This window comes from Melanostigma gelatinosum, assembly GCF_949748355.1.
Source record: "Melanostigma gelatinosum genome assembly, chromosome: 2".
Lineage (NCBI taxonomy): Eukaryota > Metazoa > Chordata > Actinopteri > Perciformes > Zoarcidae > Melanostigma > Melanostigma gelatinosum.
Genome location: NC_136635.1, coordinates 25,557,195 through 25,701,373, shown reverse-complemented (window position 1 = coordinate 25,701,373; position 144,179 = coordinate 25,557,195). Strand labels below are relative to the sequence as shown.

The 144,179-nt window shown below is 42.8% G+C and overlaps 3 protein-coding genes across 7 annotated transcripts; all 3 read right to left on the bottom strand.

The window, feature by feature from the left end:
- Window positions 1-56,589: 56,589 nt before the first annotated feature.
- On the bottom strand, window positions 56,590-66,638 carry LOC306788237 (retinoblastoma-like protein 2). Its single transcript, XM_079283667.1, has 15 exons — window positions 66,519-66,638; window positions 62,509-62,615; window positions 61,931-62,037; window positions 61,407-61,510; window positions 61,057-61,194; window positions 60,511-60,675; window positions 60,232-60,301; window positions 60,011-60,105; window positions 59,573-59,749; window positions 59,217-59,288; window positions 58,925-58,982; window positions 58,363-58,523; window positions 58,045-58,209; window positions 56,942-57,877; window positions 56,590-56,613 (listed from the first exon to the last, which is right to left on the bottom strand). Exons 2-14 carry the CDS (start codon window positions 62,580-62,582, stop codon window positions 57,629-57,631), a joined length of 1,635 nt encoding a protein of 544 aa, XP_079139793.1. The 5' UTR covers window positions 62,583-62,615; window positions 66,519-66,638; the 3' UTR covers window positions 56,590-56,613; window positions 56,942-57,628.
- Window positions 66,639-69,849: 3,211 nt separating this feature from the next.
- Window positions 69,850-132,427, bottom strand: chd9 (chromodomain helicase DNA binding protein 9). Of its 4 annotated transcripts, none has more exons than XM_079292125.1 (38): window positions 132,331-132,427; window positions 126,375-128,040; window positions 109,688-110,094; window positions 98,849-98,954; window positions 95,583-95,729; window positions 94,660-94,728; window positions 94,411-94,466; window positions 93,590-93,707; window positions 93,176-93,262; window positions 92,782-92,919; window positions 91,986-92,107; window positions 90,696-90,939; window positions 88,333-88,509; window positions 87,971-88,114; window positions 86,315-86,781; window positions 84,819-85,014; window positions 84,313-84,495; window positions 83,181-83,363; window positions 82,881-82,991; window positions 82,501-82,700; window positions 81,972-82,171; window positions 81,678-81,837; window positions 78,636-78,725; window positions 77,939-78,042; window positions 77,458-77,575; window positions 77,271-77,328; window positions 77,059-77,107; window positions 76,599-76,854; window positions 76,286-76,491; window positions 74,654-75,520; window positions 74,210-74,379; window positions 73,819-74,049; window positions 72,850-73,027; window positions 72,357-72,505; window positions 71,974-72,204; window positions 71,656-71,805; window positions 71,449-71,553; window positions 69,850-71,127 (listed from the first exon to the last, which is right to left on the bottom strand). In XM_079292125.1, exons 2-38 carry the CDS (start codon window positions 127,935-127,937, stop codon window positions 70,207-70,209), a joined length of 8,961 nt encoding a protein of 2,986 aa, XP_079148251.1. In that variant the 5' UTR covers window positions 127,938-128,040; window positions 132,331-132,427; the 3' UTR covers window positions 69,850-70,206. The 4 variants fall into 4 exon arrangements, with proteins under 4 accessions (XP_079148251.1, XP_079148252.1, XP_079148253.1 ...); XM_079292126.1 differs by having other exon boundaries at window positions 73,870-74,049; XM_079292127.1 differs by having other exon boundaries at window positions 72,850-73,024; window positions 73,870-74,049.
- A 1,255-nt stretch (window positions 132,428-133,682) lies between these two features.
- Window positions 133,683-139,646, bottom strand: aktip (akt interacting protein). Of its 2 annotated transcripts, none has more exons than XM_079283562.1 (10): window positions 139,504-139,646; window positions 138,647-138,771; window positions 137,624-137,835; window positions 137,425-137,489; window positions 137,154-137,254; window positions 136,875-136,963; window positions 136,375-136,473; window positions 135,047-135,154; window positions 134,899-134,959; window positions 133,683-134,732 (listed from the first exon to the last, which is right to left on the bottom strand). In XM_079283562.1, exons 2-10 carry the CDS (start codon window positions 138,692-138,694, stop codon window positions 134,625-134,627), a joined length of 891 nt encoding a protein of 296 aa, XP_079139688.1. In that variant the 5' UTR covers window positions 138,695-138,771; window positions 139,504-139,646; the 3' UTR covers window positions 133,683-134,624. The 2 variants fall into 2 exon arrangements, with proteins under 2 accessions (XP_079139688.1, XP_079139689.1); XM_079283563.1 differs by having other exon boundaries at window positions 138,647-138,768; window positions 139,504-139,614.
- Window positions 139,647-144,179: the final 4,533 nt, after the last annotated feature.

The following is a 144,179-nucleotide window of genomic DNA, read 5'->3' as shown; positions in this document are numbered from 1 at the left end:
TTGCAGTAACGTAAACTCTTAACTATAACTAACGTGCTCCTGTGTTTGTTTGTTTTTAACTAAGACTATTCAGAGTTTGGAGGATATTGACTACTACTACTAATAGAATAGACCATAATGTTGGTCCATGTTTTATTATTAATTAAGCAGTGCTCCATAATATATATATATATATATATATATATATATATATATATATATATATATATATATATCTGTATAACATTAGATGGGTAAAAGACACTTTGATATGCCCTATTGTTAATGTGAACATTAATTTGTTGCCTAAAAGTTATCTATGGTTTACTCTTAGAGTGGTACATGTTTTTTGTACTCCACCACCATGCAACAGAACTACACATCTGAATGTACAAATCAGAACTACAAATCTGAATATATTATTTTTGTAAAATAACACCAGCAGTGGTCCACATTATACAGGATATCTTGTTTTAATGAAGAACTATGGCTTCCCAGCAAATTGTTCCTGCTCCGTGTCAATGCTTCAATGAGGGCTGAGCAGGCATTTTGACGAAAGAAAGTAGGAACAGACACAGGTGTTACGAATAATGTTAACGATGGCTCGGATCTTTTCAAGTGTCCCAGTAGGCAAGTGACAGTGAATGAATGTGTGCAATCAATTTACAATGACACTCAAGCAATTAAATGTAATTCAGCCATCGTTAATTGTATTATTTACACCTGTGGTGTTATACAGTAAGTATATACGAAATCCTCAAATCTTTTACATAAATATATAACATAAACAAACAATAAAAAAGTAAAATGTTTTTTTACTCTCAAATATCTATATTGCTACGGCCTCAGCATATAGTTTTGGTCAGGTTCTGCATGCTGTGTCAGCAGCTCATAATCATTTTAATAAAGCAATCTTTAAATGAGCATCAGGAGAGCACCTAGATATCTACTCAGAATCTTTGCACACTGTTGCAAAAAGGTCCTTGAAAGTGTAAAACTTCCTGTAAGAAAAAAAAACATTTTCTTGTTTTCTGACTGGTGCGATTTTAGTTTTTATATATAATGAATCACAGTGTTCATGCCTTTTTATACAACATAAAATATGTTTGTGTTTATTGTATGACTCCTAGATTAAAATAAATCAGCATTCATCATAGCGAACATGGGAGTGGAAAGAAGCGTTAATGTTCGATTATTTCTGGTTCAAATAGAATTTATAAATTGGTGCTTGTGACAGTGAAAAATCATAAGGGACAGAAAATATGAGATGACGGGCCATAACTTAAACATTGATTTTTGCTGTTGGAGCTTGTTACTCCCTCAAAGCGTGGGCTGAGGAGCACAGGCAACATATCAAACTTAATTACCTTTCAGGTTGCCTCATCAAGTCAGAGCTGCAATGAAGACAGATTGTTCCTGTTCTCGCAGAACCTTTAAAGCCACAAACACCACATGGCTCTTTCTGTAATCTGAGCGTCCTTTTTAAATTATTCCCCTTCTGCTATCAAGGACCCTTAACGGGAAAATGTGTTTTATTGAAAAGCATTTCATCAATGAGCCCCATTCCTCACCTGAATACACAGATGAGACCTCTAAGTCCTAAGGTAAAGCACCACCACAAGGCTGCAATTTGGATTACATCTGAGGAATAACAACATGTTTACCATGTAGTTCCCTGGTAATCTTTCAGTTTTATGTTGTAAGTGCCAGTTGCTTTCCTATTTTATTGGGTATTACTTTTGTTTTATGGTGCAATTTTCACATCCTGCCCTTGATGATAGTGGCCTCAGTCTCTGATAGCACCAGCAGAGCAGGCAGGCCTACTGATGAACACACAGCACGAAGGGGTGATTATGGAGTGCTAAACTAATGATTGCAGATGAGAAGCTGTTCTCAGCACAGAGCAAATTCATTTCTCTGTCACTAGGAGTTAATGGCTCCTTTTAAGGAGATGAAATCTGGTCACCAGGGAAAGCCTTCCTGAAAGACTGCAGGTAGCTTATTCCATTTCTCTAAAGTCCTTTTCTGTTATAGCAGTGCATAAAGAGTGTACTTTACGACACACACACACTGCCGTGCATGTCAGTACACGTCTGTAATTTTGATATCAGATCCATCATCAGCACCTAGCCTGTATGGGAATTTATTGAACATGTCAGGTTGAAGTGGTAGACTGAAGGGACTATTAGGCATGTCACCTGTGAGCGATCATTGCACTGCTCATGATTCCGGTGCCCTAAATGTTTGCTGCCATGTCCAAAGGTTGTACACGGGGCCAAACAGACAGAAGGGGGATGGGGTGACATGTAGCAATCTTTATGAAGCACTCAGAGATGGACCCAGTTCACTGCCCATGCATCAGGAGGTCCTTAACCTCCTGTTTGTAGCTCTCCATTATTAATGTAGCACTGAAGTTTGGACTCATGCTACGATAGAAGCCCAGATCTGCCTCAGCCGATCTTAGGCGTCTAAACGGCAAAGCTGGAGCACATTTGCTGTGTACAGTACCGGGTAAAACTGTATGAATGATTTAACAGTACAGGGTGAATCGGTAAATCACTGCAGCTGCATTTACACCTCTAAACTATTCTTCACCATCAACTCCATATTACACTTCTGTAAATTCTGAGAGCCTCCTGTAGACCTTTTGCTCCTCATCCTGTTGGAGCCGAATTAAGTGTCCTATTATCCCCGAATTTACCTGTATTATTTTCACCACCCGGTATTATAATCTCTTAACACTGTGATACCGTGGAAATGTTTCACTTGTGAAGTTATGCTCGGTGATGATGGCTGAGAGCAAGCTGTTAATTATAGTGAGGCAAGAGAGTACAGAGATCTCACTTTTTCTACATTTAGCTGAATGACACTGATGCACTTCAGCTGTGTGCCGATGAGGAAACGTTCCAAAGAAGGTTCTGCTCGTTTCCACGGCTGGAAGGCACATGAAAAGAGGTCTGGCAACTGGCTGATTGAGAGGCAATATAGTTTGGCTTCACACTCCGCTAATGTGATCTGAGTGTATAACATTCAGGAGTGAGTTGCCTGGAGGAAAAAAGAATCATGACAGGGTGCTACAACAGTCGGACTCCATGCTCATATTTTCCTTCTCACTAGCCAGTAAAAGCACATTTAAGTAGCCGTCAACGTCGAGATTTAAAAAGCACTGTTGGTAGCATATCTAAAATGTTTAATTAATGAAATCTCTAATAGTCGCTGTTGGTCTGAGGGATGATTTTTGATTTGATTGTCACAGTGCTATTTATACCACATAAACAACAAGAAATTAGTACACATTTGGCTCAAGTTCTGTGGCTGGAGAAAATCAGTTTACACGTTTTCAGATGCATTATTCCATAGTGTATGCAAAATGCATATTTAATACATTTTTGACTCATAAATATTGCTTTAATATAAACGGTAAGCCTTTGGGCTCAGACATGTGACATGCATTATAAATACTCAATGTCAATTCCAGAGAGAGCCATCTTGGCACGCCCCTTTACACTACTTTCTATACCTCACGGTCAACTGTGTTTTTTGTGATAAAATGGATGTCTATTTCGTGTGATTTTAAAAAATCAAGTTGTTGAAGAAGCTACTGGCAGCTTTTGTGTTCAGTCATTTTTTAAGGTAAGAAAAACTGCCATCCCAGGCTATTCACACTTACTTTTGATTGGTTCAAATATCCAGTTCACATTCAAATTTCACTACAAATACAGAAATGATTGAAGTGAAAAGATAAAGACAGTAGCTTTGCATTGCACCACTGATGATAATTCACAAGTTTGAATACAGACATAGCACACACAACGTTAAAAATGCAGATAGAGAATAGGAGTTACATGACACTGCCTACGTTATCTTTTAAAAAATGTGCAGCATTATCATACATTTCTATTCATCCGTCACATTCAATTAAGTGGATGCGATGCCAAGAGTTTGCTCTTGCACGTACAATATCATGTTCATTTGACTGACAGGTGGTTGCTGCACCTCACGCTGCTCTCTTTACACTTACTGGCAGTGCCAGGCATAAAATCAACATATTGTGAAATCAAGTACACGTGAAAGCATTTTGGTATAGAATCCAAATGTTGCCACACTGTGCTGATGCCATGCTGTTACAGGTCCATCTTTCTCAATAATTACAGCTCCAGCTATTCTTCATTTGTTAGACAGGGAGACACTTCATCATCGTCACTTTGTCACGTTCAATCGCCGTGTTTATCAGGAGCACAGATAGGTTGTTTGTCAAATCCTGAATCCTTTGATAAATGACTATGACCGCGCATAGCGCTGGACCTGAAGAATAATCCGGTAGATCTCCTCGAAGCCAAGGGGATAGGGCAATGTTTTCCTGGTGTTGGGTGATGATGTGTAGTCTTAAAATGGGTGGTTTATCATAAAATATGATTTGCAATTAGACTGGAATAATTTAGAGTTTACACATGTGGTAAAGACTCCATCTATTCTATATGACACGGTCTACACCCAGAAGTACCTGGAAACAACAGGCGCTGTGTCACGTTTGTTAAATACCTACTATGTCACGGTTTAGGCTTTGTCCCCTGTGTCTCTGTGTGTGTTTCCCCTGATTACACTCATCCGACTCACCTGCCCAGTCCACCCAGCTGCCTTCAATCTCCTCATCACCCCACACACATATATATACTCCCCTGCTTTCCCTGCTCTGGTTGTGAGATCGGCTTTGTTCGTGCCCCCTGTTTGTGCCAGTCTTGTGGCTCCCTCGTGTTTGCGCCTGTAATTCTTAAGTTTAAACCTCGTCTCCAGTGTCAGTGTCTGCGATTGAGTCCCAGATCTGCCCCTCGGGCGTGACAGTTAAGCATTGCTTTTAGGACACAGGGTCTCATTCTATGCGGCCTAGTCCTCTGCCATCTAAACAATTGTTGAATGTTTGCTCATTCAGCTTTTACATTTACTTTTCAATTGTTGAATGTGACGTGTCTCCCATCATGCGGTGCACTCGGTGTGTGCGAGGCAGACCGCTGCGGTGCAGATGCTTTTTTTTTCACAATCAAATGTTAATTTCATATTTTAATATCAATTTGTTTACTATTCATATATATTCAAATTTAGAATATTCGTTGCAGCTCCCACAGCTTTAATTGAAGCTTTTTTCACTGACTCAATCGGAAATACAATGTGAGACTTGCTGTAACTCTAAGATGGCTGTTACTGTAACGTGGCATTGGTGCACATGCCGGTTCCTTATTAAATATATTTTCTCCTGTGGGGACACAACCATCCACACACTTAGCTTTACAAGACATCTGGGTGTGGTGTGCAGAGAAAGTATAAGATGCACGGTACTTAGAAGTGTACGCAGCTGCAGCTCTGCATCAATCACCATTGTCCCTCTCTAAATAAGCAAGACTTGAGCAAGAAAATGAAAGTATGCAGATACAAGAGAAAAAGAGTGTGAAATGCAGCGTGTCATTGTTAAAGTGGGTCTCTGATCTGAACAGAAAGCACTTTCAAAACATGTTGTGCCTTCATAATGCTTAAAAGGGAATTTAAAATAGCCTGTGACCAAATGGCAATCACAAAATGCCTATTTCCACAACATCAAAAGAAATAAATAGCAAAAGCTTTTAACAGAGACAGTTGATAATATTCCCCCATCTCTAAAAGTTTGTATTCACAGGCTTGATATTAGTAAAGGGACGTAATTGTGGTATATGAGAGTAATATTTTGATAAGTGTTCCAATACAACTATATTTCATCACTATGTGTTTGTCTTTATTGCTACCTCCAGAAATACTACTGTTTCCTTGCTCCTTATGAGATGGACCTTTTCTACAGTTTGGCTCACATTTTGCTCTCATATTTCCTTTTTATCACAACCACAGCGTATGACCTCAGCTCTGATTTGCACTTCAGGGGGTCTTTAAAGCAACCTCAGCAAGCATTTCTCTGTGTCAGACTGCCTGCGTCCATTTGTGTTAATATAGCAGAACAACTATTTCATGGCAGAGGGGTATTTTACAGTACTTCTCCAAAGCGGAAGGCCAGTGTGACAAAGAAATATACAACAATCTCTTAATTATAAGGATTTTTATCTTCACATTGGAGCAGAGAGAAACTGATAGCTAAAATAATAACATAGAACAAAAGTAGGTTTTTGTTTTGTCGTGTTTTTTCATATTTCCGTCTCGTTTTATTTCGGCATCACCTTTATTGCTTAGTGGTCAATAACTTGTGTTTTCCAATCGAAACACATTGCCTTGGTTAGATAAAGTGTGCACAGGTTGATGTCGGTGGTTCAGAGTTTCTTGATTACTGCACTGTGCAGCATCACATGCAGTTGGTTAACAGTCACTAACTAGTTGTATGCATTTTTTTCTATTTTTATTTCCGTAATTTGCAATGTGTTTCATAGATTTCTTGTTCTTCTGTTAACTTGACATGAAACGGTTAAAGACTGGATTTGTTGTGGTTAGTTTTCAGTTGTCTGGTGCTAATTGTGTGCATGTTTAATCAGATTAACCACAGATGATCTGTGAGTAATTGTTCACATTGCTGTAAATAAAGTTAATCAGTTGAAAAGCTCTGATGGGTGCAAGCTGTTGTGGGTGATTACTCTGCCTTGTTGTTGTGAAATTGCATGTGTCTTGTGATCAAAAAAAGTTCAATATAAATGAAAGGATTTGTGACTGTGAGAGATCTATGTAGCCTAGATGTGCTAATATCACACTTTTTTTGCTATACTGAGCATCGTTGAAGTGAAAGATATTTTCAGATGAGTTCCAATTATATCTCATTTTCAATGCCCGAGTATGTACTGGACATGTGTGTCATTAAGAGAAATAAGAGTATCAGATCAAACTGCCGCACACAAGGCCAGAGATTGGTGTGGTCATAAAAACTGAGATGGCGGCCCACAATGACTGAATGATTGAAACTAATAACAGAAACTATGAGTTACATAATGACAATAAAACTGTGTATTGTTGACATTATGACAAGTGTTGAAGGTCCACTGAGCGGCTTCAATATCATTGAAGATCAGTGAATCGCTAAGAAGTACTGTTTCGTTCCAGTGTGCATTTTGACAGAATGAAGGTAGAATTAATCATGAGCATTGGAGAAGAAGTTCATCTTGAAATTGAATTTCACTTTATAAACCATTCGGTGTAGAACGACTTCCGAAGTTATAATGGCCTTCATGCATCTGATGGTAAATGTTTTATAATCCGATCAGGTGCTTTCGATACCAACCCTTTGGTACTCATGATCCATAATGCATACCTTCCATGCCGCACTATAAGTTCTGAGAGGACTGTCAACGCTCATTAGAGTAAAAAGCACCTCTGTTTCAAAATCATGAGCCGATGCTCAGATCCCGAAACAGAGGAACAAGATATGATACATTATTTAAGAGTATCGATCACTTTTATCAAATCAATAAGATGGCAGCAATAAAAAAATTTAAAAAGCTGCTCTTATGAAAGTCACGCTCATCTCACGGCCCTTTCTGTTTGAAGTGTTTCAGCCTTTCAAGAGAACATAAGCAGATCAAAGAGTAACTGGAGCTGCTAAGATAGTGGGGGAGGTGTGTGTGGTTGAATGGAGGAATTCCTCCAAAAGGGAACGGCCTCAGTCCATATCACCGTGCCAGAGGGGGAGATGTGTAGAACCTCACTGTACTTACTTCTCATTTTAAAGCCCCTTCTGATTTGTGTGCAAACATCTTTGCTCAATGGCACTTAGATGGTCATTTTCGATGTCACCCAAATGTTTAATTTGAGCAGGCAAGTTGTTACCAAAACTACCTTTCTCTTAAACCAAATGGCTTACACAGGGCAGCCTTATTGGCTCAAGTACCGGTACATTGTACCACCTCAATATATGGCATAGTCTCTGTGGATTGAAGCCTGTTGTTTAAGTGGATCCCGGACACATGAATACATACACGGCACAGTCGTCCTGTTTAGGCTTTAGTTTGCATTGCACTTGCACTAAAACATGAAAGTGGTAGTGCATGTTTCAAGCACTTGGTGTTCAAGTGTTTCAACTGATTCACGTTGGTGGTAAACTGAGATGCACTCAGCCGATCATAGCTGGTATGATATGTGACAAAAAAATAAAGTTAAGATCAGCATTACACCATGTCAGTGTGTTTAATATTGTCCAAAACGCACATGTGGCTATTTTGTCAAATCATAATCTTTTAACTTAGCTGAGCTACTTCACTCCAGACTTTCCATGAACCCTTAACTGAAGTCTTCCTGGTAGGCAATTACTGCGCGAGGGCTTTTTCTTTATTTGAACACAACCGTTTAGCCAACGTATATTATTATATGTACAGTATTGAGCAGTTGCATTCAAATGGCTATTAAATATCTTCAATCACCACCCTCTCAAATTGTAATAGACTATAGTTCTGATAAGAAACATAAAAACAAGAGAAGAAATAGTTTTCTGTCTATTCTCTCTCATAGTATCTTAGTTTGAATTCTGTTTTGTTCTTGTAGGCTACACGTCTTATTCATCAGCCTGACAGTATATTACAGCAGAGCAGCTTTGTCTGCCTTGATTGATATATAATTTATAACGTTACTGATATAAATGGTCCATTTAACGCCGTATTCCACTGGTCTTGACATTTAAGTTTTTCAACGTAGTTTATTCTCTATTTGCATGGGAACAGAGGCTGTGTCTGAGATACAGTTACACAAGAGTTATCACAGACTTATTTTTCTAATATAATCAAGCACCCATTTTTATACGAGACAGTTCTAATTTATTTCTACCTCTAATAGCCTATGAATCACTGGCAGGGTGTGTGTTTCATTTTTGTGAAGCATGAAGGCGACTAGAAGTGTTAATGATTTGCCTTTGCTAGCATAATTTTAATTATGGATTTTCCTCTACGTGATCGATTTAGGGAGAGCCATAGTAATACAAGTTGTACATTCTACTATATTAAATATTTGATATCCATTACATTTTTATGATTAATGTTCTGGAAAATCAGTTTCTCTAAGCCGCTTTATTGCAGACTAAATTAGGGCTTTTACTCCCTTAGCAAAAGATATAGCCATATATTGCACCAAAGCTTTGCCTGTCATGAGAAATAGAGCAATTTGATATTGATTTATAAGGGAATTTTAGATTAAGAGAAACAGCCCTCAAATGGAAGATTTTAAAGATGTTTCATATGGTAGAGAATTATATTTCGCAATATAGTAGGTCATTGTTCTGCCCCTTTAGAATATTGTGCAATTGCTCTTTTTGTTCAATATTGACGTTTATTTTTTCATTTGAGTACCGCAGACTCTGTGTGCTGAGCTCTCACATGCTTGAAATAAGTTCTAAGTCAATCTGTACGTTTTTGTACATGACTGGGAATCATACAAACAGAAGGAGTTGACAATTCTTTCCTGTTTTTACAAATGTGTGCCGTTTTGAAATTGAAATGCATCAGGAGATTTGAATTATCCTCACTTGTTGTGTAAGGCAATATAATAATTATAATGTTGTTGCGACTGTCTAAGCTTCAAGACTCCGGGTGGGTTTTTCCCATGCTATGAGACTTAGTGTCAACTACCACGCTGCGATACATGGCTGCATCGCGAACATTGACACAAGACATATCAAATCAAGTATATCATATGTTTATGCAACCTTAGCTGTTTAAAACGCCTGTCCCCACTCAACATTTGGGAGGACCCATCATGCTCTTAAGTTTAATATCCACTCGGCTAACTAGTGTCCTTACGGAAAGTGAAGACTTATTAGTTTTGCTTGCTTGCATTGGCACCGATTCCCGCCAGATGTAACTTTTCATTCATGTTATTTCAACACCTGCTGTGTCATCAACAGCTCCCGCTCACTCGTTGATTTGTGTGGTCCATTATAGAAAGGAGGGCTTAAAACGAGCATGAGCTGTCTCTTTTTCATTGGTCAGATTGTGGGGATGACAAGAACCAGACTGTCAAAATGTAACGCAATAAGCAGTCCATTAGGAATAGAAGTATTACTCAATCATTTGAATTATAACACAGTGTGACATAGGGAGTGTGCAAATCACAGATGGGACTCAGCAACAGCTCAAAACGTTGTCCTCCCAGCTGGTTGACAGCCCGTTCGGCTGTTAGAATTTAAGTGATATAATAAACTATTTGTAGTGCCCACCCACACAGATATTTAATGTATCAAATTATCAGTACAGACATTTTCAGTTGGAATAAAAAAATCCAGGCCCCCTGGAAAACACAGATTTTTGGGGGCAGAAAAATGTCTTTTACTTGGGTGTGATTTTAACAATTTTAAGATGTATACAAGTTGAAACACCATTGATCTTTGTGTGTGTATAATTTTATTTTTGGATTTACTTGCATAATTACTATTGTTACTGTTCTACTGTCATGACTATTCATAATCCTCACAATAGTGTACAACTCACGAAGCGTATCTTATTCTGTTTTCTCATGCTATTCACTATATGACAAATGTGTGAGCATCACCAGAGAGGTAATGATGTTATAAAACAAGCTAGAATCTCTCCCCAGCCTCCGAAATGTATATTTCATCCACCGAGCAGGTACAGTGCCGCATGTAGTCCAATCCTTAACCACGCATCCCGATTGTGTATCTGATCAGAGAGGCCCGCAGCGCCTTCCTATCTCTGAACATGGAAGTGTTGGAGGCCAACGCTGTGCATGGGGAGATATGGGCAGAGGCAACAACAGGAGAATAATGAGCCACCAAACCCTGACGCCTGAGTTTTGTAAATCTTAATGATTCTGTCTCCAATTCAAAGGAAAGCGGCTCACTTGAAGACTACTTTCATTTCCCACTATAGAATGGTGTGAAGCTCATCTCCTAAAATAATTACAGGTATCACACTCTTCAATGATCTCCTTACACACCTATGTCAATAATTAAAACGCATGTAAAAGCACCTATATTATAGGTGCTTTTACATTATAGGAGGTAATGTGTCCTACAGGTTTGGGATGTATAGAAATGTCTGCTAATAACCTATTGTTTGCTCAAATATGATTTACCAAATTTGATTGTTTAGTCTCATCTGTCATATTCAACTAAACACAGTACCCTGATAGTTGTGAAAGTAAGACAAGACTACACAGCTCTATTCATCAAACCACTGCCATGTATGGGTAATGCAATAAAAATGAACAGTTCTTAAATTCACCCGTCTAAGTGATTGCATCTTTGTGCTTCGTGGCTGTCTCACTTATGTAACTGCTCTTCTGGGAGTAGCTTTGGTATGTTGCTCTCATTTTGGGATTGCTGCAACACATTTGACGTGGCGGTATAAATCTCATGTCGTAGAGTTTTTGCGTGACGAGCACAGGCAGCAGAGCAAAAACATAGTGTTGCACTCTCTTGGTTGTTGATCTTGGACCTTGCTGGAGACAAATCACAGTGATGGGTTTACGCTTTTCAATCAACGTTTTTAATCTGAGCAAAACGACCAGAACACTCCGTGTAAAAGCCAATGGATATGACATGACATAATGTATATATGATGTCCTTTTTTATCAGAGAAAAAGTAAACGTTGTTTCTGCCACAATACCCACAGCAGCAAAGAAGAAGTGTTTCTTGAGGGGAATAATTGTCACTTCATCTTTAGCACTCTGCATCTCTCACAAAATATTTATCTCACCGTGGCACAAGTACGGGTTGGGGTACAGACATAAATTGCATTTTTATGATGTTCTATTGAAAGGGGTGGGTATAAGGGACTAAAATGCTATTTCAGAAAATCTTACTCTGCTACATTTACTGCTTACTTGGGATTTCTCTCCAGTTCCCCCTCTTAATATTACTCCCACATGACACCATCCATGCAACATTCTGCTATCTGCAAGTTCATTATCATCAATAAGTCAAGTTCTATCTTTCATCATCATATCATGCATTCCACCTTTTTTGTTTTTGCAATGTAAACCAATTTCTCCCCTCTATTGCAGATAGTATTAAACAATGCCCTAAGAGGAGAGGCTGTCTGAATGGGAATGATTTATTACAAAGAGAGAGGTCTGTGCATCGGTTTGCAGAGCTCTGCAGTGTAAAATAACCTCATTTATATTCTATATTGCTCAGGCTGCCTCACTTAATATTCCTGTCAGCACTCCTATGCCATGCCTTCTGTTGGCTTTGCCTGCATTAAAGCCACTATCTTCGAAAAAATGTACAAATAATATTAAACACATTTCATCAGATTAGTGCAATGCAGTAGGAACACCTTTTAATACAAAACGATGGGGTCAAGTGAGCCACGAAGCTCATTATGTGACAACAGATTTGCATCATTGTGCTGCAGGCATCAGGATCATTAAAAATAATTATGTGACATGACACCTGCCATTGTGCTGCCTGTATGTACCTTCAAAGATTCTCAGAACACATAATAAGTAAACATAATCATAAGTTAATAAAGGCAATGATACAATTATGTAACCACAATTGGGCCCTCGTCCTGTAATGAAAAGCACTCAGATTCTGTAATTACAAGATATTATTGCAGCCCTGAAGTTCTTGCATGTATACCGGTATCGGAAATGTCTCCAATACAGTCTAAAGTGCTGTATCAGATATTGGCGAGAGTTTATGCACAGATCCAATATCACATTATCAAATCATTGATCAGCTAATTCACGCAACACAGGAACAACAGCATCTTGTGTTACTTGCTACCCAATCTGTACATCCTGCCCGATAGTTACTGCACATGTGCAAACTATTACTACACACCTGTAGTTAAACATTCTCGTGCAGCCTTTCTCCCTGATGATGCTACATTGTGGGGAACAAATTAGTGGTGAAATCGGCAGGAGGAGAGCTAGTTTTCACATTAGCTGCCGGAGCAGCCAGCAGCAGCAGCTGGTGAGCAGCACAGTCCTGCTGGGCTAAATAATGGAGCTAACAGCTAATGTACCGAAGTAACATTGAGTTACATTATGATGACTTCAAGCTTCATTCAATAAAAATGTGTATTAGGGTAAAATAATTGGAACGTTATCATGATGTGTTCAAATGTAATCTTGTAAAATTAGGTTTTCAGGGAGTAGATACAGTTTTTTGAAGGAGAAGTTTTTACAGCAACATAAAACAGATTAGAACAGTTGGAGAGGGAATTATGACCCGTTTAACATTTTTTATTTGGGTTTTTAACGCACTGGTATCGGATCAGACAGGGTTTCCGAAACCTGTTGTCAAGCGGGCAGCGGTGCTAAATTATTTGATATCTGGTATTGATAAGCTCCGACGTTCTCGGTACTTTTTAGCGTTTTGGTGTAATTTATTATTACGCTTCAGCCTCTCCCCCTGAGCTCCTCTAACTACACACACACAAACTCACACACACCAACAAAGAGTAGTCAGTGAACAGCAGATCAGAGAGGCCGACTGAAGTGAAGACTTCAACAACTACGCTCGTTACCATGAGTGCAATGAGACCTTCTCAAATGAAACCAACGATTTATCAATACACCTGTTCTGTCACGGGAGTTCACAGATAGGACCCAAAAGCAAGACCACAGGAGACAGAAGTGAATGTTCAACAGGTTTTATTTATAGACAGGTGGGTGCAGGTGTGGAGCCCGTGGTCCGACACCCGAGTGGCAGATCGACGGTGTGAGTCCCGTGGCTCGACACCGGAGGCCTGGCAGCTTGACGGCGATTGTAGTCCGTTTAACCCCAGGCGGGTAGAGCGACAGATCGACGGTGTGAGTCCCGTGGCTCGACACTGGAGGGCTGGTGAGTTGACGGCGTGAAGTCCCGTGGCTCGATACTGGAGTCGACAGAGTGTAATCCGTAGACCACAACGAGAGCAGAGCGGCGGAGCGCATCCACAAACACAAGGAGGGCAGAGCGGCGGAGTGTAATCCACAGACACAAGGAGGGCAGAGCGGCGGAGTGTAATCCACAGACACAAGGAGGGCAGAGGATGCCACGGGGTTTCAGCCGGTCAAAGACGGTACGACCTGACCCTCCCAGACTGCAGGGCCAGAGCTTATATAGTGGCAGGATACTCATTAAGGGGCCCTGAGTCTGGTGTGTCAGGCTGCAGGAGGTGATCAGCTTGAGTGTCCTCAGCCGTGCACGATTAAGGGTGCGGCCATGGGAGGTGTCTGGAGGCAGAGGACAAACACAGAGCACATGGCACACAATAACAGACAGGGGAATGACAGAGCACATGAGGAGAGGAGATCAGGGGACACACACACCGGGTCAGACAGGGATCCTGGATCCTGACAGTACCCCCCCCTTAAGGAACGGATTCCAGACGTAACACAAGACACAACACAGGGCGGGTGGAGGGGGTCCGGAGGAGGGATGTCCCCACAGCTACAAGGCCGACTAGGGTGGGCGGCGGGGGTCCGGAGGAGGGGTAACAGGATCTGACCCGCCACGGGGCCGCCGAAGAGCGTCGGCCACCGGTGCTCCGGCGGACGGCCGGGAGGGCAGAAGGGCTCCGGACACGGGTGCTCCGCCGGGCGGGCGGAAGGGCTCCGGACACGGGTGCTCCGGCGGACGGCCGGGCGGGCGGAAGGGCTCCGGACACGGGTGCTCCGGCGGACGGCCGGGCGGGCGGAAGGGCTCCGGACACGGGTGCTCCGGCGGACGGCCGGGCGGGCGGAAGGGCTCCGGACACGGGTGCTCCGGCGGACGGCCGGGCGGGCGGAAGGGCTCCGGACACGGGTGCTCCGGCGGACGGCCGGGCGGGCGGAAGGGCTCTGGAGAATAGGATGCTGGTGCCGCAGTGGCAGGTACTGGAGGTCTCTGCTGCTCCGCGACGGCAGCGGGCACTGGAGGTCGCTGCTGCTCAGAGACGGCAGCGGGCACTGGAGGTCGCTGCTGCTCAGAGACGGCAGCGGGCACTGGAGGTCGCTGCCGCTCAGAGACGGCAACTGGAGGTCGTTGCTGATCTGGGACGGCAGCGGCGGGAGCTGGAGGTCGCTGCTGCACTGCGACGGCAGCGGCCGGGACTGGAGGTCGCCACGGTATGGAGACAGCGGCGGCCGGGACTGGAGGTCGCCGCGGTACGGAGACGGCGGCGGCCGGGACTGGCGAAAGCTGTGCCGCAGAGGCGGTAGGAACCGGAGCTAGCTGCGGCGAAGCGGTGACAGGAACAGGAGCCGGCTGCAATGCAGTCTGACTACGGGGAGCCGGAGTCGACCGGGCCACTGAGTGTTCCGCTACCCTTGCATGGCTCAGTCTCCGGCTGAGATGGCGCTTGACCATATACTCAGAGTTCCCCAGAGGGTCAAAAACTCTCATCAGAGCAGTCACAAAGTCCACATAACCCACAGTATTAGGCTGGTCGCTGCTCACTGTGTACATGGCCCAGTCCAAAGCCCTTCCCCGCAGTAAGCAGACCACGTAAGACACCTTGGACCTGTCTGAGGCGAAAGTCAGGGGCTGTCGGTCAAACACCCGTTGGCATAGCAACAGGAAGCCTTGACACTTCCCCAGTGTTCCATCATAGGGACTCGGAGCCGGCACGGGGGATTCCCAGACCGGCGGAGCGAGGACAGGAGGGAATAGTGCAGGTGCTGGAACTGGTGGAGACTTGACTGTCCGGGCTAGTTCCTGCCGGCACCAGCCAACCCGAGAAACCTCAGCAGCGAAACGTCTCATCTCCTCCAGGGAACATCTCGTCTCCTCCAGCAGCCTGGTAGTGCTGTACAGCGTAGCTGCTCCTGTGGTTGCTGGGTCCCCCTCAGAGACCTCAGCTTCCATGGATTGCAGGGCTTGACGCATCTCCATGAGCCTCTGCTGGTGTGCCTCCAGCTGCGTGCTATATCCGGCCAGCGTAGCTGCTCCTGTGGTTGCTGGGTCCATTATGGTCAGGTCGTTCTGTCACGGGAGTTCACAGATAGGACCCAAAAGCAAGACCACAGGAGACAGAAGTGAATGTTCAACAGGTTTTATTTATAGACAGGTGGGTGCAGGTGTGGAGCCCGTGGTCCGACACCCGAGTGGCAGATCGACGGTGTGAGTCCCGTGGCTCGACACCGGAGGCCTGGCAGCTTGACGGCGATTGTAGTCCGTTTAACCCCAGGCGGGTAGAGCGACAGATCGACGGTGTGAGTCCCGTGGCTCGACACTGGAGGGCTGGTGAGTTGACGGAGTGAAGTCCCGTGGCTCGATACTGGAGTCGACAGAGTGTAATCCGTAGACCACAACGAGAGCAGAGCGGCGGAGCGCATCCACAAACACAAGGAGGGCAGAGCGGCGGAGTGTAATCCACAGACACAAGGAGGGCAGAGCGGCGGAGTGTAATCCACAGACACAAGGAGGGCAGAGGATGCCACGGGGTTTCAGCCGGTCAAAGACGGTACGACCTGACCCTCCCAGACTGCAGGGCCAGAGCTTATATAGTGGCAGGATACTCATTAAGGGGCCCTGAGTCTGGTGTGTCAGGCTGCAGGAGGTGATCAGCTTGAGTGTCCTCAGCCGTGCACGATTAAGGGTGCGGCCATGGGAGGTGTCTGGAGGCAGAGGACAAACACAGAGCACATGGCACACAATAACAGACAGGGGAATGACAGAGCACATGAGGAGAGGAGATCAGGGGACACACACACCGGGTCAGACAGGGATCCTGGATCCTGACATGTTCAGCACGCATAAACATGACGTCAACATGAAGAAAATAGATATTTCAATCTGCTCTGTGCAGTTAAATTCATATGTTTTCTCTCTCTCTCATCCGCTGTCACTGTGTGCACCAGCTCGGTTTATAGTTAATCATTACAAACAAGCTAAACCACTCTATGTGTTCTGTTTAGCTTTGTTTGCCATGAATCTTAAAATTCTTGTAAACGTCTCTGCTGGCTGAGACCAAGCAGCCTCTCCTCCCTCTACCAGTGGTACCGTCAGGCAGTGAGTCAGCAGAGGGAGGAGAACAGAGGACTGGAGGAAGGACCGATACTGACTGATGTCTATCTTTATAAACTTCAATCAGGAGGAATATGATTTATTTTATAGACATTTTAAATTTGTTTTCCAGTGAGCATTATTGGGTTTGTAGAGTGACTTTGATGTTGTAAATATTGCGGATGCTGCTCTAGAAAGTAAACATTTAGTTATATTAAAAGTATAAATAAATTCTTATGTTCTCAATTTATTTGAGTGATTTTTTTTTTTTTTTCAAGTGATGCAGACTTATGTATCGATAACGAACCAAACATAAGCAGTGCCAAACGATACCCATCCCTGCGAATCGATATCGGCCAATACACAAGTTCAGGAATCTGTATCGGAAAGGAAAAAATGGCGTAGAATATCTCTATCTAGCAACAACTTTCAGTATGATTTAGTAAATTACTTTCTGACAGACAATATTTCTGTGCAGAAACTGGTTGAAATGTTGTAGCTTCACACTATAATGACTTCTTAGTAATGATTTTAAAGGGTGAATAATGGATTGAGAGCATTTGTATTGCCTCAACTGTTCTCAATATGGCGATTCGGCTCTCGGCTAACGATGCTAACGGCGTGAATAACGAAAAAAGTGCTGGCAGAGCTGAGGGGTAACCGGAGGGTGGGCGCTATACACTTCTGCGAAGACGCTGGCGATCGGGACGGCTTTCTCAGCTGTAACTGCAGAATAAGAGCAGTGCCGAGTGGCGGACCGAGCACGCTCACATTCACGAACATGCACTGAAAGCACGCACTGCTGCCGGCCCGGCGATGTCAACAAAGAACCGAGAAACTCGGATTACAACACACACACAAAGGGAGAGAGACTTCATTCTCTGCTTATGTTGACATTACTCCACTATATCTTTACATAGCAAATAACTGTTTGCTGCTAAATTCATGCTCTGATGTTTTATATTTCTCCGATAAATAATTAACAACAAACACATCATATCCCAACATGCATTCCTCTTAATATTTCACAACAGTATTTTAATTAAATGCTTTTGTACTGCGATCTGGTTTTCAGAATTATTCTTGTCTTCACACCACCATACAGAATAATCTCCTGTTTTTCCTTCTTGTCGTCATTCTTCTTCTTTAAGTAGCTAGTCAGATTGAGCTAATTGCTCTTTATGAACTACAAGACTGTCTTTGAACATCCCACAACATCATCTCTCACTTCCACACAAATGGGATAATTATGACCACAACTAAATGGCTTAAGAATGGATTTACTATGGCTAGGATATTGAGAAGCATGACCATGAAACATGCCAGTGTTTTGCTGTCATATCTTTAACAATACAGATAACATGACATAGCAGGTGTCATGAAAAACGTGTCCATATTTCAACAAATGCTGAAAATGAGGCTCCAGTAGGATCAAGTTATTGGCTGAACAGAGCATTGATAGCTTCACATTGAGTCTGGTACATGAGTTTTCAAAATCATTAAAAAACAACCATGAGTACTCAGCTCTTCTCGTTTTAAAATCATTCAGTGATTGAAGCCGCTACAAGAAACTTCATTCTTTTGTTGATGTTGGCGGTCCCTGTGGATAATTGCTGAAGTGTGCACTTTTGGAAACACCATGGCCACTGACTGAGTAAGAGATGATGGAAAAACAACAAACCTGGAAAATCCTGCTGGGGTGAAGTCACGTTGTGGCAATATTTCGCCTTCCTTGAACACTTCATTGACAGAAGTTTTCTTAATGTGCATGGTGCATTCAGGTGCACCTCGTAAACTCTGAGAAACTCAAGCTTGTAAAGTACCCTCATGCCATCAAGTGGCTCTTACTTTTGTTGTTGTTAGTTTCCAATTGACTCTTTTTTGTTGTTGTTACATAATTAATTAATTATTTAAATTAGACCATATGGACTTAGTGTCGGACATAATTTCCATTAAAATGTAAATGACAGTGCTGAAATCTTTTTTTTTAATTGAATCAAATCGTGACTTTAAGATTGAAAGTCAAGTCGTGGATTTGGACAAGTGTGACACCCCTTAATGTATACGAGAAGATAATGATACAACCACCATTATTTATTTTAGAGAAAATGTTCTCAAATTCAGATCTCGAGGTGTGAGAGTCTGGACAGTGAAAACATAATAACTTTCTCTTTGAAGTAGGAGGATATACATAACATGCATACATTGTTTTTTTTAATGGAGGTGGTATAATTTCTGATATGACATTGAGTGTTTCACAAAGACAAGGATCCTTCCTTGTAAGGATGGGTCCTTTTGTGTCTATTTTATAGAGAGAGAGCGAGAGAGAGAGAGAGATCTATATTTATGGTGGCTGCGCCGACAGCACACAGATGTTGGTGATCGAAGCAGAGAAGAAAACCTGAGGTTCATGGCGCACTCGTGTTCTTGCAACTCTTATGAAACAATTCAATTTAAGACGTAAAAAAACAATATTGTTGACTTTGCACAGCGTCTACCAGTCCAGGATTCGGTTCCCGACCGTAAACACATTTGCAGCAGCATAATCTGACAAACTAGAAATCGTGTTAAATTACATGAAATATTTTTGAAAGAGGTTTAAGAAGGATTCTGTGCTATTGACCTGCTTGCCAGGTGATTTTGTTCCTGAGTTTTGAAAGGCAGCTGCACCACCAGCAGTACAATGCCGCACCTTTGGGCAGGACAAGAGACTTTTATTCATCCATACACTTTACACAAGCCACTCAAGACGAGCAAAAAAAAAAAGTATGCAGCCATTAAAAACTGGTCGATTGTCAGTTCCTGCCCTCTTCAGAATGTGTTCAAGAAGGCAAAACCAAGCGCATGATTTCTGCTCAGGCCTTTGGTAGAGATCTCTTATTGAAGGAAACAAAGGGGCAAAACAGTAACCGGTTTGCTCCTTTTCTCCTCTCCTTTCCACAACACTCCTCAGAGTGGTCTCACAGTTAGCATCTGATTAAAGCCTTTTTAATGGACATAAATAAGGATATGAGGAGACAACCAAGCGGCCAGGATGAAATGTTTTGTGTTTGCCTGGACCTGATGCAGTGAATGTGTTCTGTTAATCAGATGTGAACACATGGCTGATGAGTAGGGGCCTGCTAATTGGCAGTGTTTGTCTGCTGGTAGTTGTGTTCCTTCAAGGACCCAGCAGCCTCCCATTGGTATTCAGGGTGCTGCTTTGTGCTCCCAGTAGTGACGCCACACCATTAGGGAGAGGGACCCAGGACCCTTCCATTTACTTAACAAGGGAGACTTTCTCTCTGCGCTGAGCAGGACTCAACCATGTGTCAAACATCCCTGGAGCATACCTTTTTCACAACTGATAGCTGCCGAAGTATTTCCAGTTGAATGCTACTAACTACTGACTAATTGGTTGTTCTGTAGAAAAACATGTTATTGACATCATTTTATAAGACTGCAGCAAAGGTTTTCATCATTGTAAATGATGTAATTTGGTTTTATCTATAATTGGCAACTCTGGGTACCATAGATATCGCAAATCAGACAAATCATCAGCTTTCGGTTAATTATTGATATCATTTGCTTTATCTTATCAGTTCAACTTGAGTGAAATGTTGTTGCCTTTCAAAAAAAATCAAACCAGCTCAACAGTCTCTGTGATATGGGGCTACATAAAATACTTAATAGGAATATTCAAATCTCATAGATTTAGAGATGCACTGTCCAATAATTGCCAAAGCAGTAGGGAACAACACCATAATACAATCGCAAGGTTTCCAAATATGAACGCAAACCGCTAACACCTCATGTCCATAAATGACTAAAAAGGAACTGCATGAATAAGACAAGATAATTAAAACTCATTGAAACCCATAGTCCCAGCAGCTGGGAAATCTGTTCTTATGGTTTCTTCATGAGAAATGTGTAAAGAGTGACAAAAAACCGTGTCATCAAAATGACCAACTAACCCTAAAATGCATGCAGATGGGTGTCAAATAAAAGGAAAAACCTCCGTTAATGAGTGGAATGAATACAGACGCTTCGGGGCACACTGAATGATTTGCTTATTGGAGTTTTTGGAGCAGCATGTAATTTATGCCAAGGAGCACTATCTTTTTAATTTAAAAACTCATTATCAATTTGCAGTTAGATTGGGGGAGACATGTTTAAAAGGTTACAAATGGCATAAATAGAAAGAAAAGCATCAGTGACAATGTACAAAATGTTAAAATAAACATATCCACTTTCATAACAAATCGACTTGTGTACTGTTGCTGTCTCTTTAAGAATTCAATATTGAATCCTCAGCTCTAATATTTGTTACAAACTCAAAATAATCAGACAGCCTTGGCTCCTTTGCTTTGGAGGCAATTTCCTGTTAATGTTCATGAGTTAAGATTGGACTGCCCAATAATTGGACTGCCCAAGAACATACTAATTACATTTGAGAAATCTATTTTGCTAAGTTATTCTGTATTGTCAGAGACCTTTATGTTGTTGTTAATTGTGTTGTGCATAATTGATGATACGGTAATGTCATCACATGATGAAGCATACGAGATGAATCTGTAAGAGATCCATCAGCTCCCACTTTATTTGTAAGCATAGGCTGCCAATTATGCTAGTTACTTCATCAAAACATGCTGACTTTGTTATTTTTTAGCAAGATTCCCTTCGCTCTAACATATCACATACTGAACACTATTTAGTATCTGTTTAGTATTCAACATTCAAATTCAGGAAATGACAACAGTCTCTAATTTATGACTTCCATTAGCTAAATTCCGGTGCCCCAAGAGAACACAAATGCCCCGCTGCTGGTTTTCCTTCTGAAATATTAACCATTTTTGACCTTAAGATTGCTATTAATACGTATATTTTGAAATTGGAGTTCAGTTTTTAACCTGTTTCCATAAAGGTCAGGTCTTTTATGAAAATTTAGGGGGAGGTAGGGGTCTGTGATGGAAAGAAGAAAAACACGCTCTTGTACTGATTGGATCTCGTGGGTAAATGTTAGTAGTTGTTTGGATGGGCTTTTGGTCAGAATATGTTTTATACCAATGCCATGAGTCATACGGAGACTTTAAAACCTGCCTTTGTGTGTGCATGTTGGCTCTCTGCAGATTCTGTGCACTGATATAATGATTGTAATAACCTTTGGATCCACCAATTTGTGTATTTGTTAATAGACAGTGGATTGTTGCCTAATTAATTATTCAGGGTCAAGATACACTAGAAAACCTCTGTCAATTGAAACGATCTCCTAAATATCTGGTGCTTTTTCCACTTGCAAGCATAACATATTCGACTTACATTTACAGTTTCGGCATGTAGCTGATACGAAAAAAAGAAATCGTGTTCTTTGTGATGAAGTATTTTCATCCCAGAGGTCATGTAGCACCAGAGCACTCGCTCTACTCAGTTTTTCACCTCTGCACCACTGGCTCATCATTCTGTCATGTAGTATGGGAGCTGTCAACAGTGACACCCTCTACTAGTTGGGTGTCAAGGATGGATGGTACAGCCTGCCCAGCCTCTTCATTTAACCTAGAGTTTTACTTTACTGCTGTGTTAGCTTTATGGAATGAAGCTGGTTGCAGTATGGTGGATCATGTTTGATCCGTCTTTACAGATGCTGCGGAGTTGGGCTGAAAACAGGATTAGATCAGGGTTTAGGAAAACATGGTGACTGTTGTTGGTTGTTTGTTTAAACAGCTTAAAATGGCCTTACGTTCATTGCTGATGCAGGATGTATGACGTTCTTATAAAAGGTGAGGTTGTTGGATGGACAGTCAGAGCATCTGTTAGCATTGAAATGAGAACCATGCAGACTCAACTGTGTGGTTATTATCAGTTTTTAAAAATCGTGCAACCTTTTATAGCAATTGCAGGTGAGCCTTTGATAAATACACCTGGGCAATGACTTTCATGTTTTTTAGATATGATATATCTGTAGTCGGAGTGAGATCTGCTTTGTTTCTCGCAGGAATAATCAGTGTAAAAACTAGGAGTTGCATCCATAGCATAATCGAATACTTTGAAAAGATCTCAGGGATTGTGGTTAATTGCTTCAATACTGTTTGCAAAGTACCTTTTGATTAACGTTTTCCAATACTTTAATTAGATGGACACTAAGCCCCAAAGGCTATTGGCCCTTAGCTTTTAAGCTGTTTTACTACAGAGGAAACATCGTTTCTCCTTTTGAAACAACCTGAGTCTTGTTTTGTAGTTTTGTCAATCATACTGATTATGAACGCATTTTTCTCACGGACTTCATTGCAGAGATTAGGGGAGGCAGGAACACCACTATAGCCGCAGCTTAACAACAGGTTGTTAAAAATCTTTTTACTTCCTGTAACACTCATTAAAGTAAAGCAAATAGAGTACTTTGAGTTTATTGTATGCATATATGGTGCAATGTGTGATCTAACTTTTGCTTCAAGCTTCACAGAAATTGGTAGCAATGCAAACGTGTGTTAAAGATGATTTATCACCCCAATCAAGAAAAAAATCAAATGTCACAGGTTAATACTTTAATGATGTAAAAGATGTAAAGATAAGAAAGATTTTGTTTGTTGTGAGGATGACATCCATTCCTCATGAGAATATACAAGAAAAACACCATACACACAATGTATGTCCATGTTCACACCTATGTACAACGGGATCAATCAAATACTGAGTACATCCCTTCAAGAAGTCGTGTTTGCTTTCAAATAAAAAGCAGGACCAAATTAGAATGGCTGGGTGAGCTTTACAGTTCCCCGGTCTCTTCGAACTCCTAATATATTGCATGAATAGATCATGTTTAGCCGAGTTGTTCTGATAGTTCCAGGTTGTTTTGATGTACAGTTGAGATTGCAGTTTACATTTTTTTTTTATACATGGGGAGTGGTTTCTTTGCAAACTCATAAGCTGGAATCCGGTATCGATTTGACAGGAAGTCAGTGGTGTTTGTGTACTATCGTGTTATTGCGCACTTTTTTTTTTTTATGTCAAGCTGGGATTATTTTCTCCTTTCTCCCAATTATTTTGATTCAAAATCCAGCTGAGATCAATCACTCCTGATAAATCAGGACCATACAGACAGATGTCTAAAAGGAGGAAAGGAGATCTAATATTTAAAACATTATCTATAATGCACATGGGTTCTGCATTTTTAAACCTTTACTCCCAATACATGACTATGGTGTTGTGTAGCGATGTGCTCCCCATATAAAACTACTAGGTGCTGCCTTTGGATTTAGCTTTTGTCACACGTTGTGTTGGAAGAATAATAATGATACACAAAAGGAAAAAATATGAAGGAAAGGAACAATTTGGTATCTCTGGAGTGCTACTGGGAACACTCTCCTTGTTGTCTTTGGTCTGCTTTGCCATTTCCATTATGGCTGGGTTCAGAGAAGATTTTGACTCTGGGTATAAAAAGGAAAATGAAAGAGAAAACTCACACATCCTCAGGGTAGATGTTGATTTGAAAGGCGAAACAAAAGAATAATATCCTTTTGATGTGAAAAATAAAAACCAACCGCTTCACAGCTTTGATGGGAGAATGTCAGGAAACGGCAGTCTAATTGGTCTTGTAATCTCTAAGGAAGTGAGGGCAAAGGGAAAAATGAGGTTCTTGGCCTGCATTGCTTGATTGGACAGATGATGGGGTTAAAGTATGTGTGAGCTAGACACCAAACATTTAGTATCACATTTTTACTGGCACACACTCACAGGCAAGGTTGTAGAGTTACAGATGATGTGAGGGGATTGCAGGAGTCAAATAGGACGTCTGAGCCCTGAATCAACCAATGGAATCTGATAATCACAGTTGTTGATCAGAAGACTGATACCAATAATGAGTGAGACTGCACTTTTAGCCCGATAAACTGGAATGCTATGTTCATTTAAATACTGCTTTGATAGATTAGGAAAACTTTTCAAGAGCAATCAGTTTGCATTACTACCCTCATAAACATTTCAGTGTCGGTCAACTCTTTTTGAGGGATGTGACTTCAAGACACCCATAACATCTTAATGATTTCACAAATTTCAATGTATTACCTCATCCCAAGCTCCTACACTCGATACCAATCTGACCGCTTTAGTCGGGGTAGAGCCCACTCCCAAGGCTCTAGGACAGGGGTCTCAAACTCATTTTCACTCCGGTCACCTAATTAAAAGCATTGACAGTACAGCAATGACATGTTAAGATTGAGGCCTCAGAGTCTTGGAGGAAGCTATCGTAATTGAGGAGCAGTTGTTATCCCGAGCGCCATTCAATTTTCATCACACATGCACATTTCCATGAATGGCATGATTCAAATTATGCTCAATCACATCAGCTTGCCTATGCAACGTTGCCCATTACAATGGCCGAGGCATTATTGAGGCAAGATTCCCAAAGTCTAGAAAAGGTCTGCATGTGATTTAACAGCATGCTTCATATTCTAAGCAGATGCTGAAAAGCTACTGAGCCCTTGGCCTCTGAATATTAGGAACACTGATGAATAACAATACGGAAGCCCGCACATTTGAGACAAACCGTTGCTTTATTCAAACAAATATAACACTCATGGTTTTGAAACACAAGATGTAAAATATAAACTGGCTTGGGAGGCAGAAGGCCCCTGTTGTTTTCTGCATAAATATTCTGTGGACATATTTACTTCATCTATCATCATAGGTATGTTGTACTCCATACACTTTGTTGGCGGAATTTCTGAAGATAAATACATGCAACAACCACTTCCCTTTTAACATACGCGAGACAATGTTTAATTCAGAAGCAGCAGCATGTTATTCACACCGTGGTGCACACAACACATCCCAAAAGAAAGTCCAACACAGCTTGACACTGATTTGCTACTGCATGTAACTCAGTGTGCCGTGAAATATTCATCAGGTGGTGGGATCGCCTACTCTCCTGCCCATAATAAGTCACCTGCTAACACGCCGAGAGTTACCTGTCTTAACCTAGGCCATGGGAACATCGTTATGATTATAGCAATGAATTCATGATACCTGGCCGTTAATAATACATGATGAATGGAACAAAGCAGTGTGTAATATTAGGTGACCCCGTGTTATTAGCACTGAGAGGAACCATTAGTGGGTTGTCTTAACCTGCCTTAATGAGGTCCCCTCGCTCTGGGAGTGAAAGGGACGATTGGTGCATACGATAAAGGGGGAACAGGGGGTTGAGGTTGGAGGACATACACAGTGGTGTGTGTGTGTGTGTGTGTGCGTGTGGTCGCTATGTTTCAGCTGCTTACCTGGCTTCCCCGGCTTCCCCCCACAGTTTAAACACATGCAGTTTAAATTAGTTGAAGCCTCTAATTTGTCCGCAAATGTGGATGTGAGCGTGAATGATTGTTTGTCTCCATATGGCGATATATCCCTGGACAGGTTGGATAAGATATGAATCCATTTTGTGTGTTTTTACTGTACCGGTACTTCCATCAGAGATGAAATGTGAGAAAATAGGAACATGGAAACTGAAAAATGAACACATTATATCATGTAAATAGTCATATAATATCAAATACAAAAAGAATAAATGAATAGATATAATTTTAAGCTTGGAGACATAATTTATTCTGCAATTTGACCCAAGTTCCTGATGGAAATGGGGGATTTTACATCGTGGGTCCCACTGCTGAAATGCCATGCCTGCAAGCTGCTTTCCACTGCTGTGTGTGCACAGTCTGATACATCAGCAGTTGGTTTTCTGCAAGTAGAAGCATACGGTCTAGTGATGTAGATTGACTGCTAAAACCAAACTAAGATAAAGATATGTTAAATGTATTAACATACAGGTATACATGTTATGTACAGTGCAACAAATACAATTACAATACAACAAAAAACTAATAGCATTGCAAAACTATTCATCATTTACTCTCATCACTCAATCTGTACTATTTTTCTTCTGTGTGAACCCCAAACGTCTTGAATGGCAGTCAGAATACGTCCTTATCCCCAACAACAGAAGGTCAGTAGTAGTGCACCGCAGACATTTATTCTGTGCACCAATACATGTGCACATTTTAAATAAACTGTGTTGTAAGCATGTCATTTAATGACCATAGAGTTACCAAAATATAGCCACAGAGCAGATCAGTTTAAATTGACTTACACTTGAATTTTATTTCCCCCAAGCAGCCAAACATTGTTGTATTTCCAGCTGAAAGAGGACACTGATCACAGCTCACTTCTTGTCTGGCATAGTGGAACAAAATGTCCGTCTTACTGCACCACTCAACACTACAGCTTTGTCAGCACTTTGCCATCCTCTCAAGTCTAACAAAATAATGAACGTATGTGTCAATCACACATTAAAGGCAATGCCCAGTCCAGATACAGTAGTAGTCAACATTGAGAAACTTTCCACATGTGACCTAGAACTTACAAGCTGTGGAACAAAGGAAACAAAAAGCAAGGTAACGAAACATCTGTGAAGTCTTGACGAAGGATTGATTACATTGAGTTGATGCTAAGACGACCAACACAATGTACAATTTTACATTGGAGTGTCCTGTAGCTTTAAACCAGGGTGCATGGAAGCTTAACAAAGCAGTTCATGATGTAATGTTTTAAACATACAGAGCTATAAAGCTAATTAAGCCAGTCAAATGAATTACAAGGAGTGTGGCTCCTTGTTTAAGCTCTCTAAATTAAGTGGGTATGGGGGGGGGGTTTACCATAGGAAGGAGGGGGGAAAGGGGGCTGAAGGTTGGACCCCCAACTACGGACCAAGTACTCGGCCAGATACAGATATGACAGATGACTGTACAGATATGAATTACGTGGATTTGTGTGAATGAGCGTTTGTGACTGCATACGAGTGGAGACACAAGATATGTGTAAGCAAATGACGTGACGACTTACAGCTCCAACCATCGTGTTTGCTCCACTGCCACATAAAGAAAAATATAAAGACAATCGTGGCGTCATCGAGAGTCAAACCCTATTTGCTAAACTGCCTTTATCTAGTTTCTATTTCCCGTTTTGCAATGCATGCCACATTTGTTCATTTTTGTGTTACTTTTAAGGACAAACTACTCTGTGAAACCACAGCTGGAAATGAAGTGCTGTCTCGCTGAACAAAAACAGTCTAAATAAGAAGACATGGATGTGACAAGTTTGCAAGGTGACATGTTGAAGTTTTATTATTGTTATTGTTTGAGGTATTATTTTCTGGCAGAGACTTCCATTTCTTCCCGTGGGTGTCAGGTGATTGACGTAAACGCAGCATAAAATAATGTGCCCGCAGAGATGAAAACACAAAACTCAGCCACAAAGAAAAGACAACAAAAAAGACACTTCACCAAATTAAGACATTATATTTACCATGATAAACTATCGAGCATGGGCAGTGTATCTTCTACTTCTGTAGTGAATGGCTTTAGATAAAGAAGAAACACTTTGCATAGCTGGAAATAACTTGATGGCCAGAGCAGTCTAGGCAAACTGCATACACCGACAAAAACTCTAGTATTACCTTGTGAATGTAATACTTTTTAATTCTCAGAGCGAGTCACTGTTTGGCTACAAGGAGAGAGTGCTCTAACAGTAATGACTGCTATGCAGACCAAAGGATGGACCTGGTTTCCACAGGGATCATCTGAATGACAAAAGAAGAGACGGGGACATCACTTGTCAGTCATGTGACAGAGCCTCATTACACTCACACATCACCAAACCTGAGACTCTCTCAAGTGTTTATTACACTGGGCTTCAGGGAGAAATCGATCTAAAATGACAGCTGGTAGGTCCGTGCCTGTGGAGAGTGAAGTTGACCTGTACACAGTGATGCCTCAGTGACTGATCTACCTGAAGTTAATGTGTTCAGCTATCCAGGGTGAGAGAGTGAGGACACAGAGATCTACCAAGGCAAAATAAAACCATAAAAACAACTGTGTATCTCGTACTTCTACTTCTCATATCTGTGGCATTCAGGGTATTTATGTGTATGCAACTCACAGGGCTATGTTATTATTTAGTATGCAGTATGCTCTTTGTGTTGTATCTTTACAGATACCCCTGATTCTATTTGTTTCTGATTGAAGTACAAGGCACAAGAGCTACCATAGGTACGCTTAGCTGTGGACTTGTTGCATTCTTCAGTTGGCCATTGACATCAGTAAAGACCAGCTGATCGTTCCTTTTGTTTTTATAAATTCTTGCAGAATGTAACTCCATTTTGACGGCCGGTGTGATTCGTGGGTGCAACACATATCCTGACAGAGAGATGGAGGAAAAACGGATACAGTTCTGAGATAAACGGGTAGAGACACAGGAATGGAGACTGAAAAGGGAACAATTCTGTGTATAGAGCCATCAGATAAGCATGGCTTACAGACAGGGGAAAAAAGTGCTTGATTCCAAAATACCATACAAGTCTTGGAAAAAGCAGTCGCAATTATTACTGTGACTATTCTATGAGCAAAAATCCTAAAAGTGGAAATTATTTCAGATGCTAATCGATAGTGTCGACACAAAAGACTTGAAATGGCAATTGTCGTCCCTCTACAATAAAAAAAAGAAATGATTACTACATTTTGAAAGTCATTAAATACACCGCAGCTCCCAGTTGGATAAGAAACGAACACAAAGATACACTTCCTAGTATGTTGTTTTTGGTCTGTGGGGAACGCAGAGCACAGCACAGCTGTTAAGTACTTTTAGCAAAGCTATTGTTCAGTGAAACAAAACAGCCCATTCAGCTTGGCTGGTTTCCAGAGCACTCCTATAGCAGCCAAATGTTTATCATTGTTTTGACACTGCATAGGATAGGGCAGCATGGGGTGTGCCTATAGATAGCGGTTTGTGTGTGTGTGTGTGTGTGTGTTTGGATGGGGGGATATTGTAACAGACAATTTACCATACTCTCTTGACAATTCCTTGTAACATATATCGTTATTTGTTCCTGTGTAATTCCTCTTGGCGATGGAGTAGAAGTGCAGTGGTAAGTCAGTAAGCAGGCAGTACAATTAGAAAAATCTCAGGTGTCTTTGTGTTGTAACTAAGTGTAACAATTTGTATTAGTAGCTGTTTCCACAAAGTGTTCACTCTACTGTCCAATGACTGGCGTTTGCTCTGCCCTTGAATCTTCCAGAATTGCAGTCAGTCTTTGGCGTAACAGTGTAGGACAGCAATGAAAGGTGTTACATTATCTGTTCTGACTGCAGTCTGAAGGCTGCTGCTACACTGATTGTGCTTCCCCTCTCTCTTCACCCATTTAATCTCTTCATTCTGGCAATGTGCACAGCCAGGACAGTTCTGCTTTATTCTAATTGCATACTTTCGATTAAAAAAGCTTGTTTTCCTTGATTACTTTGATGTTGAAATGGGAGCAGGGGAGCAATTCACATTCATTCGGCAGTATGTCCCCCCCCCCCCCCCCCCCCCCCCCCTTCTTTTGTGCTAACAGCAGAATTCCTATTTATATATTGGCAGTGGAACTAAATTACTGCAAACATCTCTGTGGGCCAGCCAGGCATAACAGATTGGCAGGGTCCCGTATTATGTCAGTGCCCCCTACTGGCCACCCGCAGAAATACACTATTGTTCATTCCATGCACGTATGGCATCAGGGGCTGTTAGAAACACAGTGGAATGGGATCCTAGAGTCTTTGCTGGACTGCTGGAATATTTGCTAAATGAATCCCTCATGACTGGGATTCCTCTGCCAGTGTACTGCAATGTGCACGAAGGAGTCCAATTTACCTCCACATTATCAGTATTTAGTTTCCACAGTTTTCTAGGAGAGCTTAAAATGAGTCCAGCAGGTTTCGTCTCTAAGATCACTTAGATTACATGCATATGCACGCATCAAATGCTTTTCTAGTATTCCTAAAACCATGCAAAGATCATAAAGAAAGGGTTAAAAAAAATCAAACCAAATAGAAGTAGCAGATATGGGTGAGATATGAATCAAAGGGGAGGGACTGACATCTTTAAAGAGATGAGTATTTAAGAAAAAAGATGATCCCCAGAGGAATAACTTCCAGAGGAGGAAGGTTGCATGGGGATGATGTTAAAGGAGTAAGGACTCCTTATCTCTGTTTTGATGCTAAATGCTACATGCTACATTGTACGCTTTAGCATCAGGGCTTAGGGCTCAACTGTCCATACAGCAGAAAGCCTGATCAGCTGTGTATCATTCATGGCTTTCATTGATGTTCACCCACCAGAGTACAGGGGCAGGTTTGCGACTAAAGGCGGGGGTTGACTCCCCCGCTGGGATCTGAGCGTCTCTCCCTAGAGTCCCATCACACACTGCTACAACACTAGCAAACATCAAGGGGCTTTTGCTCTTTTTACGTTTCACCTCTCTCAACAGTGAAAAAGTGCGATGCACAAAGGTGCACAAAATGCAATAAACACTGCCTTATTGGTTCATTAGCATTCAACTACAAGTCAATTTGGAGATTTCAACTGCTGAGAGCAAGTCAAAGCTTGGAGATTAAAGCGGAGAGTTTGGAAAAAAAGATATATTTTTGCTATGTATCTCTCCAAAGACAAATGGACACTGACAGAGACAAAACGAGCTCTACAAGCACGGAGCTGTAATTGCTGAAGACATAAATAGGATCAGCTTCAGCCAACACAACAGTGGCAAACAGGTTAAAACACGAAATAAAATATGGTATCGACTTCTTGAATTAGCGTGTTTTATTCGAGGCTGTCATTTTAAGACACTAATGCATACATAGAAATGCCATAAAAGCCTTTTAAAGAGATTGCGTCATTATGAGTAAAAGTACAAGGGGATTTAAAGCTTTTCTGTGGAAAGTAAATGTCATCAACTGAAATGTCACAAAGTTCATGATAGCCTGAGAACTGAATAATGTCAAGTGCTGCGCTCCCGTCACATTCATAATACAAAAAGGCATCTTTGAGGCTGCTTGTTCACTTCAGTATATCACAGGATTTTTAAAAAAGTTTTTGAGCATTTGCAATTTTCAGGATTTGCATTTTCTTATTAAAAAAACCCCATAGTTTTAATATAATGGGTATATTGATGAGCACTTTCCTTCTCTCATCATGTCAAGCCTGTGCCAGCTGCACCTTGGGGCAAGGTTGTTTGTCTTCATTAGCATCCAGTGTTTCTTCAGTGTTTTCATAAGCAAGGTCGCCTCCTGTATGTCAACTGCAGTGAAAGGCCAGAGACACAACAGAATCTGGGTCACGCTTTAATCGTTTTCATGCTATCTCTACCGCTCTCCGAGGTGTTTGTCTTCCATTAGCCGAGGAGAGACTTTCCCACACTGGGGGTTTCTCCAGCAGCTGGTACAGCCCAACCCGACCAGTCCTGTGAACGGAGGGGAATGAAGCGCCAGGTTTTGTTCCCAAGCATTCCTCGTTTCCCACCTGCGTATGGCTGCAGCACGACGTCTTTTCACTGAAAGCTGGCAACGACGAGATCCAGATGAGGCGAGGTGCAATTTGCTCAGCCAAGAGAAAGTCAGGTGTCTTGCACAAACACACTAAGTGCCGGTATACATCATACATGGTATTATAAGCAGAATAATATAATTATAATAGATATATTCGTAATATATATACTAAGGGGCCTATTTTATGGGTTGCATTAAGCCACTTGGACCAGTAGAGATGCATTGTTTTATCTCGTGACTTGCTTTCATTGCGCCTACAAAGGTAATTTTGCCTTACTGTAAACATGTCATATCAAATCCATATATTTATTTGCCTGAAACAAGAGGTCACGGAGTTTGCAGAGACACAAAGAAGCACACACATGGGTGTTCTTGGACAGTGAAGTCCTTCCACGTATATGAACTCATATAATGACTAAATAAATCACACACACCTCGATTGGAGATCTGCCCGATCATGCTCATGCACTCACCCAACAGTGCCGACGCATAACCATCACACATCGTGACCCCTAATTTAGCTATGAAGAGCAACTTTGAGTGGGAGACGTCTCCCTCACTTCATTGCCGTGTCTTGTGATTATGGAGAGAGAATTAAGGTAATGTCAGCAGTTTAATGAGCCTCTCACCTATTGTTGCCATCACTTTTCTGTGGAGCCGCAGCTACATTCCTCGCTCTCAACAAGAAAGACTCTCGATACTGCTCTCAGTATGCGAGTCGCAGTGATTAGCAGCTGTGATTTAAGCTCTTTCTTAATTAACCTTGTACTTTAATTCCATCTCCCACTACTTTCCAGGAGAGACAATGGAGACTGTGCACTGACTGCTGGTGGGACTGAGCCTATTCTGATGACAGGGTGATCGAGATATGGTGTCTCTCACTGTGTGCACATTAACCGAGTCGATACGATTCAAATGGAGAAGATATTTAAGTGATTCATTTCATTGAATGTGAGTTCATCGTTTGGATCCGTGTTAATGGGTAGACCCTGGTAATGGGTTCATTTATATCGGGATTTGCCTTTAGCACAATATTCCCTCTAACTGGTCACTAACTAAGTTTACCACAACTGCAATTTTAGTATATATGAAGACTGCACTTACCAGAAAAATCACAGCATTCAATGTCTGTTATAAATGTTAAAACAACTTGTTTTTTTATGTTGCATGACTACAAGTGCTCACTTCTCATTGGCGGAAGTAGCATGACATCGTTAAACTGTGGCATTGTGTCCTGTCTCCTACCGAGACTCTTCGGTTTATGTTATAAATGCTGCATTCAGGGCATGTTAGAAGCATGGAAATAACAGGGAAAACTCCAGTTATACTGCATATATGTTCCCGTCTTTTCTCAAAATGGTTTTCGGGTTGTCTGTCGGTGCATTCTTGCGATATCTCAGGAATACCTTGACATTTGGCATCAACGTCCACCTGGACTCAAGGATGACGTAATTAGGTCTTTGATGGTTAAAGATCAAGGTCACTATGACCTCACAAAACACATATTTTGGCCATAACGGAAGAATTTATATGCTAATTGTTACAATTTCACACAAATGTCTAATAGGATATCTATGTAAACTGCAACTTGACGGAGGGATACAACCGCAAGGCACTAAGTCTAGTTTGGAAAGGTCCTAATATTTTGTTGCTAAGGTATCCGTATGAGTTCCTGCTGTATGAACAATAACACTGTTTTTCTATTCCTATAACTCTATCAAGTAAAATCTCCAAGATATGTGTGAGTTTTTCATTTGTCCGTTGAAACTCAATACAAACGTGGAGTCTCTTTGTTTCCCGTGCACAATGAGATTTTGGTGATGACATGGGTCCTGACTTCCTTTCATGACTGTCTGCATATAAGAATATTCAATGAGTTACACTTCAGTAGTTCTTTTGCTGTTGGAATCCAGCTCATATTTTTGTTGGAGGTCGTCAACTCTCTTTTCACTGTCATTCTCCACTGTCTACAATTGAATAAAGCAGAAATGCAATTAAAATGATATTCCAAAGAAAATGTTAACATCAGGGTAGCAGTCACCTTTGGTTCGTCAGACCAAAACCATGTTGTCAAGTGGATATCTCTCTGGGTCTATTTGTTCAATGCCTGGCTCACCTTTCTTTTTTTCTCAGGCAAAGTCATCGGAGCTATTGATTTTTACTGAAGTGGTGTCGTAATCTCTGCTTGCTTAATATACATCAACTTGTAGTATCTCGTTCCAAAAAACATTAATCTTTGCTGAGGCAGTTGGTCGAATGGAAGACAAACGGAGTGGCCAGTTAAATGCCAAGTCCATGTAGTGCCTGTCTGTACATGAGAAGAGCTGTGCTCAATGATTCCAGACTGAATGGCTGGAGGCAGGGCATCAGAATCAGGTCAGTCTGTTTACTCCAGAGAGCCACTGGGCTAACAGTGCTGTGCAGCAGTGTTTAGAACTCACGTACTGTAGGTACCCACCACCCTCAGCCAAACTCAGCGACACCATTTCTCAATGCAATGGCCGTAAGTCAAAAAAGTGGACATTGGTGGATAAAAGTAAATAGTTATGTGCTAGCTGCAAAGCCTGTTTAGCATCGAGTTGCACTGTAAGTGTAGACAAAGTACATAGAGTTACAATTTTAAACATGCTTGTCCCTCATCCTCATGAGCCATCCTGTGACACATTGCACACATTAGAGCTCTATTAAAAGTAACTTTAAAATACATTGTTGATGCTAGATTGGACAGTGAGAAGGGATGCCTGCCCGATTCTGCGCAAGCACCTCCAATGCACTTCCTATTACATGACCAATAGGCTATCCTAACCTTAACCATTCGTCCCTCTGGACCATCCATTCTGGCATTTACCTTGGCATAATACTGACCGTAAATCATTACTTGCTGTACTGTGACACATGACATAAAACTGTTGGAAGCCACTGATGGTATATAAGCTCCAGCCGACTGTACACTACGCAAAATAGCAGAGACACAAAATAAACAAGGACCAGGTAATATATTAATATTTAATATTTAAGTTCATGATTAATTTTTTATTAAAAGTTATAGGTTCACAAGTGTGTGTTGATCCAAAACTCACTCTCGTATGTACATTGACGCCGTATTCAGTCACCGTTGTGCCGACTCTCCATGCTAACCATAAAGAAGTCCATCCCGAACTGGATTGGTATGAGATGGGGGAGAAAATCCTCATTCTGTGCAAAAATGCATTCTACACTTTAGCCAAAGCTAATACGAGTCTTTGACGGTCGGAGTTGGCATTGGTGTTTTCCAATATTGCATCCTTAGCAAGGAAACACTGTCCAGGAAAACACAGTGGGAATTGGGTAATAAAAAGACTAACTTCATAAGATGCCCACTTGATTTGGCTAAATGAGACGACTGCTGAAGCCTGATCGTAGCTTCAGTTGAACTTTAAAATTCTTTTTTTGCTCAGAACAAGAACTGTGGATTTTTTTCCATCAGCTCTTGCATTGAAATTAATTTATGAAGAGATATTTTTACAGCGACTATGGAAAGGGGAAATGACAACAGCAACCAATAACGCCGTATACATGTGGGTATGTAAATATTGTTTAAAGACAGATTTGGAAAATTGTGAACTTTTAGCACGTTTGTGTCTTCTCCGTTGTGAGCATTTTGTAACTCAAAGGTATTACAATGACATTGATGTGTATTTGCTTTCTTAAATGGGTTTCCTGAGAAATTTATTTGACAACAATTAAAGTAAAAGAAGAAACGGCTATCTTCATACACTCGCTGTGTCATAAAAAGAATATATGGCGATGAGAGCCCTCCCAGTCCTAATCAATCTTTTAGGTGAGGAGAGCTGCAACTCATTTTCAGGGTAGAGATTTTAAATTATACATTTTTCTTTAAGCTCCATTTAGGGATTAATTCATGTTTTAACAGCCCTACCTGGTTAGACAGTTTGCATCAACTAATCACCTGAAGTTATGGATGTGTGTGTGTCTCTGCTCTGCACGAAGGTGCTGATTATTCCTATTAGAATCGTGTTGTGTTTCGGGCACAGTAACAGCAGTGTCATCTGCCAATGTTATTTCATGCTCGGATGGGTGTGAATCAATTTCATTCCGGGGAACAATTACTGAAGATTGCAGATTTTTTTTTTCCATCCTTCCAATCATAACATTTCAGTCAAATGATTGTGCACTGCTTAACATACAGTGCCAGAAATCAAAACACGTCAGCTGCTCAGAGCGGTGATCGTGTGATGCCTATGCCAGGAGGCCTTTTCTCGAGAGAAAAAGCAGTTGTTTGTTTCAGTTTTCCTCAATTTAAAACCACTAAAAAATATATTTCTCTGAGTTTTTTTTCCTCTTTTCTCTGGGTCAATAAATACCACACATGACCTTGGTGAACTCTGACTCAGAGCGTTTACATTGTTGAGGCAGGGTAGTCAAACAATACCCGGGATGGATGGGAGATAAAGCCACACACATTCTCCCATTACTCACATGAAGAATGTCGGCCCCTCGACGATGGATTCCAGGAGCCTAGTTGGGCCAACACTGACAGTTATTTCTGGGCTCAGATTCGGAATGAGGCAGACTGGAAGTGGGGAAGTGCTAGTGGGGAAGGCTACACAAGAAGACATGCTTCAACAGTTAAAGAGGCTGATCCGTTTGAGGTTGTGCAGCTTTCTCTAACGTGGAGGTGTCATTCAAGCCCTGCTACCTCTAACTGGAGGAAAGGGTCCATCCATGGATCACTAAACAACCGAGACAGACAGGCGCTCTCCAATTATAACTGGCTGCAATGTATCTGCCCCATCTTCCACTGGCTTTTAGTGAGACATGGATGGGTACACTGCTGGGTGAAGACCAAGGTGAATATATTTGAACTGGCAAATCTTAAATAAGTAGTTAATTTGGAATATCCTCGATTTTACTATGTGGTAATATTTTTTTCCAAAATGTAGTTCTATTAAATCCTGCTTTATATTAGCGCTCAGTCAGACAGTGTTTTACAGTTGAAAGATAGAATGCCTGCGATGAAATGTTTTTCTGAAATCGACTGAGGAGACAATAATTGTAACTCACCCTGCAAGAAAGATGATCCGTTTTAGCATTGTGTCATTCCTTTGAGGCAAACCTTGGAGAGGGTGCGCTCACGGCATACACAGATTTCCTTCTTTCATGCCTTGTGAGCTACTCATTCCTTTCCTGTATCACACGGATACCAACTGCGTTCAGCAAGGCTGCAGTCATTAAGCCCTGATTTTTCACTCAGGTCTCTGCGATATCAAATTGCCAAAAGAAGAATAACCGATTTCTGAAAGGCAAGAGCATAAAAAGTGCACGAATAGTAAAAGAGCAAGAATCGATAGATTCTCTTGGTGCAACATCGGGGATGTGAGATGTGGTGCATTGTACGGTACATCAACCTTCCACCCACACTTTGCAGCTCTAAACAGACACTACGCTTGTTGTTCGTCGTGTTGCCACAGCAATATTTCTCTTTATCCTGTGAGACAGCTATACAAATAGATGAAGTGCAACAACATGACATTTTCTGTACTTCAATTACTTTGCGGGCTGGGCCACGTGGGTTAAAAGCCAACAAACCATAACTTTCCCTGACATTTCCTCCCCCCACAGTGACTGTTGATGGATTCTCCCTGACAAAGCATTCATTATCGCGGAGAACAGAGAGTGCACTAAAATCTCTTCCCTTTTCTTCTCTCCTCCATCCTCTGCCTCCCTGTCCAAATCGAGATGAACTCAACTGCAGGAACAGAATGGGCTCTGCACTCACCGTCTGAAGGGAAAAGCATTGAATCGCTGCAGGATATTCACTGGTAATCAAAAAGTATATGCTTATGGCAGCCATTATGGTGCAGTGGGCAGAGGGGCATATCAAATGGAAACAACTGTTCTGTGCCAGCTCAGATGTGATCCTGGTACAATGAGAGAGGCTGCTATGGAAATGAGCTATGATGGCATGCCATTGAAGATTAGCTCCCTTTTATCATTTATCTCGGAGTTCAATGCACTGAGGCTCAGCGGTCCAAGATGCATCAAGTCACCATACGTGGCAGGTGTGGATGCCCCAACCCCAACCCCCAAAAGCCCTCTGGAAGGATGTAGCTAAAATATTGAAGCAGTTTGAACAGTAAAGTGTGAAGATGGAATATCAGCTCTGGGTCAAAAATACATCCGGTGCTTCTTTTCTGTATCTGTTAAGTGACTATTTAACAGGCAAGAATGCAGAAGGGAACAATTTACGAGTCTTAATCAAATTCCTTTTACATGGATGCACACACACACACGCACACACACACACACACACGCACGCACGCACACACACACACGGGTCTTATCCACCCACAGGCAGGGGACTGATTGTCTGATAGCATTAGCATTCCTGTCCAACCCCGATAGAAGCAACACAGCAGTCAGGCTCACTTCAAGAGGCTCACATCACAGACAGAAACACATCCATTGACTGTGGACAGGCTAATAAATAAAAGAGTAACCCTGTGGCAGTAACAAGCCTATAAAGTATAGCTATGTTTTACAAGTGAATGAGACGGACGGCCAAGAAAGATGGTTACCTTGCAAGAGCCACTCTGTACTTTACAAGGCTAAGAGGAGTGTGTGTGACTCTATCCAATACTGCACTCTGCTGCAGATTCACTCTGCTTCATCATGATGTGAAAATCTCAGAGTGCCACAGCATGAGTTATCATGTTTACACTGTGAAGATGATATACTGTACGTCTCTTAAGGTGATGCACATTTTTCTAAATTGTGAATTGGAGTGGAAATACATTGTGGTTTGAAAAACACATTTAAACATCTAAATAAATCAGTTGCGTCTCCACAATCTACAAACACACATTTACATTTTGTATGAATGGTTTTATAACAACATATGATGTATACATATTCATAAGTTGGTTCTGAAGCGGATTTCAATTATTGGCTTCAATCAGGACACAATACCACAAATACAATGACACGGTGTCTTTATGAATTCATTTGTGGCCACAGAAGATACAATGCTGATGATATGCAGATTGTTTTCTCAATGGATTCATCGTTAGTCAATAAAATGTCAGAAACGTGTCCATCACGATTTCCCAGATTTGAAAGTTGATATTTAGATATTACTACTGTCATAGAAGACGAAAGCAGGTCAGTCACTGAACCTGTTCAGCCCGATTTCAGTCCTGAATTGGTTCTCTAATTAAATGAGGAAACATTCTGTACTTTTTATTTGTCTTTTTTATTTCACACAACAGTATAAAAAAACTTCTAGTCGGCTAAACGGATAAGATATGAACCAATATGATTTTGGCCATATCGCCCAGCCCTATGGTGGTGTAATATTTTACATGTTGTGCGGAAACTGTAGTCTTTATACTGCTATGATAAAACTGAACTTTTCTGCAAAATACACAGACCGTATTGTCTGCATGTTCCAGCCACCCACATCTCCTTATTATTCTACTTTTTTTTTATTATCACAGTTGCACAAAGTAATGCTGCCTTTCCTCCTATAGGTCCTTTCACTACCCAAAACTACGTTTTCAATGCGGTCATGTCACATGTCTTAACGAGGCAGTCTAGCAGCTATAGATGACACCATAAATTACAAGTATATAACTATGACATAAAATCAGACATATGCTGGCATGTTCCTTTTTTGATAGGCTACAACAATGCAGTGAAGCATAGACAAAGCAAGAGCAAAAGAGAGACTGAGTATATGCTCGTGCAAAAAAAAAAGAAATCACAGGATTTGCATAATTGAATATTGATCTGTTATCACGGACATGCGAGGACCATCATTGCACCCAACAAATATCGTGTTGAACGATAATCCCGTCAAATTGGTCAAGCCTATAATACATTACATTTTTGTCCTTATCAATATATACTGTACATACTGTAACACAACACTTTAATGCCACAATAGGCTTACATGTACCCAGGAAATAACTAAACCAGAATTGGACAAAGAACAGCAGAGGTTGCCGTGAGGCTCCAGTCTGGCTGTCATGCCACATCCACGCCTGGTGGACACAGAGCAGCTGAACAAAATGGCCCTGTGTCGGCTCCAACATATGCATGTCACATACTGGATCCAAAGCACGCCGAGTGGACACAGGCCTTTATAACGTCTGTTTTTCAAGAGGAACCAAAAGCCAACCAATCAGAGCACGCTAACTCATCGGTCTCAATTACAGGGAACGTCCGAGCAGCCAAAACGCTGCCCTCGTCATGTCCGCGTTAGCCCTTCTCCAGTCCATCGAGACTGTAATCAGCAGCACACAACACAAACACATTAGCTTTAATTCGATTGTGGGCAGCGCTTTGACTTCATCAAACCTAATACATATTATGCTCGATGTAATCCAGCTGGTTGCTATGGTATTGTTGCCTCTGCAGTAAAGGGTGGCTGGGAAGATGTGTGCTGCTGGGGAAATCATGATTTGTTAAACTGGAGATCTTGATGGGAGTAAGCTAAAGTCTGGTCTGTGTGTGTGTGTGTGTGTATAGGTTAATAACAGTGTATTTAATGTTGGTGTGCATGATTGCAAGTCTGTGTGTAAATGGTGTGTGTGTGGTTTGGGAGGTAGGGGCTTGCTTGTTTGTATAAATGCATGGCCATGCACAAGTGTGTCAGTGCGACCATGTGTCACATACAACATATGCTCCCCAGCAGCTCTTCCTTCGGAGGGAGGCACAAAGCAAGACTTTCCCTGACGTGATACACGGGGACAACATGGAGAATGATCCCGGGGGCCACAGAGATCAGCCTTGGGCCTTCAGAAGGCTAGAGATCTGTTTGTGTCTTCACTGTCAACATCTTGTCTGCTCACTGCCTGTGTAAAGCAGGGACACGGACTGCACCACAGGACACATGAAATCCTGAGTACACATTATGAAATGTATAAACAACACCGTGTATATATGCACATGGACACGTGGTGAGCTGTCTGACATGATTGTCAAAATGATGCTTCTCCGCATATTAATGATCTTAGACAGTTGGACATGCTGTCATAATGTTAGTTATAATATAATGGAGGTTTCTTGGGTTAATCTAAAAAAGGACAGTTTTCGACTTTCTTAACAGTCGAAAATGTTTGATACTCAACAGCTTAGAAATGTTTTCATCAAAGTTTGTATTCAGGTTCATATGAATGCCTACACACAACAGAAGCACAACTGCAAATGTAAGTGTACAAATATTAATATTGCATATTATTAACACATGCTTACCGCCACACATACACAAGCAATCATACACGTGTTCTGCACCTGCACGCACAGTTTGCAGATTTATAAGTAATTCGTATTTGGTCTGTAACTAATGACAATTTCCATTATTGATTCAGTTGAACTGTAAACACGTGTAATGTAAGCGTAATGTAAAAGTGACAAGTGTATTCAAATATAAAGGGATGTGCAGGGGAGTAGGAGGGTAGGAATTGATGTTGGTCATCATCTTTCATAGCTCAGTCCATTTTTGAAAATCACTCACACCAGTAGAAACATTACACAGTGACACTATCGTCACTGACAATTGGGCTTGCACCACCATTGTTAACTTTATATGACACTGGGCAGTGAAACGACTCCAGAGCTACGACTGCTAACACAGACCAGCGTCTCTGCAGCCCCCATTATATCAAAAGAGCCCGACAGACATCTCCGTCCCTTACGTCTACAATTTATTAAGACACCTCCGGCTGGCCCGTCCACAGCTGCAGCCATTCCTCTTCTCCATAAGGACCTCAGGGGAAAACTTGTGTCAGGTTTAAAGCTCCCAGTCTGTGACTGCATAGTGATGCAGTCCCTGTCGCCACAGCTCTGATTTGGCTGACTTGGATTTAATGGAATGAAGCTTTAGTTATTTTCTACACATTGACATGGTCTGTATTTTCAGTCGTTGTTGTACAGTGGGTTGGGTCTTTGCTGCATGTTGCATTTTCTTTTGTTAGATATTGAGAAACGTAAATGAAAGGAGGTAATGGAGAGAAATGGCTGCACAGAGAAACAAGTGAAACATAGCACAGCAGTGGTGCTCAGATGTATTAGGTGTGAGTGTTCAGGTTAAACTGAAGTGTTTTCTCTTTTTAAGGAATACTTAAGTTAAAATATATGCCACTCTCGTACAAATGAGATTATCTGTAAAATGACAAGATTGTGGGTTTATGCAGTAACTGCTGTGTTTATTGTGTGTTCGGTCGCAATGAGTCTTGTCGTCACTCTGAAGTTGCCAGGCAACAAACTCCAACTCAAACATAGTTTTAGGCCATGTTCCACTTCGGTAATACATATCTGCAATTAGCCACCATATTATAAGCGTATCCAAACATTGTAACACTGCTGTATGCCCATTATGCAAATCCCAACATTACCTTCAATGACACTGTTTTTAAATGTTGTGTTTGCAGTATATTGGTTAGAGTTGGGCTGCTAAAACATTGGGTTACGGCTAGGTGTCATGGTAAAGACAAAACAAAATGCGTTGCTGCATCAAGTACCCCAAAATGTAATGATGTAATGATACATTCCTTGTCACATCTATGATGCACTGTTATTTGAAGGGGTATATAAACATGTGTACAATATATGAAGACCCAGACATGTTGAATTATCCATGATCTACCTTTTACACCTGACCCAGAGTGTGTTCAACCTGTAAATCCTGACATACAGAAATTCATCAATATACATGTTTTTTTTTGAGTTTGCTCTCAAATGTATTGTTTTAGGAACAACTTGATAACTATTCATTGTTTCAAGGTTTTAGCTGCATTGGCCATGGAGGGGAAAGACTTTAAGGCTTAAGATTACAACCCTCAGAGAGAGAGAACCCTCAAATGTCACGGCCTCAGCAGATCTTTGGCCAACGGACACGATGAGTGACGTACGGGGCCTTTGCTGCTGTGATGTGCAAACATTACTGTTTGAGCTGTTCTGGCTTTGGCCTGCACGAGCCTCTCTGCCTCTCCAAACTTGGAGCGCAGCACCCAAAGCTGTGTGCAGTTACACGTTTCTAATCCTGTAATTACTGGCCCATCAGCGCCGAGTAAAACCATAATTGGAACCAGCTGTCTATTTGTTTTGTCTTTTCGTCTCCCAATCTGCACCATGACCAATTTGACATTTGCAAACGCATCTCTGGACCTCCAATAGAGCCTATTTTTTTAACAAGTGGGGAAGATTTGTTCCAGATCACATTTGTCCAGAACCAAGAGCCAGAGAGAGGGGAGGGGAGGGGGGGGGGGGGGGGGCACTACTATCGAGTATGGCAACCTTGTCTCAAATATCCCATGATTCCACAGAGCACAGTGTTTGGCTAGCTATGACTCAGACATGAGGTCCAGCTGTACAACGAGCCAAACAACAGACCTTGCTGAAAAAAAAAAACATGAAATTGATGATCAGACAAACAGACAAGCTCACGGGCACGCTTAAAGGGAGGTATAAAGGTTACTAAAAAAACAAACTGACAGTACAGAAGAAGACAAGAAAATGGTGGTCTGGCAGAGAGAGAGATTGGAGTATTATTCATGCAAACATTTCCCAGAAGCAGCTGCTCTTTGGGCAAAAAGAAGCACATTGTTTACTCACTGCTTTTAATGTTCTCCTGCTTTAATGTAGTTGATATTTGTTATCAACCAAGACATGCCTGCATACAATCAACTATTAAAAAGGACAAAGACATGTGTTCAATTCATTTCTTATTTAGCCATGTAACAGATTGACACTTAACGATGATTACTATTTCTGTAATTATCATCCTTAGTGCCTCTAAAATGATTAAAGTATATTCTCTCTCAAATAGTTTGTGTCCCACTGAAGTAAAACAGAAGCAAGTAACCACCACATGATGTTTTGGTAATCATTCTCTGGGCATAGATAAGTGTTTACCAGAAAAGATGTACCGCACAGTCGCACTAAACATTGTTTTCATTCTGGTTTCATTGTTAAGGTCATTGTTTGTTTGCCTCTCTGTATACATTACATTTCACAGTCTATTGCTTCATTCTCCTCTCATGACTTGCAGGCACCTCTGTCTGATTTGCCAGAAATGACAGCAGACATGTCAGACGAAGTGATTTAAGTCCTGCTCCCGAGCAGCACTACAGACCCTCAGTGAAACCAGATAGATAACAAATAAAGAAGCAGACCTATCAAGAAATACAATCACGGCACAATAAAGCTGCACAACAACAGAAAATACATGATTTAAGTTGTTTACGGAATCAAAACGGAAGCAGTTATTATTGTGAAGACTAGACAAGTATGTTTTTTCAAGGACAAGGCCATTTCATCGCCTACAAATTATGTTCAGCCTTCATATTGAAAAACATCTGCTGCTTATGTTATCAGTCACATTGACTTTTATATTTAAGAGGAAACAAACTAACTCAAAAACTAAAACAATTGTATTAACTTTTGAAATATGGTTAAATAGAAGTAAATGTGAAGAAAAAACTGAGTTTCTTTTCTACACAATAGGTTATAGTTATCCTGTTTCAAAGTGGATTAAACCGCTTTGGAAGTATTCAAAGTTTAAATTGTTTTCCATCAACAATCTGAATCTGTATATAACTGAATCAGGGCTCTCTCGGGGGATGAGGGATTTCTTTTTCTTGTCTAATGAAGTTTTGATTCTTATTTATGATCTTAAGAAGGAGGGTAAATTTAGCAATGGTAACCCTGTAATATAATATTTAAATATGTTTATGCTCCCACGAAGATGGAGGGCTGTTTCCACGCTATAAAAGATTGATGTGAAGTAAAAGTGTTACTCCATCTGAAATGGTAACGTTGTGCTGTAGAGTTTACAGGCTTTCTTTATGGTGTTTGATACCGTACCGTTAGCCACCATTGCCGCAGGGCTCATATTTGAAATGCTACAAATGCTGTAGAAACACAGGATCATTTAATAGGTTTCTGACTGCCAATCCCCACGAGCCAACATGAGACGGGGGGGAAAAGGCAGCTATTGTAATGTGTGCTTGGCTCTCTTACATGACTCGGTTGCAACTAGCACTGATAGGAATGATGGTTTTTATATGTATCGCTTTCTGAGTGGCGGCAGATGTTCCGCATTCTCCAGCAGCACTCAGTTCCGGAGGGAAATCAGGGAAAACTACCCACTATAAAATTAAACCACTGACACTTCACCGGCCCTGAAACCAAATAGGGCCCGCAGCATCAGCAAGCTGGAGCGAATCCATCATTTCTCATTTTTAGAGGATTCCATCTGTGCTAACTTTCATTAACACTGGCTGTATCTGCACCGAACTGCTTCATAATAGATAAACACCGCACCACTTATTCACCAGGGCCCATTGTTTGATAGCCCATGAAAACATACAGAGTGTGTAGGATTCGTAAGACTCCCCTATAGGTTTGAAGCTATCATTGTTCATTATGTACAACGTAGCAATAATTATTTACATTGCTGTGTGCCGCAGTTAGTTTCACTCTCTTTTGCCAGAAAAACAACTCCGTCCAAAATGTTTGTGCTCCAGTTTGAATCAGATATTTTTGGCACTGAATGGTACAGATGGATAAAATGATTTCCTAGATGACTCATTCCAGTTTTATAAAAAGCCCGCGTCCCAGAAATGATTTGTTGCTCTTTGTAACAGGATCCAAAAAAAAAAAGTTTTTGTTTTCGTTGTTTGATCTTTGTTTTGCAGGTTTAGTTTAGTTTTAGAAATGTGATTATTTTCAGTCTGAAATAGGCTGTAACGCCACTCAGCACAGATTGACTGACCTCCTTTAGCATGGGGAAGGTTACATTAAAATCTGCTTGAAATAATTGACTCAGACCTGATTTAGATTATAATATAACAAGTAAAAATCTGTAAAATCACTTGCATGTGCATTCCATAATTGTAGATGTGCTTGCATTGTGTATATTCTCAGTCTGTACAAAATGCAAAACTAAGACCGTAAATGGGATTCCTTTTGATTTTGTGCAGTCAGTCGATGCTTTTTTTTATTTCAGGAACTGTATTCAGATCAAATGCTTTGTGTTTTGAGTCCTTTGCATTGTAATCTGTTAACCTCCAAAGCTGCCTGCACCAGTAGCCAGTGACACCCAGTTGAACCTGGATAAGAGGATTAGACCTCAGGCTTTATGGAAATAGTAAAGATCAAAAGAGGACCAGCAATGGTCAGACTGTTCACGCAGGTAGACTGGCGGAACAAAGCCTTTTTAATTACCCTTCTAATTGCCCCTTTAACAGTATGAATTAGCATTTTAATGATGGGTATGTAATTAGAGTGGAAAAAGGCTATGAGAGCTGCAGGCTGCTAATAATGCCTCTCAGCTCAAAGATCATAGCAACAGGAGACAAGAGCAGCTGCACCTGAGCGCTGACACACATTCAGCCAACAATGAACAGATGCCACATGCATGCAGAGAGGGACTTTATGCACACATTAATGGCTGCATGCACACAAAGACTTAGCAGTCACTGGAGTGAACAATTGGTGTACATTCGGAAACCGAGAAAATACAGTAATACAATCAATTGTCATACACAAATCCATACACAGCCAGGTCTGCCCAAAGGCCTGATTAAATCATTAAACTGGTCATTAAACATTAAAGTAATTATGTCATCAGTCACCACTGTGTATTAGAACCTGATGATTTGTTTTTGTTTGTTTGGTGGAAACATAAATGTTGGCAATAACATACAAGTACTTCTACACATACAGATATACACAGATGCACATGCAAACAGACAGCGTATACACACACGGGCACAGACGCACTCATGTACTTTTCCGAGCACACAGCCTATCAGTGTCGCAGCCTCATAGAGGATAGCTTTGAGGACCTTGGCAATTACACCATTTACAACAGGCTCCCCGAACAGCTCGCATGGAGACAATGAAGGACGGTAAAGGATGAGAGTAGTTTGGCTAAAGGCTTTCCAGCTAATTAAAAGACCAGCCTAGCCTCCAAATGACCATTAGGATTCGTTTGGCTCGTATGCAGAAAAGGCAGAGATGTATATCTCACCGTGAAATGGGCGCAAGATGAAAGCAGGCAACATCAAATGTGCCCTTTCTGTGTGCCAATCATTTGTCATAACAGAAACCGTTTCCTATGTTTACACGCTGAGCAAATTGTTCAACTGCACAACCACATCAAAGATGTTTCAGTAATGGCCTGTTCTCAAGGGTTGGTTTTCATATGAATATTTAAGAACTAAAATAGGTCTAAAGGAGACACAACGCAGGCAGTAATTATGGGACATAATGGCACTATATGCAAAACATCAGTGGCACATATCTCATTATTATCCATTAATGATATCTGCAGTGTAATGATGGATGTCTTTGCTCATGTAGCTATAATATCATATGGAATTCAAAGCAAATGCTCTTCTGATCCTAGTTTTATTCTTTATGACACAGCTTGTGGTATTTATTTATGATTGGACACTAATAGCTTCCTGCAACAACGACACACATTTTTATGAGCTGAAAAGAGATCGAACCAGACATGTAGCCTTTATTTCTATCAAACCTGTAATCAGCCTTTGCATTCAGTATGGAACTTGCCCGTCTTCTGGCTAATCTTACTCTCATTGCAGCTGTCCTTTTACAGGCCACAAACTTGGCTCGACAGTCTTTAGCACCCGCATTAAGATAATTTAACCAGAGCCGAGACAGAAATATCAAGGCGGAGCTAGCGTCACGAACAGAGGACCGTCTTTGTGCAGTGTTGCTTCTGGGACTGATGGGGCTTCTCGGTATGCTCGGGATGGCCGTCCTAATTACTTTTCCCATAAATGAGGTCACATTCTTCATGGCCCAATCAGGGATTGAGGAGAGCTTGTTATCAACAATCTGCAGACAAACAAACATGCAGGCTAAAAGGCGGCCATTCAGCTCATGCCCTTCGAGTGTTTTGCTCTCGTCATAATGATCAAATTCAAACTAACAAATGTAGAAACGCAGTAAGGTGAACAAATGTTTATTAAAAATTCTTCATATTTTTACCATGAGAATTTAAACGTGGAACAATGGAACAGATTTTTCTCTTTTCCCTGGAGGCACGCAGGACTGTGGCATGATGACACAGCGGGCAATAATGCCATTAGCAGACTATTATTGTTATTTGATGTGCGTTAAGCAACCCTTGTACAGATGGCTTAGTAATGTTCAGGGGTATTAGGCCTGTTGTCATGGTGAACACAAAGGCTCCAGCAAACTGTTGGGGAGAATTGTTGTGATAATAAGCCTTTCTTATTTTAATGGATTTTTTTTTTTTTTTGTTCTAGTGATGTTAAATGAGGAACACAAAAAACAAACCATAATGAGAAGTACGTACATTGTGTATGAACACATTTGCTTCATGTTCATTTTCATGTCCGGTGTACATAATATATGTATTATTCTGTATGTATCCTTAAAGGTCTAAGTGATGTTTTTGGACTCATTGCTGCTCAAAGAAATGTCAGTAGAGCTCAGGGCTCTATGGTTGAAGGACGTTCCCCGTACCTTCAAAACAATCACCAGGGAGCAAACTGACCTTTCGCTAAGCCGTGCCCCTCTTATTTTACTGTTGTTACGCCTGTCGTGCTCGGCTACTTTGTTACTTATGCACATGCAATTTTAACAATGGCAGCAAAATCAATCAAAATTCACAGTAATATCAAATGAATCTAATTATAGAGCACATTTAAAAATGGCATGTTGACAGAGAGCACACACACATAACTCTATCTTGGGTAACGAGTTTTTGGCGGCATGGCTGAAATGTCAACTTCCTTAAATCAGGACAGAGCCCCATTAGTTACTCTGAACTTTGATATGGTACCCATAACCCAACAAAACAACGTAGTTAGCTAATCATGTGCGGCCTCGCTTTGGAAATAATGCTAGTTGACTACTGTATGTATGGTATTGAGTGGGGCTGGGAAAATTAAATAGCACAATATTTTGGACCAGATACCTCTATAGATATTGCGACAATATTGTAGGGTTGACCATTGGTACATTCACAAAATATTAACACAATTTGGATTTTAGATTAATAATCAGTAATGTGGATATGATGACTGAAAGTTGGTCAAGGCAGATTAAATATAATCTAGATCAGCCTAGTGAATTGAGAAAATGACATGACTTTACTGTAATGCTGCCTTTTCAAACCAGGGAAAGACAAGACTTCTAAAACAATATCTCGTCCCATTTGACGATGTCGATATAATATCAATATTTAGCTCAGCCCTGCATGCCAGTTTACATTAGAGCAGGTAACACTGTTAAATCCCTTCCTTACACTTTTGCTGTTGTGTTTTTGGTATTTCAAAGGGGAATAAAAGAACAGCCCCCAGCACACCGCTTTAACATGTTGAGAGATCCAAAGCACGGAAACACAGCCATTACAGTTGCTCAGCTATGATTTAACAATGGCTGTTTAGCGAATGTATGATTCAAGTTCAAGATGGCAACGATTTTTAAATGTTGCCATACATTACCCTCCTTCGCTTCATGTTGCTTGGTTTTGAGCTAAGTGAGCTCCATCGTTCCAATTGAAACATGCCCAATCAAAAAGAAAATGTACGTCGTGTATGGATTGGCCCTGTATTCACAAAGGTTATCTAAAGAACAAAGCAACAACACCTATAATACACACGAGTACCCTCCGATGCCGATAACAGAGTCACATCTGGACCCTTACTGACCATACAGTGCTTCCATCACACGTTTGCTTGCACACCAACCTTTTTTTATTATCAAATTTGATATTTGACAGAGCCCACTCGTCCACGTTCACAATAGGAAGAAGGTCACCCCGACATCCGAGCTGAATGAATGACATTTAGAGTACAATTTCCTATTTTTCCCCATTTTCTTTGATCCACGTTACTCTACATGTACGCACCATGCACGCAAGCACACACTAACACGCACTCGTACTGAAGGCTTTCAGCAGCCACTAAGCTCTCGTATTTTACTGCAATGAGTTATACACACAGTAATGACTTGGCGGGTCCCTGACTCACTCTCCTTTCTCTTTGGTACGAGATAAAGCAACGTTGCAAACTGGATTGGCTCCTCAGCTGTCAATCTATAATTTAAAGAAACATTTGTTTAGGTTGACTAAGTTCCCATATGAGTGTGGTTTAACTTCACAGCATCAGAACTCTTACATCATTTATTACTTTTTATTCATATGAATTGTCAAGCATTTACAACTGGTACTTTTGCTCCTGTTATTGGAGGATGGCATTTCTTCTAACCCAGTTGCAAAAGGACACGTCTCTTTGTGCTCCCTTCCAGGATAATCAAGTCATCCTTGTCCACATGCCTCCCTGTATCTCTCCTCCTGCGCCCTGACCTTTATCTTCAGCTAAATCTTATTTGCCTTCAGGACTTTATAGAGTTGTCCACTCATTCATAATCTATTTGCAGTGTCCTACAGAATTTTTATTGCCATGACATTTGACAAAAAACGTAATGGTAAGATATTTCAGTCCCTGTATTCATTTGCGGTCGACTTTGAGTGAGTCTTTGTGGAAGCAATGGGTAGATGGATTGTGAGCAGTTTTGCTGCAGGGACATTTTTCCCATAGTTCAAGAAGATTACCTTTTTGGATGTGTGCTCCATTAAGCAGCTCAAATCAGAAAAATACTCGGAAAACTTGGTGGAGTTGCGATTGTTTACTGTCCACTAAAAAGAGAATCGAATGGACTGCATGACGCACGACTATCTCTTCCTCAGCAGGGAGACACTGAGTGAATGAAACACAAAATACACAATTCAAATGGTTTGAGATGAACGGATGAAGTTGAATGCATTCGGGGTTTCACAGAACAGTCGACGATCAAAACCACCAGCAGACACTGTGCATCGTTCATCCGTCGTGTTCGGTGGTGGTGGCACCAACTTAGCTCAACCCCCCCCCCCCCCCCCCCCCCTCAAAATCCCCAAATTCATCTTATTATAAGCAACACCAAATATAATGATCATGAATTGATAAATGATGAAAACTGTATTGCTTTCCGATGCAACTCACGGGGGGCTGCATCACGCATGGGCTTGCAGCCGGTCACTGCTGTAGAGGCAGTTGCGTGATATGCGGAGCAGTGGCAGTGCCTCCCACTATATCAGCCACAAAGCAGATGTGTTGTTACTGCAGTCAAACACTCAGACGAGCTTGCTGGGTTTAGTTGCTGCTCATTTGTGAACAGCCTCTCAGAGCACAGATTTTAGGGTAGGGAAATGTTCATTGGGTACACCTGCACAGTCTAATGCACTCCAATACAAATGCTCTGCTATAACGTATACTTTTATGATGCCTATAATGTTCAGGGGGTTTTTAGACTCTCATAGAGGTGTTTTAGTGTTGAGGTGATGATGTTGTACTGGAGTGCATTATATTCAAATGTGTTTCCCCCTCAAATTAAAACCAAACTCAAAATAATTTACACTTTTCTAAAAAAGTCACCAAAACTCTACAACATGAGCACCACTAAAGATAGCATCATTTCACAACTTTTCCTTGTGGCTGAAATGCAGGAGGTCCGTTAGGGTAACCTGTGGGTTTTGTCTTGAAACTACAGTAGTTCTACAAATCAGTGTCCTCGATCATTACTTAGTGAATATGATCGTATGACGTTACGTTGATCAGGCAGTCCAGTATGCTATTCGACTCTGCTCAGCCTTACCTAGTTTCTTTTTTCTGTTTCATGGCTGAAGAGGATAATTAATCCTGCAGAAAAACAAAAGGTCAACCCCAGTAAACAGGCATGTCATGCAGTATTGTTCTGTTCCAGAAAACCAAAATCATATTACTACAACAAAAATCCCTCCGCCTGCAGATCATCTCAGAACAGAGACAAGATGTCGATGTACAAATTGGCCTGACATTGAAACCCATTTCTTCCAGAGAGGTCAACAAAACAAATTTCAAAGTGGGTATAGCTCACTGAGAGAGCCTTTGCTATTCGTGTTCAATCAACTGTTTAGGAACCAGCACTTCAGATGCCTCTGTGACACATTTCAGGCTCAGAAGTTTTTATGACTACAGCTGATGTTTTTTTTTTTACTCAAAATAAAGAAACCCATACCCCTCTAAACAACAATGTGTTGCGGAGGAGGAGGAGGAGGAGGAGGAGGAGGAGGAGGAGGAGGAGGAGGAGGAGGAGGAGGAGGAGGAGGAGGAATCAGTGACATTCTTCAAGGCCAGTGTAAGATTAAAGACTGGGGCTGTCGTGCCTCTGATCATATATTCACAAAAGATATTCTGTGAATAACACATCTTTTTAAAGAAGGCTGGCTAAAAATAATACCACTACTTGTGAATATTTGTGGCAGCCCATTATAGATATCATATAAATGGTCCATTACTGAGTGAGGAGATTACACCCCAGGGAGGTTTTTTTTAGTTTCCCTGCTCATTTTCTGTTTGCTCTCTTTTCTTTTGGCACAATCCTGTGAGCAGCTGCCTCCAGTAGCACGAGCGTGTCCTCTGTGATGTTATAGGGTTGGAAACATCATGGATCCTATAGGTGTGGTTTAAGCCAGCAGAGCCTTTCTTTATCGAAAGAATCAACCCCAACAACATAGCATGGTGGCGTTGAACTCAAAGCACTGATAAAAGAAAAAAAACAGCCTTGGGCATACTGTGCAATCATGAGCATTTATGCAGAAATGAAAAATGGCAATAGTGCGTCCCTCCATAATGCTGCTTATTTCACTGGCACATAACACTGGCCTGTGACTCATGCACATAAATCCAGTGAACACAGTACAGTAAACCGAATAATGATTCATATAACTTTCATCTTGGGTTTGCTTCACTTGGTGTGGCCTTGGGTTCTTTTTAATAGTCATGGCACAGTGGAAAAATGTAATAGCTTGCTATTCTGCATGTCCTTCAAATAAATTACACTATATATATATATATATATATATAGATATGAGAGAGAGAGACGTGTATATACACACGCACACCACCGTACCATGTGTTGCCCTTTTTGTAGAGAGTCTAACAAAAAACACTGATAGGATTACAGCTCCTGGTAGGGGAGAAGTATTAATATAATATTCAAGTGTTTCAGGTTGCTCTTAATTCAATTGTCCCTCTTAACATTTCCCGACCATGTCAATCAATGTGCCTGCCTTGTCTTTACAGCAACAGAGGAGTTATCCATTCCGGCACCATTGAAACATCAATGTCTCATTTCTGCTAAATGGCAGAGGAAAGATAATTGGCATGTGTGCATGCATATTAATTAACTGATAATGAGACGATAAGAGCCCCTCTCTATCTGCAGATGTGGAACCACTAATCAATTGTCAATGAAATGAGGTAAAAATGTGCTTCTTTTATCCCTCTACTGAAATTAAAAACCTATTTGGTACCACGTTTTCCAACAAAGTGCTTTTCATTTATCTTCTGCAGCACATTATTCAATCATACATTCCATTTGTATAATGGTAATATTTTCATGTAATTTCCCGCTGCCTCTGAGATGGGTATTTTTGATATGGCTTTGTAAAATGGCTATTCCATTCCAGCTCCATTCACTAGCTGGTAATAAACTTACAACCTATATTTCAGATTAACTGTCTTCAGCAAATGGAGCCAGCCTCTGATGTCTCATCGTGATCTGGAAAGATCACTTCTGCTCCCTGGTGGCGGCAGAGAGAACTCCTTTAGTGTTTGTCCATGCCCCCTGGTGGACTGGAGAGTGCTTGAACATTTTTGTAACCCAACTCTTGGCAGCATTTCATTATTTACTGTGTAAAGCACTCACTGTCTCTGATATGCAAAGCACACTATCGAGTCGAAGAGCTGCAAGGTATCCACAGCTGAAACATAAGCTGACTATCTTAAAGGGTTGCTGCTTTAGCCTGCAGCAGAATTGGAAGCGTTTGAAAGAGTGTGTTGTAACTATCAGCCCTGACCAGAGGTGTGTGAGCGCTGCAGTGGAGGAGGAGAGGAGAAGGAACATATAGGGACCGTGAAGACAAACAAAGGCCATGAAAGTACGCCGCGGGGGGCTTTCAAAAAGATCTAACGGAGGCTAAAAGAACATAAAGGCAACACAGGTACACAACAACACAACGCAGTATTTGAATCAGTGTATTTATCTCAAAAGAGTGTCTGCAATATGAACATAAGAGCTGGATCTCTTCTGAAGTGTGTGTGTGTGTGTGTGTGTGTGTGTGTGTGTGTGTGTGTGTGTGTGTGTGTGTGTGTGTGTGTGTGTGTGTGTGTGTGTGTGTGTGGCTGGCCCAGATGACACACAGGTTGATGGACAGTAGTGCATCGTCGCCTCCTCCTGCCGACAGGCCCTCCTTCACCCCGGACAGGCCAATCTGTACACACAGCGTCACAGACACATAGAGCCCATCTCAGTCAGCACTCAGCCCATTTGTCATGTCAAATAGCCTCAGAGAGACATGGCGGTCAAGTTATAGAGGTGATTGTATCAAAGTGACCCCAATGCGGCGGTCATAAATTGCTGGCTTTATGGTGAGACACTGTTATCTTGTTCCATTGATAGAATTGAAAACAACGAAAGGTCATAGTCAGCTGACAAGTAAATGGGAAAACATTTTTCATGTAGATTATGAATAATATTGGAGATTTTATGAAAAGGAGGCATTGGGGGAAAAAAAAAATAGCTTTCAGATAATTTAGCATATTTCTTACTTTGAGAAGAGCTTGGATTGAGTTGTGAAGGTGGCACTCAGCTGGAACTCTCTGTTTTTTCATCCTCGTCTTCGTCTGTTCTTCCATTGGTTTCTTCCTCCTTTGTGGACGTGGCTGTCTTCGGCCTCTCCTCCGGCTTTTCGGAAGAGTCCACCACTGTGGTGCCCCGGCTCGTGTTGCAACCCATGATTTGGCGAAATCTAAGAGTTTACAGTGCGCTGTTCAGCCGAGGAGTCCAGAGTTAAAACACTGGTCATAACCTTAAGACCTGTGTAAGTGTTGTGGGCGCAGGTGCCTTTGCTCTCCATGGCAACCTCAATACTTCTGTATGTTGGTTGTTTTTACAAGCCAATGTCTGCCGGCCTCCCTGCCATTCTGTTATTACCTCCTAAGCAACATCGGTTGAGAATTAACTCCGGAGCATGACAAAACATGGTTACTGATTAACACTGAAGGGGATTGTGTGTCATTTGCAGGGGAGCCATGGTTACCAACAATGGATGTGCTGGGAGATTCTGAGTTCATTCAGTCAGAGGTATTTATGAATTCTGTTTATCACCAGTCAGCTAATGTCAGAGCAGGTCTTTATTTACAGGTCTGCTAGATCTTAGGAGTCTAGAACTGTACTGTAGATCTTTAGTTTAGCCGATACACAGCTTTGTATGACGGTGGAGTGTGAGTCAGATAACTGAATACTCTTTACATTACATATAGTTTTCCTTTATCTGTTACCTTTGGGACCGATCATAAAAAGCTATAATGTGTCCTATCACTTATATGCAGATGATATCCAACTCTATCTGTCATTCAAACCCAGCGAGGCATTCACATTAACTCGGCTCCTGGACTGTGTCAATGCCATCAGAGACTGGACGGCAGAAAACTGCCTGCAACTCAACGACTCTAAGACTGAGGTCCTAGTTATTGCTCCAGAGGAGTTTGTCCCCATGATCAGGCAGATTATTAGTCCACTCTCCTCTGCTGCCCATTGCAACCTGCGCAATCTTGGGATTTTCTTTGATCGATCCATGTCGTTTGACCCTCATGTTAAGCAGCTGTCCAGGTCATGTTTCTTCCATCTAAGAAATATCAGTAAACTGAGATCTGTAGTATCAACACCTGATTTAGAGATGATCATACACACATTTATCTCTTCACGCATTGACTACTGCAACTCACTTTTCACATCACTCAGTGTATCTGCTCTTAACCGTCTGCAGGTCATCCAAAATGCTGCCGCCAGATTACTCACCAGGACAAATCGACGGTCTCACATCACCCCCGTACTCCGATCTCTCCACTGGCTTCCTGTAGCATCTCGGATACACTTTAAAATTCTCACCATCACTTACAGAGCACTTCACGGTCAGGCTCCGACTTATGTAGCTGATCTACTTCGCCCCTATTCACCCGCCCGCACTCTCAGGTCAAACGCTCTAGGTCTTCTGTCAGTCCCACGCACATGATTTAAGAGCCGTGGTGACCGAGCCTTTGAGGCAGTGGCCCAGAGGCTCTGGAATGCTCTGCCTGCAACGCTGCGCCTCGCAGATACTGTGAATACTTTTAAAAGCCAGCTCAAAACCCACCTGTTTAGGCTGGCGTTTGTGTAAAAGTAAACCCATGTCCTAGACCTGCTCTTAAAATATGTTTTACATTTTTATTTTATTTTTTTATTTTCTCTGAGTAGATCATTTATTGACCCTTGTTTTTTACGCTTTTAAAGGTCTGCTCTGTTAAGCACTTTGTGATACTTCTGTCTGTGAAAAGCGCTATATAAATAAAATTCATTCATTCATTCATTCATTTAATCAGTACTGTAAATTATGTGAGTGAGCCATTTGCTATTTTGTCATTAGGTAGCACTGTTCTGTCAAGTAAAAACTGTTTTCCTGGTTGCTTCTCATTAACTTTCTAAAAAAGGAAGAGATTTCAAGTTTCCTCATCATATTTGTGTTAGTTGAATATACTGGGCTATGATTGGTTGACAAACTAGTTGCGATGTTACAAAATCCTGCTCGTATGCACAAGTCTAAAACTCTTTGTCACTTCAGCATATTAATGTGAAACAGCCTTCCGGCAAGCTGCACATGCATCATTCTCCACCGTGAAGGCCAAGCATTCGATTGATGTCACAATAAGTGAAACTGTTTTCTGAGTGGAGGCGGGCTTTAATAAAATGCAATCTCCTATTGATTCATCCATGACATTGAGGTTGCAATCAGTAATGGCTGCACCTGATGAAAGCGTCATAATTCATGTTTTTAGTTTCTAAAATCTTACTCTATACTTCACGTACCATTGAATAAAGTTGTCACTTCGGCACTTTTCTTGATTCTTGCGAAGAAATAAAAAAACACGTTTCACCATGTCTTCAACAGTGCACACTGGGGAAGCCTGACATGTGCTTGTCCCCATGATGCTGTAAAGGGCAGGCTAGTTCCTGTCAGTCTGATGTTATTCATCCAAGGAAAATCAACTCGCCACTTTTCAGCGCTGCCCTACTTCAAATTTTTTACAACATCATACACCTGCACCAGGGAGCTGCTCAGGATGACCACAATCATCTACCATTGGCCACTTAGCTAAGGGGTTAAGTGCTCCTTTTTAAGGATGGTGTGTGTCAGAAACACCTGACATTGTTATTACAGTCGCAGAAACAGGAGCAGAGTGAGACTACTTGCTGATCTCTGCTCTAGTGCAGGTTAAGCCTTGTAACTGGAGATGGTTGGTCCTGGTCCCTTCTTGTCACGCGATCATTCACCACATTGCTTAGACGCCTCTGCCAGGCTGACTGGCCATCCAAACGAAGCCTCTTCACTGAAGGACCATCTTCCTCCTCCTCCCCTTCTCCCTCGTCCTCCTCTCCTCTATCCGACCCCCCATAGCATCGCCTGTTGGGTGAGCGGCCCTTCCTGATCATGTTGTTGATCTGACGCAGACACTGTGGAAACACAAAAGGATATTTGAAGCAATATTTAAATGACTGAATCACTCAATCACGACAAACTCAATAATTGAGTTCTGTTAACAAGCTGTACCGTATGTAAATGTATAAGCAATACTATCGCTGTGCCAAAATAGAATTATGGTCAAATGATGTCCACAGACCTCTCGGGGGCTTGAGTTGAAAACGTAGCAGAGTCCGGGTGTACTGGGGGAAGTGGTGTCTGTGTCAAGTTGTGAAATGAAGATGAGGCGGCTGCTGGACAGCCGCTGTCTGCGAAGAGATGCTGTCCACTGTCGGGGATATGGAGACAAAGGAGGAGTGTCCCCCTGTACGAGAGTGACACAGCATGTGTTAGAAAGTCCCATCTTAAAAGGTGAAGTGATACAGTTTATCTATCCATTCATGGGTTTTTTTTTTTTTTTTTTGTGACCCTCTTATTCAGTTTGTCAAAATGTAGAGACCTGAAATTCTTTACTTACTCCAGATGTTGGGGCAAACTGTTTGGCAAAGTTCTCCATCTTTGTTGAGTAGATTTGGTTGTAGAAGTGAATAAGATTTCCCTTCTTCTCCTGACAAGGTCCTGGATAATGTGTCGATGGCGTGTCGGGTGTCAGCATACCGACGCTGTCGTCTTCTTCATCTGTCATCAACAATGTTATAAATGGTCACTTCCCATTGTGGTATTACAGTACATGGTCTCCTCTTACATTACTGATGTACTGCAGGTATTATATTGTGAGTTATGTTGGTAACTTTATTTGTTTGATTTTTTTGGACTTTTGTTGATACATTATAAAGTATTTGTACTATCTACAGTATATGTGGGATGTATGTTGAGATGTATTTCTTAATCTGTGTGAATCAGCTTGTATTACAGCACACTACACTGTGTCATACAATCCTTTCACACTCATTCATCTCTATCCGATCTAACTCCGGTCTATTTCTTCTGCATGCAAATGAATGATATTTTATTTAATATTTCATCATCGTTTCTTTTGTTGTTGTTTTTACATGTATTCTTCCTAAATAGTGTCTTACTGTTGTCTTGTCCGTCTTCCTTGATGCCTCTTCCGGATATCAGCACATTTTTGCAGACCTGAGAACAGAAAATGTCTGTATTCATGACTATTGAACGAATAATTGTCTTAATTTGTCAATTTTGTGACACAGGTTTAATATTCAGTAACATGTTAAGTCACACATCTTGTGTTTTAATCATCCGTAAAGCAGCTTCCTGAGATAACAGTGACCGTGAGTTCAGCTCCATTTATTAACCGCGCTGTTTTGTTGATGGGTCAAAGATATCGAGCAGGAATATTCTAAAACTTACGCTTTTGTTGACACGTGGCTGAGACTTGTAGCACGTCATTATGTGTTTGAAAGGTATTTCCACCTTGGTAATCTGTAAAAGCAATGCCATAATTTAATAATTGAGATTATGTACTCTGAACAAGTGCATTTCCTGTAAAACAAATATTAAAATTCAGGTTTATTAACTGGATCATGACAACAAACAGGCATATTTAAAGTGTAAAGTAGTAAAAACAGTACTTTTAAAAACTTACTGACGTACAGTAATAATATCCCCTTGACACAGACATCCTTGCATATATACCAGGCCAGCATGTTTACCGAATCAAATGACCATAAAAAGTGCTGAGACAACTCTGATCTATCAAAGCCCACCTTGGATATGATGTAGATGGCACACATAAGCAGTTGGTCCAGGTGCCGGTCTACCGTGAGGTCAGTACAGCACACCAGAGAGTACTCAAAACAGGTCCAGATCTTCAGCCGCAGCTCATCAGAAACGCCCAGTGTGGAACACAGCTCCCTCAGACGCTTGCCCATCAAGCTGTAAACCTAAACCAAAGAAGACAACATGACCACACTCAACATCATCTCCAAGTATAGTTTGATCAGGTGGACATGAGCTAAACGGAGCAGAGGACGCGATGTAGTCTGTCACTAACTCGTGCATCATTATAATCATTTTTAGTGTAAAAAAAACAATAATCAAACACTAGGATTAGCTGGCTTTTTTCTCTTGATAGAAAATTGTGATTGTGGCCCCAATTATCATCGCACTCTCAGAGAACGTTATGGTGTGGTACATGAACTGACCTTGCGAGTAAACAGATGGAGGGAGTTGCTTCTCTGAGGCCTGTTTACAGCTGATGGGCAACGCTGTTGGTCAGTGCTGACTGACGGTTCAGCTCCTAAACTCAATCCATAATAGGAACAATATCGCAGGTTTGCAATTGAGAAGTGTATCAAATTGAGGAATGTATTCGATGCATTTGAAATACAATAATGTGAGCTTTAATCCACTGCATTTACTATACCTCCTGGTTGGTTTCTGTCGGGATGAAAGTCTGTTCTCTTGGGATCTTCAAGTTGTGTAGGAAGCATCACCTGCGATAACAAAAGCCCTCATTAAAGCCATGTATGTGTGAAGAAACTTCTTCTGCTTCTGATGTTTTAATAAAGGTCCATCATTCGACCAGGAGAAAGAAGCATTTTAATCATATCTCTAACTTAATCGAACTCAGAAATTGTTCCCAGTATTAAATCCTGGATAACTCCTGGGGCCAGGTAAAGTGTTTTGGCGTGTTATTGCCAACCTGTTGGCAGGTAGGCAGATGACTCTCGTTGGCTCTGATTTCTTCCCACAGTGGTGAGTTGCTGGTCCAGGCCAAGCTCTCCAGAACTTTCTCTTCCACTTGAGCGAGGTGTCTGAACACAGCGCGAGGCAGGCCCGCTTCAGTCCTCAACACCAGCTCGATCACCTGTCAGATGAGGAAAACCAAACGGATGTATCCACAAAGTTAGATGTGGAGGGGATGTTGCTTTGTTTCAAATCTCAAACCAGATAAGAAACTAACTGTAAAAAAAAGTGATTGACTGCCTCTCTCCATTCTCGCACAAAAGCACTCTTAAGATTTCTATGAGGAAGGAATGTAAACAGACTTTCTGCTGTGATGCTTATTCTTAGAAGCATCCGTTTTAAAGTAACAAACACTGAATTGACATCTATATGCAATGCAAACTACAAGCTTGTAGTATAGTAACCCATGACAACAGCTATTTGCAAAAATCCTGCCTGTGTGCATCATCTTATATCATGGACATACATTTTTCATTGAATATCCATGAATGTGGAAACACACCTTCAGGAAGTTGTATGGTGCCAGTTGTAAGATCTGAGGGAGCAGAGGGAAGTCATATGGTAGACGGTTTGAGGATATGGTCATCTCCAGACAGCAGGCCACCAGACAGCACTGGAAAAGCTCCTCCTCCAAGATCACCTGCAAGATGAACCGCGACAAACCACTTCACACATCACAAGCAAAAGTGCTCGACTTCGAAACGAAAAAGGAAGAAAATAATGCGATTAAAACTTTCATTTTTAGAGGATGTAAACTCGTAGTATAACTAATCCTGTGACTGTTCAGGCTGTGGCCCTAGTGTTTGACAGACGCCAGCTCCACTCGTGGTCACAGGGGGGCGGTAGACTCACCGAGATGTCACTGATTCCCAGCCTATTCCTTTCTTGACTGATGAGGTTCTCCAGGATCCTGTAATACCAGATCCCGGCTTCACAGCAGCACGTTGCGGCCAAATCTGTGAACAATATTGCATCTATTATATATGCGACATGTATCAACAACAAGAGCTTAATTCTAGAACATGATACCTGTCATTTAAACACAGCCAGCTCTCTCATCGTGCAGGGATTTAAAATACTGTGGGTGAGCAGACAGTGGTTCCCTGCTGTGCTCAAAGAGACATTACTTCTGATGGAAACTGAATATTTAAAAGCTGGTGTGTTTTGTGTCGGGCTGGGCACTGTAGCCATTCATACATCATAACATTCTAGGCTATAAACCAGTAACACTGTGAAGGCCATAATCATTTGTCCTTCAGAAATATTTAAAGAAAGGTAACAGTGTTCCTTTAAAATTCAAATGAAAGCCTTCATTCATCCCAAAACATCACATCCCTTGTCCCATTGTTTTAGGATCCTTAAATATGTTAGTATACCGTTGGTGTTCTCATTTCCTGCATTGTCCCTGTGGTGTTGCAGAAATGTGTGCAGCAAACATCTCAGTCTTGTTTTGATCGCCTCGGTTGGATCTCTGGAGCAGGCCCTGAATCAGGTAGCATAGTGGTTAGATAAACGGGGAAAACATCTGAAAATTAAATAAAAGGCCACGCAAGGTTGTAGTATACATACATCTACTCAACTTAGCAGACTGTTTACACATCGTGAAACAGTCCTTTGTCTCAATGCAAACCTGTGTGGTTTGTTTTATACCAATACACCACATGGCAAATACAGTAAGTAGCCCTTGGTATATTCATGGTCATTTGCAACACTTCACATGCATGTAAGAGACATGTGCAGTGATATTGCAGCACTGTTACACAGACAGCATTCTCTCTGCCACACTGGTGAATTATTTGGTGTGGTTTCACACTCGGATCAGATCAAACATTTATAATGGTTGCTTTGCTATATGCTTTTTGCTACATGCGAACATAAATTACACAGATAACATTGGAATTCTAGCACGAGATGGACCAGTGTATGAGTAATACTGTGAAACTGTAGCGCTAACCTGAACATAGAGATCAGACGGTCCCTGGGGCCAAACCTTGGCCGTCCGTGGTTACCCTGAGGGCCGGCTGCCATGGTGGGGCAGAAGATGAGAGTCGGAGCAGGAATCTTAACAAGGAAAAGGAATTTAGTATTGTATTGAAATATGATTGAGTACATTTTAAAGGTGCTGGTAGGTGTGTTACTGTACATCTCAGATAGTAAACGTTCTCAAACATGGACTGCTCCATTTTGGCAGCAGGCAACTTTGCTTTAAGATTGACAAGTGTATTACTTTGTCGGTTAGAGGATGGTGAGCATTAACTGAGTTGAGTGTGAAATGACAAATATTTTAGATACCAGAGAAGACTTGTGTCTGTAAGAGGGCTTGGAAAACAAGATTATTGTAGGCTTAACTGACTGTGTTCTTTGTCAGCTTCCATTAAAGGAGCTTTTGCCCCAGGCGGTATGTGGAAAAGTATCATAGGTGATTTGAGGCCATGCGTCTTAACTATGCCTCTTTTTAGAAGAGAGCTGTTTGTGTTTCAGGTCTGCCACGCCCCTTTGTGATCGCTGACGCACCCACACCTGAGAGTCCTCAGTTAATCAGTGGAGCTTAATATCAGCCCCCAGATCCAGTGCTTCTCCTCTTTTGTTCTCTCTTGGCCTGTAGGCTGTTGGTTTGCTGCTGCCGTACCTGGGCTTCTGATTGTTCCTGACTACAGAACTATGTGGTCTAACTTTGGGGAAGCTGTCTACGGGTTCTCTGCCATTTATTTTGTAATTCCTGTGGTTTTTGTGGCAAGTTAGGGAGCTCAGTATTGTTTTCTTGTTTGTTTCTGGAGTACAGCTGAACTCTTTTCTAGTTAGCGTGTTTTTTTTAAATTTTGGCCATAGAGACCCTGACCGCCACGCTTCCACTTTAGTTTGTTTGTTTCTGTTCATTTCTGTTAATAAATGTAACTGATCAAATGTGCTACGAAACAATGTAAACTGTGTCAGATAAGATAGCTCAGGGTAATAGAGGACTGGTCTGAGTACTTGAGGTTGTGTGTTCAAATATTTTATGGTGCCATGAATTCTGAGGTCTAACAACAAAGAAATGTTTTACGCAGAATATTTCTAAATGTGCGTAGCATTTGGTGGTGTCGGTTAGTCGCCGGGGCAATTCCTCCACGATAAGAGGACACCAGTACCCAGAGCATCACTGCAGAATAAAGGAGACCAGTGTATCGGACACATTGAAGCAGGGGTTATGGGACAGAAAAACTGTTTTATTTTTTTAGGGAACATGTCATAATCTGAGAGTCAACTTGAAATGGGGTTGTTGAGCCCTCTGAGTTTATACAATAAAAGTCGGATAAAGTGGACAACGTGACGTTGGACAAAACGGAAGAAGTGAAGAAACTCCGCAGTCTTCAATTTTGGTCCAGAACTCTGCCGTCATCTGGGGAGAAAGGAATAGGACAACATAAGAATATGTATCACAACACATACGTGTGCGCCTACTACTACTACTACTACTACTACTACTACATCAACTACAATAGTGGTTCTAAAACTTTTGATGACTGATTGTAAACTTGTTCTATGACATTTTTATGATATCCTACACTATGACTGTTTATGGCTTTGCTACACTATATTTTGTGGCATAACATGATATTTTCATGACTGTTTCTTATGACATTTTTAAGACTTATTTTAAGACATAAAATGTCATAACTTTACGACACCGACTTTTGTCATACTATACTATGACCTGTTTTCATTGTTATGGCATATTATGCTATGACAATGTATGTCATGCTTTGCTGTAACAGTTTTCATGACATTTCTATTGTATACTATACTAAGACATTTAATGGCACACTATACTATGACATTGTTGCATAACATACTTTGACAAACCATTTTTTATATGCCATACTATGACATTTTTATTTGTATGGCATTTTATAGGTTATATTGTCATGTCAGACCAACGTTTGTATTGTGCCTGTATCAAATCAAAAATAATAACAATCGAAAGTAAAACAGTTTTTTTTTTTTTTTTAAATAAACAAAGGCATTGTCAATTGTTATGCATTGCAGAATACAATGTTTCAAACTGTGTTTACATGTGTATGAAGGCATCATGTAGCGCTAGTCTAGCTCTCGTCATAACAATTGGATAAAGAAACTCCTGCTCGACGAATGAAAACGCTATTTGCTCACCTGGCTGTTGAGAATCTGCAATTTCTCTCCAACTCTTCTGTGCTTCACACATCGACAATGCATTAGTGCTCCTCCATTGCTTTGGTCTGAGAAATTTGTGACCGTGCGCTTGTTGGTGTTTTTTCAGTGCAACGACAACGTTGGTCCGTGTTGCAAATTCAACACGTACAACTAGTTCCTACTGGTGCATGCGACCCCCAATCCATTTGTTGACGCGCGGCAAATCAAGGGGAGGGGCTAAAGTCGTGTAATGTTAGCCAACCAGAAGATCCATAGGTGCAGTCATATGTTGCATAGATGTCTAGTGACAATTTGACCAGGTTACCACGTTGAGAGAGATGGAGTAGCCTATCCTTATTACGGAGAGAGAAAATCTACATCTTCCCATTCCACTTACTGTTGTTCTAAGGCCAGGTGTGTCTCTGTGAGTGTAAACTAACAGAGACAACACTAATAATCAGTGGAAGGCACAGAAGAAACACTTGCATTCATGTAAAAGATATGTCGTCACCAAAGTATCTCCAACTGATTCATCTCCAGTTAAACAGCTGCTTTCCTCCTAATGGTCCAGAGTCTGTCTGCAGTGTAACTTATTCTGTGTGGACGGAGCAGAGGCGTCAGAGGTCTTCTTCCCTCAATGAGCATTCAGAGGAAGAAACATTCCTTTATTCTCAGACAATATAATGCCACGTCATCTCTGTCATGGTTTGTGACTACTTTCCACAGCTGCAGGTTTAAAACCAGACACATACCTGTAGCAAGACAGCACCCACTACTAATGCATATTGACAGAAATTTGGAAGCATCAGTAGACCTATGCATCCACGTAGATACTCGTATAACTAAATCATACACCATTATATTAATGCAGACCTCAAGGCCCACCTCATTATGATAAAAAAAAATGCCCTGGTTAGAAAATGAATCTTTGGATAGCCTCCTTTGAGAGGAAAGAAAGAAAACCGATGAACTTGACTGAAGCAAACACAGAAAATTGTTTTTAAACTCTGAGACTCACAAAAGCCTTTTGTTGTCGTGCTTCATTATCTTCCGCAGTCTGTCTTAAAAACAAGTTATCAAAAACGTATGTTTCATTTGACCTGTAATGGTATTTATTCATCTCGATAGTTTTGCCATGTGTTGCCTTATTTTTGGAGATATTGTCTGTAGTGATGTCTGCCTTCTCTCCAATGGGGCATATGGCACTCGGCTTGTGGAGGAAAGAGCCTAAAATATACATTTGAAAAACTCCAACAGAAATGTCTCTTTCAAAAAAAAGAAAATCATAGCCCGGTTACTCAAGATAATCCAGACCTTGTGAGCAGTTTCATGGAGGAACTCTTTATTTCAACCGTAGTTATATGTATATGTAGAACTTGCATTAAGGAAAGAAACTAGCTTTCCATATCATGTCGTCCGACACTACATGTATTTAGTTGTCTGGGGTTACTATCTCTCTGGAAAGTGGAAACTCGGTAATAAAACAGAAATCCATTCACACTGAGAAAAGCATGATCTCTTGCTTTGTTTAATGGGTTACACCCATTTCCTGTTTTCTTCACTGACAGGCCCATTTAAATCGAACTCCTTTCTTTCACTTCAGACACATGTTCAACATTTAAATGTTACTCTCGATAACTGAATTCATGTTCTTTTATCATCTTCTTTATTGTTAGTGCATTAAGTCCTGGCTGCAGCAGAGAGCAGAGTCCTTTCTTGGCTAACTGTATGATGACAGTGTAACATTTTGCTTGTCAGCTGACATTTTGACTTACAAACAAGACTGGAGTCATAAAGCGGGTCAAAGTCTCTTACCAGTGTCTGCCACTCTTGTGAGTTGTTGTTCGCCAGCTTGAGGGTCTTCTGATCTCAATCCCCTGTGTGTGTCTCTCATGTCCGGCTGGTAGCAGAGCAGTGGTGCAGCATGGCTCAGAGTAGTCAACCTGCTGCTGTATTGAGGAAGTTCATATCATTGGCCTCTCTCAGACAAGCCCCGACTTGTTACTTGGGTCTGGTTGCTATGAGAAGCAATGAACAGTCGTAGAAGGAACCCACAGAGGCCACTGAGCACCACCAAGAGGAGGAGTGGAGGACTTACAGCAGAGAGGAAAGCCCGTCAGCCCTTTGCTGTAACACTGATGATTCACTGGTGTCCGGTCAGAACCAAGTATTTTAAAGCATGTGGTGTTGGGTAAGATAATTTGGAAAACGTTTGACTCCCAATATAATGTGCAAAGAATGTTGGAAACATCAACCAACTACATATTTCTACATGCAGTGGATCAGCAACATCCCGGCACTTTTTGAAACCTTTGTGCAGTACTTGTGTACTGATTACAACAGTTGGCACCAAGGTAACTCTTACAGGGCTCCTTTTAGCGGATAGCACTTTGATTAAAAAGAGAAACAATTTCAACTTAAGAGGATGGAAAAAGCGGAGTAAGGGTTCAGTTACCTCAACATAAGCAAGTACAGTTTGATTTCTGTTACAGGAGTCTTATAGAAAAACTTAAGCGCTTTCATCCAGGCTCACATGAAAATGTGTTTCTGTGCCGTCTCCTGAATCGGCTCCGAGTGCCAGTGTGGAAAACAAATTGGAGCCAAACAGTAACAACGTGTGAGGAGCACAAGTGCCGTGAATTCGCTGACGATTTGTTGAGTAAGGCCCCAGACAAAGCAACAGGCAAAGGCACACTCGATTGATAGTCAGAAGAATATGTTTAATAAAAAATAATTAAACCTCAAATTTCCTCTATAGAACTTCATAGAAAGTAATCCAATAAATTACAAATGACTTAAGACGTATTTTCCTGCACTACATAAAGAATTATTTTGACTACACAGACCACAACTTCAGATATTACAACTGTCCAATGAAAACAAAAGACAACGACTGACCAGGATATTATCACGCTTGAAATCAAAATACAAAACCAATGATGCTCGGTTTGTCATCTCAGTGATTACATGTATGAATACGAAAAAAAAAGAAAAAAAAGAAAACCTCCCTCTACAGCAGCAGTGAGTTTTGTCATTCCTCTTGCATATTGGTCATCGTTTACTTGTGTTTAATGCAGACGCCTCTCTAGCACTGCCAGCTCTTTGGGAGTCCTTGTACAGAACAACCTAGAAACAAAATGAAGAGACACGCAAAATGAAAGCAAAAAAAAGTCCTATCTTATGTCTACCATCACCCCCCCCCCCCCCCCACCCCCCCGATTTGTGTCCTAAAGAGACTCGGCACGGTCATCAATCCCTCAACCCATCGCTGCACAGCAACAAAAGTCGTTCGACCAATCACCTACAGCAGAAGCAGCGATGGCTGGGTGTTTGCATAACGGGCACTACGAGTTAAGTCAGCAGAGGTGCAGATATACAAAATGACAGTGGCATGTTCAAATTCATTGCTCAGACATAGAAAAATACTCGTACCGTTAGTGATAATATAGAAAAAAAAAGTGATTATATATCAATATAGATAACAGGCATACAAGGAAATCACTTCAAAGCAAAATTAGAAATCAAAAAGGGTCTTCAGTCTTTGTGTTGAGGCTGCTCATGGTTTCAGCAACGACAGAACAATGCTACAGCAATACTTCAGAACTCAATAGACTGAGCTAATTCAGTGGGGATCCGTTGTACCCAGTCCAAACTAAAGAAATCAGTTGAAATGTGCATCTAACAGTCCGCTGTGTAACAGCAGTCCTAAAGAGAGCACTGTTGTGCCGAGAGAGGAAAAACTACAAAAGGGTGCTTCAGCTCGATGGAACTCCAGTGTTTACGTGTATCCCGGTTACAGCTGAACGTGAGCAGTTGGTTAGTCAGACAGAAGTCGAATGAGAGCGGGAGGAACAGGATAAGGGCACTTCTACATCTAGCCGACGCTCCATTCATCAGCAGAATGGAGTCGAGACAAAGTGGAACACACACACAACCACGCTGCAAACGCCCAGCTACACAAGCTGCTTTTTCTTCAGCCCCTTCCTGAAGCAAACTCATCTGGCACTCTGTGTAAAATGTAATACTCAATTACGACAATCTTAGCAAGGTTTTTAACTATTTTGTGCTTCATGTTGTGTAAGACTTTGGTAGACAGGTGGTCATGCAACACAGAATCCAAAGAACTGTAATTTCCCCCCTCGAATTTCTTATGAGACGTTTGAAAGGTCTAAAACACTGGTATTAGTACTTTTCTACTGGTCAGAGATTTGCAAGGCCCCCCCCCCCTTCCTAAATACACAACATTCAGACTGGAACGTTATGGAAGCAGGAGACACCAGGGTGAGTAGAGTCCAGCCAGACAAAAACACAGTGGAAGCTCTCAGTGAAAAAGGCTTCCGACACTCACGTTCCAGCAGAGACGACATTACGTACATGGACAGCAAGAAAACACACCCATGCACATCTGCACAGTGAAGCCAATCCATCTAGCAGTTGAGGTAAGATGCAGTTTAATACGCCAGGGTTGTAGTAATAATATCCACGTCATCAATAATCCTGAATGGCTCTTCTACAGAGACCACTAAAAGTCAGGACCCCAAAGGGTCAAAGGGCAGTTTTCTATCCTGACAGCTCGAGGAGTTTATTAGACTCTTGACGCTGTAGTCCAAATCAACAGATGTGCACGTGTATACTGAGTGGCTAAAGTGCACTGTGGACATGTTGTGACATGTTTGTAAGGTTATGGTGAAAATTGGGACTCAATGTGAAAAATTAAACCTATAAAAAAGAAATGGCAGAGATGAACTATGATCCATTTTGACGGATTTAAATTTGTGTTTGATTGGAAAAGGAAAGCTTTCACATGTCTTTCCCCTAATCAGAGATAATAACGCAGGAGCTTCAGGTTCTTCCAAAAAACGATGTGAACTGATGCAGAAACGAACTCAACGTGATATGACGGTAAGTGAGACTTGTGCACTGGCGTGGAACATGGCAGACAGTGAATCTACAGCTTCAGTGACATTCATTAGCTGCCCAAGTTATTGCTGACATATCCAACGTATGATCTGCAAAGCATAAGTGTCAACGAACCTGCAAAAGTACCGACTATTTACAAGACAAACCTAAGTGTCTGTCAAGAGTCGTTCCCCCGCCCCCCCAACAATCAAAATATATTAATAGTACAGCTCAACGAGCGTGTTGATGTCGTTTCACTTTTTTAATAAAATTAAATCCTGACATAATTACAATAATGCCGTTTTTTGTTGCAATTGTACACAATTGTGGTTCACAGAGTTCAGAAATCTACTAAAGTCTGACATGCAAAATGTCTCAAAACAAGACTGTACCTTGTGAACAAACGCTGAAATTTTATTTCAGTTTTTCCTGTTTTTGTAAGGTTTTTGTAGTCTTTATTACACAACATTTTAGTTAGTTCTTGTATTTACATGTAAAGAAATCGTAACATAAGTGCTGGAAAATCCATATATATGTGAATATATGTATACATTTCTAGGCGATACATAAATAAATTTATAATTATATATTCATGGGTTCAGTTCTAATCACTAGAGTCTGAATCATCTGATGAAGAAGAGCCCCCAGACTCTGATGAAGACAACTCGGCTTTCCCCGAACCCTCAGGACCACTGTTCTCCTTTTGTTCTGTGGAGTCCTCTTCGTCATCCTCGTCTCCGCCCATCTCTGCCACTAGCCGCTCGATCTCCTGCGCCGATAACTGCGAGACCGCCGGCGGTGGAGGACGAGCAGGAGGGAGGGCGGGGTCACTGTTTGAGCTCTGTGTGGCAGACACAGGAAGGTTAAGGCCTGGAGTGAGAAGCATCCCTGGGTAAAGCATACTGGAAAGTAACAAGGGGTTAAGAGACAGTGGGTGACTGGAGGCTGCAGAGGCAGCTGAAGCACTTTGTGGGGCGGTGGCAGAGGAAGAGGAGCTGGAAGTGGAGGAAGGAGTCGTGTTCGACCCCTCTGTCCTTTCTCCTTTGCTGTCTGAGGTGTGAGCGGGGAACTTGGAGGCAGACAGCTCTTTCGTCTTCTCCTCAGAGCTTCCTGTGCACTCCTGAGCAGGCTTCCCAAGCAAGCTACTCATGCCCAGCAGGTTTGGCAATCCAGCCATACCAGAGAGCATCATGGGAAACATGGCAGCCAAGTTACTTGCAGCCATGTTGCTAGCGTCAGACGGCAGCCCCATCAGGCCCGCGGTGAGCTGCAGGGACTGTAAGCTCTGGAGGTTTTGCTGGAAGGCCTGCAGGCTGGTCAGGTCCATCCCAGAGAGGAGGCCGTTGGCCAGCAGGGGTGTCAGGCCCAGGGCGGAGACCGCTTGGTTGGGTGCTGCTGCTGCAGCCGCCGCCGCCGCCGTTGCCTTGGCCAGAGGATTCTTAGGTCGACGCCCACGGCGGCTCACCTCCTCAGGAACGATGGGTCCCGTTAGGATTCTGTCAAACATGCTCTCTGGAAGGTAACCCTGGAGACAACATGGAAGGTATGTGCATGGTTAGCAGTGGGGTTAATTCATTGCTAGTTCATTAGGTACACCTAGCTAACACTAATGAAGTCTAATACAACAGCCCTGCAACAATTCAACAGCATCACAACAGACAGCCTTCAAAATCACCTCCATAAAAACACGTTACGGCCTTCATGAAAGGATTTGTTGCTGTGCAGTTGTATTAGTTTTGGCTGCGAGTAACTAATAAACTGGCAACTGGCTGTATATCCACACTGTTATATGGCCTTTCATGACGTAACAGTTTTGATCTGATGAATGTGTTACTTTGTGACTCACCGAATGTTTGACCACGTCAGCCCATTCAGGTGGGACTCCGTACTCTGGGTTCTCCTGAAGGAACCGGCACAGCTCCTTCAGAGGAGGAGCAAAGGCTCCACCAACCTACAAGCAAGATTACAGACAACATGAACCAAAGTGCACAGCAGGCCAGATACATATTCTACATTTAGGAAACATACAGTCATCTAACCACATAGAACACACCTTGCGGGCATTTCTCCTGTTGATGATCTGAACTCTTTCCTCTCCGGTCAGACTGTTCACATCAATCTTGTTGGGGTTCCTGCAGCGGTGCCTCTTCTGCTTGGGCCGCCCATCCTGGAAGTGGAACTGCATTTGCATCTTATTTACACCCTGGACATAAAATGTCAAACCGATGTTCAGTAGAGCATATTTATTCCATGAAATCTTAATTTAAACCCTCTGTGAACATGTTTTATATCATACAACTGCATATTATCTGATCATGGATTTACCTTTAACACTACACAAACCTTCCTATAGGAAGAAAAAAGGACTCACGGGGATAAAAGCTCCTGTGTCTGCCACAAAGCCAGGGTGCTCCATTAGCCACTGTTCAAGATCTTTCCTCCTGGGAGCATCATCTCCAGCAAGCCTGGTGCCATCTTTGAGGTTGATGACGGGGACCCTGCTGTCGGTGTCCGCGGGGACCTGATTAGAGCTCTGGCTGAAGCCCGGCACAGGGGCCACAGCCATGCCCACCTGGCCAATACCGCCCCACCCTGGAGGCACCTGGAGACACACGAGCACAAAACAGTGTTTCATATTATTTACATCACAGTTCATCATATACAGCACACTGGGGCAAACAATGATCATTATCATTTCTTATTTGAAGGTTTGCGGTACCATCAACCTGTGTTATGGCTCAGATAGCTGCTTACCTGATCAGGAACAGAAGGGACTCTACTCCTGTTCATGAAGAGCAGGTCCATCCCCTCCACGTTCTTCCTCCTTCCCCTCCGCCTCTTCGCCACTGGCTGACCATCCAGTACTCCGTTGAGCCTCATCTGACCAGTAAGATCTGGAGGCACTGCAGAGGAAGCACCTTGTTAGCTGTGAACAACTGTGTGAAATTTGGCCGGATTAAAAGTGAAATGATGAAGCCTTAAGATACATTCTCTTTTTGCTTTAAATTTGATTTTTTATAACTTTCATCTCCAGCGTCAGTTGACATATTTCAGACTGAAGATATCGATTTTTCTACTCAGTAAATGTGCAATCAAAGCCAGTCGGGCTTAAGAAGATGGCTCGTGTCTCACAAAAACAATACTTTGCTGCCATCTAGTGGCGGTAAAGAACAGGCTGGACCATCTCGCGCAACACATTCTGTATGCACAGGTATTACGGTATTTGCTGTATTTTAAATAAACACACCAGTCTGGAAGCTGCACTGAGGCTTGGTGATGTCAGCCAGGCCGGTGTCCGAGGCGCTCTGCAGCTCGTGAAGCCGCGCGAGGTACTGCTGCTGGGCCTGGGGGCCCTCCTCCGACTCCAGGGGCCTCTTCAGAGGTAGACCTTGTTTCTGGAAGGTCAACTTCAGACTTCCCTCCTGCTATACACACACAGACAAACATGGTGTTGGATACATCTTGGATGATTCATAATCTTCTGTTTTGGGGGTTCGTCTATCCAGTGTTTTAAGGATCATAAAGCAAATGTGTCTTGAATTTCTTACAATAAATGCAAATATTTCCATGTATTTGCGTGTTAGTAGTATTGGGACACATGAACACACAGAGGCAAGTGGCTAGTAGGGCAGTGGGTAAAGTCTATCCAGTTTGAACTGTAGTGGGAAGCCATGCCAAAGAGATCGCTGCGGTCGGCATAAACATATTTTATAAGTAACAAACAGCAGGTGTCTGAGGGTCTGCCATGGTAAAAACCATACAATGTTGGGAAAGAATCAAAAAGCAAGGAATAAATGGAAGCAAGTGAGAGGCCTGCAAAGTTAATAGCCACGTCGCCTTGAAGCAGATTAGAGAACACCCACAGCCAAGGGCTCCATTTCAATCAGATTATAAGCAAGACCCCTTCAGTCTAGAGAGGCTTCAAGCTGAACCGTATTATATTCTCATGACCGAGTGATTTGTGCTCATGTAATCACAGCCTCAATGCCCAATTCAAACTGAGTGTGTGGGAAAAGAGAGGAAGGCTGCTATTAAATTAATCTCTCCTCCTGCCAGGCAGTCAAAACCACTAATCACACCCAAAGGAACGAAGGAAGAAAACCAGTGAAACATGCTGAACACGGCAGCTAGCACCGGCCATGGCAGCGGAAGTAGAAGGGTCCTACGATTAGGGCAAAGCGGAGGGAGGAGGGGAGGAAGGGAGAAATCAACATACATCGTTGAGTTTTACTGAGAACTCCTTGTTTTCTGCAACATGCTTGGTCACCTTTGACCCCTGTGGTGAGGCAGAGGGGTCCTCGCACAGGCTGTTGGCGTTGTCCAGCAGCTTGGTGGTGTAGAAGGAGGCCACTGCACCTCCAGGCTCGTAGACCCGACGTGTTCCGGGCCACTTGCCCTTCAACACCGCCTGGCAGATGCTGTCCAGGCGGTTGATGATCACGCGATCCTAAATGAACAGCACACACAATCAGCACACTGAAGCTCTGTGGAATCAGTTTGATTCCCCTAATTAACACATTGTATTGATTTGTTTTTATGAGTTATGATCATTTAAGCCACGCAGCGTTGTTATGCATCTCTGCGTCACCACAGTGACAGCAGTTCACCTTTGGCCAGTAGGATGCAGCGAGCATGTATCCTCCTCCCTGGAAAGGATGCGACGAGTTGTTGGTGATGCCGTTGTCCGCTGCATGGGTGTCTTGGGTTTCGTCCTGCGTCGCGCTCAGAGACGCCACACTGTCCTCATCGAAGCCCTTCACACTTGTTGCTGCAGGCACTGAGAATGTCACAGGACACAGAGACAGACATTAGAAATACACTTAAACCCGAGTCAGAGAGAAAGCGTGCAGACACAGTTTTATGCATTGTGTAATATATTGGTGTATCGCCATCCAGAGCCAAAAATGTAACCATATACATGCTATATTATATTTACATCTAGATGGTCACTCATTTTGTGAAATATGTCTTCGCTCTAAACGAAACAAGAAACATTAAGTCTTTTTGTCACCTACACATTATTAGAAAGAGTTCGGGTTTGAGGTACTCACCTTTCTTCTTCTCTCCCTCACTTCCACTGTCATCAGACGATGAGGAGGAGGATGATGATGATGAAGAGCCAGAGGAGCAAGACGATGAAGAGGAGGAGGAGCTGGACCCGGAATGTGACGAGGAAGAAGAGGAGGATGAGGAGGAGGAAGAGGAGCGCGATGAAGAGCTTGAGGAGGAGCCACCCGAGTCGGACGCTGAGCCACGCCTAGCCTCCCTGCGGCTCCTCTTGGCCTTCTTCGGCTTCCTCTCAGAGGAGTTGGGTGTGAGCGGTTTGGTTCGTGCCGCCACCATCTGCCTCTCTTTATCCCTCGCTTCAGACAACGGCTTCTCCTCCAGACCTGTGGGAGTAGCCGGTGCTGGAGGAGGGCTCCAACTCTCCCCCTGCTTCTCCCGGCCCTCCGCCCCCTCCGAGGCTGGTTCCACTTTGGGTACAACCCCACTGGGCTCCGTCTCTCTCTGGGCAGGTGGAGGCAGCGGAGAGGCTGTCAACACTGAGCTGGGGGCCTGCTGGCACTGAGGGTGTAGAAGTGGGGTAGATGTGCGCGACTGCTGCTGTGTAGCTTTTGTTTGGCTGTAGTTGCGTTGGGCAGCCATGAAGCTGAGCTCAGGGTCTCTCAGAATGTGGTAATCTGTGCGGCTGACGCCGTGTTTGGCAGCTCCAATCAGCAGGTCACGGTCATGGCCACCAGCCTCCCACCAGACGGGCAGGTCCGAGCTCATCTGGCACAACGGCAGGCGCTCATAGAGCAACTGATGGCAAAGAACCTGTTCCCTCACCTGGCGAAGCAACTCTACTCTGTACAGCGTACGAGACGCTCGCTCCTCTGTGATGGGCTGGATGGTCAGAGACAGATCCACCGCAGAGTCTGGAACAAAGAAGAAGGAGTGAGAGGAAATAAACGCTGCTCTACCGATACAACCCAAAGACCTGTTTGTGCCTGGAGTCCAAACATCACACTGTTTGTCTTTCGACAAATGATTAACCTTATCAGCCTCAATACTGCTGAGCGAGCTCATTTATTAAGGTGCCACTGACCTCCAAAACCAAACCATGAATGAGTTCAGGTCATAAGGCAATAACCGTAAGCACCGTTACTGACATTGCCTTGTAGATGTCACATCGGGGCATTGTGCAATAAAGAATAAATACATAATATGGCATTTTCACTGACACCAGCTATTGGTCGACAGATACAAGACGCATTATACTTACATATTTTCATTTCATTCATGAATAAATTTATTGCTAAACATTTTTTAGCAATTGGACGAGCATAATTGCTTGTAATGATCATAGGGTATTTTTATTTTTCTCTGTGTATGTAATTTTATTGACCCTAGGGTCACATTGTGTTTTTTATGCTTTTAAACTTCTGCTCTGTTAAGCACTTTGTGATGTTATGTCTGTGAAAAGCGCTCTATAAATACATTTCATTCATTCATTCATTCATTCATTCATTCATTCATATAGCCGTGAACAGACTTTCTGAGGGTGACTGCTTTAAGTCAAAAACCAACAGAGAGATGTGGTCGTCTGAGTTTCCACACTTCCTCACTTAGTGTAAGGCATACAATTAACGACTTGCGTGTGTGTGTGTCTACATATGGTAATAATCAAGTCGATTTCTGACCTCCCTCTTTGGGTGGCAGGCGACACACCCTTCGGCACATGGAGGTAAAAGCACACAGGTATTTCTGCAGGCTCTCGTCAGTCTTTTTGTGCAGCCGAGCCATGGCCCTGAACTTGGTCCAGTCGAACCGGCCAGGGTTTGGGTCGAAAACAACACCAAAAGTGGAGACCACACGGTAGAAGTCAGCCTCTTCTCGCCTGGTCCATCTGGGGAAAGTGAGAAAAGTAGTAAAAATCTAATCTTTGATATTCTTTCTCACTGATCAAAACATTTCATGTCTCAGCAAAAACATTGACCGGCTCAGTGTTCTGACCTTTGCTGCCGTTCAATCTTAGCAACCATCTTGGGGTTGAGGGTGTCGTTGAGTGAGGGGGGCAGCGGACACAGCGGAGCAGACAGTATCATGGTCGACGGAGACGGAGTCTGAGTCTGGTGGATCTGGTGGATCTGGAGGATCTGCCGGCTCTTGGTGTAGCGCTGGGAGGCCGTGATCAGTCGCCTCAGCCTGGCTGTCAGCACCGAGGGGGATGGCCAGTAGGACGTTTCACCTCCAGTCACTGGAACTGCGTCTGGATCAGAATAACATACAGCACAAAGAATGTTCAAATTCCAAAAATCTGCATCCCATTATTTTTACATTTGTTTGTAATTTTTGAAGGAAGCATGTCGCGCACGTGTCATTTTCCTCTTAACTTTAAAGTTCACAACTTTTTAGATTTCACCATCGGTGGGAAGCCTGGTATTTAAGCATCTAATACTAATCTAATACTCACCTCCGGCATTGTCAGTGACAACCAAGTCTCCAGGAGAAGAGGCATCATCCTGCATGAGAAGACAGTGTGTGTTTAATGACAGGACAAAACACTCAAACCAGACTGCGATATGTTTAATTGTAAATCACACACGGGGGATAATTCCATCAGCTAGTCAGACTGATATGCTTTATCACAGGATCAACGTGCACCACTGGTTCACGTGGCCTTACCTCCATATCGTCCTTCAGCAGAGCTGGAGCAGGCTTGTACTCGGGGTCATCCACATCCCTGCGCACACACATAAAGTTTGCTTCAGTTTTACGGTTGACGACTAAGCAGACACATTTCGTTTTTTAAATATCTAAACTTAAGCAAAGCACGTTAAAACAAAAAAGGCCGCATAATGTTAGTACTGACCCATCCATGAAATCGTTGCCTCTCTGTTCGGCAGCGATGGCTTTCTCATCTGGACGTCCCACGCGGTCTAGGAAGCACAGAGTCGGGTCGGCACGGACTGTGTTGTACTTCTCATAACCTGGGAGAGCACAGGCGGTAAAGCAAATACCAAAAAGGTGAGCACACGGAAACTCTTAGATAGTGAGCAGGCACTATACACAAGCTGGAGGACTTCCCACAATCACCTGGCATCAAAGGAAAAAGTGAAGCCAAAAATTATAAGTTAACTTTTTTTCCAGTTTTAAAATAATTGGTCTCGGAAAAACTTTAAATACTGTTATATAGTTACTCGTTTTATATCAGGTACTGACTTTTCCCCTTCTGTAAAGTAACCACAGATGCTTTTAGAGTATAGTCGAGACTAACTTCAACTCTAGGGCACACATTTCTCATTTGGATTACCTTATTTAAACAAGTCACAGTACAGGTTGAGGTTTCTCACCATGCTTATAGACACCCAGCAGCAGACACTTGTCACAGATGGCGTCCCACCACAATGCTGGCAGCTCCGAATGGTCAGGGTCTGGCACCCAGATCTTTATCTCACTAAAGAGGAGGAGGACGACATTTAGACACATACCATGTGGGGGAATCTTTATTGATGAGATCCATTTACTGACTTTTTTAATCTGCTCCCATATGTCCCATATTAATTTGCTTTTATAACACCAATAATAACTTCAGGAGGTCCAACACACAGCTCCCCATGGAGTGCTTTTATTGTGAAACAACAAATCAGAATTGTGAAACAATAAAAGTTTCTGATTTTCTTGTTAACGGCAGTCTTTATTAAACATTTTCAACATCGCTGTGTAAAAGCAAACAAAAATGAAAAACTCCCCCATCTTTAACCAGCAGATGGAGCTCTGCACCCGTCTTATTCATTTAGCTGATCAGTCGCTTCTTCCTTCAACAGGTTGATACCATATGCTAATGACCATGAATCCATCTTACCAAACTATTCCATTGTCTGAGCAGGTCTGGAATCCTACAACCACCCTAGGCAGTGTTGGGTACCATCGACTGCATTACATTTGTTAAATAAAGTGCTTGTGTTTCAAGAGTCTCTAAAAAAAAGCAAACAATGATTAAAAACATCGGGCAGCAAGTGTATGTAAGGTAAGTTAACTGCTGCTCACCTGGAGTCCACGCCGTCGAGCACCGTCTGGGCCTGGCTTCCTATCACCTCTTGTTTCAGGTAGTAGAGCATTCTGACCCTGAGCAGCACCCTGCACAGAGAAAACCCACTGGTCACAACAAAGCCCTGACCGCGCACAAATGCTGAGCGAGCAGAACCAACACAGCAACTCGTTGAACACAATGCAAACGAGTGAAATGTGTGACAATTTAATCCTAAAACTGCCCCGCATAGTCCTCGTCCCATCATTTCACACAAACAGCGCACACTCTACTAAATGTATGCTTAATACAGTACTGTATAGTACTGTAGGATTTTTACAGCTATGAATCATAAATCATTTATAGCTGTACAGGCCTTCCACAGAGCAGGTATACACAGCAGGCCTCATCAATTAAGTTGTTGAATTAGAGTTTCGCTGAAGTTGACACTCGCGTACGGACCACATGGGGAGACGTGGGCAGCTCCACGGGCAGGCGCCGCGGACTGAATGAACAGACAACGGTCTCTCTCCAGTCGTCGTGTGGTCGTGCTCTGGCAGTAGATGAAGGCTGGGAAGCCGAGGCTGACAAGGTAGCGAGAGGCTGACTCACAGGGGAGACATTAGCTCTGTGATGCATGATCACACATCAGAGCCAGCAGGCTTACAGCGAAGACGCAGTGAAGTGGTGGGAACTGTGGCGCGCTGGTGTGCCAGGCTGTAACATCGAGTACGCCTTGAGATTTTGTGTAATGATTTCTGTCCCAACACAAAACTGTTTGATATCTCATCCTGTAAAGCGGTGGCACGGAGGTTTTGAGGATTTCTGGCGCCAGGGTAAAAATCTCTGTGGGGCATTGCTATCAATGTGGAGTCATTAGCTGTCCTACAATTACTCTTCACAGAATGGTTACAGCTCAGAGGGTACTGTACTCTCCACTGACTTTGCCAAATGAGCAGGGAAATTTAGGAAAAATCCAAATTGGCACATCCGGCTTTTCTGAAAGACGCCCCGAAACCTGTTGCCTGACTACTAGTGTCGTAACAGTTGTTCCTAAATAAGACTAAGAACACGGAGAGTGAAGTAACATCTCCAGAGAAACTTTTATGTTTTCTACTACTTTGTATTTGCAGCCACTAAAAAAATAAAAAATAAATCACCATCACATCATGTAAACCTGTGACCTCTTCTCCTACCAAAGCTTCTCCACTGCGCTGCTCTGTTTTTTAAGAGCACTGTGAGAGTTGTGGACTGCCGCTCTGAAATATAGCAAGCCAGGCATTCCATCTTTTTTCATGCTGAGATTCAGCTAAATATTGTTATAAATGAGCCCTGAATCCTTCCCCGATGCACTGACAGGACAAGGAAAAACTGCACGGCTCCCAGGTCCGTCTGTGTGCGGGAGTGATGGATGTCTGTGGTGACCGGTCTGGACTTGTAGCTCTGGTAAATCAAAGTCTTAAACTTCCTCCCTTTTCCTCCTCCACCTTCCATCCTCCTGTGTGACTGGACGCGCCCAGGAGCAGCTGCTGCTTCCTCTGCCTGTCAGCACAACCCTTCATCACTCTCCTTCCAGGCCTTTGTTAGTCTGCGTGTGTGTGTGTGTGTGTTGTGGTTCACTCTGAGAGGCAGCAGAGGATCTCACCACAGTCATACAGTCTTTTAGAAGCAAATAAGCCAAGTATGCATGACATAAGTGGCATGAAAATAATCCCTCATGGTCTGTTCACAAAAAAACAATCCATCAAAAACCAGCGTAACGACGGGAGATTACAGAGTCACAGACGCAATTCTGATTCAAAACACACAAACACCGTGAAATCTTTATGTTCTTTATGTCTTCTCAAAACCGTGTCCTCCATGTCAAAGCAGATTTAATCCTCAGTGTCACATCTTTACTACGGTGTGCAGTAAAGGATATTTTATAGCCAGACAGTAAAAAGCCCACACAAACTGCTTGAGGAACAACAACATTCACAACGTGATTGACCCATGGTGATCAGAAGTTGATCTTTGGCACTTATCAAAAAGTCTGGAACCCGTCAGAATTAATTGTCACTACTTCTTATAGTTTCCATGCTTGTGTAAGTCTTACATTTACGTCCCTGTTAAGGAAGGCAGTGAACACCCCCACCCCCACCTCAGTCCAGCCCACCCCCACCAGTCACATTCCAGGTCCTCGAAGGGAAAATGCAGAAGTCAGCAAACCCTGCTGACTGCGTGTCCCCATTTGCCTGGCGTGTCACATATCAGACAATCCCTGGATTCAGCACAACTGAACCAGGAAACAATGGAGAACTTTCTATGGAAGCTGCAGCGCTCGGCATCCAAAGCCCTACAGACACAAGCCCCCCCTTTTTAAAACGAAGCAGCCATCTAGTTGGCTTTATATCTCAGCGGCCCATGTTTTGATAGCAGCCATCTTTTTCCCTCCGACTGTAAATAAGAGAGATCTATGACGGCCATTAGCTCGGCTGAAGTCCCATTAACAATCGTATCAGTCAGCTGGTCTCGATGAGCAGCACGCCTGTCAATGAATCAGCCTACTGTCGGCTCCAATAGACATTTTAGTGCCTCCTAATTACTGTGGCTTTGAGGTGCCCCAGTTAAAACTTGAGCCGTGTGCAAACTGTTTCCAACACTACAGCTTCATTTTATTAAAAATAATCGGATAAAATCTGGTGCTAGAAGACAATAATGACCACCTGCCAGTTGCTATAACAGCATGAAAGGGAGTGTATTTGAACACAGACACAAGAACACACACCCTCAACCCACAAGACATCAAATAAACCAACCATAGACTAGTCACCATGTGCACCGTTATCAAGATAAATGCACGACGATACCATATTTCAACCATCTCGCCCATGTATTGACATCTATCTTTTGTGGTTGCTACTTCTGCTTTCTTACAAACAGCTGGTTTCTTATACAGTTGGTGGCGTTGGACTAAAATCGAATTTAGTGTCCTACTCGAAGAAAACTGAACTGGATTTAAGTGACGGTGCTTTTTTTAAATGTTGAATTTACAACGTACGGATGAATAAGGAAACACCTACTTGTTGCAGTGATGTTTGAGGTGTTTCTTGTAGCCGTCGTCCTGAAGCATGTGCTCTGGGTTGTGTTTCCTCAGCCACTCAGCTTTGTGGATGTCAAAGGAGCTGGACTGGGTTTTCATCTTCTTACCCTTTCTGCCGCGAGGGACTGGAGCAGACAAGCCTATCGGAACAAGAGGAGGTTGAGTCACAGGTTATGAAATAGTTTCCCAAATCCCACTCAGTCCAATATCTCCATGCGCCACCGTCTGCTGTGATAAGGCCAGCTGAATGTAGGTTAGAAGTCCCGAGACTCACCCAGGTGATTCTGCAGCTCCTTGGTGCGTCCGTCCTCAGTAGGGGCGATCAGGTCCCACATGAAGCTTTTGATTTTGTCATCTCCACGGTAATGGACCAGGCAGTAAGACAGCAGGGCCCTGCAAATGGACTCCACATCCCTCTCTGTCAGCTGCTTCTTGAAACGCCCATGATTGAGAATATCCTTCCAACGACCCCACCTGGAAGACAAGGGGCACAAGCAAAATTAAAGAAAAGAGGGTTCCGATTAAAATCACTTCACAAGCTATACTACTTTGAGGACACTTTTATTGTGAAATTCAACATGTACTTGGTTTTTCCATTGTAGTAATGTTGATTTCATTAGTTATTAGTCATTAGTTACGTACAGTGAGGGATATTGGGACAAAAATCCAACAAATGAATGATAAAGGACACAAAAATGTATCACACATTGTCAGAATTCTGTTTAAAAACACCAGTCGCGTCGTATCTATGAACAACATCAGCACAGTTGCTATAATGGCTTAAACAATTTCAAAAGTCTGACCCATAAACAAGCAGGTTCTTCTCTACTCTGAAGCACTCTGTGCGACCATAGCTGTTGAGGCGGTCGTGGTTTCGCCTGAGCTTGGGTTTGGTGTCGTCACTGTCGCTGTTGCCCTCTGAAAGCTCTGCCAACTCGTCCTTGGTGGCACTGAACGGCCTGGTCTGCTTTCTGACACGAGGAGTGTCGATCACCAAGCTGTTCTGTAGCGAGGGAATGGAGGGCGGACAACATTTCAGCAAAGGGCTTTCAAGGTCTATAACGCAGATAAAAGAAGGCTGCAGCCCGACTGGATGTCCAGCCATTATTAGATACAACACATCTTTGTGAGAACGGTCCTAATTATCCTCTGTATAGTTTATTATTTGTGGTGAAGTACATACTCTGCCGTTTGCCATATCCATATCAATGTCAGCCTTTTGGGCCCATTTGTCCCAGAAGTTGGGGTCATCCAGAGAGATGTCTGTGCGGTTTCCGGACGCCACAAAACTGGCCTGAAAGCAGACGTGAACAAGATATCAAAACATAAATCATATTGACTTTCCCTGTATGGTGCGTCAAAAGCTGCTCCTGGTCAAAAACCAACGACCACCAGTAAAATGTAGCCGTCCCTAATTCCATAGAGACTGGGTAAAAACACTTCAATTTACACCACTTAGTGTTAGAGCAGCCATTTCATTCACCTTGGCGAAAGTGGATCCTCGTCCCTCAGACTCGATGGTGATGGTCTTTGTCCTGCGCTGGAGGATCTGATCGATGTCCTCCTCACAGAATTTGGCCCCTTCATCCTCGTCATCCATGATGGCCCCGTATGCACCGAGTCGCAAAAGATCCTCAATCTCCTTCTTAGACAGCTGCTGCGCTGCCTGAGAGGTACGGAGGAGGAGAGCAACATTTAGGGTCAGGAAACGATATACAGTCAACGGGTGCAAAATGAAACTGGAAGGAACATATTAAACGATACCTGCAAAACCTTTCAATTCTCAAAAAATTGTTAAATACACAACATGATGGATTACTGTAATTCTAATACCAGCAGCCCTGTATCTAAACCCTGCAGATTTTCACTATGCAAATATGTTCAGTCAGACCAGATGTAGAGACCTGCTAATAGCTCAACATCCTTTTCCTTCTGCTAATTCTCAGAGGACACCAACTGTAGCAAAACACCCACCTACACACTCCCTCACAACGAGATTAGACTAACAGGATCGGCTACACTCACTAAATGTCACTCATTTTTTAAGAGTGAGCTCCAAGTTTTAGGGTTTGTGAACAGTTCTATTTCCTTTGCATCATTCAAGACTGATATCAGAAATGGTTGACTATGTTATTGTTGAGGAGACGATTGGAACAAATATTTAGTCCTTTATTTCTAGAACAGCACTCATTCTCTCACGATGGTTAAAGTCTGAGTTGGTGAGGATAAGAAACTTAAAGGATAACCCGCTCTACCCACTTCCTAATTTCACTTCAAAGTGTTTTTTAAGAAGTTATTTAATATGACACTAAACTGAGCAGTAGGAGAATAAGCCGCAAAGAGTAAACAAACAATGAATAAAAAGTGTAAACGCTCTCTATGATTAGAACAGTGCCACGCCAGGCCTTTGCCGTTTCCTGCTCGTTTTTTGTGTTAATGCGATGACGAGATAGTGAACGTCTCGCCAAGATCTTCTTGTGAAATTGATCGCTTTCATCACAAGCACTGTCTGACAACAAGCACCTCTCTGAAAATTAACTGAACATAATTTACATTACTAATTGATTTAATTCCCCTTTTTGATTCCAGACCATTTGGACAATTCTCAAACCTACCCCTCCCCCGGCCCCTCCACCCAGGCTGTTATCTCGGCCACTCATGCTCTGCAGCACCGCTTTGTCCAGGCCCAGCTTGAGGCTGGCGCGATCGAACATTTCTCGCTCGTACGAGTTCCTGGTGATCAGACGGTACACCTTCACTGCCTTGTTCTGACCGATACGATGGCAGCGCGCCTGGGCCTGTGAAGAGCAGAAGAGAAAACAAAACGTGTAAAATGCACCGCACATAAAAAAAAAGGAGATTTTGTGATGACATCTTTAGTTTGGCATCAACGTCATCTGATCCTAAACGATGGTCATTTTAATCATTGAGTGAAATTTGCATGTGGTCTTTATGGGACAATGTCTCTTTGTGGTGATGAGACTCGTTGGTCGTTCTTTACATGAACAGATGTCACACGAGAGACAACTATTAGAATGCCAAAATTCTTGAATGCCTGCACATTAATGGAACAAATCCACTACAGCACTACGTTGCACCGACTGCTCAGGTCGTGTCATACCTGCAAGTCGTTCTGCGGGTTCCAGTCCGAGTCGAAGATGATGCAGGTGTCTGCTGCTGTGAGGTTGATTCCCAGGCCACCAGCTCTTGTGCACAGAAGGAAAACAAAGCGCTCCGAGTCGGGCTTACTGAAGCGGTCGATAGCTGCCTGCCGCAAGTTCCCACGAACGCGTCCATCTATTCGTTCGTACAAGTACCTGCAACACAAAAAAAGCGAGTCATGACTTATGCATTGCAAAAACTGATTGAATACATGGCTTGTTCTGCATATCTTCACTGTGAACGTTTGCACAGTCTTTGCAAAACTGTACAGCTCTCTCAATCCAAAATAGTTATGTTTACCCAAAACCTTACTTTCATTTTGCTTCCCTTCTGCACCTGGAAACTGTATCCCAAATCAATAAATACAACTATTTCTACAAGGAGCGGTTATATGCTCTTTCATCCTTGTGTCCATTCTCATCCCCTCCCACAATCCGACCCACAGGGCAAACCACTTCCAGTCAGAAGAAACCTCACAGAACAGAAAACCTGCCCGTCTAAATATAGTGGCTTCTATAGCCCGCTGCTGAGGTCTGTACTGCGCAGCACCTCACATGTTGACAATAGTTTAGGGTTTGCTCCAGCTGCAGGTGGGGGGGGAGAGCGAGAGAGAGAAAGAAACACGAGAGCAACAACAAAAGTACATACAGAGACCCAAAAAAGTCAGGTATATGAATCATAAAACTTAAAGAAAAAGATGAGAACTATAAACCAGAAAACTCTTATGCACTATTCAAATTCCTAAATGCCATTCAATTTAAACCCTTATGGCTCGTTGTTAAGTTTTACCTGACCACTCACTCCATTTCAGCTTTTTAAAATGGGACTTTTGGGCATTACCTCAGACACAAAACCTTTCTGCTTTTCCCCCCCTTTTTCTTTCACTCTAATTATAGAGCTAACAAATCATACATTTTGCACAGAGAGAAAAATGGGTGGGTAATTAGTGTTTGCATGTTGCATGTGGCTACACTACATATTGTCTAGTGCATGCTATGATACAGCACATTTTGGCCCAAACAGGAAGAACGGATGCAGAAATAGATGGAAGGATGTGTTGTTTTGTCTTAATTGATGTGATGAAACACCAGGCTCCACACCTCTAATCACTAATGCTTCTGCTGCCAACTACAGTACTCTCTCTAACAAATGGCTATCATGTATTGCATGAGGACACACCACTACAGACATACTGACCCTAACCGATAGGAGTCAGATCATCCTTTACATGTGTAGCAGCTACAGAGTGATCCCAGTAAACTGTACCACAAATTTGCTTTTCTTTCAATCACAACAATTCTAATAAAGCCAGATGATACTTTACATTTTAGAGCCGCAGCACCAAGTTAACAATTCAAAGTTTTATATGGTCAAGAAAAAAAACGTAAACGAATCTTATGCACAAATTATATATATTTTTTCAGGGACAACAAATCTATCATCGGTCACCATTACCTTCTCTGAATGAGGTAGTCTTCCAAGATGTCAAGGCAGCGCACCATCTGGGAGAAGATGAGCACCCTGTGCCCTCCGGCCTTCATCTTGGGCAGCAGTTTGTCAATAAGGACCAGCTTCCCGGCAGACTGCACCATAGCTCGCAGGTGAAAGTCCATTGCAGTGGGGCTATACACCTCCCTGAAGTCCTCTAGGATCTTCTCCTCTGCTCCTTTGATGAGGTAGGGGTGGTTGCAGCACTTTCTCAGCTCCATCATGGTGTTGACCAGGTTGGGCATATTTGCCTGGCCAGCTCCTTTAGCCAGGAAAGAGAAGTTCCTCTCAATGATGGCGCGGTAGTATTTCTTCTGAATGTTGGTCAGCTCAACCTCGATGATGGTTTCCTCTTTAGGAGCCAACTTCTTCTCCACGTCCTCCTTCAGCCGACGCAGCATCATGGGCTTCAGGATACCCTGAAGCTTCTGTACCTGTGGGCCCAAAGATGAGAAGAGAGTTATCGTATTGCATTCAGTAACTGTGGGATGTTCTACACTACACAGGCATGGGGTTACACGTGCTGCGTTTGTGCTGGTCCCGATTAAAACCGGAACAGCAGTGCCATACACATCATTACGGAAATGTTTGCACGCTCCAGTGACTTTTCCATTACCAAATGGAATATAAAAATCGAATGATGTCATACTGATTTTTTTTTATAATTGGCAGTAGGCCAATTAGTAGCCTTTCAGTTCCTGGATGGCCTGGGTGCGGATCTTGTAGTATTGATTTGGGTCAAGGGTGTAGAATGTAGAATAGATGTAGAAAGATAATGTAGAATATCTTAACTTTATATGAATATATATGTTCAGATTTAGTCTTTTTCAATGATGAAGAAACAGTTTCCCAAATCATGAGTTTGTGTCAACAGTAACGTGTCATAACTACCAGCGTTCATTTTTTATTCCACATACAGGCCCTCAACATCAGTTATGACATTTGTTGAAAATGCACTCACACCAACTTTTACTATGAAAAGGATATAATATCCCCACTGGTACAAAGAGCTTCTAGATTTAGTACCGTGTGTCGGGTACTAGCTGTTCCCAATATTGTAACTTTCAGCATGAGTACCGTACTACTCTTCAAAACATATTTTCATGGTCCTTTCTCGAGCATCTCTTCAGTGCTTCTGCCTAAAAATGAAACGCCAAACAGCGATATGAAGAAGGAAAGGTAAAACACTCTTTTCTTGTGAGCAACTGTGTTGATACATAGTGTAACAATGAGAAGCATAATACCCCATTATCTGCTATAGTTATCCACCATATGTTGTGTGAGTGAGTGAGTGAGTGAGAGCGAGTGTGTGTGTTGTGTACAAAATGTCGCTGTGGCCTAGTTAAAAAAAGCCCCAATTCAAGTGTTCCATCTGTACCAATAGGATCGTCACTGTATCTGAGCGACAATGTGTATTGTAGAGCTCAAAAAAAAAAAAAAACTGAACTGTAGTTTTTACACCAAAAATTATGTTTTTTTTTATTTTTACATTTATTAACCAGAAGCTCAGACAACATTGTCTGACCTGATTGTGTGACTGATTTCTGACTTCCATTATCAATACTGAATATTCACAAAACCTAGAAATGTCAGGACATCTTCTCTATGTATGCCGCGGCTCACCTGCTCCTCAGTCTTGAGGTCTCCAAATTCCTGCATGAAGGTGCTTTCTGAGGGGAAACGTGCTGGCTCCAGGAAGTGGAGCAGGCTGAAGAGCTCCTCCACTGTGTTCTGGAGAGGAGTACCCGTCAGCAGGGCCTTGTGCTCCTGGAAGAGAACAACACGCACAACAAGAGAACGTTTCAGTCGCATTTGATCATCAGACAACACACTGTAGAGAATGACAGGAACTGGACACAATGTTTTGAGACATCAAAATAGGTGGAATTAGTTTTAAAACTAGAAAGTACAGGTTTAACAATGCACACATTAAAAATGAGGGTTTTTGTTAGATTTCTATGTCTGGAAGTTGGTGGATTTTGTACCAGGTTCATGAGCTTGAAGCCCTCTAGCAGCTTGCAGTTCTTGTTCTTGAGGCGGTGGGCCTCATCGATGATAACGCAGCGCCACTCGATGGCGTTGAGTTCGGGACAGCCTCCCAGGATCATCTCAAACGTGGTGATGACGGCGTGGAACTTGTAGCAACCTCGCATCACACGGCCCTGAAGACAAAGAAGGTGGGGAGATGTCAGACAAACTGTCATACTGGCTCACGAAGCATCTATAAAACAAATAAATATTGATGACATTCCTGTTTCTATGCACAGGAAATTGTGTCTGTGGAGGTGTGTAAAAACACATTTCACTTGCATTGCGCTATGAATTTCAATGACGCCGAATGCCTGCAGTCATAAAAAAAAAAAGCTGTTTTCTGAGAGAATGTAATGAGTATGTAACTGTTAGCATTAGAAAACTACTAATTTGCAGCCGTATGCTGTTGACGGCAAACACATGGCAGCTTACTGTATCTTAAGATTTTGCAGACAATCTAAAAAGACCCCTCTTGGTTGTAAAGCCAGCTACAATATAACCAGGACACGAGTGCTAGTGCTGATAGATAAATTGTATTTTCATCGCCATCGCGACACGAACATAAACACATCGCAAAAGACCGTCTGAAACGCGATGAACACTGAAGCCTCTCTCCTGCTCTGTGTCAAGATTTTATTACCGTCATAAAGTACAGGCGCAACAGAACCCTCGGCTACACAAGCCAAAACATAAGCTGTCTATGTATTCTAACTGTTTAGCTTAGTTCTGCATCTTAACATGTGCCAAATTGGATCACATCAGCAGGACAGAGGAACCGCTGATGTCGACTGATGTCCGTTTCCTTCACTCAGTATTTTGATGTCAGGAATATTATTTATTCTATTGATATGTCAGATGTGTTTCCAGTGAGACATTTTATATCATTACTTTAGTGTAAACATTACTGTTGCTGCTCTAGAAACATTAGATATATTTAAAACATTAAATTCTCATCCAGCTCTGTATTCAAACACAACCAGGCAGGATAGACGTAGCTAATATGCACGCTGTTTATTCATCGCAGATTTTCCTCATCTGCACACCTGCATGTGAGTGTTTGTGCCGTCTGTCTGTCTGTGTCTGAGGAGGCTTTTCTTCACTCCGCCTCTCCATTTGTATCTATTGCCTTGACAACAGTCCTCGAGGGATACTCAGTTGTCCGATAACCCCCTCCCACAGCCAGGCAGCCAACAGACTGCTGTAGAGGAGCCCCTCTCTCTCTCTCTCTCTCTCTCTCTCTGATATGCCTGAGCAGCGCTGATGGAGAGCTCCCCTTGGGGCCTGCTATGACATCACAGGCTGCCTGGGAGACAGCCTGGTGGCGGCTTCGCTCTGTTCTGCTCTCGTTCGCTTTAATTCCTCCTACGGTTCGTCTGAATACTAAGCGCTTCTAACTGCCTGTTGTGACACATCACATGGCCTGCCAACCACAGAAAGCCTCTTCCCAAGGCTCACTAACTACCCAGCAGCCTACTTACTGTTGGGCACGTGCCCTCCTTTGAATCCTGTTGCATGCCACGTTAGCACTATGAACCACTTGTTCGTAAAAATGTTCTCTCAACCAACCCGGTGAGAAACTACGGGCTTCATGAAATGATGTCAAATCTGTGGCGCTGTTTAAGTGTACAGATTTTAAAAAATACATTTTAGCCATTTCAGACCTTTTCGCTTACAGAAACATTTTCCTGAGATATTCACGATCGTTCCTTGCTGCCTGCTTTCCTCTTTCCTGCGTATGTAGCCTGTGTGTTAAACATGGCAATCACGTTCTGCCTGGCTTTTTAATAAACAACTCCTATCTTTGTATACAGGGCAGGCTTCCTGTTTTCGAACATATTATTAGATTACTCTCAGGACTTCATGTTGCTGACACAGTGCTGCTGTTCTCCAAAAAGCAGCCCTGTGATTACTTTAATCAAAGTAAATCACTGCTTTCCAGTCTGTAGGTAAGCACAGCGATGCTGCTTTCTGCTCATCCGTTTTTAAAACGGGGCCATTAGGTATGTCAGGATGAACTAAAAGGCCTCTCAATCCTCACAATTCCAATTCTGTTCGGTATGTGAGGCAAGGTAGCTGTGACTGATTGTTGCTCTGCTCCTCATGGCTTCTCTCAGCCCAAAACAATTACTGTGGTGACAAAACACACAGACAACATGACGGACAGCATTGTTCCCTCTTAAAACAGCAATAGTTCCACAAACCCAAAATGTATATAATGTGTAGAAGAAGTCTGCATCCAGGGGGAAATTTGTAAAAACACCCCAATCATAAACATGACCTGTAAAAATAAAAGGCAAACTCATCTCTGTCCATTTACCTGTGCATCCCTGAAATACATCTCATATTGTTGGAGCATCTGCCTGCTGACCATGCTTCCATGGTAGACAATGACATTGAGATTGGTCCAAGTATGGAACTCGCGCTCCCAGTTGGCAATAGTGGAGAGCGGAGCAATGATGAGGAATGGCCCTTTAATGCCCACACGAAGGATCTCCTCGAGGAATGTGATGGACTGGATGGTCTTTCCGAGGCCCATCTCGTCTGCCAGGATGCAGTTCCGTCTGACAGGTGGAAAGAAGAGTTAGAAGAGGAAGACGCGGGGACACAATCGGTGACATCTGTGTGAAAACTATATCATATCCCTGGGGTGTACTCCATACATAATGTGTGGGGATGTGGATTATTTTTAAGTCCGACTATGTTGCTGAATGAGATGTTATTTCTCCACAGCGTGTATTCAGCGGGATCATTTCTGGTGCTTGTAACCTTTGCACTGTTTCAAAGTAAACAAAATAAATGTGCAGTGGGATTAAAAAAAAAATGTTTTTTTTTTTTTTTTTTTAAAGTGGGTGGCGGAGATAAAGAAAAACAAGGAAAATGCAAAAATCCCATGACACGAAGAGAATAAACAGCAAACAAGGGAGGAGAAAACAACATCATCGGCAGTAATAACAGCCCCGAAGAGATGAGACACAACATAATGGCAATTGCAACTGCTGCGTGGTGTACTCCGGCAAACCATTTATTCAGCTGTCCAGTGGGTGGGGGTATTATGTCTTGATGCTAATTGCAACACTGGCCTCTTGAGCGGCTCTCTACTCTTGATGAATCTCTCTGCGTAGGCATACACAAACTCCTGCATGCTCACACAGAAAGCCGTTTCCCTGGGTTAATGCAAGCCGACTGACACTTCATACTCCAGATGTAATGTGCAGCACCTCTTTTTGTGATTGTGGGCAAAGAAAAGCAATTTTTGTTACAGCAATGTGCACCTCGACAGGAAATCTGACTCTCCTTAAAGGCCCAACCAAATAATGTGAATACAGCCAAATCACAGCATGGTCCACACAATAGGAAAAATGATTTATCATTCATTATCCAGTCCCAAAGCACCGGATTCCTCTTGAAATACACAATACCTACGTAAAAACCTCAGAATCAATCAATATAGTAGTTTTTAATAATCGGCATAGGATTACTGAGTTTACAAGCAAACAAAAAAAAGAGTTGCCATTTTGCTTGAGGTGTGAGGTATATCCTAAATCTACTATTTGTCTTTCCATTTGAAAAAGTGTGCGGAAGTTGTATGCACATACAAGAAACTGACCTGTTGTACCAGTTGAAGAGGAGCCAGTTTACTCCTTCTAGCTGGTAGTCCCTGAGGCTGTTGCCATTGATGTATTCCCTCGAATGTTCCCTCTTCTTCCACAGATTGGCTGGGGGCCGATCCTAAGTGACATATTGTAAATGGAGAGTTAAAATGAGGGTTTTGAAATCGATTCCACGTTTACATTTTAGATGTCGAATGAACGCAATGACAGACGAGGGGCAATCTTAGGAGAAGTGACAGCACTCAATGGTGTTTTTTAAAAGTAAGGCAAAGAGGGAAACGTGGCAAACGGTGGTGTGGTAGTGACGCCGGTTTTATTGTATATGCATGGCCGCAAGCATTTATGCATTGTTTCAATACTGGGAAGCAGTGCGACTCTCTCGGAGGAGACTATGACAAGAGTAAATATAACCTGAAAAACAATCCTGAAGGGACTGTTGAGTTAGAGCTTATCCAAGACAGTACAAATCACATGACAAATCTGTGTGACGTCTGGTTACAACACTATACTATAAATACAACCATGTGTTTCGCTTCATGGGGCACAGTCTACGATTTGCAGTTAAAAACACGTCCTTTTATCACCATCCCCTTCAAATTTTAGCTTTAATCTTAACGAGTGAATATCTTATTTTTTACAGCCCAAACGTCATTCACTGCTCTTGAAGTGACTGGCAGCAGGTGTTTCTGAGTCTCCTCGGTTTGTTCACCGAGGAGTGAACAAATTTACACACACACACACACACACACACACACACACACACACACAGGAATGTCGGCAGGCATAGCTTACCACCCTGTGCGAGTCTGGCTTGACTGCCTGCAGCTGCTCAAACTCTTCAATCTTGCTCTGTTCGACGTCATCCTTTAGCTCCCAGGTGCTGTCCTCATAAGGCAGCGAGCACCACTTCACCAGGTAGTACACCACCTCCTGCAGCAGCCAGAGGAGAATTAGCGCTGCAAAAGACTAGCGCGAGGCAAAGCTCTGCTTTCATAATATTAACAAAGGCTGCGAGGAAGCCCGTTAGGATGGCCTTGGGCCCTTCTGAGATACAAAGACATCACTAGAGTGGAGAATATAGTGGAAGAAAAAAACCCCCCCACAAAACCATAAAAGAGTAACGCATGTTCAGCCACGTACACACACACAGCGATTTAATTAATAAACGGAAGATGATTAACTTTACCTCTCCCGTGTCTTTGTCCTCACAATACGACACCTCCAGCACTCTGTCTACCTCTACATAGTCCGGGTTAAAGGGGTCCTCTTCCATCTGAGAGAGACACAAAGAAAGACAAGAGGGAAAAAAAGAGGGAGAATAAACCGAAATGCCCACTCACCATCTGGAATCTGAGACAAGTATCACTACTGCATCGAGTCAGCGAGTTAAGAGATTCAAATGTGTGCACACAGATGTGTCTGCCCACACAGACAAAACACAAAAAGTAAATTAAACATCCACACACACACATTCATATCCATGTACACTAAACACACGCCTGCTCATAACAAATGCCAAAATATGATTGTCCACATAATATAAAGACAGTACACGCTACAGAGAATGTCAACAGACAAAAACACAGCCGCACAGCCTTACATCTGCAAAGAAGAGCGCCCTCTGTGCTTGTTTCATCTTGAAACGTTTGATCTTCTGCTGAATCCTCTTGTCCTTCACCAGCTGCTGCTCCGTGGCCCACTCACAGTGTAGGTAGGAGCTGATACCCGCACACACACACACACACACACACACACACACACATTCAGGCTAAGGTGAGAAACCCTGAAAAACACCCTCTAAACAGCATCTGGGGCAACCGCTGAGGCCAGCAGGTGTGAACACAGACTGCAGATGTGGTCACAGGTTGTTTTTTTACTGAAATGCCGTTTAGAAAGTCGCTGACCTCCATTATGTTTGGTATATCAAATTTCTTGTGTGACAGTCATTTTAAAATCATTTTCATCGTTTGGATGAAAACTTAATCAACGCAATCTGGCTGATGACAGATTATCCGTCAGGTGAAAAGAAATAATTTCTCTGGGAGGCCGTGGTGGTAAACCTAATGTTCGATAATGCTCCTGAGTTCACCTAAGAGAAATGTAATCGCTGTTGCAGCATTTACATTGCAAGAGTGAAAGGTGACCCAGGATGCCTGAGACGCTTGTGTACTCATGTAAGCACATAGTTCTTATTCAGCATCTTTTCACAATGCCTTCAGTTTAGTTTTTAAAAATGTGTGTTAGAATTTAGGAAGTAGAACAATATTATCTGCAATGGCAACTATGAACAGACCACACACTTACTTATACAAGTATAATACACACAAATAATCACAACATATTTTTGAATATTTCTGTTATTGTTCATCGTGTTGTTCATAAAAACAGTTGCTAATTCAAACAAACTGCAAGTGAACTTACTAGTTTTTGTATTTTACAAAAAACTCCTCTCCTTCGACCACCACTCCTGGAGAGACCTGTAGAGAGGTTTAAAACAAGAGAACAATATACAATTACAGACTAACTTCCATCTCTTCTTTCACTTGCAGCTAATGGCTGTATTATGCCATATCATAAAGTCAATTTAGATTGATAAAATATACAAATAAAGATCTCAATATCCAACAAAATCACTAAAATGCAGGGAAAGAAAGGGCAGAACATCCCTACCTCATTCTTGGCGATACGAGAAGACATGATTTTGTCAACAACCGCAGCATCCTCTTCACTGGGATTCTCCTACAAATGCAGCGGACATGAAGGATTTAATGTCAAGTGTTACTTCATAGTTCCCCTCTGAGCAGAAAGTATTTGCATACGCCTCAGGACACTTCAGAATACAAAAACCACACACACACGTGCAATAACAACAATGCAAATAAAAACTGCACCGTCTGCACACAGTTGTGCTCTTCCTGAGGTGTCTACTCTTGTTTTTGTTCCTTATCTGAGCAGAAGACCTATGGTTAGAGGCTGCCATAAGTCCAACGGATTGTGAACCCCTTTGGCATATTTGTTGCACATGAATAAAACTGACTTGAGGGGCTAGAGTTCGCTACTCCGGCAGAGCAACTCAAGAAGTATCACTGATTTAGACGAGGAAAAGCAGGGTGGAACTTTGACGATATATTTGTAGAAAAGTGTTTTTCAGCAGAGCCATCGTCACATTAATCCCATCCGGATTTCCCTGTCGTTCTGTACATTTTTAAATGGGCACCGACTCGGCATTGTCCTCCAGTTTGTACAGGCCTACTGCAGGGGTCCTGGTTTGTACGTCAATGTGTTGCTGAGGAGAACAAGCTGCGCTGCGCTGCACTGGGCATGTTGTGCCGTTTCTCTTCCACCAAGTGTGTGCTTGTTTTTCCGGTAGACAAGTAAGTTCTTTTCAACAGTATTTAGTGCATCGTTGCCAGAAACACATTCTTTGCATGGATTGTTTGTTAGCCAACAAATACTTTAAATACAATTAATGATTCATCGGCAATGGAAGTAACGAGTCTCTCTCCGCACTCTCTTTTTCATGTTTTCTCAAAAATGAATACATTTAAACTCTACTTCTAAGCAACTGGGGGGTTGTAGGCAGAACTACTTACGACAAAGAGTTGAACAGCAGGCTGTTTGGATGCTCCAGTGTTGGCTTTCTTGGCCTTGACATTAACCTTAACCTCGTCATCAGACAACCTGGCCTCCAGCTCTTCAGCGTATTTCTTTCTCTTCACCTGCCGATTGGATCGCCTCTTCTAGGAACGCCAAGGAGGAAAAAAACACATTTACAATAGATTCAACTGATCTTGATCAGCTACTTCATACATCAACATCACCACTTTTATCAGTAATCTGACTTGTGCAGGTGGGGCAGGTTTGAGCAGATGTTCACGCCGCTAGAACAAATGATTATCTTGCACATGTACAGTGCACTCGTGCTTACTGGCCATTTACGCAACGTTATTCTCAGTGTGTGCTTGTCTCACCGTGTATCATAAAAAGCATCAATATCACTATTATACACGCGTATACCAATGAAGTCACAGAGATGCTCCGCGGTAAACCACACTGAAAAACCACACAGTAGCACACTGTTCCCTCAATCATGAGTCATGACTTATTTATTGTCAAGCCTCCGAGTTTGCAACAACGGCCAGACATCGTGGTTACTCCGGATACAACATTTACTCACGCAGGTTGTTAGATCTCCGACTGTCCCTGTGACATTGTTGATGCAATCAATAATTTTGATTCAACAGAGAACTCTAGCTATTCATATTCAATTTAAATGAAACAAGGAAGAAATTCTGATAACAGTATGCACTGAAAAACCCCACACGCAAAACAAGAGTGCTTTAAAATCCAGCTTCTTTCTAATTCTTCCCGTCAAGCCTTTATTAATGATCATATGCGTGGGCTGCTGTATTCCGCATCAATACATGAGCCCCCCCTGATGCTAATATGTAGTTAATTAGGAATAAATGCCACTGAGCCAAAGCTAATTAAGTGTGGAGTATAACATCCCCGTGGAGATATACCCTCACATCCCCAAACCCAAGCTGACCAGAAGCTGCAGAGTCAAACCTGCCACGACTAGAGTACTGAACCCCTGCGGTGGCCCATGCTTTTCCTTTCCTAGCTGTCAGCCACGGCACTTTGACTTCTTCCACAGGATCATCCTCAATGAGTCATCGTCGGACTGTATTCATCGAGGCCATGGGCGGTGTTTCATGAGAGTAATTACATTATAGGCAAGAGTCCGGATAGGAGGCAAAAGGGAAAGACGGAGGAGGTGGTGGGGCGGAGGAGGATACAAAGTCACATGTTGTCATCCCCACTCATTCAGACATGTCACTCTTAACATGGCAGATATCTATAAAAGGTTAAAAAGGAAGAAGAAAACCTCGGTGCTGCACGGTAGCTGGCACTGTCGCCTCACAGCAAGAGAGGCCCAGGTTCGATCCCGGGCTGGGCGGCACTTCTGTGTGAGGTTTGCATGTTATCCCCATAGCAGAGCGGGTTCTCTCGTGGAAAATAGAATCTGGATTTTAAATAAAAAAAACTATGTGATCCCTTAATTTAGCTAAGTGTTGTCAAACAAACATGACATCCCTGGAGGATTTTAATTTCACTGGCGGCTGTGGCAACTGCGTTTCCTTTTAAATGAAAACTTCAGTTAAATTTAGGTGCGTGCACGTCAGGGTGCTGTTGATCTAGATCAGGGATTCCCAAAGTGGGGTGCGCGAGCTGCCTCTAGGGGGTGCGCGAGAGGAAAAGTGTAATGGCGGTCTGATGGTGTAATAATATTAAATATTAAAAAAAAATGTAATTTTAATTTAAAAACTGTCAGGTGGGACATCTGAAGCTATCAGTCGTAAAAGAGGAGAGGGACAGAGAGAGAGAGAGGAATCGGAGGCGAGGGGAACGGAGAGATGCGTGGGGAGAGACCGGGAGAAGAAATCGAGTCAGAGGAAGATGAGACGGAGGAAGGAGGAAGGGATTGCACAGACAAATCGGGAGCACATCGGCCCATCGCGGAGTCAAGGTGAAAAAGAGGAAACGAGAGTGAGCATCAGACTGGGAAAAAAAAAGAGGAAATATGATGAAAAGTATCTGTGTCTGGGCTTCACTTGGATTGGCAACGCAGATTCCCCAAAGCCACAGTGCGTGGTGTGCAGTGAGGTTCTGGCTAACAGTCTGAAGCTCTTATTTACGTCGCCACCTGAACACCAAGCATGCCAGTGCAAGTCAAAAGCCCCTTACATTCTTTATATCGAAATTGGAGGAGTTACAAAACAGCCAAAAACAACTGCAGTCTCATTCATGTGTTGGGTCTATAAATGACGCACTACGGGCTTCATATCTGGTTACAGAAGAGCGAGAAAGGGGCTACCGCACACAATCGCCGAAGACGTGTGCTTGCCAGCTGCCAGAGAGATGGTGGAATGTATGATTGGGGAGAAAGAAGCAAACGAGTTGGACATGATCCCGGTGTCCAACAACACTGTGTCGCGCCGCATCGATGCTTTGTCCGAAGACATCCTGGCTACATTAGTCGCTCATTAATTGTAAATGAAATGTGATAATCTGCCTCTGAGCCTGTGCGTGTGTGATCGCATCCGTATTGCTCTTTAAAAGTGACACGTTGTGTCACTGAAAGTTATTGAAACTTTGTTGCAGTGTTTCAGGGCGTTTTCACACCTTCAGTTCGTTTGCGTTGTTGCAGTTGCTCCTTTGTTCGGTTTGTGTTCACACTGCAACATTTAACAGCGGACTAAATCTTGTAAACAAATGCCACGCGCGAGCAAACTGTTCTCTCATTGGTCCGATTCTTATGCGGCTATGAAGGCTTAAAAGGCTCTGTTGCTTCTTTTTTTTTTTTTTTATTAAGGGGGGGGGGGGGGTGCGCGAACCTGGTCGGGATGTAGAAGGGGGTGCGCGGCCTAAAAAGTTTGGGAACCGCTGATCTAGATAATGCCGAGTTGATGATGTCTCCGTCATATCTCCGTCATCAGCACGGATAAGCGAGCGTACTTGAGATAGCCACCCACTGCATGACCCCCAGGTGAACCACAGAGTCAATCCACCAAGGCTCGAGCCCAGTCTGTGAAGCCTTCCTCTGGGCTCGGCAGCCGTGTCAACAGCCAGACCGAGGACGCCGCTTCACTCAACGCCTTGTACCGGGATGGAAAAAGATCGGGAATTTCCATATGTTTTCTTTTAGCAGAGGTGTGACAACACGTGTATTAACGTCACAACCTCAACTGAATAAGGCGGGGAAGTAAAACAGTCAAATGAAGGCAATTCACTGAAGAGTGTCGTCTCACAGTTTAAGACTGTCAGTTTGCGAGTGTGTGTAAATGCTGGATCTTACGGAGTCATCTTTAGCAGAGTGTCGAGTGGGGGGGTCATCATCGGACTCCTCTGAAGACTCCGGCTTTCGCTTCTTCTTCTTCTTCCCAATCTTGATCACAATTTTCCTGTGGGGAGGAAAAGCACACCATGAATACGACTGATGAGATGATAGCTGAAGTAATGAAACCACGTTGATACAGTAACGTTAAAGGTTGTTAACGGGAGTCATGACAATGCCCAGAGGTGACTCGAGATCATCTGCACAGGCGGTCTTTAGGTGTTTGATCTGTGTAATGAAACCAATTCCATGTATAATTAATGTCTAGCAACATTTAACATGTGTTTAAGAATCTCACAAATGGCGGCAGTGTTCATATCAACATTTCTAAAAATTAATCTGACAATGATAAAAAATATCTTCAACTGCTCGGGAGAAGGACCGTCTTTAATGAGTGTCGTCATACAGACGTTAAAAAGAGACCATGGCAGACGAACCAATAAGCAGCACGTTGAAGATTGAAAAACATTTTTCATTTCATTGCAGGCTGCACACGCATAGCCCCCTGCAGGTTTGCACCAGTATGCAAGATGGAGTGAATGAAAATAATCCATAGATTGGCATCTGCAGCACTGCGGCCCATAAACAATACATGCAGCGGTAGCTTATATTCTTTAAGAATCTCTCACTGCACGGCTGTCAGCATGCAATTTTAGACATACATACATACACTAACCGCGAAGGGAAACGCGCACACATTTGCCTTGAGGGCTTTCTGCCAGAAAGTAGGTTTGTTGTATTCACCTAAGATTATTTCTGGCAGAAAGGAAAACTTCACCCATGTGCGGGACCAGCTGAAGTATGGTAGGAAACGCGTACATGTATTAACATCCTCACCGCGGCAGCTGCTGCCAGAGTTTATGGAGAGAGGAATTGCTCCCACCTAGTCCACGGATTCAATATCATTTGATCATAATTAGGCAAATATGTTCCCCTTTAAGCTAAAATTGCTAAGTTTGTGAGTGTTGCAATTCTCAGCATGGCCTAATGTACAACTGTAGTACCGAGACAGACTGCTGGGATGATATCAGGAGCCCAGATAGCAGCAGATTGCACAATGAATAGAGAAAGCTTATACTTTTTGCCAGAGCTTCATCCTCAACGCTCTCTTCCACACACAGTCGCATATTATTTCTGTGACCTTTCCCCATACATTCTCTCACCACATATGCACACGCTTCCTATCTTGGCGCCTCTCCACATGTATTATCTCATGGAAGCCACGGGCGCCAAAACCCGGGCTTGGTGTGATTGGGGGTGCTATCACACTGACACGCAACGGCATCTTCACTCTCTCACTCTCGGTTTCATAAACATTACAAAACCTCACTTCGAAGGCAAACACGCTCTGTGCTCCGCACACTGTTGCATGAGCAGGTATGCCTCTCGTGAGAAGGACGTCCCAGTAGGACTCGTTCACACGAGATTACATCAGGGACTCGTATCGAGTGTGAACAAAAAGATTCCCACGCTTGCCAATATCTTCAATTGTTAGCAAACATTCATTCTGTTGGACAGCAAGTGGCCCCACTAGACAGGAGGAGGTCCTGTAAGGAACAGGAAGCCAACCTGGTAAGACCGCATATCAGATTGTTCAACAAGTCAACCATTTAAAAGAGACACTTTTTTTTATTTTTTTATTCCATGTATTTAGATGCAGCATGTCCACAGACTCTCTGAGAGGGCTGCTTGCATCATGGTTTACCCTCCATCATAGACCGTCACCATCTGGTGACATCTGCACATGTCAAAGAAAGTGTGTGAAGATACAACAAGTAATCACCACAATGACACAACAGACATCCACTAAACTGCATTTTCAGTAATACAGAACAGTGAGCTGTAATCAAAACAAATAGAAAACCTTTGTTATATCCAGCAGTTGTCGAACTTTAACATCGCTTTTCAACTCAGCTGACTGTGGTGTCAGTTGGCAAGAGATGGAGACTTTAAGGCAGAGACAAACGCTCACGCACACACACACACACCTATTCTTGTGTGAAACAGCAGATTCTTCCAGCCGTCCCTGCCTCCTCGAGATGATATTGCATTTCACAAATCCTCTCGACAATGACACTTTATGGTTGCCATGCAACATGCCCTTGGGAGTGCATTTGGCAATGTTCATGACGTCACTTCCTGTGAAAAACAACACCAGCACATGTCCACCGACACTATGAATGGTTGTGAAATGTGCCAAGTCAGAGAGACACGATGAAAAATAAATAACCAGCTGTGCCACCTAGAAGCGTTGTTCTTCGTCCACCCCTTCAAAGCAGACTGGGATACGGGCCGAGCAGAATACCAGCGTCGCCTCAGCAGCTAAAAGCATCTCTCTGATCCTCATATGGAAAAGCTCAACTGTGAAACGCGATACTGGAGGGCTGTGAAGTCATCGATTGAGCCCGAACAGACACAACGTGGATGGTGAGGTGGCTCCTGGGTACTGCCACGTACTGTACAGTATATGTGAGCCAGGGCTGCAATTAACACTTATATCCATTTTCAGATTAATCAGACGATGATTTTCTCGATTACTCAATTATGAGTTTGGTCCATAAAATGTGAGAAAATGGTGAAAAGTTTCCCAAAGCCCAAGATGACATCCTCAAAAGTCTTGTTTTGTCCACAATTAAACGTTTTCAGTTTACGGTCACAGAGTAAAGAAAACAGAAACTATTCATATTAAAAGAGCTGGAGACAGAGAATTATGACTTTTCTTGAAAGATTACTCAGATTACAGATTATCCAATTACTTTCAATCAATTAATGGTTGCAGCTCTTCTATAAGCATGGCAGAGCTTAATATGATGAAAAGTATTCCACACACACACACGTGTCACATCTTAGTGGTTACAGCCTGTTCCACCCTGCTGTGGCAGATACACAGGACCACCCAGGGGTTTACTAGCGGCTAATGCACACGCTCCCTTCGCCCAGATGGCCTCGCCACAAGGTGAAATATATTTTGTCAAATGACAGGAAGGACTTTAAAATTAACATCGTACATAGAAAAAGAGGACTGAAAGCAGTCAGTTCTCCTCTTCGAGGTCAGAGTCGAGTCTCCTTGATGTGAAGAACTGGCTATCGAGCTTTTGCACACGCAGTTCAAATTCCATAGAAACCGTACCGGCTAACCTTGAATTATAAGAGAAGGATCGCTATGTGACGGTTAGAAGGCTAACACTGACAAGCTTAAGAAATGCAATGGAGAACTTGACATAATAACCAGAGTTTGATTTAAAATATTTCATATATTGCAGAATGCTGCCGATACAGCATGAGATGAAGCTCGAGTCTGATTTATTTATTTGAGGTCTATTTGCAGAAGGGGTCTCCTCTTACAGTGCTACATGTAGTTAAGACGGAACTCGTGGTCAACCGAATGAACACATGAAACCTCACTCTCAGACCATCTGACTGTAACAGTCAGAGTGAGTTTAAAAACTATGTCCACATATCTAAGCACAGTATACACCCAAGGCTGATTCTGGACTGACACGTTCAAGGCCTCAAATGTTGAGTGTGATCTGCCGTGCACAACAGTGTGGAGTATATTCAACCTGGTCTTCTCAACAGGCTGGATATTTTATGCAAGCCTGCTTTGAAAACTGCTTGTGGTACATCAAGGCACATCCAGGGAGCTTTGCGACAACTGCCTCGTTTCTTTTATAAAAGAATAACAACATAAAAAGAATAGAATTGTTACCAGCCGAGCATTTGTTGTTAGAGAAAGCAATGCAGAGACAGTGTTGGAATAAACATGGTATAAAAAGATTCATTTAGAATGTAAAAAAAGTTTGAAATATACAGTCAACTGCTTAGTATTTGGATTATGAAAAAGGCTGTCTATAGTTGTTTTTTGTGATAATTACTTTAGGACGCAATGAAATTTCTTCTCTATAATTAAAACAGTAAACAACACGAGGAGATGGTGACAGCACTCCGGCATGTGTGGGAAGCTGCCCTTGATTTATGTTTAGTCATTTTGATGCCAAAAATGAAAAACATTTCACTTTGAAATCCATTTACATGTTCATTTTCTGTACAATATTTGACATGCCATTATTTGAATTATTTTATCAGTTAAACAGTCTTGACACAGACACAAATCGCTGTCAATCATGGAGGTCTTTAGTCCATGAGCACCACTCAGCACCACCTGGTTTCATAAACATGGTGCTGGCTGCCCTTAATACGAGTTTACTGGCGGAGAGGAAAGTGATTTATTTGCCTCCCCACCAGGATTTATAGAGGCCGTCCTCCAGACATAATCTTGCATCTCTAATTAGACTACAGCTGCCCCCGATCTGACATTACGGAGCGATCCCCGGTGATAGGCTACAGCTAGCTTCCTCAGAGTGATGGGCTAGTTGCTGTCGGGGGCTTGCTTTGCTCCCATCCTCCTATTGTGCCAAATAACCTCCATGACTCATCCCCCCCAGTGTTGTCCTGCCCTACTTGGCATGCCGCCACTGGGTGTGTGTGTGTGTGTGTGAGGATTTTAATATAATCAAGATATAATGGTGCTACGCAGACCTACAACATGGCAGCATCTAAGAAACCTTCCTCGCCTTTAAGTGCGTCTACCTCAGAAATTCTGATTGTGTGTGTGACAGAGAACTCTTTTAAAACTACCGTTAAGCGTGGTGTGTGTCTCATCCTGAGGGGCTTATTGAGACAGTAGTGCTGGTCCTCAATAGGAAATCCCCCCCCCCCCCTCTTATGAATGAAGGGCTATAATTTCAGTGCGTTAGAGCACACAACTGGAAGCAGTAGTAACAGCACCATCAAGCCTCTCAAAAGACAAATACTGTATCAGCACAGTGCACATGGCCACACAGGGGATTTCTGCTTTAATCAGCAGACATTATAAAAAATGCGCAACGCTCTCTCTCTCTCACACACACACACACACACACACACACACACACACACACACACACACACACACACACACACACACACACACACACACACACACACACACACACACACACACACACACACACACACACACACACACACGTGTATACTTATGACGTCGTTCAACTCAAGGACTAACGCAGACCCACAACATGTTTGTATATCACACACATATACACCCTGCGAGGGATTACCCAGGAAAACACTCAATTAAAAATAACAGCTTTTGCCCTTCCTAATGAAAAAGTGAAGGGAAAAAGAGATTAGACGGCTAGCAGGCAAGCTGTGAAATATGAACGGCTATATGCTGCTGCATACACGCTACACTTAAACCTCCATTTTCTATCATGTAATTGATCTCACAAGCACCATTTTGTTTGATATGTCCTTGCTATCCTGCTGCTTTGTTGTATCAGCATATTTAGAACATGCCCGCTCACAGGAAACGTATGCACGGCTTTGAGCAAGCTGGAAGAACCACATTTATATTCGGAATGCAAAAGGAGGAGGGGGGGGGGGGGGGGGAGAGAGAAACAAAAAAAAAGGGAATGAGCGGGAAAGTGCTTTCATCTGATGATTATGGGAGCTTATTTTTCAGCAGGTAGGCTGCCTGGAGAAGCAAATTCCAGCACGGACAGAGCTGTGATCATTCAAGCCTGGCCTGTTAAATAACCTGTGCCTCACCCGAGGGTAGAGTTAGTAAATAGGTTGATGCACATATGTAACTATTACAGGAGGCCACACATCTGAAATCTACCAGTGCCTTTGTTTGAATTAAAAAGTAAAATTAAATGCTGAAATGCTAAAATGTAGAGCAGCATCTCTACTGAAAATGAATCTCTCCTCTCAGCTAGATGCAGTGATGAAGGCCCTGTGGTCACCCTCCCAAAAAGCTGAGGTGATATTTGCACGAAACCTTTACTACCATAGATACACGCGCAGCATGATGAATTTCAGTTTCTCTTTCAATGAAAAGAGGCCATTAAATATTAAATGGGAGAGTCAAATGACACGTGGAAAACCCACTTAACTCTTATTCTTAAGATGCAATACAAACAGAGCCACACCACCTGTGCTTCTTTAACCATGTCAAAATGTCTGCTTTTATGTACAGAACAATAGAACCACTTTTGAAACAAATCCTGTAAATGAGTGAAATTCTTTAACAGATTAGTGATTCTCCGGGGCTTTGTCCCCATCCGACAGCAAAGCACAGGAGCGTCTATGTTTTCATTCGTTTTAAAGGCTTTTGGATCTTACAGCCTATGTTGAAGCTTTGATAAAAAACAAAAAAATAAAAGGCCCAGTCCAGATTAAATGAGAGAGAATGTTAATAACAATAAATAAATCCCATTTAGAGCAGTTTCAATTCCACAGTAGCTGACTTTTATTAGTTATCCGTTGAGACTTTGGTAATGGAAACTTCTGACGTGGTTGTATTTTCCTCCGATCAGGAGCCGACTTGATGTTAGAGCACTTCAATCGACACATTTCTCTTGGATACGTGTCATGTTGCTCGTCCACCTGCCACGGCGGCTGGTGCGTCCATATTTCAATCAGCTGCTTTCATTTATGTTTCTCATCAGTCAGACAGATTTTCCATGTGATGATACGACCCCCCCCCACCCAAACCCTGCTTAAAGAAGAGTCACACACACTGCACACAAACTACACACACACGACCCGTTACCTGAAGCTTTCTGAACACAGAGCGGAGGCTGAAGTAATGACTTTAGCAGGTCAGTACGTTCTGCAGCCATGCTGCATTAATATTTCATGGGGAGATCCTGGGTGGTGCATGCACACGATCAGGACTCTCCTCCAGTATGAATCTCTCAAAACTACCCCCCAACGTCGCCGTGTGTAGACACACATCCCGGCCTCACCTGTGCAGATGAGCAAACACCGGCATCACTAGAATTTGGTGGTTCAAACCAAATACAGACGGGTACAAGGCAGTCCCAAAAGAGTGCGTGCACTGAAAGCACTCCATACGAAGTATAATCAAGTCATCTGGTGTTCAGGCCAATACGGAAGTCTATATGTTTCAGTTGATCACTGTCTGTCTGCTCATGATTCAAGTGGACCTGCCTGCGTTATTGTCCTTTAAAAGGCAGAATGAGTGTTCTCGGTTGCGGCTTGTAAACACCACATCCAAAGTTGGCACCTCCTCCCCGGCTCAACGGGGATTGAGATGCTCGCCAGCGGTTGAAAGCCAACCCAAGATTTACTCTTCACTATTGGAACAAGCTTTGTCCACTTGGTGTTTCACCTCGCTACGTTACTGCGCTGGGTCCGCGTTTTAAAAAAAGTTCATCTTGGACACGCAACGTCGCAGAATGAATAGAAAAGAGTCAATACAGGCGGAGAGCTAGGTGTCTGCAGATACAGACACACATCTAGTGGGTCATAGGTGATGATTGACAGGGATTATTTTTGTACTCGTCTATACGTTGTTTTTCTAGAAAAATCCTACTCATCGTGCCTTTAAGGAACGCAATACAAGTTTATCTTCATGTTTTTATAACGGATCATTTCTAATAAAAGAGGAAAAGGACATTCCGGTTCTGCAAGTGTATTTTTTCCACATCAAGAGTCAAATGACTCTTTATTACTGAGGCCTCAAGCTTCATCATTAAGGGCAGCTCTTTAGAAAAGCTCTACTACGAGCATTTACCAGCTGTGAATCTTTACACCTCGGACGAAATATTCACACACTCCCACAAGCCTCTTCTCATATACAGAGTTATACGTCAGTGCCACATTGAGAAACAAAGCTATCAAACATGTATATGAGGTCATCAGTGTATAAAAGATTCTGAGAGATTATAAACTAGTCTGTCATCTGACCAGACTGAATAAGCAGAAGAAGAAATAAGAAGAATAGGAACTTGACATTTCAAAATGGCTGAAAAGCATGACGTAATGAACACTATGTACTAGGGCTGGGCGATATGGCCTAAAAAAAAAATCTCCGATTTTTTTACAAAAAATCCGATTCACGATTTAAATCGATTTTTTTCCCCCAAAATTTTTTGCAGATGACAGAAGCTGTTGAAAACAATTTTTTCTTTTATTTTGTGATGATTTTCCCAAGTAGGTTGATAAAAATAAAGTGCAAACAAAACCTGAACATTGTAGAAAGGTGCCTGTAGTATACAAAAAGTATTTGGTCACTCTTTTGTTTGCCTGAATCATTTAAATATAAAATTAAATTAAACATAACATTAAATGGCATTAAATAGTAGCCTTCCATTGTAAACAACTGTGCAAATGTAACTTTTTACAGTAAGCTTTTCTAACTGAATACACTGATACAAACACAGCATGAAATAAAATGTATATGACCCTTTAACATTCACATTTTCAAAAGTGCAACATCTGATCTAACATCAACATAACATATTTTGCACAGTAAATAAGTGCATGTAAACAAAATCAAGTGCATTCACAACATAACCAACAGTATTAAACAGTAGTGCATGTTTTTTTCTAAATATTTTTTTGCCAGGAAGACAAGCCTGTCTACTACCTCTGGCTTCAGGCATGCACGGTGGCATGTAACAATGCCCCCCCCACACACTGAAAAGCCTCTCAGAGGGGGCACTTGTAGCTGGCACAGAGAGGTATTTCTTTGCTAAAGTACTTAGCCTTGGAAAGTTAAGTTGGTGACGCTTCCACCAGTCAAGTGGATCGGTGTCTGGGTCAACCTGCTGGACCCACAGGTCAGTTGTTGCGGAGTAGAATGACATCCCCTCCAGCTCCGCAGAGATCCTTTGGCGTGTACTATTGTACAGCCGAGGCAAGGCAACGTCAGAAAAATGTTTACGGCTTGGTAGCACGTACCTGGGGTCCAAAGCTTTGAGACGGTGAATAAACCCCGGCTTTTCCACGGTGTATATGGGCACCATATTTGCGATATACATCGCGACTGCATCCGTGATGGCTTTCCACCGGGCACTCTTCTTCTCATGCGGAGTACAGTTGGTGAATGTCTCCAAAATGCTGGGTTGTTGTTGTGAGGTGGCGGCGGCGGCGGCCAGCAGTGAAGCTGCTGGCCGCCATTGTTTTAGTTTGTAAACAATGCGCGCGCACTCTACTACGGGAACCCAACGGGGGGGAGGGGTGGGGGCGATTTTCTCGATTTTCAATAAAACACATCGCCTTAAAGCACACATTCGAATTAATCGATTAAATCGATTTATCGCCCAGCCCTACTATGTACAAAAGGTTGAGACGATATTTGGCTCCATAAGCAGGTTATGCTGCATGCACCCTAATCTGATGCGTTCCCTGCATGTAGGCCAAGTATGGTCACACGTAATAAAAATGGGTTACACAGCTCGTTACCTTGTAACAACAAGGGCCATTATCGGGAACACATTTGAATGACAGAATGCAGTGGTCAACTGCCCTTTAAGGCTGCATTTGGTTAAAAGCTGAGCTTCGTCTGCATGACTGCAAGGTGGTATGGTAGGGGGGGGGGGGGGGGAAGGATTTGGGTGTGCAGAGTGAAGCTACCTGAACTCGAGTGTTTTGTCTCAAAGTTAAATGACATGATGAAGCAGAGCTTTTACTTTGATTCTTTGTGATTTATGATGAGTGTGTTCAGTGATGCCACCAGAGCAACAAATAGCTAAGACGTCCGAGTCACTGTCAGCAACACTCGGCATGTACAGCCAACTGAAACTGAAAAGATGGAACTGTATCACTAGGACCGATTCCTCCATCGCCTCACCATCAGCGCTGCCACAACTTTCTCATTATCACACACGCCACGCAAAAACCCCATCGTCTGCAACAGCTTTTCTCCCTCCGCCGAGCTCATCTGATTATTAATCATCAGAGCTGCCAGCCAGATATCATTGTTGACCATTGTCAGTCACTTTCAGCGGCGCAATCTGACATTACCCTGTCCAAACATTTCCCCCCCCCCCCCCCTTTTTTCCTTCAGCTTGCTGCCTCCCCTCACATCTGCACCAGCTGATATTTCAATAGCTTGTGCTGGGTGTGGCTTGTAGCTACACTCTGCTTATAGCAGTTAAACAGGGGGATGGGAGGCAGATCACGGTATCTATACATCTGCGCTACTTTCCTGAATATACTCGGCAGCACTGTCACATGTAAATGCAGCCTTTGTTTGCTCCTCCCATGCTGATGACTGAGCCCGGTTTATTGTTACGGCGGGCTGTAAATTCTGTTGAACTTCGAGCTTCCATCTTGGCAAACACGGGCAGAAAAATGCACGCTAGTAAAACCACGTACCAGCAAAAACAGCCGGTACACAAGCAGTTTGAATCAGTACAAAATAGGCAACAACAGCACAGGCAGCAGGTGTGAGTGATCAATCCAAACGTAGTGAAATGTATGCAACGTTTAATATGGGCATCCTCGTAACAATGTGATTTAATTACGAAGTAGCATTGCTTAGATTCTCAGCTCAACCCCAACAGGCTCCAGCTTGTACTCTGAAAGAGATTGATTTTACATTAATAGTGTAGTTCAAATGTTATTTATGGTGCCATCAATAGATGATGTGGACAGAGATGGCTTAGCAATTCAGCAGCTTGCCAGATATAAGTGAACAGCAGCAAATTTGGCCTCTTAAGATAAAACATTTAAAAAGACCAACGTCATGCCGTCTTACGTCACCAAAGACCTCAAATGTCCCCTCAGGTCTTTAGAGTCAGGTTTTGTTTACCCACTGCTGTGGAATTTGTCACTTCTTCATTCAGGCTCATCCATTGCTGCAGTGGTTTAGGCTGTGTAAAGGGAAATTCTACAAATGCGTTGGGTAGGACCTGACAAAATCTCTACTGACAGGACTATTGAGTGATGGTGCATTTCAGTGTATTGCCGGCTGTGTCTACATACCCGATCTTTGCCTTCCTATTGGGTTTGGAGGAGGGTACAATACAGGCCTTCCTACAGGCCTTCTCTTTCAGCCGTGCCTTGCCATTTCCTTTGTGCTCGCGGTTACGGTGCTTGTGCTGCGAGGAAGAGCTGGGGAAACTCTCCGGACTCATCACTCTGGGGATGTTCTTCTCCCCGCGCTGGCGGGCCTTAGCAATAGCCTCCGATATTATCCTATTGGCCTTTTCCTGCTTGTCCAGTGTAGCTGCCTCCATCTGATGATGTGTCCTCCGTGGCGTCCTCTTCTCCGATGAGGAGCTGGATGAGGATGAAGACGATGAGGAAGAGGAGGACGACGATGAGCTGCTCTTCACTGGGGGACTGAGGACCCGTACCTGGCTACCGGGACCATTAGCGGTCTTTCGAGGCTGAGGAAAGGGGGAGAGAAATAAAAAAAGGCGATTCGAATTATGATCCATCTTTGAGGCAAATATTACAGGCATGACGTCATCTATTGTGGATGACACAAACCCAGACGCCGAGCTATATGTGCCATAGAAGGAACGAGTTGCACTGCTTTGAAGCAGGGCTGAGTGACTGGAGCTGATGTAGCACAAAGACAAGGTTTAGCAAAGTCTCTCACAAAAAAGACCAAAGATTTTGCAGCCAATCAGCTGCTACAGGTGCAAGTCCTCAACCACCTAATTGTTACGCATTTCTCCACATACAGAGGTTTTATAGCCCAGTATCACAAATAACATTTGAGTCACAAAGTAAACGTACAACAAGTAATGACAGTAGAATAAAAGCCGTAACCAATGAGGTTGCTCTTTATGGCTGATGTGTATGAACGTACGAGGTCGTTATAGAGTCACACAGCTCAGCTAACAGGTGAGTAATACAAGCAAACCTTTACAGAAAGTGGTGCAACTATCGCTCATTGAGAAAAACAACTGTTTCGACTGTGTGCACCTCTCAGACAGCAGAGCTTGTCGATGGCCCCATCTCGGGGGGGGGGGGGGGGGGGGGGGGGGGGGTTGGACCCGTCTCGCTCTACATGACGCTCACTTCCAACTCCCAGCCCTCCGATGTAATTCTACCAGCACACCTTCAGCACGAGATGGGCCGGTGCTTCCCCCAAAGAATTCAGCCAGATCAGGTTGGAGGAGAAAACGCGTGAGATGAAAACTCTCTCCGAGCCCGACACAAATGAAATTGTGTTCGGTGGAGTATGCTATTGAAAAGGGCAGCGTAAACACTGGCTCAGTGTGGCAGGTTACAGTGATCCGTACAGACGTAAATTACCCAGCCTGGCTGATACATGATAATATGTGAATCATAGATAGTGTGACTGCGGTTATGCTACACAAGCGTCTTGTGGTGGGCCTTGAGCCCAGCGGAGAGGAAACCCATAAATGGATGACCTAATCTAAAAATGTGCGGATGTCTACATGGCCCAGGCACGGCCCGGTTGCTTTTTTTTTTTTTTTTCTCACTGCTAGCTAAATAAAGAGAATTAGCTTGAACCTCACCAACAAAGTGGGGGGAGGGAAGTTGAATAACTAGCATTTCATTTGGAAGGGGGGAAAACACACACACACACACACACACACAAGAGCTGCATTATGATTTTCACGTGTGCAACGCTGCCGAGGCCATTAGGAAGAAATTTACTGGATCATGCTGGAATGTTCTCATTCAAGTTTGTTTTAAAAAAATGAACAAAAAGAGAGGGGGGAGGGGTTGAAAGTAACACTCAAGAGCAGAACAACATGAGGGCACATGAAAGAAGCAGCAAGAGGAAGAAAATATAGGAAAACAGGCTTCCATCAGAGAGACGGAGAGAGAGAGAAAAGATAAAAATGCACCAAAACTGGGAGCACTGCAGCTGTGTAATACATCTATAAATAACTGAAATTACAGCCTGCCAGCACTGCAGTGATTTCAATCTCTCTAGCAGCACGTAGTCCCGGGAAATCGGCGGGGACCATTACAGCCCATGAAAAAAAAGCTAGAGTAAGCTCCATTTGGGCCGGCCAGCTTTCTCTCGCTCTCACCCCCCCCCCCCCCACTTCCACATGTAGTGCGCTCTCTGGTGAGTGACAGGTTCAACTCATGGAGGACACGCATACGCATACGCATACGCATGCATGCAGACACATCACACACAGATCACACACTGTACACAAACTACAGCAGCTCGGAGAGAGGGTGGGAAAGAGACGAATGGAATGGATAGAAAGTGGGGGTGGGGAGCAGACAGCACTGTAAATCCAGTGTGCCTTGATAAGGTCTAGCACAGTAAAGGCAAATGAGTATGGAGGGGAGAAAAATAAAGCAGCAATGAGTTCAAGATGGCGGCAGTGCAGCATGAGCCAGTAGCAGAGGAGGTTGTTCAGTTCCTGCCGGCCCCTCCTCCTCCTCCTCCTCCTCCTCCTCCTCCCCCCTCCCAGCTCTCAGAGCCGCTCACTTACCCTTCCTCTTGGCCTCTTCACTGTAGACATGGTTGGGTTTTTTTCTTCCTCTTTCCTCCCCCTCTCCAACCGGCTGACAAAAGCCTTGCCCTTTCGCCGGGTTTTTACCCTCTCCGTTGCTCGCTCACACTTTCTCTCACAAACACACACTCTTCCCCTTTCAACAGTCGTTTTTCTCTCACTCTTCCTTGAGCTGAGAGTCCCCCCCCCCTCCCCCTCTCCTAGTTTGCCTCCCCTCCTCCTCCCCGGTCAGCTCTTCTTCTCCTCAGGCAGTGCGAGAGCTCTGGAGCCGTTCGTCTCCTCCTCCCCCAGCGGGCAGGGCTCAAGAGGAGCGCATGGGAGCTCTCTCTCTCTCTCTCTCTCTCACCCTCGTTTGTCTCTTCACAGGGTGATGAGGGAGCAGCGCTGTGGGCGGTAGAGGAGGTGCGTGGCAGTCCAGGAAGCTCTCATTCTGCTGCTGCGTGCTGCTTCGCCGTCGTCCGGCTTCACCCAAGTCTCCCTCGCTCTCTCTCCGTGCCTGTGTGTCAGAGTTGCCTTCCCCTGGCTCCTCTCTCCTCCCCTCTCATTGATTCCTCTTTCCGCCTGCCTTTCGTACGCGCTCTCTATGCCTCCCTGAGACTCTGAGCCCTCGTCCCTCTTATTTCTCGTTCTCTCTTGCGCTTTCCGCTTTGCCGTTTCCCTTTTTGCGCCTCTCGTGTCCTTCACCGGCCAGGATAAGGTAGGTTACTCCTTTTATTACACACAAAAGGGCTTTTGTGTCAGCTTGCTTGCTTGTTTGGTCGGTTGTTTTTTCCTCCTTCTTTCCCCCCCCACTTGTCTGTTTCCTCGTTCTCCCTCGCTGCCCTCACCTCTCCCTGGCTGGGGCGTGTGTTGTGGGCTCGACACTCTGGCAGGCAGAGCGGCGGAAAATGAAAGCACAAAGCAGCAAAATGCATCAGCATGAATATTAGAGATGTCGTTAAAACCCAGACTCGTTTTTCTCTCTCTCTCTCTCTCGCTCTCACTCACACACTCCCTCTCTCTCTTTGTAAGGAAGTAGGCCAGCAGATGGTGCTAGCAGTTATTACATTAACTTTCACAACTTAACCCCCAAAGTACTGGATTTCGCCCACACCACAGATTGTCAACATTGTGGCTTTTTTTAGTCCCCATGTAAGTTAGTGCCAATGACACGCCGATTTATTTATGGAACAGCATACAGAAACTCTAGATGAACAAACGGAAGCAACAAATTCCCCCAAAGGATGAAAATGCATTCTTAATACAGACTGCACACACAAATGCAACCACTAAAAAAATGAACACAGTATAAAGCAGACATCATACTCCCCAACCAAACCAGGAACATGCAGCCTACACCGCACTGCGTCTCCAGTGGTGAGGTCAAGGCCTGGTCACCCTGCTATGACTCTTAGGGGGGGGGGAAATGAATCCAAGAGGGGAAACTGGGGTGTGTCCAAGACATGCAGCTCTTCCTGAGCGCCAGAACAGATCTAGGAGGAGCAAGCCAGCCTTTCAGGGGACTCCTGACAGTGTGATGCAGGGGCCATGTGCACCGGCAGGCACATGGTGTTGGGAACTACGCAGAGACGCACGGCGGGCCCAAAGCCAGGTACAGTGCACACAGCACTACTGGGTCAGGCCTGAGTTGCTGACAGATAACCTTGTCAGCGTTTAAATCTTTATTTACCGAGATCAGCTGAACAGGCGTCTTTCCCGGCCAACACCCTGTTCCCTTTCCATGCAGCTGCACGCATTGAGACATGCGTGCTACCGGGACTACCGGCCCCCGTACCTGGAGCTAGGAAGAGGTCTGCCTGTTCACACCACATCTTTGAAACACCATCTACAAACAGGTTAAGGTTACGAGGCTATTGACTCAAGACGTCAAGTCCAATCTTAAAAACAAATACATCTCGTCACATATGGACGACAAGAGCCTGTCTTCAAGGTAGGTACTTAGATGTGATTTTTTTTTGTCTAATAAAAACATTTTGTATTTTTCTCTGACCAATATTGTTGCATTCTGATCCCGCTCAGCCGATTGCAAACTACACTACTTTGCTGTGATTTTGTGATTTTATTAAAGTATGGTGTGAAATATGTGGGCAAGCAGCACAATATGGCTTTACATTACATGTTGAACCTAAATAAAGTTATATGCAACTGACCAACTGGAATGGTGTGGACAGCCTTATTTAAAGTGTGTACGTGTGAGTCAATGTTTGTGCGAGTAGAGAGGGGGGGAGGTTATAAGATCGGTGAGGAAGTTCTCTTGCTATATCTGTGGTTTTACGGCTTTATATCTCCTTTAGAGACGGAGAGGACTGCTGTGTGTGCAAAAACAAATGGCTGTCATTTCCAAGCGTTTGCAGCAGCAGCAGCAGCAGGCATCAAATCCAGCTGTCATGCCAGGCCTTGGAGTTTGGACTTTACATCAGACCACACACTTACCGAAAGCAGCGCAATAGTGTCCTATCCAAGCTAAACAAATCCACGGTCAGATAATGCCCCCCCCCCCCCCCCCAGACCACAGCACCAGGGGGGTCAGCTTTGACTACAAACACATCAAACGGCAATGGGTGTTAACTCAAATACAGCAGAATGGCCTTTCCACTGTAAAGGTGGAAAAATGACAGTCTGAATCACATATCACTGAAAACACAGAAATAAAGTGGCTGTTAGTGGTGACAAAACATTTGTCCTTAAGGGAACAGGTTTGCCTGAACAGCCATGTACGCGTGTCAAAACGAAAAGCAAAGAGAGGAAAAGATAAATAACAGTCAACACACGCTTCAACGGTCACATGGCGTGAAGCCACTGCTCCTCGGCCACCAAACAGTTAATATGCAAACAAGGCTGGCAGCTCTGTGATAGGAGGAGTGGCTTCCTTTAGTACAGATGAGGGAGGGGAGTAGAGGAAGGGGAGCCGCGGAAAGGAAGCGAGTGGAACAAAATATGCGTGTGTGTGCGCGCGTGTGTGTGTGTCGAGAGAGGTAGGATGGCTGCAGTGGCACAGGTATCTGTCTCTGAACACTCCATTACTTCCTCATCAAAGAGCCTGCATTAGTGCGCCACTGCGCTCATTTCTCGCCTGTGCCACCGTGAGAGTCTCCGCTAACCTAACTCACCATTAGGGAAATGAGGGGTGAGAGCTAGCAATGAAGTGAAAATGACAAGATGGCTCGCACCCACTGGTGCTTCAGAGTACAGCCCGCTGCTATACTCTCACACAGAGAGGAAAGCCATCGCCAACTGGAATGTAATGTCACTCAGTGGTAATAGCAACATTATCCATGGTGCACCGAATGACAAAACAAAAAAAGGCCTTTTGATCCATTGTGCACTTATTCTGCTGTCGGCACTTTAAAAACACAACTAGGTTTGAACTACATAATGCTGCTTGCACTGGCTAATAAGCCTGCCGTAGTGTCTTTGAGCAAGCCATCAAATCCACACAAAAGCACGCATACTGTCATTTTCTGTTAAGCCGATAATATTTCAGCTCAAATTGTCCAGCAAACACCTCATTTTCCATTATGTGCAAAATGTAAGTATATATTTTTGGCTCCCAGAATGCAGCATTCATGCACAGTTTTTCAGATTTCGCTAATGAGCTGTTAATTGGTGAATGCTATGCTGTTTTGCAGCAGACTCTAAGGTGTTGGATGTCAAACCATTAAAAATCAGTGCCCTCTTCTACAACATTACCACAAAATATCATAGGTACCATAAAAAAAAAAACAATGCCTGATGACCTCACTTTTCACACTTCAGCATAGGGCTGGGCGATATGGCCTAAAAATAAAATCTCCGATTTTTTTACAAAAAATCCGATTCACGATTTAAATCGATTTTTTCCCCCACAAATTTTTGCAGATGACAGAAGCTGTTGAAAACAATTTTTTATTTTATTTTGTGATGATTTTCCCTCGTAGGTTGATAAAAATAAAGTGCAAACAAAACCTGAACATTGTAGAAAGGTGCCTGTAGTATACAAAAAGTATTTGGTCACTCTTTTGTTTGCCTGAATCATTTAAATATAAAATTAAATTAAAGATAACATTAAATGGCATTAAATAGTAGCCTTCCATTGTAAACAACTGTGCAAATGTAACTTTTGACAGTAAGCTTTTCTAACTGAATACACTGATACAAACACAGCATGAAATAAAATGTATGTGACCCTTTACCATTCACATTTTCAAAAGTCCAACATCTGATCTAACATCAACATAACATATTGTGCACAGTAAATAAGTGCATGTAAACAAAATCAAGTGCATTCACAACATAACCAACAGTATTAAACAGTAGTGCATGTTTTTTCTAAATATTTTTTGCCAGGAAGACAGCGTCGCTTGTGCTCCCGCGGTCCTGCTCCCTCATCAGGGCGCAACACTTCTCCCACTCGGCGGCATGCCTCTGTTTGAGGCTGTTTGTTGTGTGTCAGATGACACGAACCCGAACCATTTCCAGACCACCGAAGACACATTCTTCCCTCTCTTAAGAACGAGAGCTTCACTGCTGGCCGCCATTGTTTTCGTTTGTAAACAATGCGCGCGCACTCAACTACGGGAACCCAACGGGGGGAGGGGTGGGGGCGATTTTCTCGATTTTCAATAAAACACATCGCCTTAAAGCACACATTCGAATTAATCGATTAAATCGATTTATCGCCCAGCCCTACTTCAGCAGTACATTTCTCAGTGCTGTTGCCCGTTTACTAAGAATGCCTCACCCATCACCAGATCTCATACCTTTGGCTTCGCTAATGATAAATAGATGGCACTGTTACGTCTAGGTGCAAAAAGATTAGGCCCCGCTAAAGCAGCCACGCTCAAGTGTGACAGCGGCAGGGTTATGAATGAAAGGAGACACGATGCACACAGCAGTGCTTCCTCAACCAATTAAATACAGCACCACGCATTAATGAGCCTTTATTCGGGGCCAAGAGTAGCAGTAGCTGGGCCGAGCATTGCGCCCTCTGGAGAAGCTGCTGAAAGTCTAACGGAGCGTCGTTACTACCGTCTGGTTGGCTCCACTGTGACCAGAAAGCCTCACCGAGCCAGACGGAAGAACTGCCCGGGGAGAAACAGGAAAGTATAAACTCACAAAACTAAAACAGTCGCTGTATCATTGTAAGAAAACAACTCAATTACAATACTTCCATAAATGTTTTTTTTTTAAATCTTTGTCAGTTTTTTTAAGCAACACTTGAAGCAGCTACCTCATTCACCTTCCTACACACACACACACTTTACCAATCAAGGGACTTGAACACATGCAGTACCAGCGATGCCGTCGTGTACTTGCTTGGCTACAATAACCAATTAAAATGAATTATTGATTGCAAACTAGACACGCTCAATTTAAACTTCCAAACATAGTTTTGTGAAGTGTAAAACACCACAGTTACATAATATCAGTGAGGTCATTTAGGAATCTTCAGCCTGTTTCGACGATTGCTGTATCCTCAGGGTCAACCACGCAATAAGCCCAGAATGTAAAAAGAAGAAGTAAGCAAAGCTCAAGTCTGACAACTGCAATAACCTCAGAGCATACAACACTGCCAGCAGTGTGTGCGTCTGTCTGACTTATTTATAGTTAACACACGTGTAAACAAAGATCATGGTCCTAGGCAACATGTTGTACCTAGACAAACAGATGTGATGCAAACATCACGTTTCCTTCCCTCGTTCCTTTCTCACACACACACACACACACACAGTCTTTACACAAAGTTAATTCTGTGCAAATAAAGCAATTAGCGCACTGGATACAATTAACCAAGCGATCCAGCGCTGTGTCTCACCACTACAGCCCTGCTACACTCCCAATCAACTCCAATCCAACAGGCTTTAACAAAGACAACCTATTAGCGCGCTATTATGCAGTCCACTAATTGACTTATTTAATCAAGTTCAGCACAGACAGCCATTCCTATATAGCTAATAAAGACGTTTAGGAGCGCAGACAGATCTGTGTGAAGTGTTACAAGTGCGGCATGTTGTACCTCGTTATCTTGCTAGGGCAGAACGGACCACTGGGGGGGGGGGGGGGGGGACTGTAAGGAAAAGAGTTAGGAATGCAAGGCAAAGAGAAGAGACGCCTGCCATCAGCTCTCAGGGAGTTTTAAAAGTAAAAGAAAACAAGTTGTGATTTCAATATCTATGTAGCCTGACCACTGTCTTGGTTTAGTTTGGCTTCTTGGTGTTGCTTCGACTTGGGTTTGAGGGTAATGCAGAATACATCAGCCCTTCTTGTATGTGTGAGCTCAGAGGGCAGTCGCTCAGCACGATTTAAGAAGATATTTTAAGGGACAGCACTGTGGGCACACGCTGCCGAGCATGAGCCAGAGTGAAAGCAAGAAGCCATCCACCCACCGAGGGACACCCTTCACAAATAGTGGCCGACTTGCCAGCAGTGCCATTCTTGTGGATCCTTTCCTGTTCAAGCCTAGGTCAACACTCTAAATGTCTCTTGTGTTAAATAAAACATGGGTACTCTTTTTAGAGGTAGGTAACCTGTGAAGTCATCGCATTAGAGGTGGAAATCTTTACTGCCATCAAGATTTGATTATGATTCTCCTGTCAACGATTCCAATGCACCATGATTCTGTATGGATCTCAATGCATCGCATCCTCAATTTTCTATACGACTGCATATGGCTACTGCTTTAAGAAGTATTATCAGCAGTCAGATAATTCTTAATTCACTTTTTATTTTGAAAGTGCTTTCAAAAATAAGACTACAACAGTCTTGACCCACCTCAGTGCATAAACATTAAGAAAAACAAAAGATGCGTGTTGTAATCTACAAAAATAATCTTTTCATGCATCAGCTCAGACAGGCTTTTTCTTTACTCATAGTTCTTCTATTCCTACTTGGTTTCATCACCATCTAATATCGGTGGCAAGAGCAGCACGGTATCGAAGTAGCGGTTCCCGTCCGCGTAGCGAGTCAGCTTATAATCGATTTTATTTCACATATTATCCTTGCAAAGTAGACATTTAGGAAATTGCTAAAAAACATCAGTAGTTGAGTGTCATTACTGGTATATATGCTCCGGCCTTTTAGAAAAGGTCTCACAAACAAGGTTCATTCTAGAGAAGCACCGACACCGATATCCGAGAGATACCGACTCAAATAGCTCGACAATGGGCCGATCTGGTATCAGATACCTTTATTCTAATAACTAACGATTCAGTACATGTATATCTATGTACTCATTTGTTATATTTTGTTTTACAAAGTTCAAACAGGTTGTAAAAAGGTCAACATTTCAGCTTGATTATCTAAACCACCGAATGTAAAAAATAAAAAAATAAAAATAAAAAAAAAGAATGTAAAAACAAAAGTGACCTCAGCCTGAATGTCAGCAGTAGTCCCTCCTTGTGAAGGAAAACTGTCTGTACTAAAGTACAGCACATACAGCAGGTCAAAGGTCAACCAGGCCTATAAACTGATAGACTGTGCCTGCTTCCCAGATCTCAGCAATTACTCAGCTACAAACAATGTTATCATAACCAGTAGAACAATGGTCAACCCTATGGAAAGAAGATAGCTGTTATAAAAAAATAAATAAAAAAAAACCCACTACATAGGGTCTCCTCATGCAGATATCTAAACTTATCAAAAGATTACTTATTAACCAGCATTTGATTGACAATCTTCTCCCAGTAACATTGACTTGAAAGCACCACAGGTTCCCTCCAAAGTAGTGACAATTTTGCAGATGTTATACGATTCACCTACCCCAGAGGAATTAAATGTCTTTTGCATATTGAACACTTCGTGGTTCATGTGTACTTGCCACGATGAGTCACCAACTACATTGGGAAGCGTCTTCTTTAAGGCTGTTTTTGTAACCGTCGTCGTTCAGAGTAATGGCGCAGTGCTCTCTGAATCAGAGACGGCACAGCAGGTCAGACACCAGGCAGTGAAGTGAAGCTGAACTGTGCAAAACAAGCAAGCCGGATGATGCCATTCATTAATGGGAACATCGGTGCAAACTGACGAGTGGTGCTGAGAGGAGGTCCCTTAGGGAGGGAGGGAGAGAGAGGGGGAGAGAAAAAAAGAGAGAAAAAGAGAGGCCGAGAGCGAGGGGAGGAATGAGGTGGGGGGGAAATTCAGCAAGGGGCTTACTGCCAGACCTTTACAACTCCTTCATTATTGAAGCAGTGCAAAGGCAGAGCAGGGCCACTGCCTGCACAAAAAGGAACACACACAACTGCGTACATCTGCATAGACAGACAGAGCGGGTAAGCCTTCCACCTGCAGCCTTCAGGATATGATGAAGTAAGGATTTTCTTTCCTGCTCTGATTTGGACCTCGCGCTCAGTGGAATCCACTGGAATGGTACAGGGCAGCGACACAGGCTTTATCACACAAATATACTGAACAGGATGATCACCTCTACCCCATTTGCACGAGCAGAATGTTATAAATAAGAATAAATTGCTAAAACTGTGTTTTAGGAATGTTGTGTTTCCCGTTTAAAAATTGAGTTTGAAATGGAAAACAGAGGGGAGCACATAAAATACATGCCAAAAATAACAAAAAAAGGTTTCACGATGCAACGAACAAAACAGACCAAAAAAATAAATGTTTACAATTTGATGCCATTTCAAATAAACTGATTTGGTACAGCAACATTTCTTCATCTTCATCTTTGCTTTTTATGAATAATTTCCCACTTAGCAAAGTGAAGGCTATAAGAACTACAGACATGCATGCTCAATGCAATGCTGCATCGAGGTAGCAGCAACACACTGGTGTTGGTAGATGTTGTGTGCGGCAACATTAATGCTGGGTACAGGAGTCTAGGTCTATGTCAAGGAAGCCTGCAGAGCAACATGAGGAATACCAAGAAGGGCTTTACTCTCACATGACTGCTGTATGACGCTTATTTATTTCTCATGATTAAAAACACTTTTAGCAAAGCGCTATGAAGCAAACAAGAAAGAAGAATAGAACACTTTTTATGAAATAAAACTCAATACACAAAAGACTGGACTTGCAACATAGGCGTCCATGGCAACTTGCAAATGACTTCCTGACAAAAACCTGTTTGCTCAACTTACAAATCAGTAACCAGTTAGCCAACTGACGTCTCGGCAGAAAATGTCACTGGCATTAACATCTGCAAGTCAAATTGTGGTGAAGAAAACCACATATCGAGTGGAGCAGCGGGACAAACTTATTGCAGCACACCAACTCCAACTAGCTCTACTTGAGCTGGCTTTATGCAAGCTTTACTTTACATGTTTTATACCAACAATCCCTCCTTTCTACCACAAGACAACAACCACTGTTTCAGTTGCAAACTAGGGCAAAGGGGTCATTACTGCTTCACGCCTTTACTACTTTCCTGTGTTGCACATTACACTGAGATGAAATGATTATCAAGCCTCTTTATTCCTAGAGACACTAGTAGTCTAACCAACCAGCTTCCCCCTCTCTGCTAGTCAAAGGTGAACACGAGTACAAGGAGATTGTCTCATGTCACAACAAAGCCTTGCATTTTAGTAAAAACAAATCCACATTTGACCGTGAGCAATAGCTCACCCACCCTTCACCACAGAAAAATATTCAAAGCCACTTAATCCCAAGAGAAAGAGGCACGAGAGACGGAAGGATAGAAAAGCAGAATAAAAGACCATACTTTAAATTCAGACCTACTGACAGTTTGAGCTGGCAACGTTCCCACATGCTGCCGACACACTCAATCCAAGTACAACTCCCTCCTCCCTCTCTTCTCCCAGCTCCTCCCCCACCTCCTCCTCCACTGAGCGCTCCCTTTCCGCCTGCAGCAAAGACCGCCTGACTTCCTCTTTACCTCTGACCCCTAGTTATCCCCCGCCCTTATCTGGCAGGCCTCCAAACAGACAGGCGGATGAGGCCGGATGCTGGTGTGAGAGAGAGCAAGAGAGAGCGAGAGAGCGCGAGAGAGAGCGAGAGCTGTGTGGATGGATGTTGGGGGAGGTGTTCAGGGAAAGTGTGTGAATGACACAGCCTATCACCATGTGGTCCCAGAAGCAGTAGGTTTCCCAGTGGTGTGTGAGTGTGCGTGTGGCTCATGTGGGGTGACGCATGGTGTCAAGTCTCAGGGCTGATTATGGCATTGGCTGTCCAGTCTGGTTGGCTAGGAGTTATATAAACCTCAGAGATGTCAGGAAGCAACAATGCTCATTGCACACAGGGGCTAACCCTACTTGCGAGCGCACACAGATATCTGAAGTTGCTGCTTCCTCGCGATACAGCTCAGGGACCAGTAGGCCGGGTAGAGTGGGGTGAGCAGCGATACCCAGTCGGATAATAAATCTATATCAGCAATACAGGCAGGCAGGGAGAAGGCACCGGTGTCACTGGGGGTTGTAGTGGCTACAGCAGCCCAGGCCATCAGTCTCCACTTCCATCTCAGCCAGGGAGCTCTTTGTACCCCTATAGCGGAAGCCTTGGGTCTGATTAAATATTACAGTTGTGTAATAGCACAGGTAAACGTACCTGGCTATGTGATACCATCACATAGGAAACAACTGGCTCTTCTAGAGAATACTCGTGTTACAGGTCTAGTCTGTTTTTCCATTTATCTGCAGCATCAAATCATCAATTCACTTAAAATATGGCAATCATGACAATCATTTCTTTCCAAAAATATGGTAGGAAGTATTCATTAAATTTAACTGTAGGCCGGCTGCATACTACACTGGTTTTAGAGTAACCAGGTTGCAGTTCATTTCAACAGTCTCTGGTTTCTTGTGCTAACTTATGAACCTGGTTTCTTGTGTGCACAAGAATCGTATCGGTTCAGTTTAAATGAAGACGATGGCTCCTTAGGTACCAAAAAGCGTGACTGATACCAGGGTGGATAACATCCTCGTTCAGTTTGAGTACGCCTGAAAGGGTGATTTGAATGTGCTGCTATTGGCCCATAAATCTTTAAAACCAGTTTATTTTTTGCCTTTGGGGATTATTTTAATTTGTGCCTATAAATAGCTCTATCAAATCAAGACATCAGGATTGTAATCAAGAACACCAAATAAAGAAGACACATATCTCAGACAATCAACCACAACTGAATGTCCAAAGTTAAAGTCCCCACAGGAAATGCACAAATTAGACATCTAACATGTACGAAATCAAACAATTTAAAACAATCATCAAGTTCTGCAACAACTACTGTGCTGTGCAACATTTTACAAGTGTATCCTTGAATGTTAGGGTAGGGTGATATGGAAATAAAAATGCGATACGTAATACTCTCGTACGATATATTAAATCTGTAAATCCGAAAACTCTACGGATGTGCTCCATCCACTCTCATGCAATTGTCTCAGATTTTCATCAGTTTCAGGCTGGTTGTGTAGCTTGTGCGCAAAGTCACGGTTAAACGTTGCGCCTGAGACAGTTGTAATAGTGATACTCGTTACCCACAGAGGTTGGAAGGAGACACGTTACGTTTCTATGTAAAAACCTGTGGAGCTAACATTAGCAGAGTACGTAGCATTAACTAGTGTTAGCACTGCTACGCTACGCACCCTACTGAAGGTATACTGAACACCCAAAACTCATACAGTCAATGGACCTTAACTAGCTCCCCTCCTGGCGATTTCAACTGAGATTTGTGAAAAAATAGGGTGCCTGAGGTGTGTAGTATTTGCACATGTGCAGTACTGATTGGACAGGATGTATGGATCAGGTGGCTGGTAACCCATGTGGCAGTTCCTGCGTAGCGTAAATGAGCTGATTAATTATACAGTAACGTGATATTGGATCGCTGTATAGACCTGCGTACTTGCCAATACCGTCGAAATCTTTAGTTTTTCTTCAAAAGGCAGGCTTTCAAATTTGTGCCACAGATGATATTTTCTTTTTTTAAAAAGTATGCCAATTACGAGCCAATGATGCCAACAGTTCATGGCAAATAGCCAATCAAATTGCAGTGGTACAACAGGCAATCAGCCTCAAATGACTTCAGATTTGTGTCATCTGCTTTTATTGCCAAAGGCTTTAGGCATGCACATTAGGCATACTGCTAATTTGTTGTGACCGGGCAAAACAAGATTGCGGGACCACTACGCTACAAGTGGTAGTGTAGCAATCTACTGTGAATGTGTGGAACGCGTCCTCCACGTGAACGGTATTAACGACTGTCCGCATCTATTTAGAAGTATAACCGAGGATTAAGCTTGAAGTACCCCCTCAGACAAAGCCCCTTGCAGTCCATAAATGCTGTTGAAATGATTCATGGGACAGGCTAGAGTGCTACACACATCTGTTCATTTCAATTTAGATCCATTGCAACAGGCCCGAAAGCCCTTTTATTTCCAACTCAACTTTAGAACTTGGCAACCTGGGACAACTACTCAATCTTGAATCCCAGGTGCTAATCACAGCTGCAGCTGACCATTACAACCATTGCAAATCCTAATTAGCCCCTTTCACTGCGGGGGAGTGAAGAGTGGGCAGCTAGCCCCCGATGGCTTGCCTGTTCAGCAAACACACTATCAGCAGGCTCTTCACACATCGGTGCACATGAATAGCACAGTCAGCCTGTAAGCATCGACACGGGGCTGGATGTTGACACAGACAGGGAGAGGCGGTGGTTCATGGCCTCATTTCAATCAAGGACCTCTGCAGATGGGCAAACGGTCCGCCTAACCAGGGCTCACTCACACAGGCCACCCGGTTTGTTGTCACCTGCTGCCTGCTGGGGGATGGCAGAGGCAGTACTCAACACACAGGTCGTGTTTTGGCTCATGGGCATAGGTTTGGTTTCAGAAGTCTGGGGGTGCATAATGGGTCTGCTGTCAGTAACGGGACACTGCTTAAAGGGATTTAAATGTCACTGTCAGTCACTGTAATCATTCATGCAGTTACTAAACTAGAGGAAGTGCGGATACAGAAAAGGTAGGGTTTGTAAGATAATGCTAAACAACTTTTTATTTGTCGTCAGTGGCAATGACGAAGACTCATCACTGTCAGTGGTGGGCCATGAAAAACACAATGGCTCTTATTAAAAATGTGTGAATTTTCCACATGTGCGTGTTGCTAGTTTGAGACAATCTGTTGCACTCAACAAAATCTGTTTAATTGTTAGTACCACAGATGTTGTTTTTGTAATAACAAAAATATGATCAAAAAGGAATACATGGATGAGCTGAAGTTCATTTTTTAATGTGCAAACCATTATGAAACAGCTGTTGCTTTTTCTGCTGGTCATGTGGCACTCGTTGGCCAGGAGGCAGTGGGGATGCTGCTAAGTTACTAGCCAACTGAGGTCCAGGAACCGCCTGAAGCCTGTTACAGGCAGCTAATGCATTCTCCCAGCCTCCCCCCTCTGCTTCTCCTCTCCCTCTTGTGCTCTTCTTCTCTGTCTCTTTTCTTTCCTACGCTCTCCTTTTTCCATGAGCTAGTGCTCTCTCCATCTCCCAAACCCCCCTCCCCCAAGTGCTAACCACTCTCCTCCGCCACACTCGTTTTTTCTTGCCACCCGCTCAATCACATGTGCACACACACACACACACACACACACACACACACACACACACACACACACACACTGTGGCAGCCACCACAACAGTGTGCAACCTCCCCCACACTCCATGGCGGCAGTGTGCAAGTGCCTCCAACTTGCCCTGACCCACATCTTGATATAGCCCTAAGTATGCTTACAGCTAAGTCCTGAAGACACTCCTGCCACTCTTAGCCTAATCAGGCCTGACCTGCTGTCGGTGCACTGGGCAGATAGACGGTCCATGCCGGACTGGCCATTATCATTTTCAGAAGGCTTTCAGACGGCCCTGGGTACAGCCTCTCCACCTTCCCCCTCTCCACCACTGATTGCAGGTCTCCTACTAGACAGGGACATGTTCTAACTGGGATAGTTAGTTAAACATTACACGAGTGCTTGGATTCTGTGCCATGCCACACTGGGAAGAATACATTCTCTTCATGTCAGCAATGAAATGTTCCCCATTAGTATGTTCTCCAACTAATTTCAACCTCCATCCTGCTCAAATACCCCTCATTCATATAGGGTCCAGGACAGAGTGCATAGGTAGTATGGATATAAATTAGATGAGGGCAAAAAGCACATTACATTCAGAGGGTTGCTCTGCTACAGTATGGCTAAAATGTACTGCCATTCATGTGCACGAAAACAGACAAATGAATGCTTTTGTATATAAAAAATGAAACAAATACTTAAGTTTGTAACATTGTATTACCTTTTCTTGCTTGTACTCAACAGGTGGTGGTTTTCTGTGCTCATGTCCCTTCTCCTGGCTGGAATGGACCCAAGAACAGTTGGATTCATCCTGTTGGCTGAGAGCAGCCTCCAGCTGGGGCAATAGGTCAGGCAGGAGGTCAGGAGGCTCCAGGCCCTCAAAGTCTCCAACCTGAGCCTTTGATGGCAGGAGGTTGTCTCCCAATGCTTGGTATCCATTAGTGTTTATGGCCCCGCAGCTCGGAGGCTGCTCAGAGGGCAGCTGGCTGGCTATGCTGGGGAAGCAGTTCATTGACTCACCAAACATCTCAGATGACTTGTTTCCATGGGGTTCTCCAGAGCAACGTAGGGCCCGGAAAGCACATTCATCTGCCTGGCTCACCGGGTTCCTCATGACTGCTGTGGATGGAAACTGACACACGGTCCCTGGGAGCTCAGGCACTGCAGAACTGAGGGGTGCGGTGGTGCTGTTGGGCAGAGACACTGAGGCTGTGGACTGCTGACTGAGGCCGGGTATTTCTGGCTCTCCAGGATAGGCAGGGTACTGAGCCGCTTGGTAAGCGGTGGCAGAGCCGACTGAGCATGTGGGCAGGGAGTGAACCATCGATGACGAATGCATGGGGAAGGGCAGGTTTGGGTCTTCCGATCCGGATCCAGAGAAAGCTTGACCTCCCCTTGTCAACTGGTAGCTAGCCTGCTGCGGCTGCGGCTGCAAGCAAGTCCCACTCAGTGGAGCACTTTGATCCAAATAAGACTTACTTGGCATAGCCCTTGAATGGAACCTTGGTCCTCCCACAGTTAGTTGGTGCTGAACCTGCTGCTGGGTATGGTGAACTTGCTGTTGGCTCTGAGAATGCCCTCCCTGGTGAAAGGAGAAATTGTGATGCTGCTGCAGGGACATAGTCTGTGTGTTAATTTGTTGGTGCTGGTTTAACAGCTGTTGCTGATGTCTTTGCTGCTGTTGTTGCAGCTGCTGTTGCTGCTGCTGCTCCCGTTGTTGGTGACATGGATGGTGTTGTTGCTGCTGTGTTTGTTGTCTTCTGACATGAAGTTGCTGGTTGTGCAGTTGCTGCTGATGACAAAGCTGTTGTTGCGGTTGAGATAAGGGGTGGTACATGTTCCCGTTCTGGTCTTGGTTGCTCCACATTGGACTGCTACTGTCACAGAACAGTCCATTGGATTGAGGTACTTGGCTCATTGCAGCATTACGGTATTGGCCATGCTGGTCTGCAATCATGCCACCACCTCCTCCTCCACCACCACCACCACCACCACCACCACCACCAGGGCCCCCAGGACCAGAAAATGGCTGCCCCATAGGAGTCTGTGCCTTAATGCCAATGTAGTGACCCATCTGCTGACTGTAAGAAGGCATGGCTTGTTGAGTAGTAACTGGTGGCATCATGTCTTGGTGCTTCCCTGGGACTAGAGGCTCCACCTGGAGGGGCTCAAAATCAGCAGTGAGGTTTAGCTCATCCACAAGCGATGGTGCTGATGGGAAGACATCCTCGTCCAGCCCATCCAGTCCTCCAACAAAGAGGTTCGGGTCATTAAAGAAGTCCATGGCAGAGCCCGGAGGGTAACCGGAACCTTTGGAAGTCCACTGGATCCAAGCTGGTCCCAATGAGCCTGACTGTGAGCTACAGCATGTCCATTATATTGTGTCCCTTTCCAAAAACAGAGGGGAGAAAAAAATAAAAAATTAGTATGAGAAGATGAAGACAGTGTGTGTTTCCTCAGTAATACAGTATATGGTCTAGAGATCAGGGGTCTCCAGACCTTTTTTCCTCTCAGAGATAATTTGATAAAATGACAGTGGCTGAGAGCTACTCATCGCACTTCGTTGTACATTGCCAGTAGCAGATAGAATTTCTTTCCTACTTTTTTGGTCCTTAATTAACGTTTCAGACTCCACAGTTATCACCTCCATTACAATCCTGTCAGAGGCGAAGGGCTTCTTTGTGTGGAAGCGCCACTAAACCAAGCCTCTGTTGCTGCCTTGGACTTCTTCAACAGTTTGGTAAACAGAGACTGTTGTCTCTAACCTAAGCTAAGCTAAACTAACCCTAAACCCAGGTCTGTGAATTTGATTGGATATCAATAGGTTTACAAAGTGACTTTGTGCTATCAAATTTATGAACATGTTCTTTGAACTTTTAGCAAGCCCCTCACAAACGGGTAGCGAGCAACTGGCATCTTACGAGCTACTTGTTGGAAACCCCGGGTCCAGATGAACAGATCACATATTGCAGACCACAAGCTCCTCATTACAATAATCCAGCAGAACACACACACACACACACGTATCATCACCAGTAATACATGCTTGTAGGCTAGTAGAATTGGATGAATGCCCACTCAGTGTCCAAGAAAAAAAAAAAAAAAAAAAGCTTTCAAAAGGCAGGTAATGGCTCGGTCAAAAGGGTCTGGGGGAAACACCTTTCATGTGTGTAGCAAAGCAGCTGGTGCAGCCACCAGCAGGTGCCTCTTCACGGACCCCCTCCCCTATTACACACACCTCAACCCCCACAACTACAACCAACTAAGCCGCCTGCCCTGCTACTGCAGAATGTGTGGGAGGTGCAAACAGCTGATCGAATTTCAACAGCTAGGGACAGAGGCAGATGAGGTGCGTGTGTGTGTGCGTGCATGAGTGTTTTGCAACCACAGACCAGCGGAAGATGACAGAAACTTACCCAGGTCAGTCATTATATGCTGACTTGCTATGCACACAGGCAGGCACACAAAAAGCACAAACAAGCGCGGCCATTTCTCCAGTGTCTCCGTCTAAACTCGTGGAGATACTTATCGTTTAATTAGCCGACATATATGTCAAATGACAGTCAGGCTGAGACGTGGCTAAACATATAGGAAAGTGGGGTTTTCAGTATACCACTCGTTTAAATACACTGGGCGTTAACTAAGACATAACCAACTGTGACAGGCTCAAATACCACACATGACTGCATGAAAGGTCAAATAAATCACTAAAAGTGACTTACTCTGAAAGCAAGTAATGGTATATATATTACACTGCAATGATGGACATCGTGCCCGCAGTGGCATATTCATAAATAAGGGGCTAAACTTTCTTAAATCCCAAAGCACATCACCAGGCAACAGAAAACATTAAAAAGGTAATTCTAAAGTCTGCGAACTCATTTAAAAACACAAATATTGTCAGGGTACTCTTGACAAACCGAAGCCACAAGCCTGAGGTCTTACACTAAACGGGAGTAATAATAATAATGTATTTTATTTGTAACGCACTTTTCATTTTTTTTAAATCTCAGAGTGCCACAGAGCCAGTACATAGTAAAAACATGGTAAAAAGCATAGTTAAAACATTTAAAAAAAAACTATAATAAAATAAAAACCAGTGAATGAACGGAAACACAAAAGAAATAACTGACAGTGACTTAGGTCAGAAAGGCTTTCCTGAATAAAAAGGTTTTTAGGCCAGTCTTAAAAGAGACCAGTGTCTGTGTTGCCCTTAGATGGTCAGGGAGACTGTTCCATAGGCGTGGAGCTGCCGAGCCAAAGGCCCGGTCGCCCATGGTGCGGAGCTTGGTGCTGGGGACCCGGAGAAGCGAGCTGTTTGATGATCTGAGGGTGCGGGTGGAGATTTGGGGAGTCTAATTGGCAATCTTTCAATATTTAGCCTATGTTGTTAAAAGGTGATTTTGTTGCGGTGTAATGTCACACCTGACCTTAGTTAATTGAATTTGCAGCACCGAGGTCCATTCAGAATATGGTGAAAGTAAATCAAATGACTAAAAACACGAAGCCTAAACCAAAGTTAAATCATAAGCTGAACAAACTGAGGTAGGAAAACGCTCTAGCAGCACCAAAGCTAAAAGTTCCTTTCAGGGGCTCGCTGTGGTACCACCGGGCACTTGTATCATCACTTTCCCATCACCGTCAACAAGTCCCAATAAAAATCTGTTCACACCAGCACTGAGTCAGTCCTGTCAATTTGGGTTGTGCCTCCAACTTTAATTGCACTCCTGTGGTTTACTATCCTGTCCATTTGGAGAATCATGATGTGAGGTATTCCCAGTGGTTCATTTTTTTAAGCATCTTTGGATGCCTAACTCTTAATATACAACATACTCATTGTCACACATCAAGCGAAACACGAGGAATGTGAAATTACGGTCAATAGTGAATAATGAAAATGTGCATAATTGGCACATCTCAGGAGTTTAAGGTAAAAATAAGTGATAATTACACCATCTCTCACCCTCGTAAAAGAGGTTTTAATGTGTCGAAGGATTTGATGATAATGATACTTATTTAGGATGTGCACTAATCATTTGAGGTGACACCAATGAGTCTGTGCCAAACGCAAGACAATGTAGTGAAGTAGAAGTGTGCTTGTGTCCTTTCATTTAATGAACACAGAAAGAAAACTGTTTAAAATGTTACAAATTAGTGTTTTATTTGAAATGATGTCCAACACAACCTATTATCTTGTTGGAGACATTCAAAGTAAGTCTGAGACACAGTGAAAACCAAAGTTGAAAGCTGAGGCAAATGAAGCAGTCCATTCAAGATGGCTTTACAACAGTAATCTGTTGTAAAGTATACACTTCATATCATCTTTCTCATGTACCATGCAGCATGTTCCTGAGCCTGCTAGCCGAGCCACTGCTAACCTTTAAACCCCCCCCCCCCAATCTGGCCACGAGACAGAAACCCAATCCCCTAAACCTAAATCGCCTTCCAGCTGTTTCCTTCATAATCATGACGTCGTAAGCACCATCCAGGCACGTGCAACTCATGCCTAATATCAACAAGAACTCCGTGTACATAACTTCCCCGAGGTCGCCATTGAATCTGGCCATTTCTGCGCACCTCAGTCAAACAACATCCAAACAACAACTTGTTGCAAAAACATCAAAAGTGCGGCGATATTACCCGAAGAGCAATGCTTTAGGAAACAAAGTAGCCCAACGGTCAAATGTTGCTGTGACCGAAAGCGCATTTAATTCCAAAGCGCGTTGAATGTCTTAAACGTGCAGCCGGTAACGACAAGTTAACTTACCAGCCGGCGACACGTTCGTCGCGGTTTTTTTTCCCGAAGCGTCGCTAAGTTTGTTAAGAAGTCTTGCGCTCATTAAAACAAGACAGCGGGGCTCACCTCTGAAGTCCCAGCATCCTCTTCATCTTCAGCCCGCTAGCAATGGCTCCAACTCTCCCATGGACGCGGTTTGTTTGATAAGCCGGCGAGGCGACAATGTGTAAAAAGCAACAAATTGCCTCGCTAAGTGGAAGCGACAATTTAATTCGCGTTCATTTGATTGTGGATTCAAATTGGGTAGCCGCGGCCCGTTGTGTCGGTCACACGTGCTCCGAAAAAAACTCCACTTTGGGAAAACCACAGGATTCAAAAAGGTGTCGTGACGCTTCAACGCGGAGCAAGAGGAGGAGGGGGGGGGGGGGGGGGAGGCCCGAGATGGATGAAGAGGTCGACAGTGATGGTGTCCGTGGTAATACAACTAGTGTGTTACCCCTCGACGGACTTTTTTTGTTTTAATTTCTAATAAAACTGTCGACTTATTCCCCCCCGCTAACAGTTACCGGGTCCACATTTAAGTGCGGTGCTGACTAAGCCCGGCTAGTCGCTGTCAGTTCAGGACCACCGCGACCAAGAACGCTACTTTGAAGCCACGCGCATTTGTCATTTAACCCTGCAAAACTGTGACAAAGTACTACGACTTTCGCCATTTCAACTGCAAACTCGCGAAAAAACTGCTGCGGACAAGTTTGTCTGGTCACGTTCTTATTTCCACCGGTGAAAGATACCCACTCAGCGAGGCGCTGTGTCATCAGACAGCTGAGGCGAGCACCACTGACCGTACGCGATTTTGACAGCTCCTCGCACTGAATGAAACGGAACCTCTCGAGTCCGAAACACCTCTCAAAAAACCACACGAAGAAGTGTGATTCCTTACCTGAAACGAACGCCAAAGTTTAACTCCAGACGTCGATGTGCAAAGAGTGTTTTTCAGGCGAACTTGTGACTGTGTTGTTAGTTGTACTCCTGCTGGCGACCACGGCGCAGCGGCTCTACTGCTGCTGCTGACGTGCCCATGATAACGCGGCATTTGCATATTAGTAAACTCCTCTCTGATTGGAGCGCCCACAATTTGGCTCAATTGCACCTTTACGCGTAAAATTAAGAACCGGTTCGCGAGGCGCAAGTGCTTTTGGTGCGGTGCCGCACTCAACTGGATCCGGCAAGCGGCTGATTAAATCGTGGTTTCGTGCGTAAAGTGCCCATGTTGACAGAGTGCATAAAATGGCCGCGCACGAGCCAGAGCCAATCCGGAGAAGTTTCACTTACGCACATGCACCGGAGTCTCTCCACAATGCAAAGATGAGATGGGTGGGAGCGCTGCTCTCCACTGTGGGTAAACGTTGACCTCTGGTGGTTGACTGTGCCAAATACTGAAATCAAGTCTGTTCCAATCTGGACTATTGGAGGTGTGGGCTACTGGTCCTAAATAAATAGGGCGCCCATATTGACTGTATGCAATTCGTATTTCATTTCATAGAAATGTCCTGATTTTGCCGGTGGCCCCAAGAATTCTGCAAGAACAATTTAACATTCATTAAAAAAAATAATGTAAAAATCAGAACAGAATATCCGCTCATGCCTATCATTCAACAATACTTTGTGCAGTTGTCTTAAGTAGCTCAACTGTGGAATTGGATATGGGTGAACATGATGTGACAGTGGTGACCACTCCTACTGTACAAATGTTTACAAGTGAAAACACTCATGTAGATCACATACTAACGTGCCTTGAAAATAATCATTACCCCATATTCCAGAAATGTCTGAACAGCATATAATGTTTGCTCTCCACCAGGTATTTCAAATTGCTTGATGTAAGTAAAACCAGTCTCTGCCCCCCAAAGTACAGGACCAATCATTCAAATTTTTTTTTATCAGTTTATTGATTTCAAAAAGCAGCATTTAAACCTCATGTCATTTATGCCTTTCACAAACCGGAGCAGGAGAATGGGTCCGTATGAAGATGTCCAACACCCAAATGTCAGTGTGTGAAGTACACCGAAACTTGCCTTTCACAGCAGCTATAAACAGATTTAATGGGTTTCAGCACCATATCTGCTATTCTGATACAGTCATTTCCTTCTGGGGTTCCCACACACTTTAAAAATACCATCCTCATCCCACACCATTAAATCTATAATATTTGCATATTGAACGTGTCTGGGCATTATTACTAACAATTAAGCCAGAGCCCTTTATAGATGAAGACATGACATAAAACACATGTATCTGGCACAATGGAAAAGGTGTATTCTTGTACGCGGACAAAACTCAGAAACTAGTTATTAACTAAACTTTATCAAAATACATTTCTGATTTTCCTTCAGACTTATGTGGGAATTCTGCAACAACTTTTTAACTTGTGACAAAAAGACCTATAAGGAAGCTTAAGTAACATTTGCAAACCAAAAAATAATCAATTAGAAAATCCAAGCATCAATGCACACTTCTCTAAAAGTCAAAGCTTAGCACAGCACCCATTATTTACAACCCAGACCTTTAATAACCAACAGCCAAAGGTACAGAAAACATTCAAAACCAGACAAAATAAAATACACAAGTTTAGATATTTAGCATCTCGTTTAAAACCATACTTGCCCGCTCTGCTTTTTATACATATATATATATATTAGGAACTATGTAAGACAATAGTTTACACAGTGGGATTAAGAAGAAATCATTGTCCAATAAGAAACAAATGTAAAACATGTCATGCCAATGCAATTGGTAAATGACAACATTCGAAGTCTGACAAATAAAACAGCACTGAGCCAATTTTCAACAAGTGGTAGAGATCATGTAGTCCACTATACTTAACGTATGAATGCGTCGCTCATACTTTTCAGCTCCTTGTTGGGACAGTATGTTGTATCACCGAGCCCAAGATGCGCACGCTTCTGAAAATCTAATTGACAAAGCTCTTTGATTGCATCACAGCCTAAAATGAGGTTGCGGGGACATCCATTTGTCATCGTCGCTTTACATATAATACAAACTTTGATTCCTTATTCTAAAGCTGTTCGAGGAGATGCCTAAAAAGCTTTTAAAGCTGAGCAATAATGTGGAGATTTAACATAACGTTCTCCCGACTGTTTCAAGGATCCAGTTCACAGAAAACAGCCGATGCGTGGGCCTCCCTCTAGTGGCGGCTGCATGGACTGTGTAGGCTCAGCTCTGGGGAGGACCATCGTCTTTGCTGAAGGGCTGCGTCGATCCAGGCTTCACCCAAGACAGCCCGGACACCTGTGTTGCCTTGTGGGGGTCCTCAGGCCGTCTCTGGAGCAACAAAGGCAAAATAGCAGTTACACATCTGGAACAGCTCGAACCACTCAAAAGACTTTTAGCTCATTCTGTAGCCTAACTTAAAACATTTGGGTTTTAATTCTTGCTCATATACAATCAGACAGTTAACTCCTGTAGATTTTGTTTTTTTTAAACGTACTTTGTATGTGAACATCCGCTCTTTTGCTTCCTCGTGAACAGCTGGGTTCCATGGAGAGAAACTGTCAAACGGATAAGAGTCGCAGCGTGAGATTTACAGGGTGTGTTCATTGTTGTTGAATGTTTAAAAAAAAAGACTGTTTACCAACCTTATTGCGTACGGATCATCCATCTTGGGCTGGTCAAAAAGATGACTGTTGCATAATTTCACACTATCCACCACTTTGCTTTTGAACAACTGCACATCCTTCTCATATCTGAAATGTAAGAAAGAAGCAATGCTTCATGACACATGGGTTATAACTAAAGCCCAAAGCAAATCCAAACATATTTGTTGCCATGTGGCTCTGTAAACTGCCAAGAAAAAACAGAGCGACACGTGCAAAGCTGCAGCAGACAAATGAAGACTGGAGAGATCCTGGTCCCTTTTTATTAGAGTAGAGATTTATTTTTTTGAATTTCATGCTAAATACCTGTACACAATATTCATAATAGATCTGGTTTATTTCACTTTCTATGGTAAAAAGCAATTACAAATAAATTGCGATGCTGCTGCCGAATTGTGTTGAATTGTATTTCTTTCCATTCCATTTAAATCAATGGCTAAATAACAGAAACTCTACATATACAGTGCAACAGCACGACAAACCGTAGTCTCCAAAAGGACTGTACAGTTGAATCAAAACTTCTCTAAAACAGTTTGATGATCATAACCGTCATGGAGGTATGATCTATTGTAGGACTGTTGTATTAGACTGCATTCATTTAAGCTAGGTGTGCCTAATAAACTGGCATGTTGGTGTATTTCACAGCAGACGTGTCATCAGGAAAAAAAAAATCACAGTGTAGTTGAGAACATTAGCAACGACAGCATTCCATTTAGGTGAGCTAGTGCGAAGGTCCTGGTGTTGTGAATGCTGGCTCACTGGCATGGCTCACTGGGACACTTGATGGAACTGAGCAATCGATTGATACAATTTGAGTCACCTGTTCTTAACGTGCTACGACAAGTCTAAATGTCTTGCCATGAAGAATGTCTTGAGAGGAAGCAGGAAAGCAAAACAAGTTCATAGCCATGCTCCATGTTGTGATTAACAACTTGCTTCAATGTAACAATACTTACTCGTGCAATAAGGCTGTTTAGTCAGAACTTTATTACATACAATTCTGCTTCATACTCTGTTACGTCAGTGGCTAAAGAACCAATACATTGAGAGTAGATCGGCATTTGAATTATATTCAACCTAAATAATGTAAAACATTCATTAAAGAACTCCTGGTCTGTTCATTAAAGTCTTAATCTATGTTTGTGTTCCGATTGTAAAAAGGGAAAACCTTTTGAAAAGTAATTTCACAAAAAAATCGAATCATATTTGTCGGCTACATCACACGGCACTAGAGATTAAATATGCTGCTTCTTAAAAGTGAATGTCTTACATTAGGATAAAAACAAGTGAAAGGCGGCTCAGACACTCACAGCACAGCCGCTTCTGGGTTGAGTGGTTCCGTGGTATTGATCTTGTAGAAGATTGTACGAGCGTACATCAAGACTTGCCAAATGTGGTTGTGGTTCCGTCTACAAGAACACAATACAAGGAGGGGACATCATTAATATTGGTGCATGACATCACTTGATCCCCTTTATGATGTGAGAAAAGAAATGCTCCACTAAAAGTAAACACCCTAGCATCATAGAATTGTAGTTACATTCATAACATTGTGTTGAAATATGAAATAAAGGGGAATATTTCAAGAAGACTACTAATTGTTTTCACAATTTTGTTCCACTTAAAAAAAATAAACTGCAGAAAATGTCCAGCTTAGTAAACTATCCAAGAGAAGCACTGACCAAGCTGGACTGGCTCAGCGGGGAGGAGGTGCCGGCATTTAGTACACAAAAAGAATAATTTAGTTTTTACTTAAATATTCATGTTTGAAAAAAAGTAAATTGCAAATGTGTAAAAGCAGAGAGCATACCTCCATTTGGTGAACGCTCTTCTGACATCAAGCTCTCCAGACACAGGGTCAACAAGCGGATGGAAGACTGGGATGTCAAATACTAGTTTCTGAAACAAAGCACAAGGAACAGATGGTTGAGGGCATCATGAGGGATGGTTGAGAGAAATCATCACCATTCGCACAAATACTATATGATTGGATGCACAATATAACCCCTCTCCTGCTAGATGATATATATATATATATATATATATATATATTTTTGGAAACAACAAAGAACAAGTACAATATACTTACAGGACACTCTCCATCGGGATAGTTATCTGGAATATACACAGTGAACTTGAAGACTCCATCCTGGTACAAGCCATGTCTGATGAATATGACCCCGAACCACACTAAACAGCGGGAGACACGTGGCATTTCAGAATCTTTACTTCCATCAACACATGCATGAACCATGCAGAAACAACCACTGTCAATAAACAGAATGCTTAGTTTTCAATTAGCCACAAATCATTAGTGTAAATATGAAAAAAGGCATGAGCTTCAAAAAGAAGGTCCTTACTTAGTGCCGACTTGTAGGACGGCTGGACATAAATTCCAGGGAGTTTCTGCTTAATCACTAGTGTGCTGCAGGTCACATGGCAAGAAGTCAGATCAATACAAAAGCAAGAGGAACATGCATGGAACTTATTTTCTTCTTGGGTATCAAACTGAAGAGATCTTTTGAACCCAATTAAATACAGACTAGGTCCAATACTTACAACTCAGCCAGCAGAGAGTACTCCAGGTAAAAGGGGCCATATGAAGCGTGTGTGCCATTGGCTGACTGGGCTGGGGTGCCCATTGACGCAGGCTTGGTAATGGGGGCTGCATTCTTAGGAATGGGTGGAAGCTGCTTTTTGCCAAAGGGCAGCCGGGCTGGGCTGGCTCTCTGCTCACCTTGCCCACTCTGTTCCTCGCCGTCAGGTCTCTGCTGTTTTGTATGACGATTATAACAGGAATGTTAATACATCAGCTGTAAAAAAAAATTACACACACACACCGTTTGAGCCATTACGCAGTTGACCAGTTAACCATGTGCTGTGACCAACATCTCAGGTGACACTGCCCATCTGGTCTAGTGTGCAGCTTATCAGGAAGCAATGTCTAAATGAGAGCAAGGACTTCCAAGTAGAGCTATCACTGTATCTTACTGATGCTGTTCAGAATGATGCCAGTAGTTACAGTACAGTGTCACCGTTCACATCGCGCAAACAGCATCAGGAAGCCACAATGAACGCTGATGATTACAACCAGTATGCCAGGAATGTTTGCAGTGAATAGTGTGCTGATGCAACAGATTCCGCCTCTACAGTCACTGAAGTCAGATGTGACCATGTCAGACATCGTGTTTGAAATGTTCCTTTGACTAGGACCGGCGGTTCGATTCCCTGGCTCTGCTAGTCCATGTTGATGTGTTCTCAGGTAGACTTCACCTCAAAAGTGCTCCCACAGGCTGTGCTGGTGTATAAATGATGACGTCTAGTGTGAAAACGCTTTGAGTGGTAGGAGGACTAGAAAGACTGTACTTGTATAGAGCCTATTTACTATATAGTATTCTGCTTAATTGTCAGCATATAATCAATACATATTCATCAATATAAAATAACAAGTCTTATTTGGAGAGTGAAAGTATGATGCATACTTTCATAGCTACCATGTTCATAAAAATGTAAAATAAGTTCAATGTCTAGCCCGTCATATGAACATTATGTCACATATTACAGTTCAATGTCTAACTTTACCTTTCGACTCGTATTGGCAGACATGCTCCAGAAGGGGTTTAAGTTCATTACTCATTCAGAGGTTCAGAATGGTGTCCCGCTCTCTATGTCGGTCCCACGACAAGTGCTGTCCGGGCCATCCGCTGCTGTGATTGGGGGGGGGGGGGGGGGAAAGACACTTGTGACAAGTGACTGCTGCTGTAGTTCAGGTCGAATGCACACAAACAACTTGTAAACACACAATCAAGTACTTCATACTGATCTCATGTCATCTAGCCAACACTATAGCAATATGTATAAGTGCTGACGGGAGTACAATGTGGGAAGGGTTAACAACTATCGTTATAACGTTGACTCAGTGAAGATGTCTTGTTTGGGATAGCTTAGCTTTGTGCTAACTTGGCTGTTTCATGAAGTATGCTAGCAGTTTGACTGCCATCGGTGGTTGTGTAGCGGGCTAGCTAATGTAGGTTGTCGTAGGGTGAAAGCACAAGAGACCCGTGTTAAAACCTCAATATGCTGTTAATATCGTGGCATTTCTGACAGGATATACGTTAGAGTTATCGTATCATTCCCCATAACAGTGCTAACGTTACGTTAGCAAACCCTATACACCTAGCTACATTATGTGATTGACGTAAAACGAACTAACTTAACGTTAGCTTCCAGTTTAAAATCTAACTAAATACTCGTACAAAGCCCAAGACTAGTTAATATCCACACACTGACGTTGTAACACCCGTTTCCTGAACTCATTTGAGGTTAACATTATATATAGCATTAGCTTGCAATGCTACCTTTAGCGTTGCCAACAAATTGACCAACGTTACTTCCTAAATGTAACCCTTGCGAGACAAAAACTGAATGATGTAACTCACCGTATTTGACAGAGAGCTGTAAAAGACCCTTTTAACAGAGATGTTAACGTGTGTCCCCGTGTAATTTTCGCTGAAACTGCTCAGCTGTTCGTCATTACTTTAAGTGTCATACCGGCTAACTGGCTAACATCGGCTAGCTAAATAATTTGACAGACACAGAAACCAGAGTTCAATCTAACGTGGTGATGAGGCGTTTCGGTGCATGGCTACGGATTCTTATTGGTCTACAGGATAAACGTCTCATATTTGATTCGCTGGTTCTTCCATCACGTGACAGGGAAAAACTAGCCGATGAAACCATGGTTTGCTGTCAATCAAACCGTAAGCGCAGTTGCTCTATTTTGTATTTTATAAAAGAAGAAAGAAAGAAAAATACGACGATTTTATTTTTGTTTTATTTTATTTTACAATGAATAAATGTTTTTAACAGCAGACATTTGACTCAGCAGACAAAGCACAAGCGGAACAAATGCGAGGGACATTGAAAGTAGCTGTTCTAAACGGAGTGCAGTAGTTGTTGATGATGACACCTGACATTACATGAGATGTCTGCTGTGAATTAAATGTCTATTGGTTATATTGTCCATAACCCTGCCAACCTGTCATGTTGACCGTGTTTGAAATAAGTTGCTTTGAAAAAGTTAAGTTGTTCTGCAAGTCTGTTGTGTCTGTTTTTTAATAGCTAATTCATTTCTCCAAATTGTACTGACCCATTTCTTTAAGAAAATCAACATTGCTGTTTTCTTTGGGGTGGTTCATGTTTGAAATATTTCATATTTTATCATATGAATCGTCTACATTAAAGGTTGAATATATAGTGTTAGTAGAGCTACTGTTAAACATTTAACTTTACATTTAAGTCCAAATTCATACATGTATGTATGTTGAATCTTAATGTAGCATTTTTCTTTTTTCATAGCCTTTTTCCTCCAGATCATGAGATCAATGACTTTGTTTTTGGTGTCTTTTCATGATATACATTATCTGTTCAGTTACCTCCCAAATGTGCTTTGGGCACTCTGATAAAAAAGAAAATGATACACACTTTTCTATTGCCTTAATTTGAATATTTCAGTGTACTGCACAGCCATAGTCCCTTGAGGATAAGACGCGTCAAAGCCATCTGTGTCACATATTTCTTTAGTTTTGACCACGCTTCATTGGCAGTTCATTCTGCTGATTGATTGATTTCCTAACAATTACCCCTAATTATTTTTCTGGGTGGGAAAAAAAACTAATTTAATGCATGGGTGATTGCATTAATTGGGAGGAATGACATTGTCCAAGTTTCAGAGTAAATACAAATTATTGACTCCATTATTGTTATCTGATTGTATATTGTTCCAAGTACACTTCACTGACAAAGGTAATTAGTGTCCTGCTGCTTCATTGGGGCAGCCAACAGTGCAAGGTCACCATCGCTCTTTTAACATGTACAAATCAAAGATCACCTCAAAACAAATAAGTGTATGCCTGGTTTGCCTTCATCGACATTGAGATAAACTGTCTGACACAAACAAGGGTGCAAATATTCACACCATTGCTTTTGTAATGAGTTTTCTTTCTTTTTTTTGCCATTTGATTCTTTATCTAATCAACTATTGTGACCTTGTTTGGTCAAACAAATACACTAATGAATGTAATTAAAGTGAGGAGATTGGATTAACTAATTGAATATGTGACCCGTTGGAGTTGGGTTTCCTTTATACTGGAGATTTTACAGCAACTGCTATTTTGGGGGAGGTCAAATAACATACAATTCCTGGGCATTAAGCTTTATTTAAATTAATACATATATATATATATATATATATATATGCAGTAGTCTACAGATTATTTAAAAAAACGTCTGTATTGACAGGTGCTAATGTGCAGTTGGGAGCTACACTACAGCAAATCTAGTGCACGCATTTAAATATCAGCATCAGATCCCTTTTTATATTTGCAATGTAGATCAATGATGTAATGGGATATTTTTATTGTCAGATTTTTCCTGTCTGAAAGATGTATATATAGTGGCTTCAGGAGCATTGCATGCCTTCAGCTGGAATTCAAATTGAACATGAAATATGTTCCCTTCTGTGAGTCCATTTCTTCAGAGAATTTTAGGCCCACTGATTCAGGCCTACAATTGGGTTTAAATGACAGTTAAAAATGACAATTGGCAGTCCCGGGTGAAACCTGTCTTCACAGCACTGACATAAAGAAGCGAAAAAAGATGATTCCACATCCAGATAATATGTAATAACAATGTTAGTTTGAATAAAGAAAGCCACATCTAGATTCAAATGTAATATTCATTTGAGAAATATGAACAACTGGGGAGTAAAGAATGCAACAACAAAAAAAACATCAGCCAAATCCTTCATATAGCAATAGTCTTTCCTTATCCCTGAGGCTTGTGGCCTGGCTAAAACCTCAATGCAGCAATTATTTGCTGTAATGACTGCAGTTCAAATAAGCCTGGAGATTTTATTAAACCAAATGAGAGAATCATCGGTGTATTATCACCTTGTGATTGACAGTGACAAGTGTTGGGCAGGCTCGGATGTGAGCATGATGAAGAAGCTCTTGGCAAAGCTCTCGATAATGTTACCCCTGATAAAGTTTCCTGGAGGGCCTCAGCCAACAAATGGAGAGGGAAAGCTCCACGCATATTAATTCCAATTGTCAAATCCCTCCACTGGGGGAGAGGGGCAATCTGGCGGGCCGCCCCGGCTGCCCCTCCATTCACTGAGTGGCATTTTACACAACTAATGAAAAAGAAATCCATTGTGCTGATCATATGCATAGATTTCACTCTATAATAATGAGGAAAAAGAAATATTCAGAATAAAAGTAAAGGTCACTTGCTGCTGCAGCTAAGCTTCCTAAGCTGCAATCTTTGCAAAAGCAGTTGTCAGGTTACAGCGATAAAATAGAAAAAAAGGTTGGGACGCCAAGTTTCAACCACGCAGAGGCCAAGAGGTGAGACAATGTAACCAGGCGCCACTACTACATACTGTAGCTCCTTGATCATTTGTTTATCTCTCTCCTCCACCAAACAATACAGATGTCTGTTCAAAGATGGATCTAACAGGTCGGCCTCCTCCAGTGTCCAATGGAGAGGTTAAAGGTCAGTCAAATAGTTGTGATGTGCAAAGTTCTCTCTCTGACGTACGGGGCCAAAACTAGTGCCTACATTCTTCGGGGATTTGTCTCATCTACTTAATAAAATACATGGAAATATGAATAGCCGCCTCTCCTCTCTTGAGCACTCCCATCCTGCCTATCTCTGTATATAGGTCACCTGGGCTTCTTCAGGCATATATGAGCGGCTGAGTACAGGGCTGGAGAGAGGCATATCTCACCTCTGAACGAAATTCACAGCATTATTATTGCCCGCTGCGACTTCCACGCTGAGCCCCGTCCTCATATGCATCATACGTTGGCATTTATTAGTGCCATGCACTAAGTACAGGCCATGTTATTGAATTTGAATATCAACTCCTAGCCACATTCGCAGACCCTGGAAATATATTAAGATGAAGCAATCTCATTTAATAACACCCAAACTAATAAAAGGAGAGCAGATTGTAAATTCAATTTCTGAATATTGCTTGGCAGCAGGAGTTATCCAAAAAACCCGAGCTTGATCTGTCAGATATTTCTCTAGCTGTCATTTCCGACTCCCTCCCTACGAGTGTCGTGTTGAGGCAGCTGGTACGTTTCGGCCCTTTTTGCGTTTGGTCAAAAGTAGAGAGCCATGCTGTCGGCTACTTCCGTCTGCACAGCAATGATGTGATTATCATTCTCTATATGGCAGCACATCATAAACACAGCGAATGCAGGATGGGGCTGTGATAAGTAATAGTGCAACATTTTGATGCCCCTACCGTACTGCATGTGTGACCTCAGCCTTTGTTTAGCATGTTGTTCCGTTTTGGAAATCATCACTTCTGTCCTCTTGTTGAGCTGAACGTGTACATCCTGGACACAATAACAAAGCCCCAACACCATAGAAGTTATCTTAAAGCAATGACAAAATGTAAAAAATGTACCTGGCCATTTGAAAAGCCCCGTTTTCCCTTTCTTTTTTTTGTTGAAACATCTCGAAACCAGCTTTCTGAGGTGGCATCCATCCAACAGCAGTCATATCAGTCTGTGCCAGAGCTCAAATTATGGAACGTCACTTCTTCACTTTACTGACTCAGCTTCACGCGAGCCCATCTTGTGTTGTTGATGGACAACATTCTGTTGGTCAATGTTTCACTGTTGTGTGCGTAGTGCAGCAGCCTTTAGCCAAGACATCCGACGGGCCCGGTCCATCTGCGTGTAAGTGTTGACTCCCGGTGGAGCTGTGACTGTCACTCATTGCCGAGCCAGTGCAGTGCCAGGCATTGATCGCTACATATTTCTTGCTCTGTACTTCCCAAACCTTCATCAACAGATGCAGCTGCAGAATTGATTAGCAGCAAGTCAATGACCAAATCTCGTTGGAAACATTTTTTATTTATGTGTGTGTTTATGTGGATAGCTTAGAGGGCCATTAGCGAGATTACCTTTGAGGCTTGGCAGAACAACAGATGTTCAAGGACGACTCAATCAATTTGACTTACAAGAGGCTGCAGTTGCCGGAAACAAGTGATAAGTCTGCGAGGGGGTAAAGGGGGTTAAATAAAAAACAGTTCACTGTG

What these genes read in the sequence shown, in the direction of transcription:
- LOC306788237 (XM_079283667.1), bottom strand. Translation starts at nt 62,582, where the DNA reads ATGGCAGCCGGCCCTCAGGGTAACCACGGACGGCCAAGGTTTGGCCCC. An exon ending in CGTCTGATCTCTATGTTCAG is followed by an intron (nt 62,038 to 62,508) that starts GTTAGCGCTACA and finishes TACCTGATTCAG; the next exon opens with GGCCTGCTCCAGAGATCCAA. An exon ending in AGGAAATGAGAACACCAACG is followed by an intron (nt 61,511 to 61,930) that starts GTATACTAACAT and finishes TATTGTTCACAG; the next exon opens with ATTTGGCCGCAACGTGCTGC.
- chd9 (XM_079292125.1), bottom strand. Translation starts at nt 127,937, where the DNA reads ATGGACTTCTTTAATGACCCGAACCTCTTTGTTGGAGGACTGGATGGG. An exon ending in CTCGTATCGCCAAGAATGAG is followed by an intron (nt 94,467 to 94,659) that starts GTAGGGATGTTC and finishes ACCTCTCTACAG; the next exon opens with GTCTCTCCAGGAGTGGTGGT. An exon ending in TGCTGAAGGACGATATGGAG is followed by an intron (nt 77,108 to 77,270) that starts GTAAGGCCACGT and finishes CTTCTCATGCAG; the next exon opens with GATGATGCCTCTTCTCCTGG.
- aktip (XM_079283562.1), bottom strand. Translation starts at nt 138,694, where the DNA reads ATGAACTTAAACCCCTTCTGGAGCATGTCTGCCAATACGAGTCGAAAG. An exon ending in CTGCCAATACGAGTCGAAAG is followed by an intron (nt 137,836 to 138,646) that starts GTAAAGTTAGAC and finishes CATACAAAACAG; the next exon opens with CAGAGACCTGACGGCGAGGA. An exon ending in GTCCTACAAGTCGGCACTAA is followed by an intron (nt 137,255 to 137,424) that starts GTAAGGACCTTC and finishes CCCGCTGTTTAG; the next exon opens with TGTGGTTCGGGGTCATATTC.